This window comes from Cupressus sempervirens, chromosome 1, assembly GCF_028749045.1.
Source record: "Cupressus sempervirens isolate cs-2001-9-10 chromosome 1, ASM2874904v1, whole genome shotgun sequence".
Lineage (NCBI taxonomy): Eukaryota > Viridiplantae > Streptophyta > Pinopsida > Cupressales > Cupressaceae > Cupressus > Cupressus sempervirens.
The window spans coordinates 84,319,303-84,444,974 of NC_143118.1; the positions used below are offsets into that span (position 1 = coordinate 84,319,303).

The 125,672-nt window shown below is 33.0% G+C and overlaps 2 pseudogenes; one reads left to right on the forward strand and one right to left on the reverse strand.

The window, feature by feature from the left end:
• Positions 1–7,573: 7,573 nt before the first annotated feature.
• LOC149576346 (E3 ubiquitin-protein ligase RGLG1-like) lies at positions 7,574–55,632 on the reverse strand (annotated as a pseudogene).
• A 3,230-nt stretch (positions 55,633–58,862) lies between these two features.
• On the forward strand, positions 58,863–60,036 carry LOC149576347 (pentatricopeptide repeat-containing protein At1g03100, mitochondrial-like; annotated as a pseudogene).
• The last annotated feature ends 65,636 nt before the right edge of the window (positions 60,037–125,672 follow it).

Below are 125,672 nucleotides of genomic sequence, written 5' to 3' on the forward strand. Positions count from 1 at the left end.
TCTGAAGAAATATAAAGAGATCAGAACGATCAGAAGAAATTTGGAGGTTGATCCGAAGTGATTTCGAGATCCAAAAGACCAAGTTTGAGTTGAAAAGATTCCAAGAATTGCAAAGTATCAGAAAGATTTGGATTGCACAAAAAAAATTTAAGATGCATTTTGAGCCACTTAAGTGTGTTAGATTTTGAATTTGATCCCAAAAAATGGGTTCAGAGAAACCAAAGTAGCCAAGAGGGTGATTAATCAATCATTGTGCAGTTTGTGAAAGAACATGATACTTTGAAGAGATCAACAATCCCTCATCAAAGAAGGTGAAAGTATATTTGCAATTTAATCCCATGCTTATGCAAGTGAAGTATGCAATGCAAGACTATGTTAAATGCAACCCTAGGTCTGGTTACTGAGCCTCAATATTTAATCATCACCGGATATAAAATAAAGCTCGTATGTTATACAACTCCCACTAACATTGCAATCATGAAAATATGAATATAACATACGTTATTGGGATGTTGAGATTAAATGTAAGCATTCGAGGCATAAGAAGCCAGAATGACCAGAACATTTGTCCCTTTTAATGTAGCAAGTTAACATAAGCATCAGAGCATAAATTCTAGGATGACCTAAATGTTGCTTGCATGACAGGCACACCAAACACATGGGAGATTCCTCTTATGCTAAGTATTCAGTATTCATTCTGTCTGCAATGACCCTTGCGTTCATAACCTAAGACAAAAGTGTGCTAGATATACTCGCAATGACCCGTACATTCACTTAATAGGATGAGTATCAGTATGTACTATAGCATGAAGAGTTCACTCCAAAAAACAAGGAGAAGAACCAATGTCATTGACGTATCTATATAAAAGGAGTCGAGGTACACACGACCATCCAATACGAGATGGAGGCTCTTATAGTGGACACCCCTCTTATAGGAATAGATCAACTTATTGGAACTAAACCACAAACAGAAAGCAAAGAAAAAGATCATGCCCCCAGTCATTACTTCTCTAGTCAAAGATGACATCATCGAGTTGCTGGGGGAGATATGATAAAGCAAAACAAAGCAAACAAAGAAAATGCTCAGCATATCCAAACAAGTATATCATTTTTTTTTTGAGTTCAATGTTTTCGAGATTAATGTCAAGTGTTAGTGTCAAGAACATGTAAGAAAGAAATCTCTTTAGTAGAGTGACAACAGTAGGTAGACGCAATCAGAATGACTAGTGACTGAGGTCCAAGAGGAATCTTCACGATGAAGAACCTAAGAAGGACTAAGTGACAGTAGACAAACACAGCCGGGATGACTGGTGACTGATGCAAAAGAGATCTTCCATAAAGGAATCTTGAGAGATGAACTGAGCAACGGTAGGCAGACATAGTGGAAACAACTGGTGACCGTTGCAAAAGAGATTCTATGAGGAGAATCTTGAAAAGAGTGACACTAGCGATGGTAGGCAGATGCAGTTAGAATGACTGGTGACTGTCGCGTAGGAGATTCTATGAAAAGAATCTCGAAAAGAGTGACACTGACGATAGTAGGCAGACACAGTCAGAATGACTGGTGACTGTCGCATAAGAGATTCTATAAGGAGAATCTCGAAAAGAGTGACACTAGCGACAGTAGGCAGATGCAATCAGAATGACTAGTGACTGTCGCGTAGGAGATTCTATGAGGAGAATCTCGAAAAGAGTGACACTGGCGATAGTAGGCAGATGCAATCAGAATGACTAGTGACTGTCACATAGGAGATTCTATGAGGAGAATCTCGAAAAGAGTGACACTGGCAACAGTAGGCAGATGCAGTCAGAATAACTAGTGACTGTCGCGTAGGAGATTCTATGAGGAGAATCTCAAAAAGAGTGACACTGGCGACAGTAGGCAGACGCGATCAGAATAACTGGTGACTGTCATGTAGGAGATTCTATGAGGAGAATCTTGAAAAGAGTGACACTAAGGGGGAATGCCCCCGAGCTATGACAAGACTCAATCCATGGATACATGAGCAGGAAGCATGAAAGCAACTGTACAGAATAGCCAGAAGATGCACTGCAAGATGGAGCATTGGGATCAAAAGGCGCTTGTTTATCAAGTTTTCACCTTCTTGGTAAGATTCTCTTTTTTTTGCTACCATGATGCCTATTTCCTAGTTTTCACCAATGGCACTATTTTTGTTTTTCAATTTTTTTGTATTTTTTATTTTTTTTATTTTTTTGCATTTTTTGGAATTTTCAATTTTTTTGGTGTTACCAAGGCACCTATTGCTAGGTTTTCACTAGGGTAACAATTTTTTCAGGACTTTTTCTAATTTTAAATTTTTTTTCAGAGATTACTAGCTATCAAGAAGGATTACCTTGATTTTGTTCCAATGTTTAGCAAGGTGTACGATGAGATGTAGTAGCAAGCGAGTGGATAAGTAGAGATGGAAAGGCAAGGAGTATGAAGCAGTGAATGTTACCCTCAAGGAAAGCCTTCACAAGATTACCCAAGCTAGGGAAAAAGATATAACAATATAAGCTCATGGTGTAATGAAGGGTATCGTGTAAGTAATCCAAGAAAATGACCATGTCAAGAGATTGCTAAGAACCAAGTTTTCTTCTTTCTTTCATTGATCAAGACCAAAGGGTTAATTGAATAGGAAAACAAAGTTTGTTATGGAGGTTATGAGTGAATGACTTCAGGAATGAGGACATCTGAAGGATAAGCAAGATCATGATAGGATGTCATGGATGGAAGAATTACGCATGACGCCTGTTTACCAGGTTTTCATCATGGTACTTATCCAAGGCGCCACAAGAAGTGGTTTTCACCATAGGATGGATTTATTTATCTTTACTTTTGCTACCAAGGTGCCACAAGAAGTGGTTTTCACCAAGGCACTTTTTCATTTCTTTTTTTCTTTTTTTTTCTTTTTTTTTTTCTTTTTTTTTTTTTGGATTTTTAGAGTTTTTGGAAAGAATTCAAGCCTTCTTCAATTTGAATAGTGCTCCTATAAGAAAGATAAGTTATGATAAGCCAAGGCCATAGCAAGGTACACTCAAAGATGTTGATAAGGTAATGGAAGGGAAATGATAGAAAAATGAGAGGTAGATGGAGAAAAAGGTTGTTGGTTTTGGAAGACTGAAACAAGCAAGGATGGCAAGCAGGCATAAGATTTAGAGGATCTCATGAGGGTGGATGAGATATTAGGCAAGATCAACATTGACACACACCTTGAAGGGTAGTGGAATGATGGAGGAAATATGGATGAAATAGATTGAGGCTTAGATATATGAGGTAGAAAAGCCATTTTGGAGAGGGGTGGAGTAGAAGGTTTTGAAACCTTTTTAGGAAGATGTTGGGAAGAAAATGGAGTGGAAGCCTTTGGAAGCTTTTATGTCAACTTTGATTTGTTTTCAATATTCAAGTCCTTCAAAAGAGACTTGGGAATCCATATAGCTTTTGATTTTTCATTAGATGCTTGGAATGCATTTCTTCAATAATAGATTTAAGAACCCATACTTTCTTTGGTTGAGCTCTTTGAATAGTGGACCTTTGCGGTCTCTTTTGCATATTTTCCTTCTTGAAATTCACATGTCGATTAGGGGAGACATAGTGAACTTTTGAGGATGGATTCATGCACTTGTGTTTGAGTTGATCATCCAAATTTCTTCCAAAGGACTTGGGACTTGTGGATGAATGAGGCTAATGTGACTGGTTTAGATGGAAAGGTGAATGTGAAGAGTTCAAGTATGTGTATCTTTGTTGATCTTGGGGTAGGGTAGGAGGAATGTGTAATGAGCTAGTAGTGGCAATAGGAGATAGAGGAACATAAGGTCCCAATATGGATGGAAGACTTGAAGGTTTTAGCTTAGATGGGTAGGGACCAAGGATAGATTTAGAAGATGTGAATGAACCATGAGTATGGATATCAGCATCTTTAGGGTGAGCACTATGACCAAAGTCATCAATAGATTTATGAGTAACTGTTATAGGAGCAATACCTTTGACAGGAGTATTTAAAGCTTGAGCATAGTTTGGAAGTGAATGCAGCGAGGTAGAATAAGAGAGCGAGGGAACACTTTTCTCTTCAAAAGGAATTTTGGGTAACATAGGAAAAGTATCCTTCTCTTGGTCTTTTATAATCTCCTTAAGGATGGTGGAAGGAATATCTTGATCTTGCTTAGTAGAGGTGCATGACATGGGAGATGGAGGACTATGTGGCTCTTGAGATGGAGGCACGAGATCTTGGAAGACTTGAAAGGGGATGAAGGAATCTTGGTCTTGAGCAACACTTTTTTCTTCATCATTTAAGTGGTCCTCTTGACATGAAACCAAATCCAAGGATGAGGGAGTATCTGAATCTATATTCAAATATATTTCTAGAGTTTCCATAACAGGCTCTTGAAGGGACAATGGAGGAATAGTTGGATTGGGGATAATAGGAGGAGCAACACATGGAGGTTTTGGATCTTTGCTTTGTGTAGTATGGGGGAGGTTTGCAACTAAGTCAAGATTAGCTTGAGTTTCCTTTAAAGGTAGTCCTTGAGGGTACACATAGTCAACTGGGGCAGTAGTGGGTTCTTTTGGTGAATATGTGTTGGAAAGATTGGATAATTTAGAAGGTGGATGTATATTGGAAGAAGTAGAAGTTGCATTTGAACCGTTACTAGACATGGTTTCATGAGGTTGATCCTTCTTAAGAGTAGAATCTTTAGTAGCTGAGAGCTTAGATTTTTGAATTATGCCTTTGTCAAAGAGATCTTGGATCTTGTTTTTCAGCTCCTTACAATGTGAAGTTTTATGTAAATTATGTCTATGATAGGCACAATAGTTACTCATAAAGGAAACTCCCACCAAAGTGATCTTAGGTAAAATAATGAGTTTCTTTTGAAAAAGTTCTTCCAAGATTAATTCATAAGATTTTCCCAAAGGTGTGAAATCACGCTTTGGTTTAGATTCCCAAGGTTTTTCTTCAAAGATATTTCTAGATTTCTTGGGTGTTTCTAAAGTTTTCTCAAATGTCTTGGATTCAAGATCACAAGAATGTGATTTTTGTTTGTCATAGGAAAAAGGAAAAATTTCTCTCAAGGAGAATTTGTTCGATGATTTGTTTTCCTCTTCTTTTAGTCTATGAAGTTGAGAGCTCATTGATTGAATTTGTTGCTTCATGTTTGCAATAAGTAGCTTTTCTTCTTCACTAGGAATATTGGATTTACCACAGTTGTTGTTAGCCATTTTGATGTACCATGTTTCAAGTAGTGACAACCAAGTTTTAGAACATAGTCAAGTTGCCACAGTCATAAACAATGACAAAAAACAAAAGCTTAGACAAGGAGTCTCAGAAAAGCAAGATAAGAGTGCAGTATACTAAGGTATGAATAGTCTAATTTGAAGGCTAGAATAGCCAAAGATTATGACTATCATGACACGGAGTACAACAAGCACTAAAGGACAAGAACAAGATAACTGAGAGACAAGACTAGTTAAAGTATGGATCACAAGTCATTAGCTAAGCGGGATGTCACTGTTTGAGGAATGTTTGCAGACAGAAAGTGACAAACGAACGCAGAAAAGGGCAGCGTACAGATCACAGAGAGCTAGATCAAACCAAAAGTGGAAATGCTAACACAAGATCTCGCACGAGAAACTTTTACAGGTCGCGCGAAGAAGTTTTACAAGCCGCGCAAAGTTTAGTGACAGTTTTTAATTTTGCACGAGAAAGATCTCAAGTAACGCGAAGACTCATCACAGAATTTTAATTTCGCGTGAGGAAAAAATGATTTCACACGAGGACCAAATGATTTTGTGTGAGACTAAAAAAGTTTTCGCGCGAGAAAGCAGATCAGTTTCAGAACAACAACTAATTTTGGAAATATTTCTAGACTTTTTAGATTGTTTTAGTAAGCAAGTAGATAAACAGGAACATAGAACAGCAAGTAGGTGATATCAAGCATGTCTGAAAATAATGAGCAAGGGCAAAAGCAACCTTGCGCATGAACAATCAAGTGACTTAGTACATGCTGATTCTTAACAGAGCTAATTGTGTATGTTTTCAAAGAGTTTTGCAATCATGCATACATCCCTAGAAAATAAAAGTTGGCCTCTCTAAGGTTTTTAGTAATGGTTTGACTCTGCAACTTTTATGACTCATAGGGGTGACCTCCAATCCCGGTGCACCGAGGTTTTGACACAGTCTGAGAACTTAATCTTCAAGAGCTGCTAGGGAGATCTGACAACCCACAATGAACCACACCTGTGGAGATTTCTTCCATAAGGACATTTATATAGCGATTATCACTACCATGGCAAAAATGGCTATTACCGCTCGAGGTTCTATCAACACAGTTTTCCCTGAAGAGGGATTGTCTGCTACGGTTAACCCTTTCTAAAGGTGATCGACTCACAATAGTGTACCACAAGGGGACTTAGCTTCCAGATTCAAGGTTTTGACACCTTTTCACTTTTAGCCCAATCAAAGCAAACAGATTAATTTGACACGCTAAACTAAGAATATCTCTTAAAGATCTATGATATCAACTCCTAGTGATCTATCAACCTCTTCGGAGAAAGGATGCCTCAATCAAAAAGTTGAAGACTCATTTATCTGTGAGATGCTCAAAGTATCCTCCCCGCCTACAAGGAATCTGTCTTAGAGAGGAGTTTCACTAGGAACCCACTCCCTCAAGATCCACGAATAGTGTTCATGGGGGCCTAATTACTATGTGTGTACAGATGTTAATTCCCCAAAGCAAATCTATCCAAAAGCAATCAAAAAGCACAAGGTGGTACACTTAATGCTTTAACTAATGTGAGGTGAGTCCAAGGATGTGGAATATTTAACCCCTCACACAAGCCAAAATGAGTCCACAACTTAGAAACTAGTGAGTTCTAGAAAGCACAAAAGGGTTGCCTAGTGGAGCATTTAATGCTTCTTTCCTGTAGACCCCTCCCCTTTAATGTGGTGCTGATCTTGCAACCACAAAGTGGAATGAGGGGCCAACGGACTAGCGAGTCCAATAACCCAAGATAGCTAATTAGATCTATCACTAGTAACTAAGCCTGCTAGATGAAACTAATAGACATCACAACCTAGTATCAAATTATGCATGTGTTGTAAAATGAGAACATGAAAGGAAATACACACAAGCTTGACACAAGAGATGTTCATTTTAGCTCCAAATGAATTGTTATCAGCTGAGGAAGGTTACCTGGTAATCCTCGCAACGCGCTTAGTAGATATTTTACCTGTTTTTAGCAATTTTATCACGCTTTTCCAATTGTCCCGCAAACCATTGTTATGCTGCAAAAAAAATCAAGAAAATGGAAATAAAGATGCTTAAGAGAAAACATGTCAGTGAAAACTGAAGCTTAACTATGGGAAAATAAAATTTAACTTTTTTTGTTCATTTTTATACCCATAAAAAAGCTTAGAAATGCTAAAACCTATGAAAACATCAAAAGTCAAAATTCATTTTATACTTCTTTTTTTTTTTTAACATTATTTATCTGGAAAATTGGAAAAAAGCTGTCTTCTGTATTGTTGTTCCAAAAAGAAACAGAAAACACGAAAAAATCAGAAATAGTTAGCAGTTAGCAAAAAACACGAAAATCAATGCAAAAAATAGCATTTGTCCGTAGAGTCTCCTGCGAAGTTATTTCTGTCTCGTGTGAAACTATTCGGAGTCTGCACGAAATTGTTTCAGGATCACGCGAAATTTTGTTACTACCTGCGCGAAATCTTGTGCAGTGTCGCACAAAGGAACAGGTTTCACGTGAAATTATTTCAAGCCCGCACGAAATTATTTTACGGCTCATGCGAAGAAAAAATGGTGGCATGAAGTTTCGCACGCTTAGACACTTTCTCATGCAATACAGAAAGAATCTTCGCTCGAAGATTCTGATCCTCGCGTGAAAATGAATAGTCTTGCGTGAAGATTCTTGAATCTGTACGGAACTGTACGGACAAAAAACACGAAAATGATTTAAAAATGCAGAAAGAGGCCAGAAAAGTTGATTTTCTCGGCCCCACGGTGGGCGCCAGAAATGTATGCGTGAATATGTGGCCTCTACTAACACACACACTTCAACACGATCATTATATGCGAATTCATCCCGAATGAACATTCGATTGTTCATCCAAAAATCAGCCTGCAAAGCGACCTATTGCCTTCTATCTAAAGGGAATTGCTTGTGAGATATCCTCAGATTCTAGGTGTTTAAGCAACCAGACCCTGTAAGAATGAAAGATTTAAGAAATGAAATTAATCTATATGATTATGCAGATTAATCTAGAATGAGAAATGCATTCTAATCTAAGAACAAGTAAAGGAAACTAGATTAATCATATGCATATTATGCTAAATGAAATTAAGCTAGAAAATGAATATGAAAGTAGGGAGCTCAAATGAATGCACAATCCAGCAGCAATTCGATGCAAATTCTTATTCAACCTCTTTCCAAAATGAAGAGATGAGGGTCTCTTAAATAGACTTTCTTGGAATCCATCAACAGTTGAGATCGATTTCAATCAACGGTCAGGATTAAAGGTGAAGTTCAGTCATAAAGGAAGATTCCCAAATTAAAGGGAGTTAACTGATTTAATTTGAGTAAAATAAGGAGTTAACTGATTTAACTCATTTTTGATCAATAGTGAACTAGAAATTTCCCTTTTTGAACTGAAGAGAGATTTTGTTGAGATATTTAATTTAATAAAATGAGATATGCTCTCATAATTACTTTTTCTATTTAATTAAATAATCTTTAATTAATTGGAGAGACTTTTCTTATTTAATTAAATAACTTCATTTAATTAATAAGGAATGGCTTCCCATTTAATTAAATAACTTTGTTTAATTAATTAGAAATAAGTACTCGATTTAATTAAATAATTTTGTTTAATTAATTAGAAATACCTTTCCCATTTAATTAAATAATTACATTTAATTAATCAAGATAGGCATATTTATTAAATTAAATAAATTTAATTTCGTAATACATTAGCCTTAGGATATAATTATAATTTAATTAAAGTATAAATACTTAATAATTAAATTATAAGTAAATCAAGTAGGTTTAATGCGACTAATATGAGTACGTACTATAGGAATTAAATAAGAAATATGATGAATGCAGATTAGGGTTTTTTGCATCTGACAATTAAGTCAAGTAGCGAGTAGCAGAATGAGAATTGCCTATTAGAATAGGTCTTAGGATTGATCAAAAATAGACCAGAATTGGTTGAGATGGCAATGAGCCAATTTTGGGGTATTATAGACTGTAATGGAGGGGCATAATGTCTCGGCCATTGTAAATAGAAAAGAGGCCAAACCTACATCAACTAAAACACCACCAACTGTTATCCAAGATTGGGAGAAAAGAGAATTAAAAGCCAAGATTCTCTTATGCATTTCCATAATAGACTCAGTTATCCCTCACATAAGAGCCATTACTGCTTCTAGTGGTACATGGTCAAATTTGAAAGGTTTGTATGAGATTAAAAACTCAAATAGATTTTTTATTTAAATAGAAAATTATTGTCTATAAAAATGGAATTAAATGAAAGTGTTAGTAAATTTATATCAAGAGTTAAGGAATTGGGGGATAAGTTAGCTGATGTTAGTGAACAAGTATCTAGTAGTGATCTGGTAACATTTACTTTGAATGGAATGGTTAGTGATTATCAAGTTTTCATTATTGGTTTGGCTACAAGAGAAAATACATCTTCTTTTGAGATTTTGGTAGGTATCCTTCTATAATAAGATGAGAGAAAGAAGCATGTGGATAATAGATCTCAAAGTGTAGAGTCATCTTTGATGGTGAAAGACAAGAAGGCATATAAAGGAAAGCAATGGTCAAAGAATAAAGGATGGGTTAAATATGACAACCAAAGGAACAAACTAGAAAAAAGGTATCATGATGGGACATCATCAAAATTAAATGTAAAAAAAAATAGAAAATGTGATTATTGTGGAAACCTTGGTCATTATGCATATGAATGCTACAAAAAGAAAAATAATGAGTCCAAAAACAACAAATATGAGGGTAATTTTGTGAATAGTAATGATACAATAAGTGATAACCTTCATGATATAAAGTTGTTTGTCTTTGATTATGCTTTTACAAATGAATCAAGTGATTATAATGATTGGTTTATAGATTCAGGGGTATCAGTCCACATGTCATGTCATAGAAATTGGTTAAAAAAAATTCAAGATAAAGATGATGGCAGAGAGATCTATTTAGGAGATAATAGGCCACATGATGTAAAAGGATGTGGTGATATAAGTGTACAACTATGTAATGGTCATGTAAAACAACTTTCTAATGTTATGTATGTCCCAAGAATTAAGAAGAATTTGATTTTAGTTTCATCAATTTTGGATCAAGGGCTACAAGTTGAATTCTTGAAGACAAGTTGTCAAGTTAAAGATATGGAAAATCACGATAATGTGATTGCTGAAGGAATCAAGATGGGAAGTTTGTATAAATTTGATGTCAAAATAGAAAGTCGTCATAAAATGGATACTACATGTGTATCTACTGAAGAGCTATTGCGTAAGAGGTATGGTCATCTAAATTTAAAAGATATGATTTTTCTATAAAGGAAAGAGATGGTGCAAGGTTTTCCAATATTTAAGGATGAACAAATTAGTTGTGATGAATATGCATTAGGAAAACAACATAGAAATAAATTTCCAATAAGAACCAATGTAAAGGAAATAACTATTCTTGAATTAGTGCATTGAGATGTATGTGGTCCTATGCAAATTCAATCACTTGGAGAAGCATCTTAATTTCTTATATTTGTTGATGATTGCACTAGGTACACTTCGGTGTATTTCTTAAGGAATAAGAGTGAAGTTTTTGAAAATTTTGAAGAATTAAAAATTATGGTAGAAAAACAAACAACTCACAATATTAAGATTGTTAGATCAAATCAAGGGGGGAATATACTTCATAAAATTCTGTGAAATATAGCAAAGATAATGATATTCTTAAGCAATATGCAGTTGCCCATAGTCCTAAACAAAATTGTGTAGCTGAAAGAAAAAATAAAACAATTGATAAGTGTGTTAGGAGTATGTTGAATGAAAAGAATCTCCCTAATAATGTGTGGGTTGAAGTAGTTAATACAACTATGTATTTGTTAAATAGAAGACATATCAAGAGTAAAAATGGTCCAAATTTGTACATAAAGAATGATGAACATGGGAATGTTGTTTTGATTTCTTTGTATGTGGATGAATTAATCATTATAGAAAGTTCTATAGAGTTAATTGATTCAATCAAGACAACTCTATCACCGACATTTGAAATGAAGGATCTTGGCAAAATGCATTATTACTTAGGAATTGAAGTGTGAAAATAAAATGGTAGGACTTTGATTACACAAACTAAGTATGCAAAGAATTTAATCCAAAAGTTTAATATGCAAGATTGTAAAGAAACATATACTCCATTGGAACAAAATTTCAAGTTCTCTTGTGATAGTGACACTTCAGATAGCAATGGAGCATTCTATAGGTAGATGGTGGGAAGCCTAAACTACTTGACCACTACAAAACCTAATATTTCATATTATGTTAGTATAGTTAGCCAATTCGTGGATAATCCTCTCGAGGTTCAAATAAATGAAAGATTTAGAGTCCTTCAATTCCTATGAGGCACCATATGACATTGAATATGCTAACCATTTCAATGTTGAGTTGACATGTTATTTTGATTGTGTTTGAGAAGGAGGTCCAGGTGACCGTAAATCAATAAATGGTTATGCATTCAACATAGGATCAAGAGTTATTTCTTGGACCATCAAGAAGTAACCAAATATTTCTCTATCATCTACTAAAGTTGAATACAAAGTATTTTGCAGTGCTACTTGTGAAGCAATTTGGATAAGGAAGGTTCTTGAAGGTATGGGACAAAAGCAAGAGGGGCCTACTTGAATCAAGTACTACAATAAAAGTAGAATCAAACTTGCAAATAATCTTGTTTATCATGCAAACTCAAAGAAAACACAACATCACTTTGTATGAGAGAAAATTAAGTCTCAAGAAATAGTGTTAAACTATTGTAATACCAATGATAATGTAGCTGATATATTTACTAATTACTTGGGGAAAATAAGATTGTAACCTTTATAAATATGTTAGGAGTAACAAAAAATCAAATTATTCCATAAGGGTCAATGTCAAAGTAACGAATAATACATGTTGCACATGTGGAAACTCAATTTTGATTTGTTGGAAGCAAGAGTAGAGTTTAATTGTAGTTGTGTCATAGAGTTCCAGTTTGAAAAAATGACTAATTGTAGATCCATCTCTTAAATCTAGTTAGCTGTCAAGAGTAGTCCACTTGTCAATTTTTATGTGTTGTTAATCATAAAAGAGTTTTTGGTCAATCTATTTAACCATCATTTAGAAATGTTGATGGGTCAATCTATTGTATAAATAGGCTTATGTTGTTCAATAAAATCAAGCTACAAGTTTCTTCTTCTTTCTTTATTTTCTTTTCAATATATTTCTAGTTATATAGTTTCTCTATTTTAATAACAACAATGTGGAATATGGTAGAGTGAAGGAAGGAGGTGCACATGTTGCACACATGCAAACCTTCATAGGTACACAACCTACGCAACAGAAATAATCACAGAGGTGAAGGTATAGTGCAAACTTCTACACCTTAAGATGTATGCAAATCCACTATTGTAGACTTGATGAATGCAAATGAATAAGTAGGGAGACCCCTCTCTTATTTATAGGTGCCCAAAAGTTTGTTTGTAAAGTTTTTGCAAATTCTATGATAGAATCAGAGATTACATTTGATCTTCTTCCTCTCCTTTTTTCTTGTTGTGAATAACTTTCAAAGTATTGTCTTGAATTAAATTATAAATATAATTATGAAACTGTCTTTTCTTTTGCAAGTTGTATATGGGCAATATTGACTAAGGAGCAAACTATTTTGTGTTCTTGTTTTCTCTTAGACTTCAACAATACCCATTATTAATAGAGAGACCTAGGGACATGTCCTTAGAAGGGACATGTCCCTTCCAAAACATTCTTTAACTTATCCTAGAAGTTGGCAACTTTTCCAAGAAACAATAAGTTTAAATATAACTTAACACAAAAGAATTTTAGTTAAATCAAAACTAATTCTAAGGATAGATGTTGATATCCCTAAGAGGATAATGTAAATATTTTGGATCAATCTATGTCATGTAAGTGTTGGAAATATAGATGGAGTAACTGACAGGGAGGGTGAATCAGTTACCACAAAAACAAATCCATAGATCCCTTAGATGTCTTATAAAACTAGTTACTGTTGTCACTCGATAGCCACATAGAAAAATGTTGTAACTTGGTAGATGTATGTTAACTTATTACTAATCTTTAAGAATTCACAAAGATTTAACATTCATGCATAAAAGAAATAACATCAACACAAGAGACACCAAATTTAACGTGGAAACCCAATATGGGAAAAACCACCAAGTAAATAACTACTAATTTTCACTCTTATGAAGTGAGCCCTATTAGGAGCCAACCCTGTTAAAGGTTACAAAACACACTATTAGGTGTGACCTTGTTAGAGGATTTATTCACCCTGATAGGAGTGGCCTTGCTAGAGGACTTAAGAACAATTCAATAGAACTGTCCACCTTGTTAGAGGATTTACAAAATGATTGTTTAACCAACTCTGTTAAGAGATTTAGAAATCACTGCTACAATGATGAAAAAGTAACAATGAAGTGACCTGAATGAGATGCAACTAAACTTTGTTGTTACAGATCTTTGTTTTGCTTCACTAGATCCTCTTTGATCGAATACAACTTTGCTACTCCTCAAGGATATTTGATCCTTCTTCAAAATTTGCTTACACTTTCCTCTTCACACAATCAACTCACTTGCATGCTCGCTCATTACAACTTAGAATTAACAACTTGACCTTTCATTTATACCATGCAAATTGTCAAGTTGGCTCATTTACAAGTTACAATTACCAATAATCATTACATCAGTTGGCTATAATTATTACATGAAACAATTAAACTTTATTTCCCAAAATAATGAAATCCTTCATTGGCCGACCCTACTTGGTAGACACTGCTCTAGAAATTATTTCCAGTGTTAATCAACTGAAGCTTGGTAAACACTATAAATTTTGCAAAAAAATTTGAAGACTGAGTGAACTCAGTAAGCACTAATTTTCCTTTGTTGACCTTGTGAGCTCGGTAGAAACTAACATTTACCATAGAAATTCTTCAATGCCTGAGTGAGCTCAGTAGACACTGTCTCCATAGTGTAATTACCAAGAATTCTTGATAGGCTCTGTAATTCACTTTGCTAACCATTTGAGCTCGGTAAACTCTATCTTTTGTTTTACCGACCAACTAAGCTTGGTAGACTCTGTTTGATAACTAATATAACATTTGTGTAACATCAAAGATGACACACAATTGAACAATTATATCCAATAATCTCCCTCTTTGGCATTGATGGCAACACAACATGTCATAGTAGATGAAATTTGAGAACAAGTCTTTTTCTAATAGAATATTTCTCCCTCTTAGATTTTATGCCACAAATTTCTCAAATATAGTAATCTCCCTCTATGAAGGAACTACATAGCTTCTTTTCAAACATCAAACTCTCCACAATCAAATTCAAATTTTAGAAAAGATATGACAGTATAATCCCACTCTTTGACAACACATGCCAAAGACAACACAAACCAAATGAGTAACAATGTACCTTAAGTATTGATTCATATGTAATGTTTCCATAACTATGTTGCATCAACTGATAGATCTTCAACTTGATACCTATTGATGCATCACTAAAACTTCATTTTAGTGAGCTTTAGATAGGGGAATGACCCCTAACTTACCTCTTAGATACAAGAATGGATCCTTAGGTAATGGCTTGGTGAATATGTCAGCAATTTGTTCCTTTGTATGGACATATATTTAAATCTGATCTCCTTATCCTGCACCAATTCTTTGACAAAGTGATACTTTATTGCAATGTGCTTAGTTTTTGAGTGCATCACTAGATTTTTAGATATCTTGATTGCACTTGTATTTTCACAAAACATAACCATAGGTTCTTTGATTTCCATCTTCATGCCTTCCAATAATTGTTTGAACCAAACAATATTAGAATAGTTTACTGCTGCTGCAACATACTCTGCTTCTATTGTGGATTGAGATATACAATTTTTCTTTTTACTTGTCCAAGAAACTAACCTCTTTCCAAGAAAGAATGCTCCTCCACTTGTACTCTTTCTATCATCAATGTTTCCTGCCTAATCTGCATCAGTAAACACTTTCAAGTCTAGATTACCTCCAAATTTTTACCATAATCCATAATATTCAATGTCTTTTAGGTATCTTATGATCATTTTGATTGCCAGCATGTGATTTTCTCTTGGTTTTGCTAAAAATCTTGGTAAAATACCAATTGCAAGAGCAATATCTAGCCTTGTATGAACTACATACTACAACTTTTCAATCATTGATCTATATAATGTCTGATCTACCTCCTTTGATTCATCATCCTTGGTAAGCTTTAGTCTAGTACACATAGGAATCCCAACTGGTTTACAGTCTTCCATCCCAAACTTTTTGAGTATCTCTTTGATGTATTTAGATTGAGTGATATAGATGTCATTCTTGCTTTGCTGAATTTAAAGACCAACAAAGAATTTAATCTCACCAACCATTGACATCTCAAATTCCTTGTTCATTTGTATTGAAAACTCTTTGCATAGATCATCATTTCCTGTAAACAAAGTGTAATCCACAAATATTTCTACCAAAACAATCTTGTTAGCTAGTCCTTCCTTGATATACAAGCTACTGTTATCATTAGTTCTCTGAAAACCAATATGAATAAGATAGTTATGTAATATTTCATACCATGCTTTAGGGGCTTGTTTTAGACCATACAATACTTTGTGTAATTTGCAGACCATGTCCTTCTTGTTTGGATCAAAAAAGCCTTCAGGTTGCTCAATGTAGAATTCTTCATCTAGAATACCATTGAGAAATGTTGATTTGACATCCATCTGATATACCTTAAATCCTTTGTATGCAGCATATGCAAGCAGGGTCCTAACACCTTCCAATCTTACAATAGGAGCAAAATTCTCTCCATAGTCTATTCCTTCTTCTTAAGAGTATCCTTTACATACCAATCTAGCTTTGTTTCTTGACACCTTACCATCTTCATTCAACTTATTTCTGAATACCCACTTAGTTCCAATCACATTTTTATCTTTAGGCCTAGGTACAAGAGTTCATTATTTGTTCTTCTTTATTTTCTCTATCTCTTCATTCATAGCCTCAATCCAACTTTCATTTTCTAATGCATCTTTGACATTTCTAGGTTCAAAATCAGCAAGTAAACAAGTAAATTTTAGCTTACTTCTTGTCATAGTACCTTAAGATTTGTCTCCAATAATCTAATCTGGTGCATGATGTCTCCTGACATACTTGGCTAATATAGGTTCCTTTCCTTTTGAACAAATTGCATTGTCATCCTCTTGCATTTCAACTTCAAGTTCTGGTTGCTCTGTCTATTGCTCGGGTCCTTCAAACTCAGTAGGCATTGGCTCAGTAGCATTTGAATGTGACTTGAATTCCTATAACTTAGTTTGAACTTCCTGCAACTTGGTGACTAAAGACTCTGGAGTAGAAGATTCCTAATTAACAGATGTATCTGGCACTATATCAAGTTCAATGAAAACAAATCTCCTATAATCTTTTGGTTCCTTTTTTCTTTCTTCTTCAGTCCTTTCTACAAACTCATCAACTTTCACATGTGCACTTTCTATGACTTTATGAGTAGACAAATTCAAACATCTATATTCTTTACTCTTGCAAGAATATCCCAAAAATATTCCTTCATCACCCTTCACATCAAATTTCCCTTTTCTAGATTCTTTCAAAATATAACATTTGCTTCCAAATACTTTTAGGTAACTTACATTAGGTTTATAGCCATACCATAACTCATAGGGGGTTTTGAATGAGTCCTTTAGCTATACTTGATTCAAGGTATGAACTACAATGCTGATAACTTCCTTCTAGTATTTGATAGCAATGTTCTTTTCAATCATTAAAGTTCTTGCATAGTCTATGATAGATCTATTCCTCCTTTCAGTTATTCCATTTTGCTCAAGAATTTTAGGGGCTGATACTTGTCTTTTGATTCCCCTTTCAATGCAAAAGTTATTGAACTCATGGGAGATGAATTCACCACCTCTATTTGACCTCAAGCATTTCAGTCTTTTCCCTGTTTCCTTCTCTACTCTGGCCAAATACCATTTGAACTTCTCAAATGCTTCTAATTTCTCTCTTAGGTACATGAAAATCATCATTCTAGAATAATCATCAACAAAAATAATGAAGAACTTTTCTCCAGTATAGCTCTCAATTCCAATAGGTCCACACAAATCAGCATGCACAATTTCTAAGACTTCTTCAGACTGATAGCTCTTGCTTTTAAAGCTAGTCTTTCCCATCTTACCAATCTGTCAATTCTTGCATAGACCAACCTCATCTTTCTTTATACTAGGAATGCCTCTTACTTTCTTGAATTTACTTATTTCCACCAAGTTATCAAAGTTCACATGACATAACCTTTTATGCCATAACCAACTTTCTTCAACTTGAGCAATAAAACATGAACATTCACCAATTTCAAGATGAAACAAGTTACCGTTTGTTTGTATGCCAAATCTAATCAGCTTTCCTTTGTCATCCAGCAGTCTTGTTTTTCCATGCATAAATTCCACTTTGAATCCAATATTGATTAGTAATGCCACACTCAACAGATTGCATTTTAGTCCTTCAACCCAATATGCATTATCAAATACAAGCTCTTTGGTTAGTGAGATTCTTCCTCTTCTTTTTATGCAACAAGGTTCATTATTACCAAATCTCACACTACCACCATCATAGTTTTCAAAATATTCAAACTTTGTTTTGTCACCAGTCATATCATGTGAACAACCACTACCTATGATCCATGTATCATTTTTTCTCACATGAGAGATAAGTTCCATTTTATCTTCCTCATCATTATCAGATTCATCTTTCATAGCAATGTAAATAATTTCATCTTCACCATCATTAGAATCATTAGAATCCTTAGCCATGAAACATGTTTTCTTACCTTTGTCCTTGAATGATTTGAAATCTTTCTTGCCATTGCACTTGTGACCTTTCTTCTCATCCTTGTTTTTCTTGTTTGGGCACCTAGCAACAATATGTTCAATTTTCTCACATGAAAAATAGATTAGAGGAACCTTACCTTTGTATTTTCCTTTGCCTCTAGAATATTTCCTTGCTAGTAGAGCTTCAACCACCTCAAGATCACTGTCAGAACTCTGTTCTGATTCTTCTTTACTTTCTGACTGAGAATCCTTTATCTTTTTGCCCTTCTCTTTGAGTGAAAGCTTGGCTTCAAATGCTGATTCAATGTTATTGGAAGCTAGAATATAATTTTCATAGTTATCTAGCTCAAATGCAGTCAATCTTGCTACTATGGCCTCTAAATTTATCTGATGATTTGCTTCACATCTTCTTTCTTGAATTTTAGAAACTCTAATTGCATAAATAGGAAGTAATGTTCTAAGAACTTTACTTACAATTGTTTCCTCCTCGATATCTCCTCTAGAAGCCTTGATTGCACTGACGACTACTTTGACTCTTTCAACATATTTGGCAATGTTTTCATCCTCTCTCATCCTCATCTAATCAAATTGTCCTCTTTGACTTTCTACTTTGGCTATTCTAACATTATCATCACCTCCATAGATATCATTCAGCTTGTTCTACATTTCAAAGGTAGTTTTGTAGTCCTTGACATCATCAAATTCTTCATAGCTTAGGGCCAATGCAATATCTATCATCATGGTATTATGAGTCTTCTTCTTAGCAATGACATTGATAGATAGTGTACCAAAAGGAGTTAGATATGCTTCATCAAGATATTTCAATCTTGTATCTCCAATGGAAGCTAGATTGAGTCTCATGAGACCTTGCCATGCTGAAAAGTTATCCTTATTAAGTCTTGGAATTTCCCTCTTGTAAGACATCCTGATCTTTAGCTTAGATCCTTGAAATCCTTTCTGCAAGCACCAAAAGCTATGATACCAATTGTTGGAAATATAGATGGAGTAACTAAGAGGGGGGGGGGGGGGGGGGGGGGGGTGTGAATCAGTTACCACAAAAACAAATCCACAGATCCTTTAGATGTCTTATAAAACTAGTTACTATTGTCACTCGGTAGCTACATAGAAAAATGTTGTAACTCAATAGATGTATGTTAACTTATTACTGATGTTTAAGAATTCACAAAGATTTAACATGCATGCATAAAATAAATAAAATCAACACAAGAGACACTAGATTTAATGTAGAAACTCAATATGGGAAAAACCACCAAGTAACTAGCTATTGATTTTCAATCTTCTAAAGTGAGCCCTATTAGGAGCTAACCTTGTTAAAGGTTATAAAACACACTGTTAGGTGTGACCTTGTTAGAGGATTTAATCACCTTGCTAGGAGTGGCCTCACTAGAGGACTTAAGAACAATTCAATAGAACTGTCCACCTTGTTAGAGGATTTACAAAATGGTTGTTAAACCAACTCTGTTAAGAGATTTAGGAATCATTGCTACAATGATGAAAAAGTAACAATGAAGTGACTTGAATAAGATGCAACTAAAATTTGTTGTTACAAATCTCTATTCTGCTTCACTAGATCTCTTTGATTGAATATAAATTTTCTACTCCTCAAGGATATTTGATCCTTCTTCAAAATTTTCTCACACTTTCCTCTTCACACAATCAACTCACTTGCATGCTTGCTCATTACAACTTAGAATTCACAACTTGACCTTTTATTTATACCATACAAATTGTCAAGTCAGCTCATTTACAAGTTATAATTACTAATAATCATTACATCAGTCAGCTATAATTATTACATGAAACAATTAAATTTTATTTCCCAAAACAATGAAATCCTTCATTGACCGACCCTGCTCGATAGACACTGCTCCAAAAATGATTTCCAGTGTTAACCAACTGAAGCTCAATAAACATTACAAATTCTAAAAAATCCTTTGGAGACCGAGTGAACTCGGTAAGCACTAATTTTCCTTGATTGACCTTGTGAGCTCGGTAGAAACTGACTTCTACTATAGAAATCCTTCAATGCCCTAATGAGCTCAGTAGAACCTGTCTCCATAGTGTAATTACTAGGAATGCTTTGTAGACTCTATCTTTTGTTTTGTCGACCAACTAAGCTCAGTAGAATCTATCTAATAATTGATATGACATTTGTGTAACATCAAAGACAACACACAATTGAACAATTGTATCCAATAGTAAGAACATATCAGATCGATCTATTATCATATCAGTAGGATTACAAGTTACAAAATTAACACTCCCTCTTAACTTGATAATCATACTGAGAGATATCATATCTAGCAACATCAATAAATATGAACAAGAAAGAATTGATACTCTATATCTATCTAAATCTTCTTAGCATGTGGTATCATAGAACACATGATACAATGTCATATGACTAAACATGTGATATGACAAATCACTAGTACTAGTGATAACAGTAGGATAAATCTAAAGAATAATTTAAGTTCTTTATTTATCCAAGTTGTGACTTATAGATACAATATTCCTATATCACAACATGATCTTGAGTTAAGATTTACTAGAACACATGATAAACTCAAAAAAAAAAAAAAAAAATCTTCCTTTATCCAAATAGTAATATATAGACATAGCAATAACTAAATCATAATGTGATCTTGAACTCATCTAGATCCTATAGTATAACTCTACTATTTAGCACATTATCTAAGAGATTGTCATCTCTCATAATGTCTTTTATGCAAGTATTCATTATCTCAAAGATCGTCACCTCTTAAATAATGAATACAAATGGTGGATCCTATAACAATCAATAGCCTGATAATAAAATTATGTTATTAATAATTTAAATAATAGAAATGGATTACAATTTAACCATACCAAGTCTTCTCTTGAAGTGATCTATCTTCACTCTAGATATAGGTCTGGTGAGTATGTCTGTTTTCTGATTTGTAGTGAAAATGTATTCTAATTTTATAGTATTCCTATCTACCATATCTCTTACACAATGGTAAGGAATTTTAATATGCTTCGACCTATCATGAAAAATTAGATTCACTAAAAGCTTGAAGGAACTTTTATTATCACAATGAATAATCATAGGATTCATGGCTTGCCCAAATAATCCCACACGTAACTTCTTTAACCAAACTACTTCTCGGGAGGCCATTGTTACTACAATCTATTCAGCTTTTGTGGAGCATTGAGGTACTGAAGATTGCTTTCTACATATCCAAGATATCAATGTCGATCCTAAATTGAAACAACATCCTAAAGTACTTTTCTTATCTTTAACACTTCCACCCCAATCTGAGTCAATGAATCCATGTAAATCTAAGCCAACTTTCTCATATTTGAGCCCAAGATTAAGAGTGCCTTGTAAATATCTCATAATGTGTTTAACAACAACTAGGTGAATCTCCTTTGGCTCACACATATATTGGCTTAAGGCATTAACAACATAGAAAATATTAGGTCTTGTATTTACTAAGTACAAAAGGGACCCAATCATTTGTCTATAGAGAGTAGAATCTATGGAAGGTGATTCTATTGTTGCTTCTTTAAGTTTATGTAGATTAGTCTCCATTAGAGAAGACATAGACTTGTAATTCCACATTCCAAATCTCTTCAAAATGTATGATGTATACTTCCCTTGATTAAGTATGATACTATCATAATTTTTCCATACTTCTATTCTTAGGAATTAATGAAGGAGTACCAAGTCTTTCATCCGAAATTCTTTGATTAGATCTTTCTTGCATTGATATATGAGATGATCATCACCTGTTATTAGTAAATCATCAACATACAATATCATAATTACATTATCATCTTTATCTCTTTTATAATATAAATTTATATTGGCTTCATTTTTGGAGAATCCTAAGCCGATAAGATACTTATCAATTCTTTCATACCAAGCCCTTGGAGCCTGCTTAAGCCCATGGAGAGCTTTTTTGAGCTTGAAAACAAAAATGTTAGGATCACAAGTTTCAAATCCTTCAAGTTGCTTCGAATATACTTCTTATGTAATCCTTCCATTTTTTTACATCTATATAATGTACTTTCCATCCCTTTGATGCTATAATTGCTAGGACTGCTCTTACAGAGGTATATCTGGACACAGGAGAAAAATTTTCTTCATAATCGATTCCTTCTTTCTGAGAGAATCCTCTAGCTACAAATCTAGCTTCATATTTCTCAATGCTACTATCAGTAGCTTTATTTTAAATATCTACTTGGAAGAAACAACAAATTTTCCTTTAGGTCTTGGAACAATTTTCCAAACATCATTCTTCATAATAGATTGGTATTCTTATGTCATAGCTTCTTTCCAAGCTGTATGTTTAATAGTATCTGAAGGATTGGTTGGTTTTTTTTTTGGATAGATCATTCATGTTTACTATATAACTAGAAAATATTTTGGGTATTTTTCTTTCTTTGACTATTCCAGAAGGTGCAACAAAGTCTTGTACTTCCTCGACTATTTTAATGGCCCATAGTGGTCTTATCTTAGAGTTTTGATTTTCTCCAAGATTTAGATTTAGAATTTCATCTTCAATTTCTTCTATGTTTTTCCTCTAAGGCTCAAACTTAGTATTTCTTTTAGAACTAGGTAAAGGAGAAGGTTCTTTAGAACTTAGGGCTCTTTTGAATGCTAGATCTTCTTCAAAAATTACATCCCTACTAAGTTCAATACTTTCCTATCCAAGTATGAAAATTCTATATGCTTTAGATGCTTCACTATATCCTACAAAAATACCTTTCCTCCTGGAGGGTTCTAACTTAGTTCTCTTTTCTTTCTGAACATGGATATATACAAGGCACCTAAAAATCCTAAAATGACTTATATTGGGTTTAACCTTAGTAAAGACTTTTTCAGGAGTTTTATCTCTAAGGTAGGAATGAGGGCTTTTGTTTTGAATAGAGACAACAGTAGAAAAAGCTTCTACCCAAAGATAATATTCTAGGTTTTGATCAAATATCATAGCTCTAGTAGCTTCTATAATTGTTCTATTCTTTCTTTCTGCTACCCTGATTTGTTTTGGATTATAAGGAACATTGTAGTCCCTTTTAATTCCTATTTATTTACAAAACCTTTTAAAAAAATCTGAGGTGTATTCCCCTGCATTATCAGTTCTAAGAGTTTTAATTTTATGTCCTGATAAGTTTTTAGTTAATGTTTTGAATTCTTTAAATCTCTTTAGGATTTCTTTTAATTCTTTGTATTTTAAAAAGTAAATCCATATTTTCCTAGAGAATTCATCTATGAACAAAATATACTACTAGAATCCTCCAAGAGAAGGAACAAATAGAGGTCCACATAAAATTGAATGAATCAATTCCAAAACATTATTTGTTTTTCAAGTGCTATCATGAAATGGACTTTTGGTGTTCTTACCTAGAGCACACCATTTGCATATTCTTGAGTGTTCTTTATTTAGTTTAGGTAAACCCATAACCATCTTCTACATAGTTGATAAGGTTTTGAAATTTAGATATCCTAATCTTCTATTCCATATTTCATTTATGTTTGTATCTTCATGAATTAAGGCTTGAATAGGTCAAATAGATTCTAAATTTAATTCATACAAATACCATTTTCTTTGACCAATCAAATTTTCTTTCTTAATTGAGGAGTTATTTTTCCAAGTTATTACTTTACCATCCATGAATGCAATATTATTCCCATCTTCTTCAAGTGCTATAACCGAGATTAGATTTCTTTTTATTCCTAGTATGTAGAGTACTCCTTTGAGGAGAAGAGAATTTCCTAATTTTAGTTTCACGGTGTAGTTTCCAATTTCTTCGATGGAATGTGTTGAATTATCAATAATGGTAACTTTTCCATTAACCTTTTTTGATATAGATTCTAGTGCTTCTTTGTATCCTATTATATGTCTAGAAGATCCAGTATCAATTACCCATCCTTTACTTGAGATTTCATTTGATAGTGATGAATACAATACATGATTCTCAGGATCATACTCATCTTCTTCTCTAGTAACATTTGTATAGTTCACTTTTTGTTTAGAATTATCAGGACAATTAGATCTATAGTGTCCAAACTTTTCACATCTAAAACAATTTATTTTGGATAGACCTTTCTGGGGTTTTCCATTCTTTTGATTTTCTTTTTTCTTCTTGAAATACTTCTTCTTTCCCTTATAGGAGTTTGTATTAAGAACATGAAGTTCTTCATCTTCTATTCTTAGTTTTCCTCCTTTCTTTAATTTTCTAGATTTTTCTTGTGTTTAAAATTTGATTGAAAATATTATTATGAGAAGAAGATTGATTGAAAGAGGGAGATTGTTGATAAAGAGTGTTTTCAATCATTGTTTTGTCATTGATGTCAAACCTACTATTCATAGCAATGAAAATTGCTTATAAGATCCAAGTACTATCACTTAGTTGATTGATGAAGATGATTTAATCAACAAGATGTAACAAGAACACCTAAGGGAAAGGTTGAGTTATGATTTTGTAATGAAGTGCAAGGATCAACTAACACAATGGCTAAATGATGTATTAATAACATACTTGAAGATATAGAGGTTGGTCACACTTGGAAACATTGGAGGAATAATTTGGAACATGGTTGATTGTAAAGCTTAAACTAAGTTCATTACTGAGTGCTGAGCAAGTTAGTTCAAGCCGAGCAAATTTTCAGTTAGAGCCGAGAAAATGCAAAATCTAGTGTGTGTTGAGTAAACTTCAGGTGCCGAGTGAAGTTCAAGTGCCAAGTGATATAGAAGGTGTCAAGAAAATAGAAAACTTAGTGGATGCCAAGTGAATCCATAATAGGTGTTGAGCATCAATAAAACATAGTTGGTGCCGAGTAACACAGTATGTGTTGAGCACCAAAATCTTAATAGTGCTGAGTTGTTGCATTATTGGAAAAGTTAAAGATTTGCTAGATCTAAGTTGACAAGTTTTTTACCTTGAATTTTTTGAACCAAATGAAAGATAAGGATGGTGAGCTAGTGGCACAGAATTCTATGTAAACCATTTTTGAGAAAATTCAAGAGGATTCTTCATGATGTTTCTAGAAGGAACAAAATGTGGGTTAGATTCAATGAATCCTACCTAATCTATTTGAACTAAAATCAAAGGAGGGAAGAATCAAGTGAGAAAAGAAATTCTAGACTTTTATTTAAGGAATCACAAGCCAAGAAGCAAGAGCTATTGGAGTGCCAAATTGTAAAGTGGTTAAAGGGTGTCAAGGAGGAGACATCTAGGAGAAGAAAGAATAGAGTACATAGACTCTGCTTTGATAAGTGGTAAAAAAGAGAGGATTACACTAGTACATTGAGCATGGAGACTCAAGGAGACAAATTTTTAAAGGAGGGCAAGCTATCAGAACTGCAAAGACTGAAAGCCAAGCAATGCTATGAGCTAAAGAGTGATCTAGAATCTGCAAGTTAAGTTGTATGTTGTAATCAGGTCAAAACCCCTTATTGTTACTCTCTAGCAATTGTATTAGTTAGGATAAAAATCCTATGGACTTAGGTTGGTTTAACAAACATTTTTAAATCCTTTAATAGGGTGGCATTCCAAGTGAATGTTCTAAAGTCCTCTAACTAGGCCCACATTTAATAGGGTGGTTAAATCCTTTAACCAAGTCACATTTAATAGTGTGTTGTAGCCTTTAACAGGGCAAGCCTTTCATAGGGCATCACTTGAGAAGAGTGAAAATTGAGTAGCATGTTACTAGTGGTTTTTCCCAAATTGGGTTTTCACATAAATCACTATGTTATGTGGTGATTCTTCATGAGTTATGCTTGTATGCTGATTTATAGTAACTTGATAAATAGGAATGTTTAAGCTTGGATGAATAAACAGTTTGATGGGCACACTTTATTTGATGAAAAAGTTTAAATTAGACATTTAAACCTTGAATAACTAATGCACCCCCCCTCCCCCCCACTCTCAGTTATTCTAAAGCATTTCTAACAATTGGTGTCAGAGTCATCTACTAATTTAGTTTCAAGGTACTAGAAGCAGGAAGATCAAGATTTCCAAGAGAGAAGTTCCCAAGCTCAACAAAGATAACTTCGTTGCATGGCAGAGTCTGATGAAATTACACCTTGGATCAATAGGTGATTATGTAAAAACCTCAATTGGAGTGGAACATGTAGATCCAACTAGACCCCTTACTACAGATGATTTGAGCAAAAGGAAGGAGCACAATTAGGCAATGCTAGAGATTGCCTCTACACTCAGCTATGCTAAATTTGATGACATCAAAGGATGTGATACTGCATTCAAGATGTGGAAGGCTCTATCAGATATCTATGGAGGAGATCAAAATGTTTAGAGAGCAAAGAGAGAAAGCCTTAGAGGAAAGTTTGATGACATAAAAATGGAGGAAGGTGAGAATGTTGCTCAATATGGCTCCAAAATGAATGAAGTGGTAAGTGCAATAAGAAGTTTGGGTGGTCAATTGGAAGATGATACTATCAATAGAAAATACTTAAGAACCCTACTCCCTATCTATGCTATTAGAGTTTCATCCATCCAAGAGTTAAGATGTATACCAGGAAATGCACTAACCTTTAAAGGTATAGTGAGAAGACTTACTACATTTGAATTGTCCAAATTTGATAATTACAGACCTGAGAACCTTGAACCAGCCTTCAAGGCCAAGTTGGCATTGAAAGACACTAAGGAGGAGAAATCAAAGAAGAAGAGTAGAAAAGGAAAGCATGCATCCAGTGATAGCAACATAGATGAGGAAGATGTGGAACAATTGGAAGCACTATTGGCTAGAAGATTCCATATAGACAAAGGTAAATTCAAAGGTAAGCTTCCTATCATTTGCTTTAATTTCAATGAAGTAGGTCATATTGCTACAAGGTGTACACAAAAGAAGAACTACAAAGAAGAAAACAAGTATAAGAACAAAAGAGAAGATGATGGCAAAGATTACAAGGACAAAGGCAAAAGATGATATATTGTTGAAGAAGATTCTGATGAGAATGATGATGAAGTAGTCTATGTGGACTTGAAGGATGAATTAGGTGAAGATGAAGCAACAACACTGGTGACTTGTGTGAGAAAAAATGACAAGTGGATCATAGATAGTGGATGCTCACATCACATGACAGGAGATAAAATTAAGTTTATTACCTTTACTCAATATGATGGAAATAGTGTTAGATTTGGAAATGATGCCCCATGTCAAATCAAAGGGAAAGGTTCTATTAAAATTACAAAGAAAATTTCATGTGATAATGCATATTATGTTGAAGGATTGAACTATAATTTGTTGAGTGTATCACTATTAGGCAATGTAGGTTGCAAAGTAGAATTTGGAAACAAAACTGCCAAAATCTATGACACTGATGCAAATCTGATAGCAAAAGGTGAACAAATTAGGAGTAATTTGTTTTACCTAGATATGGAAGATTCAACCTTTCTTGTTGTTAGACTTGATGATGTGTGCTTATGGCATAAAAGGTTGTGTCATGTTAACTTTGACAATCTATTTAGCATTAGCAAAAAGAAGAAAGTTAGAGGTTTGCCTAAGCTAAAGAAACCTGAAAACACAATGTGCAAGCAATGTCAACTAGGAAAGATGACTAAGTCTAGTTTCAAAAGAAAAACATACGCTTCCAAAGAAGTACTAGAACTAGTCCATATAGACTTATGTGGACCAATAGAAGTACAAAGCTATCAGGAGATAGATACATAATGCTATTTGTAGATGACTACTCTAGGATGATGACTGCCATATTTTTGAAGAAAAAATTTGATGTATTTCAAATGTTTAAGTGGTATTTGGCTAGAGTTGAGAAGGAAACATAGAAGAATCTAAAGTGCCTAAGATCGGATAGAGGAGGAAAGTTTACATCAAAAGAATTTGAGATATTTTGTAATGACAAAGGTAACATAAGGCAAACATCAGCACCAAGAACTCCACCACAGAATGGGATTGCTGAAAGAAGGAATAGATCAGTGATAGACTATGTTAGAACCTTGATGATGGAGAAAATTGTTGCTCTAAAGTACTAGAGAGAAGCTGTGAGTACTTATGGTTACACGCTGAATAGAGTTCAAGTCAAGAAAGGAACAAATGCAACACCTTTTGAACTATGGTATGGTCACTCACCTAATGTAAAATATTTCAAAGTATTTGGTTGTAAATGCTATATTCTTAAACATAAAAAAAATGGAAAGTTTGATGCAAAAAGTGATGAAGGCATATTCCTTGGATACTCCACTAGAAGTAAGGCATATAAGTGTTTGAACACTAACACTAACAAGATTGGGGAAAGTGCAAGTGTAAATTTTGATGAGCATGCAAAAGTCCAAGATGATGATTCCAGGAAATCAGAAGATTATAGATCTTTTGTATACTTCTATGAAGGAATGACTATTGAAGATAATGTTGCTAATCAAGTTGGAAATCAGCAACAAATTTTAGTATCGGCCGAGTCATAACTAATGAATGTCAAGCTGCATTCAGAAGCTAAGTTGCAAAATGAAGAAAATGCACATTCTAATTCTAAAAATAATACACATGAAAGAGACAATGAAATACTAGACAGAGAAGAGAAAAATTATTCTAAAGTTGAAGGACCAAATATGGAAAGAAGGATAGAACCAAGACTAGCCAAGTATGTGAGAAGACATCACCCTGTAGAACAAATGATTGGTAACTAGGATGCTAAATCAATGACAAGAAATAGACTAAGGAATGAGTCATGTTTGTTGAGTAAGGTTGAGCCTAAAATAGTAAAAGATGCACTACAAGATGATGACTGGTATAAAGCTATGAAAGAGGAGATAGACCAAATTGAGAAGAACAAAACCTGGACCCTAGTTCCTAGACTAGCTAATACGAATGTAATTGGTACCAAATGGGTCTTTATAAAAAAACTTGATAAGAATGGTGAGATAATAAGAAACAAAGCCAAATTAGTTTGCAAAGGCTATGCACAAGAAGAAGGATTAGATTATGGGGAAACATTTTCCCCTATTGCAAGAAAGGAAGGAGTAAGAAAATTGCTTGCACATACTGCTTACAAAGGTTTCAAAGTCTACTAAATGGATGTGAAGTCTAATTTTTTGAATAGTATACTAGAAGAAGAAGTCTACATAGAACAACTAGAGGGATTTGTTGATGACAACAACAAGGATATGGTTTGCAAAATGCATAAAGCACTCTATGGTTTGAAGCAAGAACCTAGAGCATGGTATGAGAGACTGTAGAAATATCTTGTGAAGATAGGATTTGAGAAAATAGATGACAACAAAAACTTGTATATCAAGGCAGAAAAAGGTAAAGATATTTTGATATCTAAAATCTTTTTTGATTGTATTATATTTGGAGGAAAAGATATTCTATGCAAATATTTTGTTGATCAAATGAAACATGAGTTTGAAATGTCAATGTTTGGAGAAATCAAATTCTTTGTTGGTTTGCAAGTACACCAACTAAAGCATGGCATATTTGTGACTCAATCAAAATACATCAAGGAGATACTCAAAACATTTGGATTAGAAGACTCAAAACTAGTTAGTACACCACTCGTAATAGGACATAAGTTATCCAAGAATGATGAGTCAGTTGAAGTAAATTAGACATTGCATAGATCAATGATTAGAAAGTTGTAGTATGTTGTACATAGTAAACTAGACATTGCATTAGTTGTTGGGATAGTGGAAAGATTTTCTATAAATCCAAGAGAAAAGTATCTGGTGGTAGTAAAGAGAATACTAAGGTACTTAAAAGGAACTGATGACTTTGGTTTATACTACAAAAGAAATGAAAAGTTTGAACTAAGAGCCTACACTGATGTAGATTGGGGAGGTAATATTGATGACATAAAAAATACCAGTGGAGGAGCAGTTTTCTTAGGTAAAAGATTGATTACTTGGACTAGCAAAAAGCAAAGTTGTACCTCACAGTCCATAACAGAAGCTGAATATGTTGCACCTACTATCAATTGCACCAATATTGTATGGATCAAACATTTATTGCAAGGAATGAAGGAAGAGGTAAATGAGCCTATGATACTTTATTGTGATAATACAAGTGCCATCAACATATCAAAGAACCCTGTAATGCATGCCAAAACCAAGCATATTGCAATTAAGTATCACTATGTAAGAGAGTTGGTAGAAGATAAACAAGTGAGGATGGAATATGTCAATTCAAAGGAACAGATTGCTAACATCTTCACAAAGGCACTACCTAAAGATGATTTTGAGTATCTTACAGGTAAGTTAGGGGCGGTACCCCTAGCCAAGGCTACTTAAGATAAAACAAGACTGCCCTGCATCAAATGAATTGATTGTTGAAATAGTACACATTGATGTAGAGGATATTTACTTTAGGATTTTGCCTAAAGTAATTAAAACGCTAAAGTTTCAAATCAATTACAAGCAAGGTGACAGAGGGAGAAAATGAAAGTACCTACAAAAGCTACACTTTCACATTAAGATGTTGAGATAATACATCTTTAGCATTGTTACCAAAGAGGGAGAAATAGTAGAAACTAATTAGATTTATGGATAGAGAATAGCAGAAGATGAGCAAAGTATAAAAAGGGATAGAACATAAGAAGGATAGAAATGTAAGAAAAAGGATAGAATAGCTAGGAGGGGGAAATAGAAGTAAAGAAATCAAGATAGTAGATCAAGAAAGAAATTGTGTTATATCATCTTTTTGGCATTTGACTCACTATTCTAACCTAGTTAGCATTTTGATAACATGGTTGAATAGTTTGGTCTGATGGTTGATCAATTTGGTTTGCCATCAATTCCAAAGAGGGAGATTGTTGGAAATTTGATTGAAAAGATCATTGAGAGAAGAAGATTGATTGAAAAATGGAGATTGTTGATAAAGAGTATTTTCAATCATTGTTTTGTCATTAATGTCAAACTTGCTATTTGTAAGAATGACAATTGCTTATAAGATCCAAGTACTATCACTTAGTTGATTGATGAAGATGATTTAATCAACAAGATGCAACAAGAGCACCTAAGGGAAAGGTTGAGTTATGGTTTTGTAATGAATTGCAAGGATCAACCAAGACAATGGTTAAATGATGTATTGATAACATACTTGAAGACATAGAGGTTGGTCACACTTGAAACATTGGAGGAATAAGTTGGAACAAAGTTAACTGCAAAGCTTAAACTAAGTTCATTAGTGAGTGCCAAGCAAGTTAGTTCAAGCCAAGAAAATTTTTAGTTAGAGCCAAGCAAATGCAAAATCTAATATGTGCTGAGTAAACTTCAGGTGCTAAGTGAAGTTCAAGTGTCGAATGATATAGAAGGTGCCGAGAAAATAAAAAACTTAGTGGATGCTGAGTGAATCCACAATAGGTGCCGAGCATCAGTAAAACATAGTTGGTGCCGAGTAATATAGTATGTGTCAAGTACCAAAATTTTAATAGTGCTAAGCTATTGCATTATTGGAAAAGTCAATGATTCGCTAGATCCGAGCTGACAAGTTTGTTACCTTGAATTTTGTGAACCAGTTGAAAGATAAGTGTGATGAGCTGGTGGCACAAAATTTTATGTAAACCATTTTTGAGCAAATTCAAGAGGATTCTTCATGATGTTTCTAGAAGGAACAAAATGTGGGTTAGATTCAATGAATCCTACCTAATCCATTCAAACTAAAATCAAAGGAGGGAAGAATCGAGTGGAAAAATAAATTTTAGACTTCTATTTAAGGAGTCACAAGCCAAGAAGAAAGAGCTGCTAGAGTGCCAAATTACAAAGTGGTTGAAGGGTGTCAAGGAGGAGACATCTAGGAGAAGGAAGAATAGAGCACAAAGACTCTACTTTAATAACTAGTCAGAAAGAGAGGATCACATTAGTACATTGAGCATGGAGACTCAAAGAGATAAAGCTTGAAAGGAGGGCAAGCTGTTAGAACTATAGAGACTAAAAGCCAGACAATGTTATGAGCTAAAGAGTGATCTAAAATCTGCAAGTTAAGTTGTATGTTGTAATCAGGTCAAAACCCCTTATTGTTACTCTCTAGCAATTGTATCAGTTAGGATAAAAATCCTATGGACTTAGGTTGGTTTAACAGCCATTTTTAAATCCTTTAACAGGGTGGCATTCCAAGTGAAAGTTCTAAAGTCCTTTAACTAGGCTCACTTTTAATAGGGTGGTTAAATCCTTTAACCAGGTCACATTTAACAGTGTGTTGTAGCCTTTAACAAGGCAGGCCTTTCACAAGGCATCACTTCAGAAGAGTGAAAATTGAGTAGCATGTTACTGGTGGTTTTTCCCAAATTGGGTTTCCACGTAAATCACTATGTTATGTGTGATTCTTCATGAGTTATGCTTGCATGTTGATTTATAGTAACTTGTTGAATAGGAATGTTTAAGCTTGGATGAATGAACAGTTTGATGGGCACACTTTATTTGATGAAAAAGTTTAAATTGGACATTTAGACCTTGAATAACTAATTCACCTCCCCTCTTAGTTATTCTAAAGGATTTCTAACGTCTTGAAGATAACCCCCCTTAAGTATGTTGAAGTTAGGAATTTTATCTCTAGCACTTATTCCTTGTGTAAATTCATCTATAGTCATTAGTGTTAGTTCTGTGTCACTGATAATGTTTCCTATACTTGATAGTTCATCTCTTATTCCAACAACCCTTAGGAAGTAAGAATTCATTCTCCTATCTTTATTTGTATGTGATTTAGTTGCCTTTTCAGTGTGAGAACTATAGTTGTATTGTTGACCTCATATGCATTTAGTAATGCATTCATCATATCAAATGATGTCTAATGTTTTGTTAGCATATGTAAAATATCATTCTTTAATCCATCTAATATGATCTGAATGGCTTTTATATTTCCTTTACTCCATATAGTTTTATGAGGTTCAATATTAGGTTGTTTGGATGCTCTATCAACAAATTGTTTTACATCATTTTCTTCAAGAATCATCATGATTATGAATTTCTAGGCATCAAAGTGTTCTTTCCCATCAAACTTGTCCTCGAGTCTAATTGTGTATGTCATTGAAGATAGAAGATAGATGCTAGATATATATAAAGTATGATTACTAAATTTTGCAAAGCCTATGTTCAACTACCAGAGCTTTGATACCATGTAAAGTTTTTGCAAATTCTATGACAAAATTAGAGATTAGATTCGATCTTCTTCCTCTCCTTTTTACTTGCTATGAATAAATTTCAAAGTATTGTCTTGAATTAAATTAGAAATATAATTCTGAAACTATCTTTTGTTCTGCAAGTTGTATATGGGCAGTATTGACTAAGGAGTAGACTACTTTTTTTTCTTGTTTTCTCTGAGACTTCAACCATACCCATTATAAATAGAATGACCTAGGGACATGTCCTTACAAGGGACATGTCCCTTCTAAAACATTCTTTAACTTATCCTAGAAGTTGGAAATTTTTCCAAGAAATAATAAGTTTAAATATAACTTAACACAAAAGAGTTTTAGTTAAATCGAAACTAATTCTAAGGATAGACACTAATATCTCTAAGAGGATAATGTAAAGATTTTGGATCAATCTATGTCATGTAAGAATAAATTAGACCAATCTATTATTAGATCAATAGGATTACAAGTTACAAAATTAAGACTGTTGATGCCAATAGACCTTCACATATGTGCAAGTGGGCACCTCCATAAGGTGCATAGGAATTATGGATATGGGGGACTTGGACGCATTGTGCAAGTGTGTGACCTACATAAATAAGCACTTGGTGGAAAACATGAGACAATAAGATGACTAAACTACCAATGTTGGTTCCCTGGTATCCTGACCATTGAGACCTCTCAGGAGGTATCCTATTATGAAGGTCAGGATGTAGGGTTACGTAGTGGAAAAAGTATGAGGGTACCCATTTTCAAATTTAAAAATGGGGTGTACATTGTGGACCCACAACACATACCTTTATATATATATATATATATATATATAATTAATTCAATGCACATATATATAAATCAATCATAGATATAAATATTTTATCACTAATTAATATTAGATGATCTAACACAAGTTTTCTTGGTTACCTAATAAAATAATTACTTACTATACTTCATCATAAACATAACATACACATTATCATCAGAAAAACCATCGTGGAGAAGCTAGATCGGCCATCCCAGGAGTGGTCAAGAAGAAAACACAAGTTAGGTGGACATCTAAGAAGTTAACAACCCAACTATAGAAAAATCCACAAAAACAAGTATCAAGGAAAGAACATAATCAATCCAAACTTGATGAAGGGTTAATCCATCACATAATAATCTATATTCAAAAGGAAAGCTTGTGGGGATCTTAGTACTACCTTTGAATCATCAACATTTGAGGATTTTAAAGTCAAGGCTAGACCTATGTAGCTAGGTGGAGTCGATGGGCTTAGTACTTGCAATTTTATGTATCAACGAGAAAATAAAATATATACATGCATATATACATAAACATACAATAACAAACAAGGAAAGAGGATTGTGACATTGTGGAGATCTCTCATAAGAGTGACTATGACTGCCTCCCCTCCTCCTATAGAAACATTAGATAAGATTCATGATAGATTATACTATTTTAATTTAATAAATGAATAATTTAAATATCTCAAACAATATTTTGTATTATTTGAACCTTCCTCCTTTATTATCCATCCCCTTCTACTCAAGGAAAGGTCCTTTTATACATAAATTAGTTGCCCCACCGCTAGTACAAAAACAACAATATGTGACTAAAAAACTACTAAAATTTGTATATATGTGACTAAACTTAGTCACATGACTAATAGTAGTTAATGTCTAGTCATTTATTTGATCATTGATTTAGTGGTATATTTAGTTGTATATTTTGTAATAGATTTAGTAGTTGATTTAATCATGTAGCTAGTCGCATATTTAACATTTTATTTAATCACATATTTAGTTGTATATTTGATAGATGATTTAGTCACATATTTAGTAGCATATTAAATTATATATTTGGTCACATATTTAGTATATTTAGTCACATGTTTAGTGGTATTTTAGTGGTATATTTAGTAGCATATCTAGTAGTATATTTGATCAAATATTTAGTAGCATATTTAATAGTGTATTTTCTCATAATAGGGCATGATGGAATCGAACCACTATCCATCTTCTTGTAAAGCAAGTGATCTTCCATTGAGCTATCACCCTTTAAAGAATGATCATACAATGTGTAACTTTCTACATCTCCTTGGTTCTTATCTTTTGAGTTAATCCCAATCATTTCTTTAGTGATTTATACATAGTTTCTATATATAATTAGTCTACCTTTATATTTATTTTTTCTTGGATGGAAGTATAATTAATTATTGTACTTAGAAATAGCCCATTCAACATATAAGGTCGAATTTGATGGGCCCATCAAAGATGCGTGACACAGTTTCAAAAAATATGAATGCATTTTTTAGCTACTTAAAATTGATAGCAAGAGGCAAGTCTTTGATCATAATTGTAAATCTAGAATTTTTTAGCTCAGGTAGACACACACCAACATTCCTTTCCACTCTAGGAGTAGAATTTTGACAAAGATTTTGATTAGATGAAAATGTCATTTTTACTAGCAATTCACTACCAAAAATAAGAACATGTTTCTTTGTTAATACTTTTTGAAAAGCCTCTTCTATCTGTAAAAGGGAAGTCAGTCAAAGATGAATCAGTATGCCTCACAAAACTTCAAAAAATAACCAAAAATATTTCATATTCATAACAAAAGTTCAAAATAAAATGTAAACCACATGAAATTGTACAAGTATAGTATTTTAAATATTTTTATTATATTAGGATCCACATATGCTAGAAATTCTAACAGATAAAGATTTTAAAAACTATTCCCATACCATAAGACATTTGAACTTTATAATAGTGGCAAAACATACCTAAATATAAATTATTATAATGGTTACCTAATACTTTCTAATAAATTGAAATGACTTACAGGACTAGGACTTCAACAACTTACACTAAAGATCATAAAAAATAATTAAATCCATTTTCTTCTCTCTTTGATGGAATAATTTTTACTTCATCAAATTTTCCACAGTGACCCAAAGCTTTGACTAGATCATATACAGTAGCTTCTCTCGATAAGAACATTACTAGAAAACACTTCATATTTTTAGGTTCTAAAAAGTCTAGCATAGCTAGTCCATTATTTTTCTAAGGGATCATGATTTGAAGTCCTCTATTAGGTTGGGGGTAAACAAATGCTACATAATCAAAATCATTTTCCCCTTCATCATCACTATCTTTGTGATCTAGCAATGCATCTACAGAAGGAAATTTTTTGTTCCATTGATTTTGCCTAAATTGCTTTGTTTCTTGCCATATCTTGGACTGAGTGTTGATATTTGTTCCTAGTGAACTCATATTTTTAGATAAATCACTTCCCCTTCCATTTATTTTGTCTACATTAGGGGAGAGAGTGACACCTTGAGCATGCTGAGTGTATCCTACTTCTATGAAATTTTTAGACACAATTTTTTTTGGAGTGTTTGAACCACATAAATTTTTGCTATCTAATGTAATGGCAAACAATTTTTTATCTACTTCTTTTCTTGTGATGTTTTTGCCTCTTGTGCTCCATCATTAACATCTATACATAATTTTTCCATAATTAGTTCCCCTTTCTATATAGCATGCGATGAAGATTCAATTTGATTTTTAGTTACATCATTTCTTGATATATTATCAAAACTCAAGGAGGTCTTTTGTTGCAAACTCTCAATTTCCAAATCGGTAGTGTCTTTTGATTCTGTATTTGTTGACAACTTTTTAGGTTCTTCAAATTTTTCTCCCTCATGTCCTCTGTTAACATCTATACATAATTTTTTCATTGATTGGAAGTAAACTTTGATCTGAAAAAGGTTGTGAAACTTGCTCCTTTTTACATATTATGATAAAGCTTCTTGCTGACTTGTAGTTGTATCAATTTTTGACATGTTGTCAAGTCTCAATGTGACCTTTTGACTCAAACTATTGATTTGCATCAAAGTAGGAGCATTTAATTCTACATTTGTCAAAGGATTTTTGGGTGCAATATTATTTTTTGCCTGATATAATCCTTCATCAACATCTGCATTTTGCTTTTGGTCTTGGGGTATCTTTGAGCTTATTTTTTGTTTCGCAAGAAGCTTTTTCAAAACATTCGCTGAACCCCCACTTCCTTCATGACAAGAGTAAAGGTAGGAATTTTTCTAGGAAATTGTAGCATATACCTGAATACAACAAGCTCTACCTTTAAGAATCATAAAACATAAATAATATAGTTAAATGGATAAGAATAGAACAATTCCTATATTAAATAATATAATATAGTGTTAATGGGCCCTTGATCTACTGGTGAAGTTGAATGGCTCACAAAGAGCCCACCAGGGATCAATTCTTGCTGAGTGCAAGGCTCAAATACATCATAAGGGATGAGGCTAGGATTATGCCTTGGGAAATTTTGGTAGTGTGGATGCTCCTTAGTCCTTGGCTCTTAGCTAAAGAGGTTTCAGGCACACATGGGCCTGTATCAAGTACCTAAAACTTGTTTGTGGATGACCTCTATATATATATAGTCAATGGGAATAAAGCATGCTTTTACCACTTCCTTTAACATAACAAAAAGGTAGCAACATCAACATATGTAACAATAAACTCTCTCAAATTACTGCTTTCCTTTTGGCTAATTATACATTCTTCAAATTGTAATACAAACTAGAACTTAATAATGATACACACCAAATTGACAAGTTTGTTTCAATACTTTGTGAATAAAATGAATAGGGTATGCATTTACCTCAAATACACTAACAAGGGAGGCCACAAATTGTAAAAGTTCAATATTAAATGTACAATATACAAATAAAGTAGTTATCCATATTCAAAAGACAAGTCTACTTTCCAATGAATCATACATAATATGATCATCATTAAAGAAATATCAAACTAATAAAAGGCCCTTTATCATACAACTTGCAGTCTAGCAAATTAAAGATCTTTGTGGGCTTGAGCCATTGATACTCTAGAACATAATAACAACTAATCTCAAGAGGATAGCTTTGCAACATCATGTTGGATGGATTCTTGGTCATTAAAATTTTGCAAATCCAAGGAGGTCTCAGCAACATTAGAATGTTCTAATGAGAAGAGGGCAACCTTCTTTGTATATATGACCAAAGGTCCAAAAGAAATCATGTCTTGAGTAGGGCAGTTGGTAAAATAAACATTAAGGAAGGGTAATAAATTAGCTAATATTATATTAATGGTCAATTAGGTATTTAGTTTATTAGATAGTTTCTACTTTCTTTGTTAGCTATTTTAGAAACTTTCTTCGTCATTTCTCTTAGTAAGAAAACTACATCTCCATTTGTAATAACTCATTTATGAATTATAAAACATTGTAACATATCCAAGTGCAACATATTTTGCTTCCAATGAATGCACAAAGGACAAGTTGTAACATACAAGGCACTAAAGTTGAGATATCACACAGAAGTACATGATGCACAAAATTGCAAATAGTTCATGGTTTATGTTGACTCAAAAAATAATACATCGAAGATTGTCTCTAATAGTTTAATATGTTCTTAAACAGGTTAATAGTATATTATTTCCATTGTAGAAATATATTTAGAAAGATAATTTAAAATATAAATACTAAATACAATATATATCTACCTCAATATTTGAAGATCTAGTGTGGCCTTGTAATGAGCCACTATTTCCATTAGTGCTATGAGTGCAAATTTAGTCTCCTTCCTAGAAACAAGAATGTTCTTGGACATGATTGCAATAAAGTTTGCAAACTAAAGAAACATAAATAAAACCTCCAACATAAGAATAGGCTTCTAAAAATATATGCTCACAATGTCAACTATAACTATTTTTATTTTCAAAATAAATTACCTAGAAATTGTCAAAAGACTGAGGCGGTACGTTATCATCAAAAGTTTGCATCATGTCCCAAGGTCCATCACCAACACCAACAAAGGAAAATTGAGAATAGATATTCACTGCATGAGTCATAACATTTATTACATTATAGCTACAAGTTTATCAAATAGTTATTAGCATTAAAAATATGAAAAATCATGTACATGGGATTACCTTGTTTGCACTATTGCATTGACTGTATTATATTCTCGTGGGCTCAAGTTACTATTTTAAGTGTCAACACTTCTTGTTACCTATAAATATTTAACTTGCATTAGATTAGTTGATAGGAAAAATACATAAAAGAAAAAGATGAGCAAAACATCATCAATATGCCCACACAAAACAAGGAAGACTTATAGAAAGAAAAATAAATTAGGAAATCAATGTTCAATATAAAGAGAGTCTGAGGTTGGGTACAAGCATAAACAATAAGGAAAATGTGTAAAGTGTAAGTATATGTTATAGATAATTCAAGAATTATAGTAAGTAAATGCTTTTTATCCAACAAGATGAAAGAAGTTTCAATTTTTTGAATTAACAGTGCATTTGAAAAGAAGCATAAATAAATGATATACAACTTGTCCATCTGCAATTATCAAAAGAACATGGTGTTGCCCCCTACTTTTCTTCACAATACAAATTGATGCTTCAATGATTGGTGCAAAAGATGTTGGCCCAAATAGAAAAAGAAAAACATAAAATACATTAGTAAATGGCATAACTATATTCAATACCTACTGCATATATGAACAATATAAATATGAACCCAATCAATCATTCTTGAAAGATATAATTTTTGAGCCCAAGACTTCAATACACAATTCATTCTACATTTAAATTTTATCATAAACATCAAAGCTTAATAAAATGCAAATTCTTACTAACCAACAAGTCACAGTTGGGGACTATTTCCTTGTATCATCTTAGTACTTCTTCAAATTTGTTGCACAAATTACCATCTGGATAGAAAGTGAACACCTCTTGGTCATCAGTTGAAGTTTTATGATGCAACACAAATGTATTGTTAGTGACAAGCATTTCACTTTCTCTCCTATGTACTCTATAAAGTGTCGTATGAAAATGAATTGGCAAGATAATATGAAAGAAAGTTTGAAACTTACCATCTCGAAAACCAAAACATAGGATAAAGTTGTCCTTGTCAAAAGTAGACAAGGTCCATCCAATAATTGAAATTGCTTATTCATAAGGATTTGGATTATCTCCAAGATGGTGTAAACTTCACTGATTAAAAGACTTCACACCTAACATCCATAACAATGGTTTTATTTCTATTGAAATAAAGAGACGAAAGCTTGCAAAGATACCAATTGAAACCAAGGAAAAGAATAAAAACTATACAACTTCACATGAAATATTTCTAAAACCAACAGAAAAATTAAATCATTGATAGGGTAGAGGAAAACCTATCCACTTGTTGCTTTTTGTGAAATCAACACCCACAATCAAGTTGGACGATTCAAGGCTAGCTTGTGCAAGAACCTCAATCACCTACAATAAATATAGAAGCATTCCAGAGTCATATTTTTTTACAACAAGGTTTTACATAATCGTTTTTAAAGATAGTAAATTTTCAAGCATATAGAAAACTTCTAAATTGAAAAATGTTGCAACATTGCAAATAAAATGCCAAGTTGCTATAGATATAGACACAATTATCATAAAGAAAAATGAAAAATAAAATACTTAACATATGATAATTTCATTCCAAAAATCATAAGCTTTGAATATCACAAACCCACCACTTTTGAGAGCTTTTCAATTCAGTTCATTTAAATTTTATTAGTCTCAAATGTCGAGCATGGATTATAATCTAGTATAAAAGCCAAAAAGTATTAATGGAAACCAACATCATGAGACAATCTATTTATCTTTTCAATTAAATGATATATGTTAATTTTTGGTGACTAATCAGGGAAATACTATACATACTTCATAATTCTTTGGGCCCTATTTTATCAAAAAAAATTGGCTAACATGTAATTAATTATAAATTGAAAGAGAAAAAAATAATTGTATAAAAGTGCTTAGGGTTAGGAATTTTCATAATGTGTGATGCGATAATTGCTTCTTGTGACGGTATTGAGTTGTAAGGGATTACAAATTGTAATCAAGTTGTAATCACTGGATCATAATAATATCAGACTTGTTGTTTGGTGGACGTAGCCCAGGGATTGGGTGAACCACATTAAATTGTGGTGTCTTGTGTTCTCTTCTATGCAATTCAATATTTTTTTATATTAATTATATCTACATGTAATTGTTATTTCTGTTTGTGGTTTAATCCTAACAAGTGGTATCAGAGCAAGGTTATTTTTTAGTTATCCTCTACAGGAAAGTCTCATGATTGAGTGGGAGTGATGATAGATGAGGGTAAGCTAAAGGTTGACAAGTTTAATGGGTATAACTTTCAATTATGGAAAATACAAATGGAGGACTACCTTTATCAGAAGGATTTATGGAAGGTGTTGGAAGGAAAAACAAAGAAATAGGGAACTATGATGGATGAGGACTGGGAGATTTTAGACAGAAAGGCACTTGGAAGTATTTGGTTATGCTTGGAACCATCAGTGATATTTAACATTACAAAAGCAAAGACGATGGAAGAGTTGATAGAAACCCTAACAAAGTTGTATGAAAAGAACTCCACTTCAAATAAGGTATTTCTCACGAAGCATTTATTTAATATGAAGATGGAAGAAGGTGGATCTATTGCCGATCATTTAAATGAGTTTAATACTATTACTAGTCAATTATCTTCTACAGGTATTAATTTTGATGAAGAAATCAGGGCTCTCTTGATTTTGTGCTCTTTTCTTGAAAGTTGGAATGGCTTGGTCATGGTTGTGAGTAACTATGTTTCGAGATCTAATACCCTAAAATATGATGATGTGATTGGTATTATTTTGAGTGAGGAAACTCATAGGAAAACCTTAGGTGGATCTACATCAGGAAGTGCTTTGAATGCACAAAGAAGAGGCAGAATGACTGAGAGAGGAAAAAATTCTAGAAATCATGGAAATCAAGAGGAAGTCAAAGGGAAAGAGGTCTCAATCTAGAGGACCAAGAGATTGTTGGTACTGTGGTAAACCATGGAATAAGAAGAAATATTGTTGGACTTGAAAGAATAATGAAGGAGATAAACCAGAAGGGAACAAGGAGGCAAATGTGGTGAGTAAAAAATCCAAAGAAGATGTTTTTGCTTCTTTCTTTAGAAAGTGTTGATGATTCATGGGTTTTAGATTCTGGGGTTTCATTTCATGCTACACTTCATAGAGGTTATTTTATTGATTATGTCCAAGGAAATTTTATGCTTGTTTATTTGGGGGATAATGAACCCTATCAGATTGTTGGAAAGAGAAAAGTTAAGATTAAATTGCAGAATGGTAATCATTGGTTACTACATGAGGTAAGACATGTTCCAAGGCTAAGTACAAATTTAAATTTAGCAGGACAACTTGATGATGAGGGTTGTATAGTTACTTTTAATGATAAAAATTGGAAGGTTTCAAAAGGTTCCCTTGTAGTAGCAAAAGGTGTGAAAGTAAGCACATTATATCTTTGTATAGGTCATACTGATCCTTTTAAGAGAAAAATGAATGTTCATGAACAATTTTTGCAGTTGAGTAGGGAGAACAAATGATTGTTGTAGATTCTAATACAATGTTATGGCACAATAGACTTGGGCGTATGAGTCAAAAACATACAAAATTACTTCATTCAAAGAAAGTTTTACCAACTCTCAAATGTGTTAATATGGATTTTTGTGAAAGTTTTATGGAAAACAAAAGAGAGTGAGTTTTGTGAAGAATGGGAAGGAAAAGAAAAGTGAGAGATTAGAGCTTGTGCATATAGATCTATGGGGACCAACTCAGGTATCTTCCCTCGGTGGATCTCATTACTATGTTACATTTATTGATGATGCAACTAGAAAACTATGGATTTATTTCCTTAGAGAGAAATCTAATGGATTTCAAACTTTTAGGAAATGGAAATGCTTGGTTGAAAAGGATCCTGGTAAGAAATTAAAACATCTCTAATCTAATAATGGTGGTAAGCATTACAGTCATGAATTTTAAGGTTATTGCTCCACTAATGGTATTTTTAGATAGAAAACTGTTCCAAGGACTCCATAAGAAAATGGAGTGGTTGAACACATAAACAAGACTATAATGGAGCATGAAAGGAGCATGAGGTTGCATGCAAGGTTCCCCTTAAACATGTGGGTAGAGGCTATCAATATTGTTGTATATTTGATTAATAGAGGTCCCTCTACTCCTAGGCTATGGTATTCTAGAGGAATCATGGACTGGTAAGAAGATAAGTTATTCTTTTCCCAAAACCTTTGGTTGTGAAGCATTTGCTCATATAGATTCTGAAAATAGAACCAAGTTGGAAACTAAGTCAAATAAATGTGTATTTGTTGGATATGGCATTGATGAATTTTGTTACAAGCTTTGGGATTTTGAAATTTGTAAAATTGTAAGAAGCAGGGATGTCATATTCAATGAGAAGGTGTTATACAAAGATATGTTGCAACAACATGAGAAGAAAGAATATGATTATGTAGTGCTAGAGGATACTCCAAAATATGATGTTCCAACAATTCCTCATGATTTGCAACAACCACAAAAATAAATACCACACACCCTAGTGAATGTTAGATGGTTAATAAGGCTAAGTAGACCTCCAGAAAGATTTTCTCCTTCTTTGTACTCTATTTTACTAACAGATGTTGGTGAACTTGAATGCTATGATGAAGTTGTGCAGGTGGATACTAAGATTCAATAGAAGTCTACAATGGCAGATGAAATGGACTCCTTGCTAAAAATTAAGACTTGGGATTTATGCAAGTTACTTGTAGGTAAATGAGCTTTACAAAATAAATGGGTTCATAGGTTGAAAGAAGGAGGTAAGAAAAAATTTAAAACAAGGTTAGTTGTAAAAGGATTTGTACAGAAAAAGGGCATTGATTTTGATGAGATATTCTCTCATGTTGTTAAAATGACTTCTATTCAGACTATTTTTTAAGTATTGTGGCTACTGAAGATTTACATTTGGAGAAAATTGATGTTAAAAAAACCTTCCTTTGTGGTGATTTGGATGAAGAGATATATATGGCACAACCACAAGGATTTGAGATCAAAGGTAAGGAGAACTTAGTGTGTAGATTGAAGAAAATTTTATATGGCTTGAAGCAAGCACCTCGGTAATGGTATCTAAAACTTCATAGTTGTATGCATGAGCATGGATATAGTAGGTTTCATTCAGATCATTGTGTTTATTTAAGAGGTTGGATGATAACAACTACATTATTTTATGTTTATTTGTTGAGGATATGCTTGTAGCTAGGTCTAACATGGATCGCATTAAGGGTTTAAAAGAATAGTTAGCACATTCATTTTCTATGAAGGATTTGGGGGTAGAAAAAAAAAATCCTTGGTATGAAGATTTGTAGAGATACAAAAAATAGAAAATTGACATTATCTCAGGATAATTATATTGTGAAGGTGTTGCAATGTTTCTCTATGGAGAATGTTAAAGTTGTTAGCACACCTTCACCTAGTCATTTGAAGTTGACTAAGGAGATGTGTCCAAAGATACAAGAAGAGGAGCAAATGTCCAAGGTACCTTATGCTTTAGTAGTAGGAAGCTTGATGTAAACTATGGTATGCATGAGGCCAGATATTCCCCATGAAGTGGGAGTCGTTAGCAGGTATATGAGTCATCTAGGAGTTGAGCATTGGAATGCAATAAAATAGATTCTCAGATATTTGAAAGGAATATCTAGTAAGTGTCTACATTTTGGGGGCTCTACTACTAATTTGAAAGGATATGTTGCCTCAAAATTGGTAGGGTATATTGATACTAGGAAGAGTACTATAGGTTATGTATAAACTATTGGTGGGGTAGCAATGAGTTGGGTTTCTCGATTACAGAAGGTTAATGCTTTATCTACTACAAAGGCAGAGTATGTTGCTACTATAGAGGCAGCCAAGGAGATGATATGGCTTGATTTCTTCATGGAAGAATTGGGACACCCATAGAGAGATAATTATTTGTTTATAGATAGCGAGAGTGTCATTCATCTTGTGAAAAAATCTACTATGCATTCAAAGACAAAACACATTTAGTTGTAGTACCATTTCATTCAGTCAATTTTGGATGATGGACAGTTAAAGCTGGACAAGATACATATAGATGAGAATCCAGCAGATATGTTTACCAAGGTAGTGACAAGGGAGAATTTGAACTCCTCTTCAACTTCAATTGGTCTTCTAGACTAAATAGAATAAAAGAACAACATAGTCCAGGGTGGTTTGATATAGTGGAAGCCCCATGTGGTAGTGATATTGCTATAGGAACAGTCTCCAAGCGGCAGATTATTGTCTAGTGTGGAGCTTGATCAATCCCCAAGTGGGAGATTGTTACTTTGTGGTGACTGATCAGGGAAGTACAATGCATACTTCATAATTCTATGAAAATTTTTGGGCCCTATTTTATCAAGAATTTTGGGCTGACATGTTGTAATTAATTATAACCCTAAAGTGGAAAAATTACTTGTATAAAATTGCTTAAGATTAGGGTTTTTCATAATGTTTGATGTGATAATTGCTTGTTGTGGTGGTATTGGGTTGTAAGGGATTACATATTGTAATCAGGTTGTAATCACTGGATCGTAATAATATTAGATTTGCTATTTGGTGGACGTAGCCCAAGGATTGGGCGAACCATGTTAAATCTTGGTGTCTTGTGTTCTCTTTGTACAATTCAATATTTTTTGATATTGATTATATTTGCATGCAATTATTATTTCTATCTATGGTTTAATCCTAACAATATATTGGTCTCAGATCTCAGTGCTCGCTACTAGTAAAACTAAAGGACACAAGTCCTACCTCTAACCAACATATTCTTAAATTTGATGACAAATTTTTTCTCAAGAAGAAAAAATAGTATTACGACATATCAATTCAAAAAAATCTTAATGTTGGATAACAAATAATATAAAATTTTAATTTCTTGTTAAACCTGTTATTGACAGCAGATGGTTATCCCCAAAAGGGACTTCAAGTGTGTAATGCATTTTCTTAGGTATGGTGCAAGAAAGTGGCATTGCATGTTAACCCTTTGTATTATACAAAGCTACCATCTTTATTGGCCAGAAAACTCTCGAAGATAGTGCTATGCTTGATTTAAATGCTAATAGAGGCAAAAGAGCCCTTAATGAAGGCATATAATGAGAAAGATAATAAAGGAAACAAGGAGAATAAATAAGCATAAAATAATATAGATGAATCTGATTTATGGAAGGTGTCGGCAATCCTTAAAGAAAAGTGGAGAAGAAACAATGATTAAAAGAGTTTTCTACAATAAAGTGATTAAAAAGTGGAGAAGAAAAGGGTTTTCTATAGTATATAGATGAGAGTAGATTCACCTTCTACATAACCCAAACATCAAACATGATGATCACTGCTAGGAAGATGAGAATAGTGGAAAGTGAACTAGCAGCCACATCAAAAACATTTGCATGAAGCAACAGAAATAGCAATACACAAATGAAACAGATAAAGACAATGTTGAATAGCAAAGCCCACAAAGGTAATAGATAATAGAAGAATTAGATCAACATATCTAAACTAAATAGGCTTGAGAAAAATAGGACATCAACAATGAAGATAGCACAACCATCACATGCACAAATGATGTCTCCTATCACTACAAAACATTAATAAAAAGAGAAAACCCTTTTAGCATAAATAAGATTGGTTGGTAATGAAGTATAGTGTTGAAAGGAACATGGCTTGCATTATTTTCTAAAGTAAATGTTATAATCAAGCTTGACTTCTATGCTTCTTGCACTCTCTTCCCAGACCAAGTGGTGATAATGATCATGAGAGTTTTTTTCTTTATTTTCTTAAAACATTGGACTTCAAAAGAAACCCCAATAATCCATATCAAGAAGCAGTTGCTAGGAGTAGTATAAAATTCTACTCAATTAAGGTGGTTGAGTTATAGCCAAAATGTTTTCCATTGCATCACTTAAGCTTAAGTTTTATTGAATTGAGTTGAAGATCATATGGTCTTAAAATAACTATGATGGTGGTAGTGTTAATATTCATGGCACCTACGATTAATTGTATTGAAATGTTTCAATATTAGTAACCAAAGGACACCTTTTTTGGACATTTTATTAAGCTCTCCAACATTAGCATTTCCATTATAAGAGTATACTTTCATTCCCAAGACCAACTTTAGGCGGTCTATGGTTTAAGAGATACATAGATTAGAAAAGGTCGACCCCATCAAAAAGGTTGATACTAAAACCAACATCAAACATGAGAACTTAAAAGTTTGAGCTCTTAATATTAAAATAATCTATAATCAATAAATGCTTGCACAGGTGGCAAAGTTGGCTTGGGTTGTGGGCTTTCTCCCCATTGGATTTGGGTTCAATTTTGAGGCCCAAATATAACCAGCCTATGTGGTTTGTGAGCGATTGCATCTACATCATGAAAGAATCTACAAAGAAAATAAAGCATACTAAGTATTTTGTACAAAAAGATGATTATTTTTTACATCTATATTCTACATAATAGTCGATACACATGGACTAATTTTAAGAGTTATCCCAATCTCATCATATTATTAAACTAAAGTACTTAGAAGTTCATAGACCACTTAGGCATTCAAACAAATCTAGTTTCAATGGCCTGAGAATCCACTAGTTGAATGGAATAAGGACAAAGTGAACATAACATTAAATTTTAAAACATAGTATAAATACAATGTCAAATGTTAGTGAGATGTGTCAAAAAAAGTTGTCACTACATTTTCTGGTAGAGACTCACATCTACATTTGAATATTGTTCCATATTATTTATAAGAAAAATAGAGACATGCATGGGTGGGAGATTCAATTTTTGGATATTCTGAGGGTATATTGGCCGCAAAATACAATGGAAAAGACAAGACATCATTGAATTTGTTATGATCCAATACTATTGTTCAATCAAATTGCACTATCTTTTGAAAATGGAACAAATGTAGTAATGTGTTTCTACACAAGTGCACATTTATCCATTGTTATAACAAGAGTGGCAATATAATTTGATTTGATCTATCTAAAACAACAATCTCTCAACATATATAATTTCTAAACCTAGGAAGTCAACATTCATAGATTCTTAATGTATATTGTTGTGAACATTATAAAGTTTAGCCTAAGAAACCTTGAAGTCTTGGAGATATAATGATGTCTTATAATTTAATGTTTTGATAACTAGTAATTTTGATTTGTAGGGATAGTATGCTAATTGGTATTAATGACCCTCCCTTACAATTTCAAGTTGCACGTGTGCCATGTAATTTATTCATTCACTTTTAGCCTAACTGATATTTTGGAAAAATTTAATTAAAATATAGTATCTCATAAAAGAAATCATGAAAATTAATAAGAATAAAATAAAATTGGGATTATACCCTACATAAAATTGCTCCATGATTTTGACCAAATTGGATTTTTTTTTGCATTTAATTGATCATTAAATGAACTAGAGGCAGGTGGCAATTAAAATCACAAGTGCAAGGGATCATGCTAAATAAAGGAAATACTTGGGAAATTCAAATCATTAACATTTTGAAGTATCTAGAATTGGTCAAGCCACATATGTTGGAAGCTGAGTTAGAGATGAAACAAATCATGCCAAGTTGTGAGTTAGAAATAGATGTTGACCCCTACTCATTAAAGGTAGATTTAAATGGAAGCTAACTCCACTCTCAGAACCCTTAAGCAACAACAACATTTCCTCTAGAAAGCCTTCAAGGAGAAGGATGAGGGGTATATTTTTTATCAACTACCCTAAATTCTAGAAAATTATGGATGTCATATTTGGGGAAGAATCCATGTTTACAGAGAAGAGAAATATGGATATCTTAAGATGCACTCTTGTGTTAGGCCTGAATGGACGGATATGATTCAATGCTCATAATGAACGAGCTAGGGCTTGGATTCATAGTCATTGAAGAATATTGGTAGTTGGTTGAGGGTACATGACATACATACAAACGTTTTTAGTTTTTCTTCATCATCATGGATTGAAAAAATAATTGAGGTGACTTAAGATGGTTGCATGCTACCCAAGAAATTCTTGTAGGAGATGGAGGTTTTAAAATTGGAGAAGGGGAGAGCACATTGTCTGGCAAGGAAATCTAAATTGTATATTAGAGGTGAGTTTTTTATGCCAAAGGTCTCCTTAGTGGAAGAAATACAAACAAACAAAAAGGCCCATCCAACTAAAGCTCCAAGTGGGGGTTTTGTCTAAAGTAGGTGCATTGTTGTACTATCTAAGAGGAAGGTAGTCAACATAAATATTGTCATAAGGTAGACTCAACACAATATTTCCCACTATAGGAAATCAAAACAAATGTTGTCAAGCTTTTTGCAACAATCTTTAAGTGATTAAAAAATTCAATCTACCTTCCTTCTATTTAAGAATTTTCCTTTGTAATACCTGCTCACTAAAAGAAGAGGTTGACAAACACTCCAAGCATCTCAGGATGTATTAAAATAATATAGGGAAGCATTGTTGTATTAGATAATATCATAGAATGAGGACTTTTAGGCTTCTCAATTTTCTCAAGGCATGTTTTGGGGAAATAGTAGGGGACAACCTTCAAGAGGTGAAACTAATACTAACATTCAACAAAACTTTGGAAGAAGCTTGGAAGGAAGCTTAGGTAGAAGCAACATAATATAATGCTAATTTTCTAATGGCTTAAGGGAAGAAAGTAGGAAGTTTAGATGGAAATTTAGGCAGATTAAGTAAATTTTATTTTCCCAAAGGAATTACTAGAGCATGAGAGGACATTTATGATGATATTTGATTCATTCAATTATTATTATTATTATATATAATGCAAAGGCATTTTTTTCGTTCGATCATTAAAATTTTGACATGGTTTGACCTCAACATCATATCATTCAATGTGGAAATATGTTGCACAATCCCATTTAAGTAAATGGAATAACTAATCTATCTATGGTAGCATTCCATGATTATAAGTAGCATACCATTGTGGGCTTTAATGGATCTTTCAGAAAAAAGATTTCTGATATTACTCAAATAGTGATGAAATTGACATCATTAAGTGTTTTCACATCATTGTATTTATTTTAAAAAGCAATTACCTAGCTTTAGGAAAATATAGTGAAGGACAAGATTTTGGTCCCAAAATGTGCAGGTTGCCATTATTAAAGGGCAATTGTGAATTTGCAAGTTAAATTGTAGCAACTCTAATTTGAGCTATCTAAGCATTTAGCTTGGCTTTGTCATGTAGTGTATCTAGATAAACATAGATTGGAAGATCAATTACTTCACTTGGAATAATTTTATGTCTTGGAGCATTATAGACCATTGAATTCCTTTATTGCAAATTAGAAATTAGATTCAAACGGTGGATCCATAAGTTTACTGTACTTGAGTTTAATTTTTCAAAACTGTACTAAGATTATTTTAATTTTTTTGGATTGAAGATTTTATGGCAATGGAGAAAATAAATGGTATGATGATTTTTCCTTTCTTTTATACATAGATTCTACTTTTCACATATGACATTACCTGGATGATTTGACTAATAGAACGTATGGAGGAGTAATTGAATCTATTTTTGTTCCTATAAAATCTTATAACCCTAAGTTTTATTGTACAATATTATTAGAGAAGTCAAAAGATTGGAAGAGTGCATTTAGTGGAAGAAATACTTCTAATATTCCAACAGGTCAATGAGGATGACCAATCTCATATTTTGTCAACAATTGCTTCACATAAATTTTTCTAATGTTTGATCTTTATTTTAATCCCAATTGTATATTTCTACCACTAAAGATCTCTATAGAAGGATGTATTTCTTTGTAGAACACATATGAATATGTTTGCTTGAATATAAATAACACTAGCTAAGGCTTTTTCTTAACCAGGTGCAGAGTTGAATCCTCATTTTTTTACAGTGAGCTTGATCAGATTTTCTTTTTAGTATTGTTATCTTTATTTGTTATTATGTTATTAAGGCATAGAAAAATCATGCATGAACCTCCTTGGCAAGCTTCTTATATAATTCTAACCAGTCTAAAATCATGCTTGATCCTCCTTGGAAAGCTTCCTTGTGTTTCAAATAGTGTTCTGTATGAGGTTCCATGGCATGTTACTTTCTTGGATCTATTGTGAATACAACATTACTCTATATGTCAAACAAATTTGTTTCTTTTTTAGCTCTATAAGAAAGATTAATGAAATGGGCATAACTCAAAGCTTGTTATGGAAGCGAGCCAATCAAATTCAACAAAAAATAGTGGAAATTTTTTATTTCCTCATCTAGGAATGATTTTTTAGGCTTTAACTAAGGAGATACACATATTTCATAAGTAAGTCACGATTAGAATAAACCCTGATTATTGGCTTCAAACCTCATAGTAGCATCCCAGGGTAGCATAAGTGTTGTAAAGTAGAGATATGTTGGTATAACAATGAACAAATAATTCTTCTTCTTTTTTGAAAAATGCATATGAAAATAATCATTGTTATAAATCTCAATTGGAGATTCACTTGGCCAAATTGAGAATGATAGGAAGAAGATGATATTGTTAGTCTTAATCTAAAGTTAACTTTACTCTTGCCAAAATGAAATGACAATAAGAAGATGATATTGTTAGTCTTAATCTAAAATTCAATAATGGAAATTAGGAAGATGAGATTCTAAGGTGGTTGAAAAGATTATATAGCTAAGTAATTGGAAGAATAAGAATGGTTGGTGGGTGTATGTTTTACAAACTAGATGCTAGCTAGAACTAGTGGATATTGATAACATGTTTGAAACTAGTTGTAAACATAAAATTTGAGATGTTACATTGAAAGGATTGAATTTACATCAAAATTATACATTGAATGTAGAATAATCAATTTGTACTATGGAGCAGTTCCAAGCATTGAGAGGGTTCAATTTGACATTGTTTCTGAAGTTATGTGTCAAATACTCAAGGAAATGATCATTTGAGATAGTGCTTGACAGAATTGATTGGTAAGAATGAAAAGGTTAAAGAGTTTTTCACTTTGTAGAAATCATTTGAGATAGTGATCATATTAGATAATTTCTAGCATCAAAGGTACTAATGCAAGCTCATAAGGCTTAGCTAGAGATCTTAGTTGTAGTAAAGATTGGGATAAGGGGATTTATACTAAATAGTATTCCACCTAGCTTAGCTGGAGATATTTTTATAAGTAAGATGCAAGAATATAGCATGTATAAGTTCTCTTCCCATGGATGACTATGAATGTAAAATTTGTTCCCAGAGGAATGGGTTTTGCACGTGACTTGTTTGCTTAAAATTTCCTTTTCCTAACAAAAATAACCTAGATGGTCTTCTTAGTTAGCAACTAGGCAATTTATACTTTATGGTGCAAGGTTTTCCAACTTTTTTGAATTATGATATTGACAAGTCCTATGAAGAATCTTATAGAAAATTTAAGAGGCTATCAATTTCAAGAATAGAGCCTTAATGTACCCATCTTCCTAATTGAGTACATTTTAAATGAATAGTGGGCACATAAATAAATAATTACAAAAGCAATTTGGGCATTAGTATTTAATACATACATGCCAATATGATCTTCCTCTTTCTTTCAACACTCATCCAATCTAGGTAGTCTAGCTAGGCATCACTCCTCTAGAAACATTAACAACTATTTTTAGTCTATTCACCATGAAATATAGCACTTCTTCCTAATTATCAATTCATACCTAATTAGAACCTTTAAAATGACCCTAATTCATACTCTATTGTGTAAGGGTTTCCAATATGTTTGAATGCTTATATTCACAAGCCCTACCAAGTATCTTATAAGAAATTCAAGAGACAAATAGGGTATTGATTTCAAGAACAAATACTTAATGTAGTTAATTTGTTTTTTTAACTCATCTTCCCAAGTACAATTGGATTTAACAGTGGATGCAAGAAGTAAAACATTAAAAAATCAATTTTAGGCATAAGTATTTGATAGACACCTTCCAATATGAGTCTTTCTTGCAACACTTATCTAATTCTCATAAGTAGTTGTGATGCTCATTCCCACCATTCTATTTAGCTTATTTATATTGTTTCCAATACCTTGTGATGCTATTCTAACAACAAAACTTGAAGAACATACCAAATTTTGGGGGATTGATCCAGCAATATAAAGGTGAAAAAGTAGCATTATTAATAGTTTCTACAAAGGCTAAAACCCCATGGAAGGTAGAGAGAAGAAAGAGTAGGATGACATGAATGAGATAGAGGAGGTCTATTCAAGGATGAGGTCCCTTGTTTATAGACTCAACTAGAGCAAAATGTTGAATATGTTGTCATTGATGTCAAAATTTGATGCCCATGGTCATATAAATTTTAAAGGTTTTCTCAAAGTATTTAAGACTTGGATTTTGTTGCTTGAGTGGTCTACTTGATCTACTTACCCACTTGTTTTTCTTTCTTGTGTGGCATGTTAGATTTTATGCCATATCATCAGGTGTTTTCAAAATTAAAGAAAATGATTCTTGATTTGTCTGGGCTACATACTAGGTATCTTCATTTTGAATACTACATTCATTAAGAAGTAGATATAGTTATATATTGGCATGGGGTACTTGACCACATTCAACACATATTCTTCTTGTTTGTATAAGTAAGGCTTCAATTTTTTTTTTGTCATTAGTTGCATTCGACAACATGCACTAAGGAAAGAAAGTATCTTAGATTGAAATTGAAACAAATATAATGAGTTGGGCATGTTAAAATATCCCTATGCTTTTTGAATAATGCAAATAATAGAATCAAAGATGAAGGTGTCTATTTGAAACTTCAAAATAGTGATCTCTCTCTCTCTCTCTCTCTCTCTCTCTCTCTCTCTCTCTCTCTCTCTCTCTCTCTCTCTCTCTCTCTCTCTCTCTCTCTCTCTCTCTCTCTCTCTCTCTCTCACACACACACACACACACACACACACATTTTCTTAAGATTAGTTGCAATTTCATAGACTCTTAATATTCTTCAACTGGCAGTGACTTATTTTCTTCACACAATGACTTCTTTCTTTCTAGTAATATCCATTTCTAATTGCTCCAATAGTTTATTTTCTTCTTTCCTTCCACTATTTTTTAGTAGGTTCAAACTTTTGATTCCTCCAATCTTTAGCAGCTTGCTATCTTGAAAAAAAAATTAAAAATACTACTTCATCTTTGTCTTGTATAAAGTTTTGGATCTGCATACAACACCGTAAACTAGCCATTTTTAAATCGATAGTCAATAACTTCTTTCTGCAACTACCTTGACTTTTCAACAATTGACACCTCAGATCTCCCCAAACTATCCTACTCTAACACCTATTTGAAGGAGTATGATAAGGATCAAGATAAAATAGGGTAAGAATTAGATAAATCTCATGTAATGGCTATCCATAAAAGGACAAGATAAACTCATATTAGAAGCAGTTGTCTAGCTAGTGGAGAATGTTGGTGAATAGAGACAACTTAGTGAGTTTGTGCAGGTCATTTTTTTCATTGGTACAAATAGTAATCAATGGACTATGCATGACATTTACTATGTTCTAAAAAATGAAAAAGTATGTTTGGATTCCTTTGCCTAAATACTTACCATGTTTGTGACTTCTCAAACTCATAAATAATGATCTGTGTGCTTCAGTTAATTACAGATTGTGAATGATAAGGATTTTAGGATTATTGTTAATAATTAATTGAGTAATTTAGTAGACTTCTCCTAGTAATGTGGTTGTATACTAGGTTGACCCAAATGCCTAATAAACTCCTTGCAAACAAGAAACTCAAGCCATTAGTAAAAGGTCTATTGTGACAGTCATAAAATGCACAGTAATTGGTGAGAAACAAATGAGACTAAAGTCTCCAAATTAACCAAGATCTTTGTACTACCATCCAAAGGCTATTTTAAATTTATTTCAATCTCATTCCTCTTCTTTCCATAACTGGCCACTTCTGACTCAAAATAAATTAGTAAAACATGTGGATCTATTGTTACTGTCAAAAGAATCCTAGTCACAGTCTTGCTAGGGCATGGAATTTATATATAAATGTGCTACTAAAATACATAATATTCAATGGTGGAAATAAAATGTAACAATAAATTTGTATTCATACCCTTGAGTTCAAAATCTAGTTTAAAGAAATTCTTATGAAGCAAATGAGAATCATGAAATCCAAAAGTGGCATTTATACACCACCTTTGTGTAACCATGTAAATCCAAAATATCTTTCAATCACACCTCTTCAAAATCAATAGCACCAGATGACTTGGTAGAGGTGAAGTGTCGAGCATATTTGATACAAAACCTTATGCATCTCTAATAAAGTGATATGATTCATTCATGACAAGCTCTATATTGATGCCAAATTTACACTCACTCATTAATAATATATTTCATCACATACCCCAGGCCTATCATTTTTTTTAAAAACATTCATTTATTCAAAAATCACTGCTAAAATTGAATCTATGATAAAGAAATAAGCTTGAAATAGAAAGTGTGGGCCAAAAAATCACCTTGGAGTACAAACTAGGAAGCACATTGTCAGATATGTTTGCACTGATGCATATTAAGGAGTTTCATGGAAAGGCATTAAAAATGTCTCGCTCTGGACATGGTGCTTGTATGCCTCCTTAGCTAGAAAAGTAATTTTATCTTCACTCCCTCTCTATCTAATCACAAGTATGACAAGATCATGACTTCCTATTTTGTTGAAATGTAATATTTTCAATCATTAGAAGGAAACAAAGTCTCAAATGAGCTAGACTCATATAAAGTTGTTGGAATATTTTTATGAGTAGTATGAATATGATATAAATTTCCCACTACCATTTTGAGTTTCATTTAACTTTTGAATTTTTGGTCATAGATGATAATAATGCTTGTTTAGCTCACTCAATGGGCATCCACTAAGCACCAGGGCAATTGGGAGTATTGGAAAAATAAACCTTCCAAAACAAATAAGTCAATTATAATGAATGAAGAAAATAATAATTTTCTTAAACCATTATTCCAAATAAAAATCCTTGTAGCTTGAACACTTTTCAAGTATAACTTTACCAAACAAGGAGAGACTGACACATGGTTCCTTTGTAAAGATAGCTCATAATAAATCTCATATTACCCATATCTTCTTAATTTAGCTAAGTTTCCTTTCTAAAAGAGTAACATTACAAAAATTTGTGAAGCTCAAAAGATTTAAACAAATGAAGTGGATGAATAAGAAAATAAATACTAAAGTATGTGGCTCAATGCTTTTCAACTTGAACACAAAACAATCAGCAACAATAGTATCTTCAAAATATATTTTATGGATTTGACCATGTGAACTTTTTTGCATCAACTTTTGAGATCACACTCCATGATCATCATCAGAATGAGACAACATGAGAACAGAAAAGGAGTGTGATCTGACCCAATGATGGAAAAATGTTTGCACAACTAAATCTAGAAACATATTTTTTCAACATATTATTAGTAAATTTAGAAATTTCATGTATTTAAGCAGTGATATTTGCTAACTATAGTTGGACAGACTTACCATACTCTTTCAAAAACTAAAATTTTCACTAAAACCTTTTATCTATGTCATTGTAGTCCAAAGAGGAAACTAATAAGAAAAGGTTAAAAACTTTAGTTGGCTAATTACAATCATTGTGGATCTTACAAGCATGTTGCCTTCCTTCTAATGGAATGAAAGGAGTGTATAGAAACAAGTACAAGGATGTCATATTTATTTGCTTTGAGTATATTTCTACAATCACAATTGTTAATATGAAATAAAGAATGCTCCATTAACATTTGTTTTAAATTATATAATCAAAACTAAGGAAAAGGATCAAGATCATACTTTAATTGAAGTTCTAGATTCTAATTATAAAAACTAACCTAAATTATTTGTGATCAAGGATGCTCTCAATGCCCCAAACCCATCCAATCAGTCTAGCTAATTGTAATTATGTTGATAGCCAAACTAGCTAGCAAAAGAGGTAAGAACATAAAGGCTATTGTTGGAAAACATTGTATAAAGTACCAGTGCTAAGGGTGTGTTTCATAATAATCTCCACTAGCTAAATGAAAATTGAATTTAAAAAATTTTAGAGTCACCAATATTCAAGTTCCATACATTTAACGATCCAATAAACAAATTTTGAAAAGTATAACCCTCAAAAAACAAATGGAACTAATCAAAATCATCTCATGATGATCTCAACAAGTGTAGGCATGAAATACTAATAGAAAATATGAAGGAGAACACTCCCTTAAAAAAATGAAGTTATTGTTGTTGCAAATCACCAACAAGCATGGAAGCATCTAGAAGACCCCAACAATCATTTGGACCACCAAAAACCTATTCAATAGGCTCCTTAACCTCAATTAATTCCTCTTATTTGGTTGGCTCCCTTTGAGGCTCTTTCCAGGGAATAAAGACTTTGATAGTGGATTTGACTCTTTTCTACTATTAAATTTCCTATACTTGTAATTGTTGAAATAATAGTTGGTGGTGTAGATTGCAGTGTTGAGTATATAGAAAATACTAATACAACTGGGATGAAGAAGCCATCATTTTTTTACCCAAACTCATTTTCATGGAATATTATAGTAGCCAAGGAAATGATAAAGTAGGTCTAATGCTTTGTTTTGATTAGAATAGCTACTAGTGGAGAGAAAAACTCCAATTTGCAATCAACAATATGCATATCCATCTTTTATCCATCTGTGATACTACTTACAGATGATCTTAGATGTAGAAAATTACTATTATATAAATTTTCTATTATCATCTTGTTATGTGATTCTATGAGGTTCTTATAGTGTGTTAAAGGATAAAAGATCAAATTCAATAGTCTTGTCTATGTAATAAGTAGCAATAGGTGAATATAAGAAGAAGAGATATTTCTATATGTCTTGAAATCTCATTCTATCAGCATACCTTTTATTTTCTAGAGCTATAGTCAATATATGCAACAACCTTAATCTACTTCTTTAAATCTTCATCCTGAACCAAACAAGTATCAATCAAAATTTGCAAGTGTATTTAAACATAGAACATGGCTATATAGTAAAGAGTATCTTCAAAGAGAATGTGGTGATATTGCAGTTTGCCATGGATACCTATGTGAAAAAATTGGAAAGGCTCTCACTCTTCTCAAAATGTCAAAAGATGGAAGTCTTCAAGAGGCCTAAAAGGAAGTTTTTCCCATAAAAGTTAGATGGATGATATCAATATTCAGATTCATCGCATCAATCCATATTCTGGTTAATAGTCATGCTCAAAATATTATTATTTTTAATTCAACAATATTTCTTATCTATAACCAAGAATAGTTAACTAGTGCTTGTTACAACATCAAAAAATGAAAACACAATAACCTTTGAGATTGTAAATGCAGGAATCCATTATTTCTTCAAAATATTAAGAGAGATAATGCCATTTTGTTAATATTTGGATAAAGTGATATAATGCCAGTGCTATTAATATATGGATAAAAATATTTCCTCCTAAAGACAAATTGTCACAAAATTATTATTAATAAAACTATTAGCAAAACTTAGATTATAAAATATTATTAATCAACTTGACCCTTCTACTCATGAGATTGAAGGAGAAACATAGAATAAGAAACCCTAATCCTATGAATAAGAAGGTGTACATATTAAATATGAATGAAGGAGAGGCTTGTACGAGTGTGTTGATCTTTATTGCTTTCAAATTACAATTCTTCCATACCTTGGGGATCAAAAATCCTTCAACATTTGCTAACAGAAGAGCATGCTTGTGCCATGATTCAAAAGTTAAAATACTATTTACCTATTCATTTCTTCAACTAAATGTTTTTTTTTGCTATTAGAAATCCACTTCCTCCCAACCCATCTACATCTCCTTTAGCAAAATAAAAAATAAGGTAGATAATTCAATTCTTGAAGAGGATATACAAAAAAAATTCAGTAAAAATAGGTTAAGTTATTCTTGGAAGGACTTTAAGTCATTGAGAAAAAATGGGGCATTCCCTAGTAAGAGTTCAATAAATAGATTAGTGAAGGAGTTGGCCTTTGCAAATGATTTTCTTAAACTCAAATGACCTTATTCCACTGCAATTCTTGTGTTGGAAAAATATCCACACAACATAATGGACATGGATTCCATACCTAATTTGGCTAAAATGTTTGCACCTCTTCACCCCTTATAAGAATAGTGCTGGAAAATGGATATTGCCCTCATCTCAACTAGTGGAGTCCTATGTTGAAGAAGATGTCCATGATTGAGATTGCTACTCCATTAGCTTTGGAATTTTTTGGAAAAATTCTCCATTTTTTAGGAAAGATGGTGTATTGGTTGATAACATGAAACTTGATATATCTATGTTTGATACTTCTCTCAGTCCTTTCTTAAAGCTTGGTTTAGTGGTGAAGGTAGAGGGGATATTGAAAATTATGCCCATGTTGGGCTTAACAAGAGATGGAAGGATAGTTGGTATTATTTTAAATCTTCATGCCAAAAAGGTTTTAAGGAAAATATTGAGAGTTTGGATAAGGTGATGCGTAAATATCAAGTCAATCCTAATTAGAAAATTTATAGCAGCTTAGTTAGTGCATATTTTGGTGTAGCTAATTTAGAGTCCACTTCCAAAAGTGTATTTCTTATGTTGAAAAGGGCATGCAATTTTGTGGACCTAGTGAGGGTCAAATTAGTTGATGAATGCTTGGAACTCAATATAGATGAGTTTCATAATGAACATAATTACTGCCAACTTGTAAAGGAATTTCAACTATTAAAGACTTGGCAAGATTTCTTATCAGGGTACACGACATTGAAGGGAAATTTGTGACTCTAGATTAAACTCATTATTGTATAGGCATAATTCATGCATGGATAAATCTTAGTTGGATAGAAAAGGGACACCATATATTATTCAAAAATGAAATGAAGATAGGTCGACAAAATTCTAAAAATCCTAGTCGTTAATCTCAAAGTAAGGCCTACATGAAATCATTGTTCTTGCATGCAAACTGTGATTTTGAGAAAAAGGTTAAAGGAAACCCTAGCATTTTAACACTAAATATCTATGAAATAGTGGCTTGGTTACATTTATAATTATGAGAAGTGTTTCAACAAGTGTTCTTACTTGTAGCCAAGTACGGCCACAGTATTGAATCCTATTAGATATCACCATACCCAAATTATTGAGAAAATTATTGTGCAAGATGCTTCCCTTCATATTGAGAAGGGAACTAAAAATTCCCAAGTATATTTTGTTACGATTAAACATGGACAAAAATAAAAATTACATGCAAACATAACCAATATCAAAAAATAATAAATCACACAGAAGAGAACACAAGACACCAAGATTTAACGTGGTTCATCCAATCCCTGGGCTACGTCCACCAAACAGCGAGTCCAATTATTATTATGATCCAATGATTACAAATTGATTACAATCTATAATCCCTTACAGCTCAATACCACCACAAGAAGCAATTTTCACATCACACCTTATGGAAAAATCCCTAACCCTAAGCCCTTTTATACAAGTAGTTTTGTTGCTTTAGGTTTATAGTTAATTACAATATGTCAGCCCAAAATTTACTGATAAAATAGGGCCCAATTTTTTTTCAAATAATTATGGAGTATGTATAGTACTTCTCTGATCAATCACCACAAACTAACACATTTGGCATGGAACATTATTTTTAAAGAAATTCTTATTTTTAGCAAATATAGATACTTACAAAGGCAAAATAATGAATTAGCTTAAAGTAGTTTGTGATTTTGTAAAAATGTTAAAAAAAACTTGATATGTAATTATCATCATCCTTAAAAATAAAGGCATGAAGTGTTTCTAGAGTTGATGAGATTCTTTTTAACTCCTATAGCCTTTGCAAGCCTATGTGATATACAAAAACTAGTGATCCTTCAAAGTTGAAGCTTTCTTTAAAACCATAGAAGGTAAACACATCTAAGAAGTATTCATTGGAACTATGCACATATGCAACATGGTGACATTTGAGATACATTTCACATTTATTCAATGTTGATCTCAAATTGGTTTTGACAAATGAGTGTATTAACACTTAAGTCATTTACTTAGTTTATGTCAAACAAGTAACATATGTCGAGCATAACATATAAGATAGAGCATGTTGAGTAAATAGTGAGTGTCGAGCCTGTCAAGATTTGAGTCACTCAGATCCCGAGCAGATAGTATGTATTGAATTATTCAAGCATCAAGCAAGCAGTGCATGTCAAGTCATTCAGATGCCAAGTGACAACACTGAAGTTATAGTTAGTGTTGAGCACCAAGGACTTTAGATGTTGAGTAATACAGTTTTGAAATAGTTGTTTGTATTGGCACAAACTACTATGTAAATCATTTTTGAGATGACTTAAGTATTGTTTTACAAACTTTACTGATTAGGATGAATCATAATTGTGAATCCTTATGCATTACATACATCCAATCAGAAAAAGGGAAGGTTTAAGCGGCGATAGGGGTGAATCACTACAAGTGATTCACACCTAACCATAAATCACCTAGGTATTCTTAAGGAAGACAACCCCTAAACTCTCTAAGGAATGCAAAGGAGAATTGAAGAGAGTTTTCATGTGCAAACAGAGCATTCATGGTGATTAAGATGTTATGAATTGAGTTACATTACAGAATTAGTTAAAGGAGAATAGAGGAAAGGAATTAGAGGTCCATCTTATCATAAAGGATCAAGTAAACATCAGTATAGAGGTGATCTAACATTAATAAACAAAGTGCTAACCGAAGGATCATTGCTAAGACATATTAACAAATGAATCAATTAAATCTCTTAACTGAGTAGTCTTAATAGGCTGTTGTAAATCCTTTAATAGGGTGCTTACTTCATTGCAAGTTAAAGTCCTCTTACCAAGCACACTTTTAGTAGGGTTTTTAAATCCTTTAACAGGGTGAGATCTAACAATCTTGTAAGCCTTTAACAAGGCAAACCTTTCACAGGGTAGATTAGGTTTCATGGTCAAATAGTGTAACCTTCATTGGATACATGTTATTACTATAGTGGTGAAGATTTGTGGGTGTTATCCTCACCCCAGTTTTACCTTCTCCTTGGAGGGTTTCTAGGTAACCAAATATCTTATGTCATACATGTGTTGAATATTTATTTTCATGTTATGGATGTATATGTTTAATTTGGTATTTCAGTTTATATGCATAGATTGTGAGATGGATGTGTGGTGAATAGTTTTAGAGGTTAAAAGTTTTAAGTGTTGATTCACCTCAACCCCACCCCCCCCCCCCCCCCCCCCCCCAACATACATTTTATTCAAGCCATGTCAGTGAGATTTTTCCAATTTAATGCCTCTCTTGCAAGGTCTACACAACTTCAGGTCAATTATTTTAGAGAGAATATTCAATATTTATTAGCATTTGTTTAAAGAGCTTCAGCTTTGCATTCCCATTGAGTCCATAAGAGAAAAGATGATTAGAAAAATATATTTTATGGAATTTGAGCTTGTTTACAGGATAATCAATGAAAACAACACTTGGAATTTAATAATCCTTCATAAGCTTCTTGTGCATCAATAATTCTTTTTCCCCAAGGGAACCCTCTATGGTCAAATCAAAATGTTGGTGCTCTAGTTGCTGGCCTTAGAGGTTCTTTAATTATTGAGATTATTACACATCTTCTATGGTTCATTTTGATATTTTCAAAGTAGTCAAGATTAGGAAAGTTTTGTTTGGTAGGTAATTATATAGTTTTTTATTGATATTAAAGATAATTTCAAGTTGTTTCTAGAGTCTTCCTATGATTGAATCCACCATTTACATAAAACCCTTAACTGAAATTCCTACTCCCTCTAAACAAAATATTGATAAATACCAACTGCCAATAGCCACATATTTACATAATCATTATTTATCTAGATACAAAACCCCATTTTCTTAACTATGACATTATAAAAAAAAACAATGTTTTTGAAGACACTTCTAAAATCACCCATTTTAATATAGTTTATAGTTTATAGTTTACCCATCCACCTCAGTAGTGTCTGTCATCATTTTTGAAGTTGCTCATTTTGCTTGATGCTTCATTGACACTCCTTTTTGGCTTTGCTCCTTTGCTTCATCAAAACTCACCTCAAAATTTTCTTGATGAAGCCCTCTCATGTAGTAAGAATTTTTACTTGTATTTTCTCTTCATTTTCTTCTTAGGGGTGAGATAATATAAATATAGTATAAGCGTAGTAGACAAAGAGATCAATGATCAATGATTGGTGCAATTAGGAGAGATGATAAGAGGAAAAAGGAGAAAGGTGCACCACAATAGGCTTCAAAATGGGCATTCCACAATCAAAAATTACAACTAGTGTGTATCTACATAACTAAAGGGACAATAATTTAAGTTCCCTCCCATTTTTCACAACAAAAAATCAATTGGATAAAAACTCCCTCCAAATGCATATCATACGGGTTGAATTAAGATTTATGCATTTTATTAGAAATAATAACTTTATTTGGTGTTGTAAATTATATTTTGAGTTAATAATAAATTATTAATCATTGAATTACAAGTTTTCAATTATTAATTATTAATTATATTTTTTATATTTTAACATTTATATTCTTTAACTTTTGATTAGTCATTTATCTTTAATTTCTTAATTTAAATCTATTTAACTTTGTATATTTTAAGTAGGAATTATCTTTTACAAGAAGTTAAATTTTGATAATGTTATTCCTTAACTGTGTAGTTTTTGAGTCAAACTCTATGACCCATGTTTCTTGATTTAGTTCACAAGAACCCATATTTCATGAGAATGAAAACTATCAAGTATTAAGGAATAACAATAATTTACCAAATATGTTTGAGTGACTAATTATATTATCAAATATATCAATGGTTGATTATCATTTTTTATGATGAGTAATATGTTTATATGATCATATTATATGGAATGACTTTGTAACACCCCGCTAGGGAACCCAAAATAAATTAACCTAAAGTTTCACTAAGTTTGTCAAACATTTTTTTTTGAAAGATAATAACTTGATAACAATAAATATAATATAGTGGAAGCAATAACATACACACATACATAAGTAACACATAAATAGATTACATCTCTTAAGTGTCCCATGACATTGAATAACATATGAGTTTAATTAATACTAAATCCAATATATAAAAAATACACATCAAAGAATAACTAAAAATATGAATCCGTTTAAATAATATACAATTACAGGATGCCACTTGACAATAATCAAAATGCACAATCATCCACTGTACAAGTCATGAAGTATGAAAAGCTAAAAGAATATACATCATAGAATAGATTGCATCATCTCGTAAGATCTATGAAATCAAATACAATACAACAAAGTATAACCATCCATCATAGAAAGCACAAGAATACAATGAAAGGTAATATAGAATAGGGAACTCTAGCAACAACATCAAACTGCCAAATCTCAATGGTAAAAGTAAAAAGCACTACCACCTAACCTCGTGAATCCTAAATGGTCCACTCCCACCACACTGAGGAGATAGTCTCAAGTCCCATACAGATATTTACAACACAAATCATAACCAACATCTAGGCCATGGAAACACTTGAAAGCAAGCTATCTCAAAGGTACCAAGACACAAGTAACATCTAAACTCAGAGGCAACAAAGACACGTAGGAAATCTACTATGCAAGTGGGAAAGTGTCATCGCATGAGCCAACTCTAAGGTTACCCTGGTAGCCTCTCTAGACTCCACCCCCCTAGTGTCTCTATGTGGAATCAATATCCTTTCATCCAAGCAAGGCATACTAACAAGTCAACTCTAAGGTTACCCCGGTAGTCTCTCAGGACTCCTGACCCCTAGTGACTTTCTGTAGCGTCATATCTTATTAATTTATTTTAAACCCATTTAATGAAATTCTATCACTTATTAAAACAACCTACAATGGGTTACCCAAGTAGCCTCTTTAGGGCTCTGATCTCCATTGCAAGCCACTTTCCAACATGACATATAGATAACCTACCCTAAGCTCAATAAAAGCAAAAGATCTCATAAGATCATAAAAAGCATGTGACACATCACCATGTTTAGGTATAAAAGATTGTGTACATAACATCACCAAAATAGTAACTCCCAGCCTCTGGTAAACATTCTGATTGGTCAAACACTAAGTCAATCCAAACCCAACGATAGTAACCCACATGTCACATAATGTACATACAAAAGTGTTAGCATAAATAATTAATTATTATTACACTTTACTTAAGTTTACTTAGGTTAAATGCATTATTTTATTATTTATCATATAGACACCTAGGAATATGCGTAGTCATATGAGTTGTCTTGTTGACAACACAAGAGTTTGGATAATCATTTGAGTTGTCATGTAGACAACATAGTTGTTTGTACTCTAATTGAGCACATGGTGTCTACAACATCTCTTTATGAGATACACCTATGTAAGCTTATCCTCTCATCATTGCACAAAATCTCGTGCTCAATGGAGGATAATCCACTCTTGGTGGACATATGCTTAGTTGTGAGACTTATCACTTTGATGACTCCTAGTTATTCTAGATGCCTTTATATACAAGCACTTCTAGTGTGTATGTACACATGGTATTCTCATTATTGTTATTCTAATCATCCATTATTGGTCCATATTGTGCTAGTGTTTGGGCTTCTTGATCTTGGTGTTATTTTTCCCTAAGGAAAATTCTTACATGGTATTAGAGCGATAGGAGATCTCTTCACCTAGCCATTGGAGACCATTTTTGCTTCACCTCTCAAAGGGCCACAATTCAGATTTGGAGTATCTGTAGTTATTAGGAGCATCTAGAGCCAAACTAGACCTCAGCATTGCATCTGGAGGATCGATTCAGTGAATTTTGACTATAAATTTGCCTACCCTAGGCCATAGTCAAATTTGAGGCAAATTTTTTTTGCAAATCGGAACCCAAAGGCCTGATTTGCAAAATTGGACAAGATTAGAGCTTGCTAGTGCAAATAAGATATTGGCATCATATTCAAAAGGTCAAAAAAACCCCAAATTGACTTTTGTTTCATCAAAATTGGACATCTAAGGTGAAATCTAGAGTCAATTGATTTTTGGAGGTGAGACGGCGCCGATTCAAGAAAAATAATTGTAGAGGTGATTTTCAAACAATGATATCTCCCTCATAGAAACTCCTTTTTCTGAGCATTTTTTTTTGTTTTCGGGTAGAATTTCATGATCTACACATTGGTGTAGGATGTTTGAGATCTTTGTTATTGAATTTTTCTACAAATTGTAAATCCCAATTTTTGCAACTTGAAAGGCTTAGTTCAGGCTCATCTAGACACATTTTCATGTTTCATTTTTTTTGAATGTGTATAATTTTTTGTCTACTTTTCTGATTTGCAATTAGATTATAGGCTTGTGTGGATAGAAATACCATTTTCAAAAATAGGTCCTTTCTTGCATTGTATTGCTTTGATTAAACTTCAAAATTGTTGTATATTTGAGCTACATCGCTAAGTACCAGATTTGAACTCCAAGAGAATCAGAAGTTCACTTTTGTCCATTTTGACAAGTGACCTATTGTAAATGCACTACATATAAAGTACCTAAAGTATGGGGGTTGGGTTCTTTGATTGAGTGAAAAGGAGGGGTGTGGCTTGTGTTCTTGTGTCTCCTTGATATTGTGCTCTTTCTTTTGCATTATGGGTTCTTTCTCTAAGTTAACAAAACATAATTATGCTACTTGGAAAGAAAAGATAAAGGAACCATTGGTTGAAAAAGGTTTACTGCATTATGTAACTAGTGCAACAAAGAAACCTGATGATGATGTTTATGAGTCTCGTAAAGAAGACTAGGCATCAAAACAAGAAATGGCCCTAAGAACCTTGTTAAATAATATCTTAGATCCTATCAAATATCATATCAAGAATATTAACAATCCAATAGAATTATGGGATAAACTTGAAGCATTGTATGGGATAGTAGATGAAGATATGACCTACACCATTGAGGACAATCTTCTCAAATTGGATCCTAGGAATTTTGACACCATCAAAGATTATCTTACCCAAGTAGACATGTATAGGACACAACTTAAGGATTGTGGTGAACCCATCAAGGATGGAAAGTTGATCAAACATTTGATGACTCATCTTCCTCCTAAATGTGCAACTTTTTTTGCAGTTACAATACTCACAAATTAATAATGGGTAGTGCCTTCACTAAGCCTTCATTTGAGTCATTTTCAGGAATGTTGGTCTTAGAACATGAAAAGTTAGTGAGTATGGGAATTATCAAGTCTTCAAAGACCAAAGCCTTGGTATCTAATCAAGGGAATCCAAGTGATAAAAATTCCAACAAGAAGCAAAAGTAGTGGAAGGCTAAGCCACAAGATGACACACGACAATCTTCTTCTACACATCAATCTTCCTCCACAAAAATATCTTCCTTACAACATTGAGGCAAGTCCTTTTTGAAAAATAATTAGAAGGGGAACAAATTCAACAAAAGGGAGAAGAAAACTTGTGCCTATTGTAAGAACAATGGTCATGATGAACATGAGTGTAAGGATAAGCCAAATGATGAGTTGCTAAACTTAATGAGGAAACATAAAATTGATGTACCAGATGCCTATAAGGACAAGGGATCTTCAACTACTACAAAAGGTAAGGGACAACCTTTGGTAGCAAGTACAAATAGTTGTGAGGAATGGGTTCTTGATTCAGGAGCTACACATCATATGGGTGCTTCAAGGGAGAATTTTTCCTCTTTGAAACCATCACATGTACCTTGCATCTATGTGAGAAATGACACTCAAGTGGAAGTTGAAGGAAAAGGGAATATTGAGTTGGACAATGGAGTCTTCAAGGATGTTCTTCACATTCCCAACCTTAGCACCAAACTTCTTTTAATCTACCAGATAACTCACTATGGATGTGGCAACAAAGTGGAGTTCCTTCCTGATTCAATTGTGATGAAAAATCTAAAGGATGATTTTATGGTGGCAATTGGAAAGGCTAATCATGAGACAAGACTTTATTCTTTTTCTCATTTTGTGCCTAAGTCCACTTCCCTTGCCTTGTTGACCCACTCAAATTCACAAAGTAAACTATGGCATGAGAGGTTTGGCCATCTCAATTACTGCTACCTTCAAAAATTTAGCAACAAGGATATGGTCATAGGTCTACCTCAAGTCAATTATTCAGAGGGTGTATGTATAGGTTGTAAAGTAGACAAGCATCCTGAAGAGAAGTTTGACAAGGGGAAGTTTTGGAGAGCTACTGTTGTTCTTGAATTGGTTCATAGTGATGTAGTTGGCCCATTTCCAGTATCATCATTTGGAAAGGCTTGCTATGTTCTCACCTTCATTTATGACTTTTCACGCTACACTTGGGTCATCTTTCTTGCTCATAAGGGTGAAGTGTTTGATAAGTTTATCACCTTCAAAGCTCAAGTTGAGAAATAATCAGGGAAAGCCATCAAGATTCTTCACACAAATAATGGAATGGAATATGTGAACTCGAGGCTTATAGACTTTTGTACTCATGAGGGTATTAATGTTCAACATTTAGTTGCATACACTCCATAAAAAAATGGTGTTACTAAAAGGAAGAATAGAACCCTTAAGGAGATGACCACTTGTATGCTACAACATAAGTCTCTAGATCAAGTTTTTTGGGTAGAAGTCATGAATTGTGCCAATTACATCCAAAACAGATGTCCCCATAATGCCTTAGATGGAATTACACCATTTGAGGATTGGTGTGGCAGAAAACCAAGTGTAAAACACTTTAAAGTTTTTTGTTGTATAGCAAGGGCAAGGATACCTCCACAAAAATGAAAGGCATTGGAACCTCAAAGTAAAACTTATATATTTTTTGGATATCCTGACCATCTTAAGGCATACAAACTCATGGATCCAGAGACGTGTGAAATTTTATTTGAGAGGAGTTTTCACTTTGAAGAGATTTTTCCAAGTTAGGCTCCTTCAACTCCTCCTTCCTCCTTCATGGAAAGTGATGATAGTGACTTGGAAGATGATATTCCTTCAACTTTGACTTGCAAGACACCTCTTTGCAAGATCCACAAACAATTGAGGATATTCCTTCTTCTTCTTCCACTAGACCTCATTGGGCACAACAAACACTTGATTCAGTAGGTTCATTGGTGGGGAATCATTTAGATACTAGGATGAGAAGGTCACAACACAAATCATTTCCACATGCTTATATTGCCATTACTTTTGATCCATGGTCATTCAAGGAAGCTTCAGATAGTCCTGAATGGGACACGGCCATGAAGGAAGAATACAACTCTTTAATGAAAAACAACACTTGGGACTTAGTTCCTCTTCCTAAGGGAAGAAAGTTGGTTTGGTGTAAGTGGATCTATTAGACCAAGTCTACAGTGGATGGAAGTGTGGATAAGCATAAGGCTAGACTTGTTGCCAAAGGTTTCTCACAAGTTCCTGGTATTGACTTATACTAAACCCTTTGCACTGGTAGCTAAGATGAACTCCATTCATTTGATACTAGTTATTACTGTAGCTCATGGTTGGGTTGTACATCAAATGGATGTGAAGAGTGCATTTTTGAATGGTGATCTTCTTGAAGAGATTTATATGGAGCAGCCACAGGGTTTCATTTAGGATACTACTTTGGTTTACAGGTTGAAAAAGTCTCTTTATGGCCTCAAGCAGGCTCCTCAGGCTTGGTATGCCAAGATGAATTCCTTGCTTCTCTTAGCAAGATTCACCAGGTGTCATTCATATTTGAATATCTACATTCTTTAGAGGGATGACTCACACTTCATACTCATGCTTTATGTAGGTGACTTGATCATTACATGAAGTACTTCATCCATTATTGCCAATTTCAAGACTTCTTTGTAGGACATATTTGCTATGATAGATTTGGGTTTACTTCATTATTTCCTTGGTATTGAGATCACACTATCTTCAACTGGGATCACACTTTCTCAACCCAAGTATGCTATTGATTTACTTGCTCGATTTCACATGAGTGATTGTAAGCATGCTCCTACTCCATTTATTTTAGGTGGTAAGTTAGAGGCCAAGTGTTTCACTCCACTTGTTGATGCTACATTATACAGATAGTTGGTTGCGAGTCTCATCTACTTGACACATACACACCCTAACATAGCTTTTACAAGTGGCATGGTTTCTCACTTCATGCAAGAACCACATGAGCTTCATTAGAAGGCTGCTAAATACATCTTGCACTACATACAGGGTACACATACACATGGGATACACTATGTAGTAGGTATTGGACTTTAGTTGGTTGGTTACACAAACTTAGACTATGCAAGGGATCTTGATTCTCACAAGTCTACTTTAGGTTACATGTTTCATCTTGATTCTGGCCCCATTTTTTGGTAGAGTGAGAAGCAAAACACTATTTCTCTTTCTTCAACTGAGGTTGAGTATCGAGGAGCTGTCACTAAAACTATAGAAGCTATTTGGTTACAACATATTCTAAAGGAGTTTGGATTTGACATATCTAAACCCATAGTCATTTATTATGATAATCAGAGTGTTATTGAGATCTCAAAACATCCAGTTCAGCATCATCGAACCAAACATATTGAGGTTCATATGCACTACATCAAAGAGCTAATTCATGAGCAGGTCATTCCATTGCAGTATTGTCCTACAACAAAGTAGGTTGCAAACATCTTCACCAAACCCTTCACTGAGGTCAAGTATCTTCATTTGCAAGATCTCTTAGGGGTGTGGGATATTTCAGAAAGGGGAGTCCCTTGACTTCTCTCTTCTTTCTTATGGGAGGGATCTTTTCCTTCATAAGGCCTTTTTCTCTCTCATCTTCTTTATTGTACTTATCTCTCTTTTTGGAGTAGGGTTTTTCCCATGAGGTTTTCCCTCTTTCTCCATTTTTGGAGAGATTGCATTGCATCATATTATATGTAGAGCATTGCATTTGTACATGGGTACCTAACATGGCCTTGTCACTGGGACCCATCATGCATTTTTGTCCTAGCTTTTGTGAGCTTAAGTGCATTCCCCTAAGTTGCACTTAATGGGGGTGTTAGTGTAAATAATTAATTATTATTACACTTTACTTACTTTTACTTAGGTTAAATTCATTATTTTATTATTTATCATATAGGCACCTAGGAGTATGTGTAGTCATATGAGTCGACAACACAGAAGTTTGCATAATCATCTGAGTTGTCATGTAGAAAACATAGTTGTTTGTACTCCAATTGAGCACATGGTGTCTACAACATATCTTTATGAGATACACCTATGTAAGCTTATCCTCTCATCATCGCACAAACTCTTGTGCTCAATGGAGGAAAATCCACTCTTGGTGGACATGTGCTTAGTTGTGAGACTTATCACTTTGTTGACTCCTAGTCATTCTAGATGCCTTTATATACAGGCACTTATAGTGTGTATGTACACATGATATTCTCATTATTGTTATTCTGATAATCCATTATTGGTCCATATTGTGCTAGTGTTTGAGCTTCTTGATCTTGGTGTTATTTTTCCCTAAGGCAAATTCTTACAAAAAGTAACTTTCATAATTCATTGGGTTTTTTGAAAACACAATAGTTCAATTTGCACTAAAGGTTTTCAAACTTTCATTTTCATTTCCAAGTATTATAGATTGATAAGGTTTTCGATTACAATACAAGGTTTATGTTTTTATTTCATTTTAAGTCACAGATTCACTAAAGTTCTTGAGTCCACACGAATCTCAACACTCAACAAATCATAAAAAGTCATTTAAATAAAGAAACCCCATTTTTATAAAAAAGAACTATTAATGTAACAACACCAATAGCCATTAAAATTCTCCAATTAAAAAATATTATTATAATTTCAAATTTTAAGAATAACCTTGTATCCACATCCTTGTAATAGTTATTATTGAAATAATAACAATTATTAAATTATTATAATATTAACTTAATAGATTAACAATAAAATAATACCATTTCTTAATAACTATAGTTACCAAATTTATAATAAAATTTATTTTAAAGAAAACTATTAATAACATTTTAATTCTAAACAAAGTATATAATAATAATTAATAAAATTTAAAAAATTCAAATTTAAAAATTTTAAAATTTAAAAAAAAAAAAAAAACTTTATTTTTTTTCAACAAAATATTTATAGCCCATTGGCTGACATGCTATACGTAGCCCTACTGATGTAGCAACATGACTATCCCATGCTGTCCATTAATGGGAGCCGCTGGTGGAGGTAAAATGGTAAGGGGAGTGGGGTGGGGGTAATGGTCCACTCCCCTTTCAATTTAAGTATTAGTTTTTTTAAATAAAAATAAATAACAATGCCCTCCAATAATTAAATTCTTTTTTAATTAACTAATGTTATTACACGGTAATTACCAATTATTATGTAATTATATTATTATTATTATTATTATTATTATTATTATTATATATAAATTTCACCATAGATCTGATAGGGCAACAAAATTTAAATAGTTAAAATTCATAAAACAAATATCATTTTCTTTTCAAACTCCACATCTTGGATTTTACCAATAAGATTACGAATCTCTAAAATTTTCCAATCAAAGGTTTTCAAACCTTTAATTCATTTAAAAATGATTATCAAAACAAAGAACAATGAAAACACAAACAAGGGTTTTTAATAATCAAATCATTCATAGACATTTTCAAGAACAGATAAGAAAAAAATTTGACACAACGGTTTTAACCCGAATAAACTCTAAAAATGGATCGATTAGAAGACACAAAGAAGTCATATATTTTTAAGAACGAATTTACTACACAAAAATCACGAGATCCTACCTAGATCTGATGCTAAACAATCGAAAGCACAGAGCTCACAAGTGAATCCTTCTTTCTTTTGGAAACCCTCTTCTCGAAAATTGGCTCCTCCAAACCTATGTATGGAGAAATGAACTCTAATTTCCTAATAAAGGGTTTTTCCCCAAATCAAGGCTTCAATTGTGCACTCATGTGAAACACCTTTTCTTTATTATTTTTATTATATTTTTATTTCATGCACAAGCTTTTTGCAATTAATTAAAATAATCTTATTAAATTAATTTATTATCTCTCTCTTATTAAATCATGAGACACTTTTAATTAAATATTTATTAATTTAACTAATAATAATATTTAGAGGTTATTACAAAAATAAAACTCCTAAATAAATTATTATTTAATTAAATAAATATAAATACGCCAAAATTAGAACTTTAATTAAATCTTTAAATTTAATTCTTTTATTTAATTAATTTCTCAATTAATTAAATATAATTAAATATTGAATTTTCTTTATAAAATTTCTATTAAATTAAATCATTAAATACTCTTTTAATTTGATTTAATTATAACTAAAAATCATAATAGACCCACAAGACTAAATATGACAACTCAATTGAAGACAAAGAGCATAATCAAGCTCTACGGTCAAAATCACGAATTCATGTCACTTAACAAATTCAGACAACTCAGATACTTGTCCTACTTTCTAGGATAATTAGATTAGGTTAGGATTTGGACTTAATAATTATCTCCCCTCTTTTACCATTGAGATACCACAATAGGGCACGCTCATCCTAGCAATTCAGGGAAGTCGATGTCCGGTACTTGCAATCTACATAAAATCTATGCATGTACATACACATATAATCTAAACTAAACAAGAAATGGTGGGAAGTGGTGCATCATGTAGATCTTGGCTAGCAGGTGACTACGACTCCCTCCCTCAACCACATCAGGAATGTCAATCATAAAGTAAAATAGACAAGTACACCATACACATGCAAGTATGGAGTAAGTAACCATAAAACTACATATAAATAATCCATCTACTAATCATCATGAGATAACTGAAATCACTAAATGAACATACATATATCATCATCAAAATAATCATGAACATGTGAAATAAGCAACTCAACACACAAATCGACTAAGTATGAAATAAAATTTAATCAAATTCAGTAACCAAGTACTGATAATCATAAAATAGGCCTAATAGAATTTGACAATCCAACAGGAAAAGTCAACTAGGGGTAGGCATTACATCCACCCCCTTATACTTAGGCTTACTCTTGGAAGCCTACAAGAAAGATAAAAACTCTAGCACTCACTATGCAGGTCCCATTGAACCCTTTCACCCCATAGGAGGATAAGACTTCACTAAGAACACCCAAGAAAAAACAAAAAAGATGCTCACAAAGTGAACAAATGTATACTACCTTAAAGCACAATCATTAGAAAACATGTCTGAAATCCAACTCAATGATTTTTGAAGTTTCTACCTTTTTCTATGTTTCAATAAATCAAGTCTGAAGTTTCAAGTGTTCAATTTGTAATAGATACATAACATTGTTTAAGTTTTGTTTCAGTTTATCTAGTTTGAGCTTTCAAGTTTGTAATAGGTAGTTATAATAGTTCAAGTTTTGTTTCATTGTAACTAGTTGTCGACTAGTGACATTCCAATATACCCAGAGCTCTCAATGTAGAAACTTGGGTTCTAGTACTAGATGTTATCACTTATTAAAATAACCTACAATGGGTTACCTAGGCATCCTCTTTAGGGCTCCAACCTCCATTGCAAGTTGGAGCCCTTGTGGAACCTAAATGGCCCACTCCCACCACACTAAGGAGATAAACTCAAGTCCCATACAGATATCAAAATACAAGTCATAACCAATATCTAGGTCAAGGAAATACTTGAAAGCAAACTATCTCAAAGGGTACCAAGACATAAGTATCAACTAATCCCAGAAGCAACAAAGACACATAGGAAATCTACTATGTAAGTGGGCATGTGTCATCGTATGAGCCAACTCTAAGGTTACCTTGGTAGCCTCTCTAGACTCTAGCCCCCTAGTGTCTCTATGTGGCATCAATATCCTTTTTTATAGACCAGGCATACTAATGAGCCAACTCTAATGTTACCCTAGCAAACTCTCAGGACTTCGGCCCCCTAGTGACTTTATGTGGCATCGATATCTTATTAATTCATTTTAAACCCATTTTTCAAAAAAAAAAAGTTTGACAAACTTAGTGAAACTTTAGGTTAATTTATTTTGGGTTCCCTAGTAGGGTCTTATAGACTTAGTATAATGTGTTTGTAGCACATTTAACAAAAAAAACACAAGGTAATGTGGTAAGTGTTAGAAAAAATAGTCCACCAAGATAACTCGGGGGGGTGGGGGGGTGAATCAGTTATCCAATTATTAAAATATTTATCCACCTTAAATAAACTCAACCATTCAACCAAAGTAAATAGTAACCATAACAAGATGCACATGGACAATTACACTAGATATGTTAACTAGGGAAACCATTGATCAAAGGGAAAACGCCAGTGGGAATGATGCCCACAAGATGATGTATTGATATAAATATTCCTTGTTAGAGGATGGACCCTATTAGGAGTCTATTAAAACATTTATTACATATGAGTCCCTGTTAGGAGACTTTGAATCCTTGTTAGAAGATTCCAACCCTATTAGGAGTTGTAACTCTGTTAGGTGTTGTAGAAGACAGAAGGACCCACTGTCCAAACAGGTTCTGGGGCAAGATCACTAAACTCACTATCCAACTGATCTCTCAACTATTCATTATAGAATAATTGTATGTACTATACTCTAACTTATTTCCTCTATTTTTTCAACTAGACCAATTACTGTCAGACCTTGTAAACCAAGTCAAAAACCTCAGATCTAAGTATCCAACTTCAAATCATACAATACAACCCTGGCAATGAAGATTCCTTCACCTTCACTCTACTCAACTTCACATTCTGCTCTTCATGCTACTTAAAATTACTTTTCTTTCATACTTCATGATAAAGGAAAATGTCCTTCCTTTATATCAAATCCATAAAACAATTCCCTGAGTTAACTGTTACACTTTCTCAATTAATTGTTATAGGACCACATTAAGAACACATTACACTTAGTGATAACATTAATCTTTCATCTTGCAACTTGAATAAATTTTTGTACACGTAACATTATGATGAGCGAACTTAACCACATCATCACCAACATGTCTTCTTCACATCTGTAACTTCAGCTTCTTAGAATAATAAATCTGCTAAGAGATATAACAAGTTTACTAGAACATGCTTCTGTAAACTCTATCTCATAATAGTCTTCACCAAAACTTGCATAACTTCTTTCAAACTTAATATCTTATGCTTTCAGGGTTAGCTACATATACTAAACACATAGTATGATATCCCTTTAACCTCTCTTAGTGAAAATGCTCAACTGTCTATCTGTACCAACTTGATCTTTCCACTGTTCTTCTGTCAAATACAACAGAAAACTGCTATGTTGACATCAATAACAAACACAGTCATGAATGTAATATATCATGATGATAATGATCTAATCATGTTTCTTCAATACTCCCCCATAGGAATATCATTAGCATTCATGCTTTCAACAGTAAGATCCACTATTCCCTATTACTCTTCTCTCACTTGACTTACCTTTCTTCCCTTCTCCATAAAGGAAAATATCAAATAGTCCATTCCTAAAATTCTCTCTAAATGAAAATGTATACCCACCTTCTTGTAATTTATAAAAATAGCATTGGCATTTCATTAAATATATGTTTAGTTAATAATAAATTATCAATAATTTTTACTATATTTTTAACTATTGGTTCTAAATTAATAATTTTTAATTATGAATATTAGAATGAATAATTGAGAATCCAAATCAATAATATAAATAAAAGAGAACTAAATTGATAAAAAAATATATTAATCCACCCATATATTGATATATCTCTTAGAGGAAAATAGAATTAGTTTGTAGTACTGTCGATTGAAGATCCCAAAATGGTGAATAAATCTCCCAAGCCATTTAACAAAGCATCCTATATCTAGGAAGATGCAAAGTGAAAACATGATAAGTATGTGAAAGAGAAGGTCTAGGGGCCATGAATGAGTTATGGAAAATAAAATTATCCTATGAACCTTGGGAAGGATAAGAGAGAAACTACAAATGACTAATTATCTAGTCACTTATTTAGTCATTTATTTGGTAGTTTATTTATTCACTTGTGTTTAGGTGACTAACTATTAGTGACTAATTATCTAATCACTTATTTAGTCGCTTATTTGGTAGTTTATTCAGTCATTTCTATTTTGATTTATCTTGTGATTTTACTTGGTGACCAACCTAGTCACTTATTTAGTCACCTATGAGTATAAATTATAAAGATATAATGGAATGTGATTAATTTTAGTCATGTGACTAAAAATTTTAGTGGTGTGACTAATATTTTTAGTCACATAGTCACATATTTGCGAAAATGTACTAGTGTACCACCAACTGGGAGTTTTGTAGATGGAAACCTATATAGGTTAGTTTGTTTGGTCATAGCACCAACCAGCTTAATAGGTAAGGGCATTATTATTAGTTAGATATTTTTTCCTCCTAGTGCTAATTTTCAACACCCTAAAATCCTTAATAACTCAACCTTTTAATATTTTGAGGGAAGATTGATGAAGTTAATCCATAATAAGGTTTTTATAAAGCAACATTGAAGGAATAAAAGTTTTCTTCCCATCTTGAAGTGCATAAAATAAACCTTTTTAGAAAATAGGTTATCCAAGCAAGTTCTCATCCCTTAGTTCTTGAGAGATGCACCGAAAAAATAAATAAAAAGTTGGAGAGACCTAATACTTACCTAGTCAACAAATTATTGGTGCCACCACTAGTAGAATTTTGGAAAATAAATGACTACGTGATTAAAATATTTAGTCACATGACTAAAAGGGATCAAATTCTAGTAATATTTTGAAATTTTTAAGTGACTAAATACATGACTAATCTGATCATTAAGTAAAAAAAAGGTTAGAAAAACAAAAGTGACTAAATAAATGATCAGATACATGACTAAACAATTGGTCACTAATAATTAGTCACCTAAACAAAAGACTAAATGAATGATCAAATTTTTTCTAATCATATTAATACATTCTTTAAATTTTTATTACATTTATTACTCATCAATGAAGTTTTTGTCCTATCAATACATCATTATAAGTTAACTTCCTCGAATGTCCTCTCAATTGATATTAAACTAGAAATGAATTCAAAATCACCTCAATTTGCACACAAACTCTTCAACATCTATTAATGAACTCCTAAAGAAAATAAAATCCCTCTGTGCATTCAAAAGAAAACTCCAAGTCTATTGTTGCACGTCAAAAAGATTAATTATCAATTAAATATTTTGTAATCTCAACATATGATTATTATTAATCACATGTAATAATTACTCATCTTTATAAACTTTAATATTATTTTATTATCATTATATTTAATATATTTTAGTATTTAGTAAATAGTGAGAACTACTATTTAATAAATATTAAACATTGAAATAAAATAGTTAAGTAATAAAAATAATTATTATTTTTAAATCATATTTATTAATAATATGAGTCCAATATTTTTTTATACACAAAATTTAAATCCAAGCAATATTCATATTACACATATGACCCATGGATATTCATTTGCAAAAAATATATATAGGAGTTTATTAAAAATAACAATAATTTTATTTTGATAGTTTTAAAAATGTATAAGTCTTTTAATAATTATAAAAGATAAATATAATTGATAGTTAATCTCATTTTATTATTACTATTAGATTAATTATTATTATTATGTGTCAATCTCAAGCATATTCAAACCCAAGACCTCTCTAATGAGAGGCACACAATTTACCAATGCATTGTAGGCTCTTGCCTAATTATAAAGGATAATAATTATAGTATGGACATATTTATATTAAATTCTAATCAAAAAGATATTTTTAAGACTCCTCTAGAATGGACAATTTTTTTTTAAAAAATCATTATATTACAAAAATATTTGCTTCGAAAATTTTATATAAATTTTATTTTTAGGTTGCATTTTAATTTTCGTTAAGTAACATATATATATATATATATATATATATATATATATATATATATATATATATATATAATGTCTTTTAGGATTTTGGGATCCACCATTAGGGAAGAGGAGGAGGAGGTAGTACCCTCACCTAAGCTTCACACTTTTGAAAATGTTATTTCAAAAATTTAAATTATTCTCAATTTCTTACATCGGCTTATTTGTCAAGTCCCCTATTTAAAAATAACATCTAAAGTCCACGTGATCAAATGTGATGATGTGTCAACATTCTTTTTGTGAAAGAGCAAAAAATGAACCAAAAGGTGATAAGACCTACAAGTATGCACTAAATCATGTTTAATGGTGAACTAATGTGGCACCATATGAGTGGTTTATTTTTTAGATTTAGAAAAATCTTTTCGAAGATATGCACTGATGGGACATTTTTAGTGCACCATTACAGGTCTATGTTTTTCACCTGCTAGTATAAAGTTTTCATCTATAACCTATAGGACCCCATCATGTATTGGCTCTTCCCCCCTATGTCTTTTTTAAATAAACTATAAAATAGAAGAATTTTAGGCAATGAAGTTATAAAGATGCCCATATCAACAGTGGATATCTTATCGTAATCTCGAGAACCAACTTATTTGGTCGTCAACACCTCCCTACTATGCAATTAGTAAAATCAAAAATCAAAAATATACTTTGCATGTGAAAATATGTGCAAATCATGAACATAAAGCATTTCTCACATTATTTTATTGTGTTTTAGATCAAATTGGGTTTCACATATAATGCTCTTTATTTTTAATTAGAAGTCAATGTCTTGTATATTCTTCTATGGTATTTTTGTTCAAGTCAAGTTTCACAAAATAACTTATTTATTATTTTTAATTAGGAGTCAACAATTTGATGCACATGGTGTGTTTAAAAGACACTAATATTTTAGAGATTCTACATCATTAATTATGTTGAGCTTGCACATTTGTTGTCATTGAGTAAAACTACCTCATCTTGCTCGACAATATCTATGTAGTAGTCAAATTAAACTATATCTAACAGTTTTTTACATTTATTAATTAAATTTAAAACTAAAATACAATTATTTTTTAATTTTAAATTTATTTTATTAATGTAAATAAATTGCAATTTGGTTGTTGCATAGCCAATTTGATTTTTCTTTTCCTTAATTGAAAAAAATAAGAATAGCCAAATTATCTTAAAAGTGAACAACCTTGTTGAGTAAGAGTGCATTAAAGTCAAGCTCCTTATGAAACTTTACTTGAAACATACATTGATTTATACTAGTCCAACAAGCCAAATTTATATTAATCACTCTATTTTTCTCCATAGCCATGTATAGGAGCTTATTAGTTTGATATATATCTCATATTTATCAATATGTGATGCATTTGGTATCAAATATAGCATGTATTAGATGATCTAGTGTGTACATTGATATCACTGAAGAAGAAATTCCCTAGTTTCTATGGCTTTCCTTAAATCTGCAAAATTGCCATATTTCATGATAGCCATGGCAATATTTTTATTTGGGAAATATTTGACAGATCAAAGATGGGAAAAGCTATATTGTGAGTTTACATTAACACTATATTTGGACTCCAAATGTGAGTTTTTATTTTGATTGCATTAATAAAGTATTTGTTGAGAATTATGTCTCAAGCTTGCAAGCTTTTTTTGGAAAACTCTAGAAAATTTTAGCCAGAAAACTCTACAATTTTTTAGAAAATTCTAGAATTTGTTTGTGGTAATTTTCCACATATTTATGAGTTGGAAAAAGGTGTATAAGTTGTTAAAAATGTGTCTAGTTTCTAGAACAATGTAGAAGGGCTATTTTTAGAGTGTAAACAACTCATTATATGACTTTTATGGGGGTCTAAACTAGAGGACAAAATTATGGACGAAAATGGTATTCTTGGAGTTACAAATTACAAGTGGGTAACATGTGGCATGGTTGTTTTGCCCATGGTTTTTTAAAATCACAAATAGTTTTCAAGTGGAAAATCACTATAAAAGGAGGGCTTCAAGTTCAGTTTGTAAGACTGGTACTAGAAGGAGTCTCTCTGAGTCCAAATCTAAGTATGAGTTGTGGTGATGTGCTCCTGTAAGAACTTGCATTGCAAGTGTACTGTAATCTTCCAGATTTGAGAATATATTGTATGAGTTTTAGAGGGTGGGGTTTTTCTCTCGAAAGGGTTTCCCCATAGTAATCATTATGTTATGTGTTCATTGTTATTTTTATTATGTTATTATGCATTTCTTAAGATCTCAACAATAATTAGTTGAAGTTACATAATCATCTTCTCAAAGATTAGTGTAGGAAGTGATTCCACACACCTTAGCTTCCTTAAAAGTGGTACCAAAGCCTAGCCAGTTTTGGTTCTATTTTTTGGGTACAGGGTTTTTTGAGCTAATCAAGGTTTGAGTGGGAGCTTATGCAGAGGTTTTTATTTTTGTATTGTAGGATTGCAAAGATGGCAAGCACGTCAGGGAGGATTGACGTGGAGAAGTTTTCTAGCATAAACTTTGAGATATGGAAGCTGAAGATGGAAGATCTATTGAATGATTGGGATATATGGGATGTGATTGATGAGAATAAGCTAAGGCCCATGGATCAAACTTCAGTCATAGAGTATGATGTGAGAGATAGAGAAGCTAAAAGTCTCATCAGATTGTGTCTTGCAGACTCTATACTGATTAATGTCCATGAAGAACTTACCATGAAGAAGCTTTGGAAGAAGCTAAGTGAGATCTATCAAGCAAAATCACTTGTGAAGAAGGTTTTCTTGAAGAAGAAGTTGTATTCCTTGAGAATGGAAGAAGGTGGATAGATTCTGAGCATTTTGAAAGTTTTAATATGTTGGTGACTCAATTGACCTTAGTTGGGGTGTGGATGGATGAATAAGAAAGGTGTCAAATATTGCTATGTTCATTGTCAGACTCGTGGACAACCTTGTCATGGCCATAGGGAGCACTTCAATTGTCTTGAAGATGGAAGACATTGTTAGTTCTCTACTTTTTGAAGAGATGAGAAGGAAGGTCTCTCTGAATGCCAAAGAAGCTTTGAGTGTTCAAGGAAGAATAAAGGAAAAAGGCAAGAACGAGAATTAGCATGGCCATTTTAAGTCCAAGAATAAGGGGAGATCAAAATGTTGTGGTAAGTCCAAGGTGATTTGTTGGAATTGTGGCAAACCTGGACAGTTCCAAAAGGACTGCAAAGAGGAAAAGAAAAAGAAGAAGCAAGATTTTGATTCTGAGTTCGAGAAGGAAGATGTAGATGCTTTCATCATAGTCTTAGCCACTCATGTAGGTGATAATGCATGGTTGATAGAATTAGGTGCATCTTTTCACATGAATCCTAATAGAAATTGGTTTAGTAAATATGAAAATTTTGATGGCGGTACAGTGTATTTGGGTGATAACTCAATTCTTGATATTGTTGGTTGTGGAAGTATTCTATGAAATTTTATGATGGTAGAATTAGAAGATTTGATGGTGTCTCACATATCCTAGGACTAGTGAGGAATTGTTTTCTGTTAGCAAACTAATAGATGTAGGTGTGCATGTATAGTTTTCTGAAGTAGGTGTGAAAATGGTGAGAGGTAATAGTGAGAGGAAGAAGATTGGGTATATTGTACTAGCTTGATGCATGTATGGTTAAGTGCAATAGTACTTTTGATAAGATTGTGAAGAGGACTACTTTGTTGGAGAAGGAGAGAGTTTCTCTTTCAATAGATGGTCATGGTTTTTAGGTACCCAAGGGTGCTCTATCTACTAAATCAAAGTTACCTATAGAGAAGACTATGTTATGGCACCAGAGACTCGGCCACATAGGTAAGAAAGGTCTATGAACCTTAAAGAATAAAAACCTTGTTGATGGGTTGAATAGCTACAATCTTGATTTTGATTTGTGCAAGCACTGCATCTATGGTAAACAAAACCACGTTCATTTTTTCTCAAGTTCTCATAAGTCCTCATGTATTTTGGATCTAATCCATTCAGATGCATTTGGTCCAATTGATGTTCCTTCAATTGGTATATTAGTTTATTATTATTTTTATTGATGATTTTAGTAGAAGAACATGGGTTTATTTTCTTAGAAGTAAAGCTAAAGTTTTCAATCATTTCAAAGAATTTAAAGCAATGGTTGAGTTGCAAACTGGAAATAAGATAAAGTGTTTGAGAACTGATAATGGCGGTGAATATTGATCCAATGATTTTGACACATTTTGTAAAGATTGTGGTATTAAAAGAGAGAAGACTACTCTGTATTCTCCACAATAGAATGAAGTTGCAAAAAGAATGAATAGGACCTTGATGGAGAAGGCTAGGAGTATGTTGAGTGGAGCTGGAGTGGAACAAAAATTTTGGACTAAAGCTATAGCCACTACCTACTACCCGATAAATAGATCTCCTACATTAGCTCTTGTTGATAAGACACCAATGAAAGCATGGTTGAGCCACAAGCCTTCACTTAGACATATGAGAGTTTTTGGTTGTGAGGCATATGCTTATGTGCCAAAGGAGAAGCAAAAAAAATTGGACAACAAATCTGTCAAATGTATCTTCATCAAATATAGTTATGGTGTGAAAGGATACAAGATTTGGGATCCTATTGCACAAAAGGTATTTCACTACAGAAGTGTTATTTTTAGAGAAACTAAGCCTTCTTCTATTACACTACAACTAGAATAGATAAAAGAAAAGAAATATGTGATTCAACTTCCTGCTACACCTAAGAAAGTTGAATCGAGGCCCTTAGAAAGACAAGTTGTTAAAGAGAGCTCTACGAGTTTTGAATCATCAAAGGAAGAGGGAGAACCTAATCATGAACTTGAATTTGAACGAGATCTTGTTTGAAGGTCTATTAGACAAAGGAAAGCACCGAAAAGGTATGAATGTTCTCCTGATGATTTGAGGTTTATATTTTCTTTGAATGCTAATATTGATGAACTAAAATATGTAGAAGAGGCTCTTGGTATGAATGATTCAGAGTCCTAGAAGATAGTTGTAGAAGAAGAGATGGTAACTCTTAAGAGGAATGACACATGGGACCTTGTACCATTGCCTGAAGGATGGAAACCTATTGGTTGTAGATGGGTTTTTAAAAGGAAGATGGGTTCAGATGGAAGCATTGAGAAGTATAAAGCACGATTGTTTGCAAAAGGTTACTCCCAAGTTGCAAGAATTGATTATGGTGAAATTTTTTCTCCTATAGCAAAAATGACATCCATTCAATTTTTACGTTCTATTGTAGCAACTTATGATCTAGAAGTTGAGTAGATGGATGTGAAGAAAGCTTTCCTTCATGGAAATTTGGAGGAAGAAATGTATATGACACAACTAGAGCACTTTGTGGTGAAAGGTAAAAGTCATTTGGTCTATAAATTGAAGAAATCCTTATATAGTTTAAAACAAAGTCCTAGGATGTGGTACCAAAAGTTTGATACATATATATTGAGTTTGGGATTTGTGCGATCCAAATCTGATCACTGTATATGTTACAAGTTTGATGGTGATTATTTCTTGGTTATTGCCTTATATGTTGATGACATTTTGTTTATTGGAAAAGGGAAAGGTTTGATTGCAGAATTAAAATCTCAGCTCTCAACAAAGTTTGAAATGAAAGATCTTGCTGCAGCTAGGTACATTCTAGGAATAGAGATTATAAGAGAGATAAAATAGAAACTTTTGGCTAGGCTAGAGTAAGAATGTTGATAATATTCTAAGAAGATCCAATATGTAGGATTCCAGACCATTGAGTGTTCCTATTACTATGGGAATAAAGATTTCTAGCTCATAGTGTCCTTCATCCCCATTGGATATGGAAGAGATGAGTCAAGTATTGTACTAGAGTGTTGTTGGAAGTTTGATGTATGCTATGATCTGTATAAGACTAGACATTTCCCAAGCAGTGGGAGTACTTTCCTGTTATATGTCTAATCTAGGAAGAGCACATTGGGATGAAGTAAAAAGAGTTTTTAGATACTTGTGGGGTACCTCAAAGTACTCTATATGTTTTCATGGAATACAATATGAGCATTCCTTGGATATTCAAGGCTATGTGGATTCAGACTGGGCTAGCGATGTTGATAGAAGAATATCCACCAGTGCATATGTGTTTACATTATTAAGTGGTGCTATCAATTGGATGAGCAAGTGACAAGTTGTGATCACTTTTTCCACTATAGAGGAAGATTATATGGAAGCTACTCATGCCTACAAGGAAGCCATTTGACTTAAGAAGATTGTGTTTAGATAGAGAGTTTAAAAAGGGTACAGTGACAATTTATAGTGACAATCAAATTGTAATCTGCCTAGCAAAGAACTCAATATTTCATGCCAGGACCAATCACATTGATGTATAATATCATTTTGTGAGAGATATGGTCGAGGATGGCAAGGTGAAGCTAAAAAGGTTGCAGACTTTGGTGAATGTTGTTGATGCATTAACTAAGCTCGTGAGCATAGAGAAGTTCAAATGGTGTTCAAAGTCTATGGGCCTCTCGGCCCCTAGCAATTAAGTCCATGACACTATGGATCCCTTGACTCTTGCAAGGTGTTCAACAAGTGGGAAAATGTTGAGAATTGTGTCTCAACCTTGCAAGCTTTTTCTGAAAAACTCTAGAAAATTTTAGCCAAAAAACTCTACAAAAATTTTAGAAAATTCTAGAATTTGTTTGTGGTAGTTTTCCACATGTTTATGAGTTGGAAAAAGGTGTATGACTTGTTAAAAATGTTTCTAGCCTCTAAAACAATGTAGAAGGGCTATTTTTAGAGTGTAAACAACTCATTATATGACTTTTATGGGGGTCTAAACTAGAGGACAGAATTATGGACGAAAATGGTATTCTTGGAGTTACAAATTACAAGTGGGTAACATGTGGCATGGTTGTTTTTCCCATGGTTTTGGCCCATGGTTTTGTAAAACCACAAATGGTTTCCAAGTGGAAAATCACTATAAAAGGAGGGCTTGGGGAGGTGTTTGAATCATCGTGTTTAGTTTGCAAGATTGGTGCTAGAACGAGTCTTTTTGAGTCTAAGTTTGAGTTGTGGTGATGCGCTCCTATAAGAACTTGCATTGCAAGTGTATTGTAATCTTCCAAATTTGAAAATACATTGTGCGAGTTTAGGAGGGTGGGGTTTTTCTCCTAGAAGGGTTTCCCCATGGTAATCATTGTGTTATGTGTTCATCATTATTTTTATTATGTTATTATGCATTTCTTGATATCTCTACAATAGTTAGTTGAATTTGCATAATCATCCTCTCAAAGATTAGCGTAGGAAGTGATTCTGTGCACCTTAGATTCCTTACAGTATCAACAATATATATGATTTTACACTTACTTGGACCTCTTCTAACAACAAGTTTTTTTGGGATATTCTTTCTATTTCATTCCAAAATAGAGGGGTATGGGAATAGAGAGATTCTAAGAGAGTGAAGGGATATGTAGACAAGGGGAGTGACCACATATAGTACATCAATATATATAAAAATAACCCACATTCTTCTTTGGTGACCTCTTGCATCTTTTAGGCATACCCATTACGTACCAAGGGTGCAATCAATAGTGGTAATTTTAATTATGGAGTAGGGTAAACTAAAACCACAATCTTTGTATAGAGCTCTTGCAATTTCTCTAATGGAAGAGGATGTAGAGAGACTAAGTGCATCATTAGATGAATTTGTAAGCCATCATATTCTCAAAAAATTTCCTCTGAAAGAAGCAATTGCCTCATCTCTACTCTCTTCCAGATGGAGGTGGCTCTAGACCTATCTACCCCATCTAAACTTTTCCCCTAATTTTTTCATATCCTTCTATAATAATGCCAAGTTAAATTCCATTATGAAAAAGCTCATTCTTATTAATCACAAAGATCTAGGAAGCTTTGAGCTTCACGTTACTAAGCAATACACCAAAGAATTATACAGGGGTTATTATGTGCATGTTCACAATAAGGTTGGTGTCTTCTTTCTTAAAATTTATTTATGCATTAGCTATGAAGTTTTGAGAAATTTTAAACAACTTAGTCTCATTAGCTTTAACTTGAGAGTTCGCTCTATGCCAAGTTTTATTCTTGGTCGCCAATGTCTTATGACACTAATTCTCTACAACCTTGACACAAAAATGCAATCCCACCCATTTTGTTGGCTTCCCATGTCCAAAAATATGCTTCTTTATAAGTGTTGGCCCATTTGATGCTAGCCTTGAACACATGTTAGTTGGAAGTCCATATCTTGAGAGTTTGACAAATTTTTGTAGTGTTGAGCTTATTAATTTAATAGTTTTTTACCCCTTTGACAATGATCTCAACATTGAAATAGGCAGGGAAGAGGATCCATAATGTCATTCAGATGATCATCCTGTCTACAAACATAATTAATTGGTGTAAAATATGTTCATGATGGCTCGCACAATTTGGAATACCTCTCCATGGATGCTCGATGTTTTCTAGTAAGTAATTTGTTAACAACATTGATTTTCTTTAAGTCCAATTCAAAAATTATTACTTTTTTCACAAATACTAAATTCACTTCCATAGAGATAATTCCTTGGAATAGCCATATTTTCTTGAAAGTTTGTAAACCTTTACATAAAATCCATTGTGTGCATATGCTGCTATTAGTGTTATTCATGAAACTAGGTTTCTTTGCAACATATTGTTAAATATTTTAAATGCCTTCTTTATGCTTCAAAATTTTGTATACATGTCTATGAGAAAATTTACAACTACAATATTGGGCAAAAAAACCTCCTTCAATTATGCTTCAATGGATGTGTATGTTGTCTTCCAAATCTCTCATTTTGTCACAGTTAGGAAGAATGTAGGTAAAGGTTTTAGAATTTGGCTTTACAACCATCAATTGCATATTCTTAAAAGTTCTAAAACATTTTCAACAAACCAATTTTGTGTATATCCTGCACTCATACCATTACAGGAATCTACATTTTTTCAACCATTCTGTCAAATAATTCTTGTTCTTTGTGTATACTTCCATATTTTCCATAAGTTCCAATCATAGAAGAAGAAATTATAATATCTTAAAATAATTCCCCTTCATTAATGCTAAGATGGATTGTTGTGCCTTGTACCAAAGCTCTTGTTTTATCATCGACTAGCAGGATTCTAGAAAAGGTTATGGAATTTGGTTTTGCACCTGCCAATCACATTTGGTTAAAACTATGTAAAACCTTATTGATAAATCCATTTTGTGCATATCCTACAATCATCACAGCCTAGGAGAAAACATGTAGTTGAGGCATTATGTCAAACACTTCATATACCTTGTCTAGGTTTCCTCATTTTGCATACATGTCTGCTAGGCACTTGTAACTACAACATTTGACAAAAAAAATGTGAGTTGAGACTATGGTGGAATTTAAAACCCAAATAATGTGGAAATCTTGAAACATGTGCCTATCAAAATTAATAGTGGACGTGAAAACATTAGATATAGAACCTACATGGATAATTTTAGACCCAGGTTATATGGACATGATCAAAATTAAATAATTTTGTTTTCTAAATTACTAATAAAAATTTAAAGCCTATGATTATGTCCCTTGTAGATACAAATGATTACAACCAATGACATCTCACTTCTAAATCATTGTTGTATGATTACTAACTTGTAGCCATCTAACAAATTTAGATGTTAAGTACATGTAACTAGATTCAACTTCTCCTCCATTTAAGGATGTTATACACATTTCAAAATCTTTGAGTTAGCTCTCATAAATACATATCAAAACACCTTTACACATATCTAGAAGAAATGAAACAAATCTTATTACTAATTGTTGTGGACAACAGTGACTACTTGCAATAAGAAAAGCTATCTGGTTGAATAAGAATATCAATTCAATTCAAATAATAATAATAATCCCATAACCTCTCAAATATTTACCAAGGGAAAAAGGTTAAATTTTCTCTCCAACAATATCAAGTCAAAAAAGAGATCAGTTTTGAAAGTTGTATACCATATATTATATGTTTATAGTTTACATAGAAGAATGCTTGGATTATAATAAGTACATGGACCTAATATTTATGTAGATCTCTTAGCTAAGAGAAAACCTCAGTATCGATATCCAATGTACCTTTGTAGTAATAAAAATATCCTCCCATTTGATGATGCCCTACCGAGTATGACAACTTGTCTTGGATCCCTAAAACTGAAGAGTAGTATATTTATCAGTTGCATTTGCATAGCACAAGCTCACAAAGAATACTATAAATAAGTTATAATGTTAGGCACAAGAATAATTATTAGAAATTGTAACAGTGCTAGATGGTAAACATTATAGTATAAAACACCACCTAAAAAGTCAACCTCTATTGATTTAGTAATAGGAGATTTACCTTACAAAAATTATAACTACTTAATGTCTGGTTTGGACCTATGTTAAAATTCATCCTACATGGGTACAGTTGTGGAAGAGAATCAAAACCCACTTATTCATTCTTGACTTCAACTCATGTTGCCAAGATTGACAACACAAAACTTTTACTAATAGTTGTAACCTACACATTTACCTCTCGACTATTTTTTTTAAGTCGATCATGAAATAACAGTGCCAAGCAAGCCTACAAGTTTGGGTGAGGTGCTTATTGTCCATATGAATCCCAAACATACTGAGCCACACATACTTTCAAATTAATCACCTCTCTCACAAACTCATCCTAGAATGCCACACTTAATATGTACACTCATAAGGCTCAAAAATACAAAATTAACATGTCCAAATTTGGACATAATTACAATTAATAGAATATGCCTAGTTTAAACAAGGAATGAATTAGCTCTTGTAGCTCAATAATTATTAGGCCAACTAAGTTGAGCACACTGTGGCTTCTGATAAACACCTAGTTGAGCACCAAAAGCACCAATAGAGGCTTCCAATGCATGTGTTTGCTAAAGTATTATGTGGGCATTTGGAGAAGGCTAGACTATGTTGGATGATATAGAACAAAAAATACAACATGGCCATCTTATGTGTGTGAAAATGTTACATGTTGACTGAGGTGAATTGATTGTATGTTGTAATTATAATTTTCTTGCACCTTTAAGAGGTCATGAGGTTATCGAGGAAACCATAGTCCAGATCCTTTAGTTTGTTGACCAACAATATATATATTATTTTCTTTATAATGAGATCCTCCAATATTATCATCAATTGACACATTTCCTTTAGTTATGTTAGACTTGCACTATATTATGATGGAGCTATGGTATAGCTACCTTAACCTATAGGAATGCCAATATGGGGAGAGTTCTCACTAGTTGTCCCTGGGTTACACTATAATGACAGAGATATTTTTTTACACTAGCATCAACTGGTGGATATGAACTAGTAGTAGCAGCTAGAGGATATGAACTACAACAGGAAGATGGGTAAAACTACTATGGCCTACTAAATTATGCATTTTTGAGGAATTCACATACAAATATGAAATATATGAATGGTATGGGATATAGCTAGGAGGAAAGCATTAAATATGTACACTAGAAAGTTCATGAAAGACATGCATGGTCTGCAATGGAAATGGTATCATTGTCTACACAATTCCAGTTATTTCGGTTTCTAAAGTCATGGGATCTGCATTTCAAGTCCCAAAGATTTTCCACTCTCCTATGATGATGGTCCATTCTGACTAGATTAAATTATAGGATTTCCATTATACTTGGTTGCAACAATAAATCCAAGAAATGGAGAGACACACATGTCTCCATCAGAACTATGTTTCGTTATTGGTGTATATTTTGGAGTAGTCTAAATAAGAGAATACTAAGGACCAAGAAGACCTACCACATCTACCTTGGTTGGATTATATTGTGAAGAACCAGTTGGATTCGTGGGGGTTGCAACATCATTAGTTGATGGATCTTGCAAGTGATGGGGACAATATATATGGAATGAAAAAAGTTTTTTGTTTATTGGACTGAGGTTCCTCAATGGCTTCTTCTATCCCTGGAGATTCATCAAATAATAGAGTGGATCTCTTCTAACTTTCATCATCATTTCCATAACTTGTACCAAAATTAACTTCATACCTTACATTAAAGCTTCCAAAAATAAGACCTGTATGCTAAATTTTAGGAACTTGAAAAGGATTTGGCACGATAACATGTTGATCATCTTGAACATTCATCTCTTCTAACTTTGATGAAATTTGGTAGCATCTATAGTCATTACACAATTTGACATAAGAGAAGGTGATATGCTAATATCAAAAGCACTATTTTCCATAGTAGATATACTTATTATTCCAAGACTAGTGCTTGCAATCTAATTTGTTGCCTTTGGCTTCCATTCCTTGTTTGGTCCAATTGCCTTCTAAGGACCACCAAATTGTTGACATCTGACACTATAGTGATTAACATTTCTAGAAGACCTACCTAGTGAAGATGCCATTGATGTAGAATTGGTTCCCTAGGGTTTCATTTCTAATACATGATCCTCATCGACAGTCTAAGACAATTGATATTCTGGTCATGAGAAAAGGAATGCATAGTTGAAAAATTATCAATTACCAATACCTTTTTCCTCTTAATTGACTACATCACATATGCTAGAGTGAGAATTTTTCAATTAATTTGAGGAGTTAGATAAAGTAGAATTTCTATCATGGGAATCAATGGTTTGGTCAGCATTAAGTCATTACACTCCAACTTTATGTGTAATTGTTCCTACTGCACTTGTAACATGAGTTTCAAGTGATGGCACTAGTATAGGATTTGACAAATACAAATAGGCACCTAAAACAGATGTTGAAATCATTGAGGTAATAAACTATTATGAGATAAGCATTGGTTTCCCTTCCACTATCATAGAAGTTGCTGGGGGCACTTTGTAATTGAGTTTGAACTAATTGTGCACTAGTTGACTTCAACACATCAGCCATAGTACTATTTCCAAAAGTACTCCAACTTTTTAATAAGCTGGAAATTTTTAAGTTCATGCATTTGATGAGTTCCCATTGGGTAGTAAAGAGGTCCCAATCATGGTTTTTAGCAAAGAACTTGTGGAAGAAACATTTGTCTTAGTTTGTGCATTCTATGATGTTGGAGGAGGGTTGGAAAAATATAGGTTAACCTTGTTTACACTTTAATAGCCTCCATTCTCCTTTAATGATGTGTTAGGTCCCCTACCAACACCTACATCATATGAGATATATCTAGGAGGATATCTTCCCCTACCCCTTCCCACCATCCTTGACCACCTAGTTTTGAACTTGACTCCACTAAATCTTTGTTATTCACAATCTCTTTTTACTTGTCTTGTTTCCTCTTAACTTCCTAAAAAGGATCTTGATAAAGAATTTTCTTTGTGGTCTTGTTAGGATTACGTTGCATATATCTCTTCATTAGAGTAGCACCCTATTATTTCCTTTAAATTTTGTATGGTTTTGTGAGCACTTGTGGGAATTAATTCCTTGTTGCCTAGACAACTTTGTTCATTTTTAATAGTTTTAATGTAACACAAATATACAGAAACCATGTGTGGCTGCTTACTGATTAACTACCTTGATCTATTTGTGTCTATGTGTATAGATTTGGTCACATAAATGAAAAATTATTGTGCAACAAGGATTCAAAGAATTATTGCAGTATGAGGTTGTATAATTAAATTAATGTACAAATTTGAGAGTGATTTAGGATTAATCAGCATAGGATTCTATGATCAATGCCTAATGCCAAAGTTAAATATTAAATGTTAATTAATAGTTTCAAAATATTTGAATAAGTTACATCAAGTACCCATAGTACCCAACAAGTATCCATAGTTTTGAACCTGTACTAAGTATGTACCTGATTCCATTTAGGGCTTGTGGGTGCAAACCTGGTAACTAAGCTCAAAACTATATTATCAAAGTAGAATGTCTCATAATTAAACTATTGTACAAATTTGAGAGTTATTTAGAATTATCTACATAGGATTTTGTGAAGCACAAAATTAGAGTGCTCCAATATATTTCTTCTTTTAATTTTTTTATTCCTCCCATTTTACCCCACAAAATCAACTTCATCCACTTGCTTAGGTTAGATTGCATATTGGGTAGCTAAGACACTAATTGTTCATTGAAATCAACAAGATGGACTACTTCATCAGGTGGTTTAATTATGTATAATGTGAGTTGATCCTTGGCAGTGACATGCCTACCAAGAACTCACCTAAAAAATAATAGTAAAATCAACCATTTATTCTATCTTATCTATGGATTTTGACTCGGCACATATAGCTTGACATGACTGTTCATCAAGGTTTGGTTGCACAACCCTTAGAGCATCATGAACTCTCAAACTCATTTTTACCCTCAATTGTAAAACTTTTCCTCATTAACTTCATGACAAGTTGGGTAGTAGATTGTTTCCACTTTGAGCTATCTACCTGAGGATGAATATTCTCCACAAGTGAAGGATTTTCATTCTGATCCCCCTAATATTCATGCTACACATTTGATTACATATAAAACATTAATAATGCATCCAAAAATGTGGTAGATGAACTAGTGATTCCAAAACTTGGACTTCCTCACAATACTTAATCTATTTGGTTCTTGTTAGGAAGATAAGAGTTTTGTGAAAGCCCCTTATCAAAACATGACTCATTATTATCAAATACTGAGTATGCTTGTTGATAGCCAAGTTGTTTAAACTAAATAGAGTAGTCCTCTTGTGGTAGTTATTCAAAACTCTATGCCTAAATAGGTTGGTTAACTAAGGCGCACTCTCAAAGCATGTGCTAGTTTTAGATCTCTTGAATTTGGTGAACAACTTCTTACTTATATTTTTAAAATCGGATTTGAGTCAAATGTTTTAGTGGGGACTTCCCTTGTTGATATGTTAGCTAAATGTGGGAGTTTAGGAGGTGCAAGAAAAACATTTGAGGAAATAGTTGACCTAGCTATGGTTTCCTAGTCTTTTGTTATTGCAAGGTGTGCTCTAAATGGGTTTGTTGCTGATGCCATGGACCATTGCCAGAAAATGCTTGTGGTAGGCAACAATCCAAAATAGTTTACCTTCTCTAGCATCCTTAAGGCATGTTCTCATGTTTTTTCTATTAGAGTAGGTAAGAAATTTTATGCCCAAACTATTAGAAGCAATTACCAATCAATTTTTATATAGTAGCTTCCCTTATTCATTTTTAAGCCACCTGTGGGAAAATGGAGAATGTTTTACGAGTGTTTGACAGAATGCCTAAATGGGATACACTCTTATAGACCTCCATGATTGTGATATGTGCTCAAAATGGATGATGTGAGGAGGCTTTGATTATATTTAGTGAAATACAACTAGAAATAGTAAAACTAGGTCAATTCACTTTGGTTGGTGATTTCAATGCATATGTGTTAACTTCCATGATTTGAAACAAGGCAAGAAATGACCACATGATCAAAATTAGATAGGAATTGGATACTTTTTTTGGAAGTTCTCTTATTGATTTGTATGCCAAGCACACAATTATAAAAGATGCTTTGAATTTTTTGATGAAATGTCAAACTGAAATGAAGTCTCTTGCAATACACTGATTATTGGGTATGTGTAGCTTGGGTATAGCAAATTGACATTGAAGCTATTTGGAAAAATGTAAGAGAACATAATGAAGTCAAGCCAAGTTATTCTCACAAGTATTCTTCAACCCTATGCTAGTGTAGCAATTTTACAACATCACTTGCCATTGCATTCTTATATCTTTAAAATTATATTTTTATTGGATGCTTCTATGAAAAATGCACTTGTTGACATGTATGCCAAATATGGGAGCATAAAAGATGCTCTAAATTTTTTTAAGGAAATGCTCTATCATGATGTAGTTTCATGGAATATAATGAGTTTAGGATATTATTATCATGGACATGGTGGAAAATCCATCTAACTCTTTAAAAATATGAAAGTGGCGAGTTTAAAGCCATACCACATTACCTTTATTGGTGTTCTCTCTACTTATAGTTGTGCATTTCTAGTGGATGAGGGACGCTACTATTTTGATTTCATGATTCAAGATTACTATATACCCCCAAGAATGAATCACACTTTACCTATATGGTAAACCTTTTTGGCCAAACGAGACATCTTGATGGAGCATAGGACTTTATATAAAGAATGTCAATGAAACTTGGGGTTGTTATGTGGCAGAGTTTACTTGCTTCTTATAGAATCCATAAGAATATGGAGTTGGGAAAAAATGAAGCCAAACATGCTTTAGAGTTGGATTTATATAATGATGCAACACATGTTTCTCACAAACATCTATTATGTAGCTGGAAGGTGGTATGATGCAATAGATGTTTGGATTGCCTTTGGCAGATATTTTGATATGGTCCAAGGTATTGTATCAAATTATATACAAAGAACAACATGTATGTTAATTATTTCAAATTCATTTTCTTTAAATTTTGGTTGTAAATTTCGAACACATCAATTTTTGGTGTAAAGTGCTCAAATATTTCTAAGTCTTCCATTATAATTATTGTTATTCTTTACTATTTTATCAAAAAAGTTTGACATTATCTTCAGCCTTTTCTTTATAGCATATTAATACTCTTATTCACATTTATTCATGTTTCCAACTTCCTCTTCACATGTTCATGAATTTTTTCATATTTTTGTTTCTATTTGTTCTTTCTAGACTAAAACTAAATAGTTATCCTTAAGTTGTGGAACCTTGATTCACTTTTGCAAGAATGACATCTTTTTCTATTTTAATATTACATGTTCAGTATTGCAAGTTGAATTTGATTCTTGATCTATAGAATTGCCATTGTCAGTCTAATTCCAGGAAGAAATTAGTGTTGTAAAACAACCACTAATATTTCCTACAATGATTTGCAAGTTCAAAAACCTACAAAAAATAATCTTTCTATTTGTTCTCCATACCTTGAGAAATGTTAATGTCATTTGAAGCCGATGTTGTAATGGTTTTACTTTGTTTATAAAGCTTTAGTATTTGATTGTTGATATCTACACAGTAATAAAGACTACAATCAACAAATGCAAAAACTAAACTTTTAACCAAGAATCATGAAATCAAATGAAAATAACCATATGTAGTCACCAAAATAAATGGTCCCAAACATTCAAATGTGTCAACTGATAACATCATGCAAATTTTTTTTCATAAGAAAAATAAAATGTGGACATATCTTACTCCTACCATATCAAAATGCCCTAAGATATAAAATCTTATCAACCTTCAAGTTGGCAAGGAGTCACATCAAAATCCTACCACCAAGGCCTCTCTCTATCTGATGACAATTTAACTCTTATAAACTTGGCAACAAGAAAAATGACACCTACAACAATATGATGAGGCTTGAACCTGATGCATAGATTTGTAATCACTTTGCAAAAAATACACCAATTCTCTAATTTTCCACATAAACCATTAAGTTGCATTCGAGTTTCAAAGAATAAAATTTAAATATTGTACTAAAATCATAGATACAATACGGATTATTTATTCACCTGTTAACAAAATTCCATGCTACTTGTGTCAATGAATTTTTGGCCCCTTTAAATATCTTAATAGTTGTTACAAGATGCTTATATGAATTTTGTATATTAAGATCAAATCCTGGTGTGGCAAGGACAACATGCTTTGCCATTATCTTATCGAATAATAATAAGAAATTTAGAAGTTCACGAAAAAGCTACAACAAGAAAATGGAGGGAGAATAATCACAATTGAATGTTATTCTATTTCTTGAGTTAACTTGTGTAAAATAATTTTATCAATCTTTCTTCCCCTTAAATTCTCTTTCATCTTGCTGATAGATCATGAGTGTGATTTGAAATGTCAATGCAAATTTATTTTTTACCCAATCAAACCCAGAAATAGCATAGCATTCATATAATTCTAGAAATCTAATAGCTCTACTCCCAGTTCAACAAGCATGTAATGAATTCTAATAGAATTTTTTGATTATCTGGCATTCAAGATGGTTATCAGCACAACTCACCTCATATATAACAACCTATTCAAAATTTCTAAGATATAAAGTTCATGAATTTCAGCATTGAATTCTCAAATAATTAACAAAACTTACATCTTTAGAAATAAGTCCTTCCATATTGAAACCTAGTCTAGTGTTGACAATTGCAAGTTTCATAGATAGAAACTATACAACAACAAAATGAGAAGCGATTTAAATCATTTCATAGGATAAAACTAGAAAAAATATGGGGATCAAATTCAAGTAAAAATAATATGCAATTTTACCTCAACTTGTCATTGTAGGGATTGCAAATAATTTATTATCTCATCAAGCATTACTACTTTGTCAATTACCTATAGGCATAGTACATTCATTAATTTGATATGAGTCTAGAAAACTTGCATTCGTTAATGTTAAAATTAGACCAAAGAAATAAGAGACTTAAAAAATCTAGAACCATTTTATACCTTACTACCCTACAAAAACACGTGTTCACTAATTTTTTCTCTTCTCATCTGTCATATATTAAATTCATTTGACTTCAAGTGTCAATTTTCTTGTCATTATAGGTGTAAGAATTGGTGATCATACAATAAATTTGAAAAGAAAAAGGTTAAACTAATTCCTTTAGGATGAAATGGCTAGCCAAGTGCATACTCATTCCACAAGATTATGGCTATCAATAGCTTGTCCCTTTCTTGCTCTCACATGAATGTAATCTTTTGGTGGTTCAGCTACTTTAACATTTTTTTTTATTTTCTTTAGAGAGTTTTTACTATTGCCATTTGAATTTTTGTTCAGCCTTGGGTTTAGTAATGGCTCCAGATTGTACAATAATATAGTACAATGCCATCTCCTCCTACAAGCCCAAGCCTTTGGAGAAGAGATAAAGCTTATGACATCAAAGGTTTGGACAAGGAAAGTTTTTTGAATGTTATCATGTGCATTAATGAGTGTTTCATACTAGATAATAATAACATAAGGATAATAAACATGTTAAGGTGCACTATTATGCTACCTAATTCATGAGGAAGTAAATGAAGATGACATGACTCTTTAGAGATGCAACATTGAAACATGAAAACTTGTCAGGTTGTAATGGGTCTAGCAATGAGTCCAAATCAACACCATCTTATTCACTGTAACCCTCACCATCATCATCAAAGGAAGAAATGATGTAAAAAGATGAAGGCAAATCACTATGAGTGGAAACCATGAAGAAGAGACAATTAACACCGAAAAGAATCACAAACCTGAAGCAAGTGGAACTGCAACTGTAATGGAAATGGGAAAAATTAATACTTCCAATCATCTTCATTATCATAGAAGGAAGGTTTATATGATACCAACCCATTCACTAAGTCTAGTTGGTTGTCAAACACTTGATTTTATTCCTTCCTTATAATAAAGATAGTAATAATAGGTGTAACCCATTTACTTACCAACTTTCAACCAATAAAAGGACATCCAATCTAATGTGATTGGTAGCCATAACTCTAAAAGAATAAATCCCCACATTTTTGAAATGAAATCGTGAGAAAAATGATTTGGTCACTTGGGTTGATTTGTGATATTCTTCTATCATGAGGCGAGCTACTTGATTCTTGCACTCTAAAAAATTTAAAATGGTGTGAAAAAAGATTTTTTTCATCAGTCAATTTAAGATGATAATAATTAAACTCGTATGATGAACTCTAGAAATATCATGTCATTGCATGCCCTCTACTAAATATCAACCAAAAAAATTTACCCCTATGTGATATTAAAATTTAAACACCAATTTTAAACATCTATTTGATCTTCTAATTGGCTTTTTGCACAAAGATTGTAGGACTTATGGTGAACAATCAATCAATGTAGTAAAAACAAATAAATCAGAAGCAACTAACTCTATGAATTATAATACAAATTAGAACCAAGTAAATATAGGATGTTTCCTACCATAAGGGAATAATCTATATCTACAAAGGAAATAAAATTAGAGAAAAAGAAGAAATGCATAAACACTTTTAAGCATGAAGATAGAGATATAGAGTGGAATAGAAATTGATTCTTTCAACAATAATTTTTAGAGTAGAGATGGCAGAATTCCTCTGTCTCTTGCAGAAATTGATGGCAAAATCACTTGCAAAGGTAAGATATCATATTTCATTCTAAAATCTATATTTCTTTTCAATTTTCATGCCTCAAGATTCATGGGTTTTCTAACGAATTAATCCTATTGTTGTTCTTTCCCTGGCTTGTTTAGTTGTGGTAGCATGGAGGGATAAGGAGCTACAGGTAATACAAGATGTTTAGGATGAGACTTTTTCTTATTAGGCTAATAATGATTTAACTAGGGTTCTGAATCTTATCTTGGCAAAGCTTACATTTCTCGAACCTTTTTTTTCATTTTGTTTTTTAATGAACCCTATTTACAACTTCTAATCATGTTGAATAGAATTCAAGATTTTTTTCATACAGAGTGTAAATATGATGTTAATATTTTATTTTGTTGGTTATATTTTCTATTCTGCCAAATGTAGTTCCGATGTCTTTGACAAAATTAATTGAGCCAAAGGTTCAATAGATGTTATTCAACACATTCACGTCTCGATTATTGTAATGTGTAATACCCTACCCAGAGATCCTTGGAACAGGGATGAAATACAAGCCAAGATTATTATTTTTTGAACAAGTATGAGTGCACATGACAACATCATACATGGATCACATAGATCATAATGGAAGACTTAACCACCATCTTGACAACCACCGAATCTCCAAACGCCACTACCGAAACTAACACACACACAATAGGAAAAAGAAATCCAAAATGACAACAGTACAAAGAATTTAAGATTTTTCAAAGCTTGTAAAATTAAGTAAACCCAATGGGTACTAGAATCACCAAAAATTGATCCCTAAAAACCAGTGGAGATGCCCCCTTTTTTTTGTACGAGGACCAACAACAAATAGATTCTTGCACAAGGATGCGTAGCATGCCGCATGAGAACATACCTTTTGCACAAGGATGTGCAACAAATGATGCAAGAAGGTACTTGGACAAACGACCAAGACATCCAAAACTAGTGTTGGGTTTTGCATGCAAAAGTGCCAAAGGCCATGTGAGGAAACCCAACACACCACACGAGATCTTGCATTCTTGTGCAAGAATGTATGATTTCGCGTGAGATTTCAAGACAATAAGCTAGAAACAAAAAGGGTAAAAAGCTAAGAAATAATGTTCCTCCACATCGGGGAGTACCAGATCCATATCTTGAGGCAAGGACACTTGAACAATAACTAAAAGATGGAAAGCCAAAATTTGAGTCTAATGAGTAAACATAGTAGTGAAGGGAAAGTACATAAGGTAACATCACAGTGTACTAAAACAACATCACAATAAATTGAAACAACATCGCAATGTACTAAAACAACCAAACTAAGTACTTGGTTCCTAGCAACTATAATAGCATCATAAGGCCATTGTGGGCCCTAGCCATTCCCCACGCATAACATCCCAAGCTACCAATCAAATCATCGACACTATCATATAAGGACATCACTACTAAAATGTGCTACAACATAAGCATAAGGAAATCTAACATGCTAGAAGTAAAGCATAAGATAATCCTAAAAATGTGAATAACATCATCTATCATATGCTAATCATCATTATAAGGAAATGTGTCAATAACTAACATCATCTAAACATGATATGCAAGCATCCCAATGAAAGCATAAATCATAAGAAAGCATACTCCGAAACTCGAAGCACCAATTGAAAACATCCAGCAATGGTTGCACTAGGATAGTAGACTATCTTTGTACACTGGTCCCCAGTAGTGATATAGGTAGCTATGCCTCCCAACCATGTGGAACTCATAGGCCCACTCTCGCCATGCTGATGGAGATAATGATCCAAGTACAAACACACATAAAGCACAACGTCCATGGCTAGCACACGTGCCAAATAGTATGATGACTGAAACCAAGAATATAGACAATGCATAAGCTATAGGCCCTGGTCAGACACTCAATGGGCTACTAAGTAGAGGTTGAAATCATGGAGAGTCACTTGGCATCCAAAAGCACAAGCTAGTATCGGTAGCTACTCTTCTCAATAGAAGACGCACAACCTGAGCAACAAATCTTCTCGACAGAAGGTGCACAACCCAAACATTTTATTATCTTATAATTATTACCACCCAATATTTTAATTTAGTTATCACTTATATAAAACTTCTTCTGCCAACCAACGGGAAATAGTCACCAAGTTGCAGGATAGAAGCCCCTCCATATGCTACCCTACCCTACCCATGCTCATCCAATGATGAGTGCCCGTAGGCATGCAAATTCCCAACCCAACCCCAATGATCATAGCTTTTGAAAAATCCATGGAAGATCGGGACTCACAAGTTACTCAAAAAATGTACATGCATGTACTCATGTGTGGCGCACCACCATCACGAAGATCATAACACAAGGACTAGATGAGAATGCAATACAAAATATCACTCAATCAAAAATAGTCTCGGGAGGATAGATGCAACATGCATCCCAATGCAACATGCATCCCAGTGCAACATAAAAAGTGCAACAAAGGTCCAACCGACATCCAAATGGATAATCCAGGTCCACAACCAAACTCATGCCAAGAAAACTCGAGAAAATTGGGTGGCACACAAAATAAGGTAAAAACCCAAAAAACTAGAAAACTTTGAAATTAAAACCCATTTGGTCTTTGGGTACAAAACCCTCAAAAATCCAATAATATTTGGGTTCAAACACCGGATGCAAAAATGGTCAACATAATGGTGCAAAACCCCAAACCCCCATCCAAAAAATAGGGAAAATGTTCATACCCGACCAACTGGGAAGAACCAACAAACAAAAATAGAGGGGAGCACTAGTTCTCAGCCTCTCAACAAACTACTCCCAGAAACAAAAGTTGGAACAAAGCAAAAACAAGGAAACAAGAAAGCCCTACCTAATAGCAAAAGGGGTTGATACTAAAAACAACATAATAAAATTAATCATTCACTGAAATTGCCAAAAATCATGACAAAGTAAGGTCTACCCAAGCCAGATCCAACGAGACTAATCTCATGAAAATCCCACACTCACAGCTCTTAGAATGAACAAAAATCCAATCCTTCAGAAAGAGGATTTTAGAAATGCTCTCCAATTTCTAAATTGCAAAAATTGAAAAGTGAGAAAACAAATCCCTTTTTCAATACTTATTCACTTTTCGAGTGAATAGTCGATTAAGGAAAATAGCCAGTTAGACTAGCTAGACTCCAAATTGACCCAAATGAAAACAAGTTATTCCTCATAATGAGAATTCACCTAAGACAAAGCTACTAGAAATTAAATTTGAGAAGATTTAAAGCTTGAAAACCCAAAATCACATAAATCACTTAACAACTTTCGTTATAATGCGAACCTCTAAATGCACAAACATGCTTATAGGTCTAATCACATAATGCAAATGAGTTCATATTTAATAATCATTGAAAGGTTTAATTTAATTAGTTAAAATAAGGATATGTCGACCATATCGGGATGACATTGGTAAAATATGAATAGTTGAATCACTACTCCATAGGCCACTGCCAGGGATATAACTCTTGCACTAAAACACACGATCAAGTGCAATTGCATATAACATAGCTAAAGCAATAAATGCATTAAATAACTAATTTAATGATTTATTCAATTATACTTAAAAAATCCATTTACATCACTCATGTTCACATAAAGCATAAAGAGACAAGAATGAAGTAAATAACCATAGCATAAAATCCATCACATGACAGAATCAAAGATATGTCCAAAGACCAGATAATTAGATATCATCATAGACCTACTATCATCTCAAAATGGCATCAACATACAAATATGATAAACTAAACAACATAGTAGTATAGCATCTATGATATTGAATCAAATTATAACATTCGACCCTCAGGTCATCTCAAAGTACATATAATAAGAGTATCAAGTATCTCTCGAATCAAAATAGACAAGGTACAAATTGCAAACACAAGAGGCACTACATAATGGGTTTGGACTTGTCTAATAATGGAATTATAGGGACAAGAAATTTGGTTGCATTGTCATTCTTGGAGTTAAAGCATGCTGGATCGATTTTGTTGGTAGTCTTTTGTTTTTTCCTCCCAAAAAAAGTCTCTTAGGTCATGGGAGGAATTGGCACATTTTCCCCTGTACATCCATCATGTGTGGTTTTTGCATGCTCTTGACATTGGTATTATTATGGTGATTACATTTTTTCATTACAACAAGTGACTCTATTTTTGTAATGCACGCAAGCTAGTCTCAATTATTGTAGAGACTGTGAAAAGAAAAAATAGCTAGTTTGATGTGATTTTTTAGTGGAGTTTGATGATTTTATTTAATGCAAAGGTCTATTTTCTTGACATAAATTTCATAATCATTTGTATCTTTTTTCTGAGAAGTTAGCACAAGAAACAATACTTGTGTGTGGCCAAAGTGCTCCAAATTATATTTTATAAGAGTCTATCACTATAATAATTTAGAGAAATGTAATTGACATGAAATATAATTTTAAAATGCTTGAACAAAAGAATTTAAAATTTTTGAATTGTTATTGATAAAGATTTAGATTATTGTTTTTTATAATAACTAAAATTTGTGTTCTTTGAGAAGACTATATCATGTTACAGTGACCATGATCATGGTAGATCTAATGTCGGGAAGACAACTTTGTCAATTTTTTGCATTATTCTTTAAAGGGTACTAGCTCAATGGAAGAGCACCTTCTTTATAAATAGGAGGATGGTGGTTCAATTCCATCATGCCCTAATATGACTAAATTAATGATTAAATAAACTACCAAATATATTACTAAATATACTACCATATATACTACCAAATATACTACCCAAAAAACTTCAAAATATACTACCATATATACTACCCAAAAAACTACCAAATAAACTACCAAGTAACAAAAATAAATGACTAAATCAATGACCTAATCAATGATTAAAATAGTTTAGTCATAAATTTGGTTGGGAGATAAATGGCCAGCAATAAACTACCATTGGTCATGTGATCAAAATTAGTCACATATCTACAATTTTTAGTTGTTTATTTAGTAATATATTGTTGTTTTTGTACTAGTGCACTAGTTTGATATCTTACTCCTACTAAGTAACCACAATGACTCCAATGAATGAAAAGTGCTTTGTTGACATAATTTTCTACTAGAGAAAAGGCCTTTGATGGAGTATTGAGGGCCTTGCTCTTACAACTTCTCCCTTGATTCCTTTACTATTCTCATGCATTTGATCTCTATTTTGTTTTTCGAACCTCCCTTTCTTATTTCCCTAAGATGGCTCTATCTCTTTATCACATTTGAAGTGCTCAACTTAATCATTGGTATGCTCCCCTACCTAACATGATTTTATTTGTCAACATGGAAAATGTAGAATTCTCTGCATTGAGCTCAGCTCATGTGGGAACCATATTTATAATCGTAATTATTTTTTAATTATTAAATATAGTAAGTGATACATTTTAATAAAGATACATTTAACTATGTTTGTTCTTCCAGTTATTGTCGATTTCTATCATTGTAAAATTGTTTTAGCTATTTAAATTATCTATTACATTGTTAGCCTCATATTGGGATGCTATTACGAGTGCTAGAAAATTATGATATTTTGATGTAAACTAGCTTTGTTAGAGCATTCTGCTCTTTGCTATTTTTTTTGCTTCCCATCCCAACATGCATAAATTAAACCTTTAAAGAAAGGGGTTGTCCAAGTAAGATTTGATCCTTTAGTTCTTGAGAGATGCATTCAAGAAAATAAATAATAAGGAAATACCTAACACTTACCTAGTTCACAATTTATTGGTGCCACTAGTCTAGTGCCTTCCTCCTAATGTTGTTTATGCTACCCCACCTAACTTGATTTTATATGCCTACTTGGAAAAAGGTAGAATTATTGAAATTTTTTCCTTATTGATTTTGTAGAATTCTATCTGGAGAGCTCACATGTAAATTATTTTTTTATTATAATTATTTTTAAAACTATTAAAGTATAATATGTGATACATCTCAAAAAAGATACACTTGAGTTTTTTTTGTGATAGTGGGCAAAGAGGGTTGTACAACCTAGCATCCGTAGAGCCCTCATCATTCTCTCATGTACTAGCATTACATGGTGTTGGCCTCTCCATGGATCAAGAAATAAGATTATAGTAGGCAATTAATTCTAGAAACCTTTAAATGCAATAATGGCGTTCATTCCTCTATGAAGGCTCACAACAACCAGTCTATTTTGCACAACCACACCACCTCTCATGCTTATTTCAACATTCATCATGGAGAACATGAAGAAGTTGCAGGAAAATAGTAAGATGGAAGAGGAAGAAAAAACTTGTTCAAGCAAGCATTAAAAGGAAGCCAACACGTCCCAACCGAAGCCAAGTTCATTAGAGACAGTTAATCCTCGATCACTCAACCCGCCAGAAATGCAAATGGAGGTAAGGACTTGTCTTCACCCTACTTCATTATTAAACCTAATGACTAGATGAGGGTAGAGTTATATAAAGAAAAGAATAGGTTAAAGAACATCACAATTTTCTTTGCTACAATGGACCCTCTTAATTTACCCTCAAGGAATTTCCTTAATGTCTGGTTTCAAAGAGTATGGGGTCACAAATTAGGGCACCATTTTTCTTTTTGTCATATGTTGTGGAGAGGATTATTTATAGTGTTATTTTGCAACCCTAACTCCCAAAAAGTTGTGGTTGAGAAATAAGTATGGGAAGTTAGTAATGTAGAATTTAGGGCATTACCATGGTCTCTCAAAGTGGTTAACAATGAAGTCCTGGCCCTTGCCAGCCTAAGATGGATTGCTTGAGACTTTTGGAAAAGTCATTAAAATTGATCCTTCTAATACCCTAATCCCTAATGCTGACATCATAATCCTCATTTCAATCCTCCATGGTGTTGATGCCCCTTGAAATATCTACCTAGATATCAGTACCTCTCTCGTTTGTTGCCCTATAATTTACATGGGAGGGCTTAATTCTTGCTATTTGTGTAGAAGGGAAGGACACATAAGTAAGGATCCCTCACTCCTTACTGGTAAAAAACCCCATAGTCTTTTCTTTGTGCCTCCCTTATCTCCACCAAAACTTAAGTCAATCATTTCCTCCCCTCGAAAAGATTCCACACAATTTTCTATTGACCCTAAGGCTTCTCAATGGCTAAAAGACTCTAACAATCTCAAAGCCTCACTAGATGTTTTGAAGGACTAGTTTGTTAAACCTTTAGTAGTTCATAAAATACCATAAGTTCAAGCCTCCTTAGAAGATCTTGTAACCCTACTAGATGCTTAACCCTTGGACTTTGGACTTTCCCCAAAGCCCTCTATAGTCATCTCATGCCCATTAAGTGCTCAACAATTGGCCTTGAGATCTTTGAAGGAAAAGGCTAAATTGGTTGGCAAAGGTCCACTTCAATTATGTAGCCTTCCCTTAGCCTGATCTAGATGAGAAAAGGGGTTTCCTCTCCTCTATCAATTATCCCTAGGGCTAAACTTGACTTAGAGAACCCAAAAAGTTTGGATACATAAGTCCCTATTATCCCCAAAGATGGACTACTTGAATGCAGAGGAAAGATTTCATGATTATTCTCTCATTGTCATCCGAACTTCTTCTGAATCTCCTATTAATGGTATAATAGAGGGAAATGTTCTCAATCTTGATAGTGGTAAATCTAATGACACTTGGTCTCCCCTAGAGGATAATTGTCAAGCTAGGGAGGTGAAACCTGTTATCCATCCAAAATTTGGAGTGGTGGAATGCTCCAAAATTGACAATATTGTGGAGGAGGACACATTTTTCTTTAGTGTTGAAAAAATTAAAGATAAGAGGAGATAAAAGAAAAATAATACCCCTCTCATTGATGAAAATGGAGAAATTGTAAGGATGAAAAAGGACAGGCCCTCTTAGATGAGTGGTAATATAAAGGCCTTCAAGATGGCTAGAAAAAAAATGCTAGAATGTTTCAAAGGCTTTCAGACCCCTGTGGAGACAGATAAATAATCACTTTCAGGGTAATGTTAAAACTAGCTTCGTGGAATATCAGGGGTCTAGAAACCTCAAATTGAAAATATATCATTAAGATATTCCTTAAGTGGGCAAAAAATATTGATATCATGTTGATTCAAGAGGTCAAGGTAGTTGGCTTTGCACTTGAAATATCTCTCAAATGCATATGGAAGGATGCATCTGCTTCTCAACTAAGCATCCTAAGGGGAGGGGTGGGTGGGAGGGGGGGGGCTGCCATTCTAGTAGGCCCTAAATAGAGGAAGAAAATCATTAACTCAAAGAACTCACCTTGTAATAGAGCCTCATGGGTGTCTTTTAAGGCTGATAACTTTGAATTTGGCATCTGCTCAGTTTATGCCCCTAATGATCACTCTAATAGAATCAAGTTATGGCAATGGCTAACCTCTATACCAAATATCCCTTGGATTTTAGCTAGAGACTTTAATATGGTGGAGAGATCCCAATATAAGACTAGTGGCCTTAAGCTCAAATAGAAAGGGAATGAATAATACTTTTGGTCTAGAATGATGAACAACCTCAATCTCATAGACACTCTTACTGATTCGAGGCATCAATCCTTGGGTATCTGGTTCACCTGGTCCAATTATCAACAAGGAAACATGAGGATTTATTCCAGACTTGATAGAGTTTACTTTGATAAGAATTCTTTCAGTTGCACCAAGCCCTTTGATAAAAATATTTTTTAGGTCCTCCCTTATTCTCTCTTTGATCAATTTTGGTTAAAATATTCAAACTTGGAGCCCCCCATTCTAGTTTCAAAGCCCTGGAGTCCTTTAATTTCAATGCCTCTTTACAGGAAGATCAAGACATGCTAGCTAGTACCAAAATTATATAGTGGTACAACTCAACCATTTGTAGGTACATAAATCCCATCTTGAAATGGAATCAAACTGTTAACATTTGGCAACAACTATTCAAAACCGTGGGAAAAAAAAGCCCAAAGATGACAAAGCATTGGAACTCTCTTTGATCAAATCCCTACAATCGGCTAAGTCCTCTCTTAAAAGCCAACCCTCCAACCCCCAAATTCTTAAGACTATTACTAAAACTAAGCATGACCTTAGGATACTTCAAACTAAGAAGATTCAAGGGGCCAAAGTTCGATCCAGAGCTAACTAGTTAAAGATTGGGGATAACGGTTCAAATTTTTTCTTCAAAGTTTAGAAATTTAAGGAAGCAAAACACAACATTGTGTGTGTGAGAGAGAGAATGGTCACATCTACACAGATCCAAAGAGTATCCTTTGTGCCTTCACCAGATTTTATAAATTATTGTTCTCCTCACAAGATGTTGGGGATAACATGATTAGAGCTAGGAGTATTATCTAATCTATTATTCCTAAGAAACTATCTGAGATGGAGTCATCCCAGCTGGAAGCACCAATTTTCCTTGTTGAGATTAAAGATGCCATATCCACTTTGGGCAAACAAAAAGCCCCAAGATCGGATGGGCTACCTATGAAATTCTTTAAGATTAACATAGATTATATTAGCCCGACTCTCCAAGAATTATACCTATTTGCTCTAGAAGAAGGCTCTTTTGGACAAGACATCAATGTAGGACTCATAAAATTAATTCATAAGGGAGTGGATTAAACTCTAATTAAAAATTGGAGACCAATTACACTCATGAATGTGTCTTACAAAATCCTTGCAAAGATCTTGGCTTCTAGGTTAATGCACATCCTCGCTAAGATAATTAGTTAGACTCGTATAGGCTTTGTCAAAGGAAAATATATCTTGGGGAACCTACTTACTTGCTGGGAAACCATGGATTGGGCTAGATGTTTAGAATGAGATATTGGAATGCTACTTATTGACTATGAGAGGACATATGACAAGATTGAGTGGAACTTCATATTCATGATGTTGAGGGCCCTAGGGTTTCCAGAAACATTTCTTCATATGGTAGGTATACTCTTGAAGGATGTTAATGTTGTAATTAAGGTGAATGGGGTTAGATCATAAAATTTTGCACTCTCAATATCTATCAACCAAGGTTTCCCCCTAGCCCCAACATTGTTTGTGATAACTGCAAAATCCTTGCATTTCATTCTTAGAGAGAATCATCTTTCCCCTAAAGTTTAAGGTCCCTTCTTACCAAATGGGAATGAAATTTCCAATGTCTAGCTTGTGGATGACACTAGCATTTTATTTAAACTTGAAGAGAAAAATATGGAGCACCTGATGGCTAAACTAGACCTTTTTTGTGTAGCCCCAAGAAGCAAAATTTCCATCTCCAAATCCATCCTTTTGGGATGGAACCCAAAGCCTCCTCCTTGGTGTAGCAAGTTTGGTATCAAGTGGGGTGGTCCAAATCATGTTGTGAAGTATCTTAGCATTCCCTTTTCCATTAATCCAAACATTAATGGTATGTGGAGTTGGGTCAAAGAGAAAATTAGTTGTAAACTCAACAAATGGAACACTATGTACTTATCAATGGTAGGGAGGATTCACATTTAATAGAAAATCCTTTCTTCTTACTTAATATACTTCTCCTCGGCATGGCTCTTTAATGTCAGTCAATTTAATTTTTTTATAAAAGATCATTTGAGACTTCTTTTGGTCTGATGGGAAGGGAACATGTAAAACCCACCTTGGATTGAGACTGAAAGACTTGAGAACCCAAGGCATTGCATTAGTAGTTAAATGGATTGCAAAGGCAACATAAGGGGATGAACCTTGGAAAATCCTTATTAGACATAACAGAAGTAGAGGTTACCAAAGTGTTGGAATAACTAGAATATTCTAGATTTCCTTGCCTTGGAATGTAAAACAATGGTGGGAGGCTCCAATGTGTGTTTAAATCACTCTAGAAGAGTTGGGGGAAAGTGAGACCTTTTCTTGGTACTATTCAAAGATTAGAAAATGGTAACATTTGGTGTGGCTCTAGTCCCATTGGTGGAACTTGAAGAGCATATCTAAGCCTCTAGCCCTTGTGCAAGGATGTTCAATGAAGAAATGGGCTAAGGATGGAGTTAAGAACTTACATGATATTCTTAGTAATGGAAGTCTAGTGGAATGACATGAGTTAAAAACTAGATTATCATTATAAGAGTCCCAAAGGAGAACATTTGATATGATCAAGAGTGCTCTTGAAGCATACGAGCTCATATTTGAATGCTACACTATTGATTCTTGTTCTTTTTAGTTGAGGTGGCCTGACTCCTCCTCTTTGCATCTTGACAAGTCTAAGCATGTCTATTCCATCCTCTCCTTTAGTTCAGTCATCCTTGACAATCTCAATGCTTGCTGGAATCTTTCCCTCACCCACAATATTTAAAGAAACTTCTTAACTAGCTTTGGGCCAGACCTATTTAACCAAAAGTCATCTATTTTATCTAGAGATAGATCCTTCACAAGATGCCTTTCAAGAAACTTGGAGGTGAACCCAACATCTACTATGTATGCTCTCAGCTAGAATCTATGGTTCATGTGTTCTTTCATTACCCATTGGCCCAGGATATTTGGTAGTTGTTTGGGTTTGTGTTGGAGTCCAATTTTTTTGTTGAAACATTATTTATGGTAAAATTTATCCTAACATCAAAGAACTTATTTTTTTCTAGACTATTCTTTCTTCATTTATACTCTAGTATCTATGAAAATTAAGGAATAATAACATTTTTCAGGGTAAAGATAAAATGCTTACGGAGTCTCTAAGGAGACCCATAGCTGATGGTATTGTTGTGTAGGTAATTGCTATATTCAAGTTGAAGGAGGAGCAGTTCAAGCAGTTTATGCAAGAGGGTAAAGGTTTGTTGACTAAGAAAGATCTGCATTATGGGTTTACCTCTATGAAGAAAAAGGAAGGAAGCGACTCGTGGGATGATTTTATGTTCCCTTATCATAGCTAATAAGAAAGATCAATGATGAAGGTACTTGGAGAAGAAAAGCATCTGAAAGGGAAGCTCCCCCTATGTTCTCCATGCCTTCTCTTGTGCGATTCACCACCTCAGACTCTAGTGAGGAAGAGGAGGAGGCTTAACTTACAAGCTGAACTTTGATACTTATGTTATATTGTATTAGCTCTCTGATGGTTGTATAAACTTTCTGCCACAACTGATAGACTGTTTTTTCTTTTGTAAGTCCTAGTAAGGTTGTTTTTTTTTGTAAGCTTTCATAATCTATGACATTATGGTCCTTGTAAAACTCTTTTATTTCTTGACATGCAATAGTAAAAAAGATACACTTGTAAATATGTTCATTCTTACAACTGTTGATGATTTCTACCTATGTAAAATTGCTTTAGTAGTTAAAATTATCTATGACACTATTATTATTAGCCTCATACTAGAACTATATTACGATAGCAACAAATTATAATGTTGTTGTTGTAAATTAGCCTTTGTGGAACATTCCACTCTTTACTAAGTTGTTTCTTTTAAACATGTTCCTTTTTCTACATTTTATATTTGTTAAATTTATAATTATTATTTATTTAATATTAAAAACTTTAATTAATCATTAGTTAAAAATGTTTATTATAAATAAACATAAACAGGTAACATTAAATATGTTTATTTTAAGATCAATCTTGAAAATGTGGTATATCTAATATTTACAATCCCCTTTCAATCAAAAATCACATATCTTAAAGTGTGCTATATTTAATATTTAATATTTACTAGCGTTTTCAATCAAAAATCATGTATATAGCACTAAACTAATATTTTATTAAGCCGATAGATTTTTTCTTTGGAGGGAACCTCCTCTTGTATGTGGTTTTTATTGTCTCATGCATGATACCAGTCTCACGCTAAGTCTGGTTTTAAACAACGATTTTGATGAAATTAAAAACTAGCTTGTACACATAGTCACAGGTTCCCCATGCTGTGTTTGCTTATGTGTCACTGGCATGAAGAGTCGATAGCCGACGAATTTGATCTGGTTTTGGACAACGATTTTGATGCAATTAAAAACTAGCTCGTACACAGTCACAGGTTCCCCATGCTGTGTTTGCTTATGTGTCACTGGCATGAAGAGCCGATAGTCGACGAATTTCCCACTCACCACCAAGTGTAGCCCATTCCCATCCAACTTTGACAATGTCTGCATTTGTTGCAATGAATTTGTGAGGGTTTTCATGCAAAGTGTTTCAATAATGTGGTGGTTGTAGTTTTTTTTTTTTAAAGGTTATGTACTAAATATTTTTAAAATATTTCTTTAAACTCGGATTTATAACTGAACATTGTATTTCATATTTATTTTTTAATTGAATTAAAAAACATCTCTTTAATATATATTTTATCAATTTACTGTTTGAAAAGATCTTTAATAGTTTTTAAAATTATTTCTATAGTGAATTAAATCTTGTTATTTTCATTAACATTTAGATTATAATTTATTCTATAATTAAAATAAGTATTTCTAAAAAAATTACTTTTTAATAAAGTTTATGATTTATTTATGAAATCAAAATATTTTTCTATTTAGTTTTAAAAATATTTTATTTAGGTGAAGTATTGATTATATATTTTATTTTCACATTGTTTTACATTAGAAAATCTTCTTATTTTTTAAATTTTTTTTCTAAATAAAATATAAATACTTCACATTTTAATGCTAACTATCTAAATACCCATAAAAAATGCTAAATATCTAAATATCTTGATTTTAATTACGTGCACATTTGGTGCTTATATTCATTTTAGGTTTTATTATTATTGTACATTATCTTAAGTATCTTTTAAAAAATTTGTCTTAGTATTTGAACAATGTAAGTGTATAAGTATATTAATGTTCATGTTTTAAAATAATTTCATACAATATATCATAACTATGAAAAAAATAATGTTAAAGTAGTTATATCATTTTATGAAATCTTGTAATATTAAATGTTTAATAGTTTAATATAAAGAGATTTGAATAGTCAATTAGAAAAAAACTCTATTTATTTTAATAAGTTAATATTAAACAACATCATAATGAACTATGACAACTTTATATCTAGCTATGATTAAATCATAAGCCTGACTATAATCTTAATTGTAAACACTAAAACATAATTTATACTATGACTTCATTTTAACTCTAGTCAAAATCTAAATGATACTAATCATCACATAAACCCTAACTTATTATGTGACTTGTTGATACACAATTATTAGTTTTATAGACGACATATTAATTAATATATGCCTAAATATATAATTAATCAAATATAAATAATATTAAGAAGTACTAAAAAAATAATTATCGCAAACATGAAGTTAAATATAATTGAAAATTTCTTATATAAATTAACAAATACAAATGCATCTATTGTGTATTAATTCCTTTCATTCAACTCATATATAATTATCTTATTACTATTTTTGTTTTTTCTAATGAATAGTCCCTTCCTTATATTAAAAATAATATAATATAGTTACATATTCACAAAAAAAAGGGGTCAGGGGAAACAGGATCACCCCGCAAGTACAGTTGGCCCAAGGTTGGAGATCAACTATTCATCAAGAAAAACACATAAAGCAAAAAGTCTCAGGTTGTTAGTGTAGTGCCAGCCGAGGGAGGAGGATCCTTATCATCAGATCCCCACCCAGAGGTGGGGTTAGCGGATGGCTCAAGGGGAACCCATCTGTCAATAACAACAACATTATCATCTTCCTTCTCTCTCAAGTCTGGGAGGAGAAATGGCTAAATATTTTTTAAAAATAATATATATTTAAATAATGTGAATATTACATTTTACCACTCTTAAAACATAATGAATACCTAGTAATGTTAATCTTCTATCAAATGTGTCAAGTGGCATATTGAATCCCCTCAAACCCCAATTAGAGTGCAAGAAGAGACTCCAACAGAAGAGAGTAAATCTTCTTCATTTGCTTTCTCTTGTACAATGCTATTCTACACACCAATGGATTAGGTAAAAAATTTGTGAATAAACATGAACTGCTTCATCATTTATTACCTATATTGTTCATGAGAATATGCATCCAACAATATAACATGATGATTAAAATATGATGCATGTACTTTTGTTTGACTTCATGCTTTAAGTGGTTAATGATTTGCATCACAAACTACTCTAAAGTTTTCCTATGATAAACTTATGCAAACATGATTAGCCTTAACTCCTCAATATGTTAGAAACAAGTTTTCTAGATGACAGTATTAAGAACACCTGACATACTGGAAGAACTTACACCTAAAATCCTCTATATTTGGTGCATGTAGAATTAATTCTCCATTTGATTTCAAACAATAATTGGAAAGTTAAGGAAAGTACCTACTTTAAGTTGGAATCTCCTAAAATATGCCCAATAGAGTCTCAACTCCAATATATTTTAATAAATATATCAAAAGCTAGAAGCAAATCAAAATTCTAACTAGCAAATATTTAAGGAATTTAAGTTAAGATATGGTAGTTTCTATATTGATTTTTTTGCAAGACTTTAGTATCAAAATCTCATATCAAACTCGGTTATCCATCATCAAGATGAAGTGAGCCAAAGAAATCATAACTCCTTTGGCTCTCTTCATCATGATGATCCTCATGTAGATTGATAATGCTTTCTTAAAGTGAATGACAATGCCCCATGATTACAAATAATGCAAAAAATTTACCCTCAAGTCCCAATTGCTGCTTTCAATACATCATATTTCAATTTTCAACAAATATTTCTTTTGTATGTCCTCACTAGATATAACAATCAAAACTTTTCCATGCTAATGTTATGTTCCTTATGTGAATATATAACAAATTTTACACTCATAAACGTTGTGTTCCTTATTATTAATTTCTGCCATAGGCAGGAATACTATCGCATTCCTTAGATGCAATTAAAAACTATAAAATATAATATTAGTTTAACCAATGAGATTGTAGTATTTTTTCAGTTCTAAGTTTTTTTTATAAAGTTTGAACATTTTTATTATTTTCTGAAATGGAAAAAAGCTATTTAACTAAAATCTTATTGGCTCTTGCTAATAAAAGTAAAGGAGAAAAATAATTTTTGAAACCAAAATAATAAAAAATTAAATTAAAACTCTAACTTTTAGCATTAATTTTGCAATTAATATGATTGAAAATATCATAAAAGATGATGTGACACTACATTTACTTTATCATCAAGAATTTCAGAATTTAAATTCTTTATAAAATTTAAACATTTTTATTTTATTTTTTGAAAAACAAGAATAATATCTAATTGAAATCTGATTGAGTCTAACTAAATATTAATGGAGAAATTTAATTTTTAAAACCAAAAATCAATGAAAATTTTAAAATTCTTAATTTTTGTATTAATTGTACAATTAATATAATTATTATAAACGATATCTCACACCACACTTTACCTCACCATTAGTCAAATTAATAATAATAAAATGTACTAACTCATAAAATTTTGATTCATTTTGTCCTTAAAGCATCATCTTTTAAAAGAATTAAAAGTAATAAAAATTAAATAATGTAACAAAGAATTTCAAAAACTAAAAACTAAATAATACTAGAAAGAATTTTAAAATGGTAGTTATTATACGTCAACTATGTTTATTGTTTATGTATTTAAAATTTAAAATGTCTTATATCATTTTTGGGTGTCAAGTTGTTGATTAAATATTTAATAGTGTATAAAGATGACAATTGATTGTAATTTATTTTAAATAAAGAATTATTTGATGTTAAATATTTGTAAAAAAAAATAAATTGTTTGGTAATTTTCAATTTCTCTAGTTTTTTAATCATATAATTATTTCTTTTAGGAAATTGGTTTATGATTTCGTACATTGTAAACATGCTAAAAATAAAATAAAAATTTTATTGTATTGCAGACTTCAAGACACAAAGAATAAACAATTTAAATTGTGGATATCTTTTCTATATGTAGAATTTAGCTATAGCATGCTTATGCTTTTGTTAGGGTTTTGGTTGGTATTGTTTAACCTTGCACAAGATCTCAATGATCCATGTGTTCACAACACATTACAAGACATTTATGACAACTTTATAATTGCATTCAAACTAATATTGTAGAAATTTTATTTATTATCTCAAGACTTCTCGTGAAAAAACCAATAATGCAAAAAATGTGTTGCCTTGTAATGTATGGGTGATTATTTTAGTGAAATTGAACAACATTTCTTGAGGGCTTATGAAGACGATTTCCAGTCTCAAAACTCTTGAAGTCAAAAAATTCCATTTTGTTCTAAAATTCTTTTACACTTCTGAGTTTTCTAATTTAGAGCTTGTTGTAACTTTTTTTGTAAAGGCATTGATGTTAAAATTCTAATGACACAAAGAAGTCATTTTGCACTTGGTAAGAGCTATAATTTATCTACTCGCATTCAACTACAAACATTAATGCAAAATGTAATTGTCTATATTTCTCCATTGTCTTTAACTCTTAAGTTCTATGTACAATTACAATTAATTTTAATATGATTTAAAGATGGCTCAACCTCTAAAAGATCAAAGGATATGAAGAACGTTGTTCTGATACATTTTGCATTCCTTCAAATTAAAAAGTTTATTCCTCCATCTCAACCCTTTATTGCCACACTCTGCAATATTATAACCATGATACATATGGCAGGAATTACACACTTTGCATCTTTTATTGAACTTTAACAAATTCTCATCAAATATATTATATTTTTTTATGTCACTTATCCCTTGAACCTCTTATAGATACAAGTGCTAGTATAAAATACAACCACCTATGCATGGCACTTCCACTCATTCAACGCAAGTGTTATTTTTGTCAAAATCTAGATGATCATAGCTTACAAATAGTTTGTGTCTAGAGCTCTTTCACACCCACAAATGACTGTCAATTTTAATTAGCGCCTTGGCCTTGTTGGGATCATCATACAAGATTTGTAAACTATTTGGTTAAACTCCAAGATTTAGCACAAATGTTGTTGCAAGTGATGTTAAAAGGACATTGGAGGTTTTCAATTAGGAGCTCTAAATTCCCTACCAGTATCACTAGTGTGGCTATAATTCTCAAGAAAATTTACCCAACTACAAAACCCAAGGTCTAGAAACACATCATTGGCCCAAGCTAGTCGTAGAGGAAAAACTTGTCAGGTGGAAAAGCACATGGATGAAGCAAAATGACAAATGGATGCGAAAATGGGATATCAACATCCATACTTGCTTGGATAACATTAAAGAAATAAAGAAGTTTGTCGTGGAAAATTTTTGCAATATTCTATGGACAAGACACATTGGGCTGAAAAAATCTTATTACATTAAAGAATTTAACCCCACTTCTAGTCATGATGAAAATGCCTATATAAGAGCACCTATTAATTGGAAAGCAAAAATGTTGATGGCACAACTCAAAAGAATTTAACCCCACTTCTAGTCATGATGAAAAGGCCTATATAAGAGTACTTATTAATTGGAAAGCAAAATTGGTAGATGATAAGTTCCAAAGGAAGAGTGGACAAACAAAATGTGTTTATTTTGTAATATGGGAGTAGTTGAGACAGAGTAGCACTTTGTTATGGATTGCTTGGCTTACAACAACATCAGGTCTAGTTATACAGAGATATTGCAGAACAAGGACTTCAACTATTTATTCGAGGAAGATCAAGTGAAGAGAACAGTAGCTCTGATCATCAAACTTTAGAGAAGGAGAGAAAAGTTAACCAAAACCTTGCAACTAGATTAGTTCCACTCCTTCCTTGGGGGGTGATTGTGTGGGTCCCATAGGCTACTTTAGCCTCGTGGACTGTTGGCATTAAGTTATGTTTGTCATTAGTGACAACACTTATTTATAATTCTGTATGGTTACCAAGTTCATCACTCAATCTCCAATGTTCACCAAGCATTTAGTGGTTGCCAAGTAAGTTCAACAATTTAGTGGTTCACGCCGAGCATTCCAAAGGTTACCGAGTGAAAATAGACAGTGTGTAGTCCAATAGTTATCATCGAGCAGTTAGTGGTTACCGAGCTTCGTAGTATTTACCAAGTCATCAGTTGCTGAGATGTGAAGCCAGTATCTACCGAGTGATGGGATAAGTAGTGTTTACCGAGTGAAAGCAAGGTAAACATAGTATCCAATTCTTACTGAGTTACACTATATCTACTGAGTCTCCAATGTTCACCGAGTGCGAAGCTACTTTGAGTGATTAGTATGGACCGAGCCTCTACTTCTGTCGAATGCATGACGATGCCGAGTAATGTAGTGGATGTCGAGTATCAAAAGGTCACCAAGTCAGCTATTCAGAACCTAAATTTCCACATTTGGGTCGACTCAGTAATATTTGTGTTAACTTGTGTTTTGGCCGACCTTGTAAATATGAGAATTGGGATGGTATATATGTAATGTATTATATCATTCTTCGATATGATGACAAGTAATGTTTTGAGAAGAGTAAATGCAAATCAGCAACAAAGTAGAGCATTCAACAAGGTCTATAAGGAGCAGTCAAGTCAAATCCATCACAAGAGGTGATCAACATTTCAAGGATCTAATCAGCAATCAGTTGTAAGTAAGATCAACTATTTCATCCTAATAGGTGAATCATATTTAAATCCTTTAACATGATAGACTTAACATTCTTTTTTTAAAATCTCTTAATAGAGTGCATACTTCATTGTATGTTTGTAAAACCTCTAACAAAGTGGACCTAGCAGTCCTAATTGCTCCTAATAGGGCAGATCATCAAAAGTGATCATTGTAAGCCTTAATAGGCCAACTTTATACTGCAGTATTGAAGTTTTGTGGGTATCATCCTCACCCTAGTTTTACTTTCTATTTGGAAAGTTTTTGGGTCACCAAATATTGTGTTCATGTGCTATGAATGTTTATCTTTCAATTTCTTGTGTATGTAGTAGATTAGATCAATTAATGGTGAATGGGTTATGTTGATTAAGTGTTGAATTTGATAAAAGTTTTGAGGTTATTGAGTTACCCCTCCCCTCTCAGTAACCTAGCTAGTCTTGATTATTTCCAACAATTGGTATTAGAGCTTTGTGGTTCTTAGGATAAAGTTTGACAAATTGAGAAAATATCAAGGACAATGGAGATATTCAAACTTGACAAAGCCATTGACAATGAGAAGCTAGATCTAGAGATGGCCATAGCTCAACTCGAGGAAGCAAAAGAGCATCTTTTCCAATCCCTAAAAAGAAGGAAGGAACTTGCAAAATAGATGAATGATCACTGGTATGTTGAAGAAAAGATTGAAGACTTTTTCCCTTTAAGCAGTTTAGATGAAGCAAATGAGGCAATCAGAGAACTCCTAGAAAAGAATGGTAAGAAAATTGAAAAGAGAACAAGAAATTCAGTGAATAAGATTGTGTGAAATCTTGGAACAAAGGAACAGGGCAAGTGAAGACTTGGAGTCAAGGAACAATGAAACTTAAAATCAATCCTTTCAGCAAGAAAGTCTTATCAATCAGCTCTCTAATGCAAATGAGGAAATCACGAGTCTGAGAAATGAAAATGAAAGGTTAAGGAATGATCTAAGCGCTGAAAAGCAAATCAATGAAAGATTGAAGGTTGATCTAAATTCTGAAAAACAACTCAATGAAAGAATAATGAAATCCCAAGCAGACATGGATCAACTGAATTAGCAAAGAGAGCAGAATCTTTATAGGCAAAAGGGTAAAGCAGGACTTGGATACAAAGAAGAAGGTGAATCCTCCAAACAAGGTGCTCAAAGGAATCAAATACCTACTTGCAATCTCTGTGATAAGATAGGTCATACATCAAACAAATGTTGGAGCAATGGAAAGGCAAAATTCAATGGAAAAAGCTATAATTGCAGTCAGCATGGTCATAAAGCTAATGAATGCAAGGAGAAACCAAAGTTTGAAGGCAAATGTCACAAATGCAAGAAACAAGGTCGCAAGGCATCTAAATGGAGATCTAAACCATTCAATCTAGTTGAACAATTTGTAAAGGAAATATTTGGTTGGGACTACAATACTTGGTGTAGATGTCATTATTGTGGAGAATATGGACACATTGGCATAAACTGTGCAAGGCATCACTTGAGAAAGAAGGATACTACAATAAGATGTTATACATGCACTGAACTTGGTCACATAGCTAAGAATTGCACGAATATAGGTAGAGTTGAAGATGAAAAGAAAGCTAAAGTTGATAACATCAAGAAGTAGATGAGACAACAGTGAATTCCCAAGTCTACCGAGCAAGCCAATTCAAATGATGGCTATGTCACTCAAGAAGTGGGTGACTCCACCATTTCCAATTAAGTTCTTAAAGGAAGAATTGGAACTGTACTCTCAAGGTCACATCTTAAACAGTTCCAATTGAATGGAAGGAATCAAAAGATTCAAATCAGTATTTCAGATGCAGAGGAAGTATAACATCAGTATTCATTGAGCGAGGCTAGATCATATCGAGTGAGGTCGAGAGTAACAAATTTTGGTCATCGAGTTACAAGGTTCTACCAAGTTATCTAGAAAGATAGTGGATGACAACCTGTCAAGCACTATGTCATAATGGCTCTCTTCGTACTGAGCATTAAAGGAAGGTTTTCATCAAAAGGGTAGAATTTCAACTCCATTTTCACCATAAATTCAATCTATTCAGAGTAGAGAAATTTTCAGAGCATCCAGGCAATCTTGAGCATAGTTTGCAGCGAAATTTTCAAAGAAAAATTTATTAGTCTATCGAGCAATCATGGCATCCACTAGCAGCATCAGCAAGGCAAAGAAAGATCTAGAGATGTTAGTGTGTGGTGTCGAATGGAAGGCTCCAAACTTCAAATTGGTGCCAGCAATTGCGGAATCACTCGACCCTAATGGAGCTCAGTCTCCAATTCCACCAACGGTACTTCTTATAAACAATATTTGTACTCATTTCAAATGTATTGTGCAAGAAATTAGAACCCTAGAAATGGACAATGCCTTAGGAGAATTATGTGTGGATGGAACCCTCAAACCCGAGCATAAACACTTAGAGGAGAAAGGTCTAACCCACATTCTGCACCTGCCAAGAAACTTCCAAATTAAGTGGATTAGGTATATTTTGAGTCGTGTGCATAATGGTTAGTTGTGGTTGGAGCAACCCATCTTGATAACAAAGAAGATGATTCACAGAATCATGGGTCTCCCTATGCTCAATAAGGTCAAGGTTACCAAAACCCTAGATTGGGATGAGCTACAGAAGAAAACCCTAGCTGAATGGGATGGTAGAGGACTAAAAATCAGCAATGTATCTGATGTGGAACTTAGGTTTGGTATTCATATCATTGCCCATAAGATATATAGCTCCAACAGATTGAATAATGTGTCGTGTGAGGCTGTGGACTTAGCATATAAAGTTTTCAAGAAGAATTTGAAAATTGATTTAGTAGACTTAATGTTGAAACAACTTAACAAGAATATGGAAAGTATCAGGACTTCAAAGAATAATTCATGCAAATTTGGCTCTTTGTTAACTTGTTTGTTCTTTTATGTACAAAAGTTTTTCCCATCCAAAGGATCAGTGGTATAAAGAAAGGATACTCCAGTTTTGTACTGAATCAATGAGTTTATTGCAGAAATGGTTGAGAATTTTGATAGTATAATGGATAACTTTTTTGAAGCCTTTAAGGAGAAAATGAATAACAAGTTTTGAATTCCACCAAAACTAGTTGAAGACTACAAGGATGATGTTTGTTTCATGGTTTATTGTGATAGGGTATACATTCAGGCAGTAAGGCCTAGAATTGTATGGGTGAAACCTCTTCCCTACAAGGTTAATATTGATGAAACCAAAGAGATAATTGAAGCCTTGGTGAATGAGCCAGTAGATCCAAAGTTACCTATCTTTGGAACATATGATGATGCAAAGGCTAGGATAGAGCTTGAGATCAAGCTCCCACAGGCGGTAAGTAAAGGTAAGAGGAAGATAGCAAAGCTGAAAATTGCAAGTGCCCCTCTTATGCTTATCGAGGGAAAAGGAGAAGATGATGAAGAATCTGAAGAAGAAGAGCAGGAATCAAAAAAGGAGGAAGAGCCTATGAAAAAGAAAGGCAAGGTGATTATCACCAAGCCACCCAAGGCCTCCATAGCTGTGTTTACAAGAAGATCCAAGAATAAAGGAGATAGTGAAATTGTATTAAGTAAGTCCCCACTCACCTTCCAACAGAGATTGAAGCAATTAGAAGAAGGTGCATGTATCACAAATTTCAAAGCTTTAAAGTATGAAACAAGAACTGATGTAGAGAAAATGCAGATTGAGGAGCTAGTGTTGACTAAGATGGGAAAATGAAAATATTCCCCTGATCAAATTGCCCCTCAAATTTCCAATGAATTGTTGGCAAGATTAAAACCTAGATGGGAATCAGTTCTGCAGACAACAAAGGATATATATGAACAATATTTAATACAGTTGCTACTTACCAATGTTGAGGTTAAGGCAACAACAAAGGATAATGAAGCTAAGATGATGATCAGATTTCATACCTATTTGATTTTGGTCAAAGATATTGATCATGTCTTTAAAGATGCCACTGCTATGTGGAAAATGTTTATCATTTGCACAAACCAAGTGAGGATCCAGTGGAAATAAATGATGATGACAGTGACAATGATGAAGAAGATAATACACCTTGTGTCACTATTGATGCTAAGGATTATCAGGCAATGATGAAGGATGGTGAAGAAGAGAAAGAGGAGAAGCTGAAGAGGAAGATGAGGAAGGAGAAGATGAAGAGAATGATCCAATAAGGATAGCTGCACAAGTTATAGCCTCCCTTCCTCACTCTCCACCAAAAAATGGTACATCATCTGACATGAAGACAACTTCAACAAGTGTGATTGCAACTTCAATAGATACATCATCTGCTCAATCACTATTTGCTACCTCTCAACTCCAGGTATCAGTACTGGAAGTGTCTACCACTTCATCCACCGAGTTGTAGACCTCCTCTTCTTTAGCTCCTAAGTTAGGGACATCAACAATGTGTTCAACATCAAGTTCTACAATTTTTTCTACTTCAATTTTGCATGCACCTGTAAGTACTTCATGTGTAAATACTTCTACCAATGCTCCTATTATATGTACTTCAGTCAGTGCTCCACTTGTTATTACTTCAATTTTGGGTAGCACATCAATTTTGGATTCTGTCAGCACTCCTGTCAGTATTCCTTTAGTAGGCCCTATTCAAGTTTTTACAGCAAGCCCTACTATCTCTACAATTGTTTCTATTTCTAAGTCCAAGGCAGTAATATCAAAAGTAGAACCAAGGACACCCTTTAAACTTCTGATTACTAGAAAAGAATTTGATGAAGATATATACTTGGACAAAGAGATTACAATTCTTAAGTTGGATCTTGATAATGCCACTGTGGAACAAATGAGATTGGCAAGCCAACTTCTGGAACAAAAGGCTAGGTAGAAGTAGTTAAGAGAGGAAAGGGACAGAGAGTTCAAAATCATAGAAAGTGCAAATAACATTTTGACAGAGGCTATAGGCATAGATGTTGACTCATCTCAACACATTTTGTTACAATTAGAGGAAGCAGTGAATAAATTCAATGAGGACTCTACTTGTCAAGAAAAGTTGATAGAAAAGGCAAAGAAAAAGTTTGACAATAAGGTGCTTGAGCACGTTGCTTAGCACATTGCTATTAATCAGGTAGAGCTTTCCTCAATTTTGGGTAATCTTGAAAATTCTTTTACAAATGTAACATCTCTTTTTGCGAAGCTTTGTGATGTTACTGAGTACACTAAGGAAATTAAGAAAAAACTAAATAAAATTGATGAGGATCTGAAGGCCAGCGCCCAAAAGTTGCAACTTGACCCCAGTTCAAGCTCTGCACATCACATAAAGGTCAAATTTTGATCTGATTTGCAGGTAGAATTGTTGAGAGGAAGCAAGGATTAGGCCCACATTAATAGACATCCAAAACATGATCCTGCTAATCATGGACACAATGCAGAAACATATTGCATATTCAAAAACATTGATCCATGATAACAATTTTTCAATTGCAGGTCATATGATTGAACTTTCAGCAGAAATTCAAGTGGCACGTCATACCTGCAAAATTTTGCAAGAGAATTGGGATAAGACATTAGCTCTTATTCTCAAGGTACATTATGAGTTTCTCTCACATTTTAGTGTCTCTGTCTAAGTATCGTGTGTATAAATGTTTGACATTATTGTCAAAAAGGGGGAGAAAGAGATATTTGTGGAGAGACATATGTACAATACATAATAATAAAGAGAGACTTGTATATACAGTATGGTACTATGCCTTATATAATATGTACACTGTATGGGGGAGATATGTGCAAATGTATATACAACAGGTTTACAAAGACAAATTTTGAAAAATAAAAAAAAATTAACATAAGTTTTTGGCTAATAAGTGTTTTTGTCACTAATGCCAAAGGGGGAGATTGTTGGCATTAAGTTATGTTTGTTATTAGTGACAACACTTATTCATAATTCTGTATGGTTACCGAGTTCATCACTCAGTCTCTAGTGTTCATCGAGCATTCAGTGGTTGCCAAGTAAGTTCAACAGTTCAATAGTTCACACAGAGCATTCCAGAGGTTACCGAGTGAAAACAAATAGTGTGCAGTTTGGCAATTATCACTGAGTAGTTAGTGTTTACTAAGCTTTGTAGTATTTACTGAGTCATCAGTTGCTGAGATGTGGAGCCAGTATCTACTGAGTGATGGGATAAGCAGTGTTTACCGAGTGAAAGCAAGGTAAACATAGTATTTAGTTCTTACCGAGTTACACTCTATCTACGGAGTCTCCAATGTTCATCGAGTTCGAAGCTACGTTGAGTGATTAGTATGGACCAAGCCTCTACTTCTATCGAATGCATGATGATGCCAAGTAATACAGTGGATGTCGAGTATCAGAAGGTCACCAAGTCAGCTATTCAGAACATGAGTTTTCACATTTGGGCCAACTCAGTAATATTTGTGTTAACTTGTGTTTTGACTGACCTTGTTAATATGATAATTGGGATGGTATATATGTAATGTATTATATCATTCTTTAATATGATGACAAGTAATATTTTGAGAAGAGTAAATGCAAATCAGCAGCAGAGCAGAGTATTTAACAAGGTCTATAAGGAGCAGTCAAGTCAAATCTATCACAAGAGGTGATCAACATTTCAAGGATTTAATCAACAATCAGTTGTAAGTCAGATATGCTATTTCATCTTAACAAGTGAATCGGATTTAAATCCTTTAACAAGATAGACTTTACAGATTTAAATCCTTTAACATGATAGACTTAACAATCTTTTTCTTAAATCTCTTAACAGAGTACATACTTTATTGTATGTTTGTAAAACCTCTAACAAGGTGGATCTAGCAGTCCTAATTGTTCCTAACAGGGCAGATCATCAGAAGTGATCATTGTAAGTCTTAACAGACCAACTTTATATTGCAGTATTGAAGTTTTGTGGGTATCATCCCCACCTTAGTTTTACTTTCTATTTGGAAGGTTTCTGGGTCACCAAATATTGTGTTCATGTGCTATGAATGTTTATCTTTCAGTTTCTCATGCATGCGGTAG